Source organism: Suncus etruscus, chromosome 7, assembly GCF_024139225.1.
Source record: "Suncus etruscus isolate mSunEtr1 chromosome 7, mSunEtr1.pri.cur, whole genome shotgun sequence".
NCBI classification, from domain to species: Eukaryota; Metazoa; Chordata; class Mammalia; order Eulipotyphla; family Soricidae; genus Suncus; species Suncus etruscus.
This window is the reverse complement of record NC_064854.1, coordinates 62,181,001-62,292,285: the sequence shown is the minus strand read 5'-3', so window position 1 is coordinate 62,292,285 and position 111,285 is coordinate 62,181,001. Positions and strand designations below refer to the sequence as shown.

Sequence of the window (111,285 nt, the reverse complement as noted above, 5' to 3'; positions counted from 1 at the left end):
CTGGATGCACAGATAATAGAGTGGCCCACTCCATGGCTGGACTCACGGTTTCCTGAAGGATCAAGCACCTTCCAAAGACAATAAGAGTCAGGCAGGAGGAGATGAATCAGAAACCAGGACACAAGAGAAGGTTCAGGTAGAACTGTTTCACCAGGTTCTGAGAGAGGCCAGAGATGAGTGCTGGTGTCAGCCCAGCAGAAACCCTCCTCCAAGGCCAGGGTCCTACCAGCTGCCAGCACCTTATCTCCAGAAGACACACTCGGTCCCCAGAATCAGATGACTCAGGTTCAAGAGGTTGTGGATGGGGGTTGGCCTCTGGTTCCAAAGTTTCTCCATATAAACTCCTCATGAACAATGAAAGTAAGGTTTCTAAATGCAAAATTAGAGCAAAAGGTCAAGTTATGGGTGAATGGAAAAGGCTGTGCTAAGCTGCATCCTGCTCATGGGTTTAGATTTTACATCTAAGGAGGGAATTCTGGGTCTTCCAGCCTCTCTGACTCCCCAGGAAGGAACTCAACATGTAACAGGTTCCATTCAGCCTGAGGACTCAAGTGTTCCTGCACTTCTGAGCTTCCAACATTGATCTTTGTCCCTCTTCACACCAAAGCCCTTTCAGGTAAAGGAAGCCTGGTTATTACTGGGCAGGTGTACACCAGAAGAGTGTTTAGCCATACAAATGCAGGTGAGGAGTGGGAGCACCAGGGGACTATACAGGTGTGCAGCATGAAGGTGTGGAGTGGGAACATTGGGGACTATATGGGGTGCAGTGTTCAGAGATGCAGAGAGTGCTTCTTGCAGTTGGTGTTTGTGCAATGGTGAACTGCATGCTATGCCAGCAGGCTGAGCCAGGGGGAGCAAGAGTTCCTCTGTCAGTCTCCGTGGACCTAGGGTCAGGGCCTTCTGGGGAGAGGCTAGAGGCGTTCCCTTATCATCTCAACACAGTACAGCCTCTGCCTCCAGTCCCACAGCCCACCTAGTATACCATGGCTCCAAGATCAAATCTTGTCCTAAACTTGGAAACTCTAAGAAATGCTTTCTATAAAAAAAAAAAAAATTTCTGGAGATGCCCAGCTAAAATGTATATCATAAATTTATATAATAAAATTTATATTAAGTTAAAATGTATATCATAAATCTTTTTTAGTCCAATTTCCTCAATGCTCTGCCAACAAAGAAAACTTTTTATACTGGAGCCAGAGCACAATGGGGAAGGCATTTGCTGATCTGGGTTCAATCCCTGGCATTCCATAAGGTCCCCTGAGCTTGCTGAGGAGTGAGTTCTGAGAGTTGAACCAGGAGTAATCAAAAACCAAAACCAAACCCAAACAAACCAAACAAACAAAAAATAAAACAAAAAAAAACTTTCTTAACTTTAAACTAAAACTAATTTCCACCACTACCACCATCCCCAAACAATTATTATTATTTCATTAGTAAAGAAGATTTTGCTTCTAAAGAATAAGTTATGTTCAAATTTACATGGAATAAAGCCCCCTAAATTACAAAAAATGGGGGGTAGAGAGATAACACAGCAGTAGGGTGTTTGCCTTGCATGCAACTGATGGTGGTTTGAATCTCGGCATCCCATATGATCTGCCAGGAGTGATTTCTGAACACAGAGCAAGAGTAACCCTGAATGCCACTGTGTGTGACAGAAGAAGAAGAAGAAGAAGAAGAAGAAGAAGAAGAAGAAGAAGAAGAAGAGGAGGAGGAGGAGGAGGAGGAAGAGGAGGAGGAGGAAGAAGAAGAGGAGGAGGAGGAGAAAGAAGAAGGAGAAGAAGAAGAAGAAGAAGAAGAAGAAGAAGAAGAAGAAGAAGAAGAAGGAGAAGAAGAAGGAGAAGAAGGAGAAGGAGAAGACGAAGGAGGTGGAGGAGTAGTAGTAGGAGGAGGAGGCGGAGGAGAAGAAGAAGAAGAAGAAGAAGAAGAAGAAGAAGAAGAAGAAGAAGAAGAAGAAGAAGAAGAAGAAGAAGAAGAAGAAGGAGAAGGAGAAGAAGGAGAAGAAGGAGAAGGAGAAGGAGAAAAGGAAGAAGAAGAAGAGGAGGAGGAGGAAGAAGAAGAAGAAGAAGAAGAAAGAAAGAAAGAAAGAAAGAAAGAAAGAAAGAAAGAAAGAAAGAAAGAAAGAAAGAAAGAAAGAAAGAAAGAAAGAAAGAAAGAAAGAAAGAAAGAAAGAAAGAAAGAAAGAAAGAAAGAAAGAAAGAAAGAAAGAAAGAAAGAAAGAAAGAAAGAAAGAAAGAAAGAAAGAAAGAGGAGGAGGAGGAGGAGGAAAGGAAAAAGCCCTAGAAAAATAAGGTGGAGGCTTTGTTTTTAACCCTGATAGTCACACTCAGGCCTCCCATATGCAGAACCTGTTCACAGCCCTTGGACCTGAGTTGGGGTAGGAGCCCAGCTTCCCACCCAGACCCTCTATTCTGAGTTAGTGTTTCTCATCTGTAGTGCTGTAATTTTATTAACAATAAGTTATGCAGTTACAGCCAATGCTCACAAAATATATGTTAAAGTCATAGTATCTACAAGGAAAAAAGAGAAGAAAAACGTCTACCATGAGGGATGGAAACTGGGAACATTGGTGGTGGGAAACCTGAGGTGATGATGGAATAAGCATTGGACATTTTAAGACTGAAGAGCAATCATGAACTACTTTGTGACTGTGTCTCACAATGTTTACCTGTTCCGGTCACGTTAGGTACAATTAGGCACCTGTTCAAACACTAATTTGCAAATATGTTCAGCCCGTTCCAATGGCACAAGAACTTCTCCATCATCATCTTCATCCTTTGTTTCTCAAGCTATTGATGATGGGGTTAAAGGAAGGGACCAGAATGCAAATATCAGTGCAATGACCTTGTCTAAAATTTTCAGGAACATGGCAGAGAAGCACAGGTTTGAGGTTTGAGGAAGGTTTGAGGTTTGAGGAAGATGTTGCCATAAAACAGGACAAAACCCCCAAGGTGAGAGGTGCAATTGGAGATAGCCTCTGAGCAGTCAGTGGAGAGGATGCTTTGGATCACAACCACGATGTCCAACACTAAAAAGATGGTGACTGAAATGATTGTCCTCTACCAGGATCATGGATGTTTCCACATGGGCCAGGCTCAGAAGAGCTGGTGTATCTGGTTGAGGCCACAGAATGGCAGCATGGAGATGCCAAAGACAATAGAGATAAGGGCTAGAAGAACCATCCCACAGTATAAACCTTATCACAAAGAGTGGTGAGTCAGTTAGAGAAATAACTACACTGACAACTATCATGACAATAGTAGTGAGTGAGAGAAATAGAATGCCTATCTCAAATACAGATGGGAGGTGAGGAAGGAGGAAGATGGGGGAGATACTGGTGGGAATGTTGCATGGTTGAGGAGGGGTGTTCTTTTTTATAACGAAACCCATCTACAAGCATGTTTGTAATCATAGTACTTAAATAAAGATATTAATTTTTAAAAATTATTTAAAATGCCCTGTTATGATGGCAGTGTAGAATGGGAGTAGTAGCATGGGATGGACTCTGGGAACATTGGTGGAAATAGGTTGGCATTGGTGGTGAGTTTGTTGCTGAAACATTGTAGGTCTAAAATTCAACTATGAATAACTTTGTAAATCACAATGAATTAAATTTAAATTTTTATTTAAAAAAAACATATAGATGGGGGCTGGAGCCAGAGTACAGCGATAGGGCACTTACTGTACATGCAGATGACTGAGGTCAGACCTCAGTTAGATCCCTGGCATCCCATATGGTTTTCTAAACCAGGAGCGATTTCTGAGCACATAGCCAGCAGGAACCCTGAGCATCATCAGGTGTGGCTCAAACCCCCACCACCACCAAAAAAAACACATACGTGATCTGCAATGGGATGAAGAACAGCAATGCAGGAATCCAGAGAAGCCGGGAGGGCACTTGCTTTGCTAACCGGGGTTCAATTTCCTGGCACCCCATTTGGTCCCCTATCTATTATCAGGAGTGATTACTGAATGCAGAGCCTGTAGTAAGCCCTGATTGAGGACTGCCAAGTGTGTCCCCCAAAACCAAAACAGAATCCAGAGAAACTCAATGACCCCTATGGCCAGGTACCCTCTCAGCATGATTTCAGCTCCAAGTGTCCCAGCTATCAAGATAAAAATCAGAGGTGATGAACTGCTCTCAGGATCTCTGCACACACAGCCAGGGTTTGTGGGCCTATTCCAGTGAAGAAGGAACAAAAGATTGGCACTATGTTAGGAGTGTGTTAGCCAATGTGGTGTAGGATGTGAGAGATGCTGCCCATAGCTAAGAGTCTCCACAGCCTTCCAAGTTACTCACCAGATCAAGTGTCCTTTCCAGCATCATGATGAAAGCCCTCAAAGTTCTAGTTCTTTGCTTGCTCAAGATAGGGAAGTGTGAGGGACATTGGTGAAAATCTGGGAATCTGAGGGAAACTGGTTGAGATTTATTGGCTTAAGGAGTAGTGAAGGAAGGTGATAAAGAATTCCAAGTACAAGAAAGGCCCAAATCACCAGAACAGAGAAACCGAAGCAAAACTGTTTAAAACAGAAGCCCTTTGTTCTTCAAAGCCACATCAGCTTTCACTACAGTTTAGCTTATGTAAGAATCTTTGCTTGCTTGCTTGCTGGTTGTTGCCAGAGTAGAAGGCATAAAGACAGAGTAGGACCCCTTTGTTTTAGGGGCAAATGTTGGCCAGGCAGGCTACTTGAATTCTATCTAGGTTCTGGGTGAATGACACTCGTTTTCTTTTCCACCCGAGCTTGGCTGCAATTTTGATTTCTTGAAACTTTCCCTAACTAAAGGGATGGAACTCGGTTTTTTCTGGAACATACCCTGTTTTCCTGGATTCTTCTGGCCTGGTTTTTCAGACCAGTAAGAGGCTTTCATTGGGTGTGGGTTTCAAGGGAAATATTCAAAATTCTGCACAAATATCAAGAGAAGCAAGTGGACACTTGCCAGTAGAAAAGCAGAGCTGATCAGTGGAAATAGGTTTTGAATACTCAGAGAAATGTTCCCCAGACATACAGTCACCTAATTTTTGATAGAAGGTGCAAGAAATCCTATATAGAGGCAAAGAAGAGCCTCTTCAACAAGTGGTGGTTTGGCACAACTGGCTAACCACTTACAAAAAATTGAACTTAGACCCCCAGATAACATCATGTACGAAGGTTAAATCCAAATGGATTAAAGACCCCTTCCTTGATGAGACCCAAAACCATAAGATATATAGAACAACACATAGGTAAAACATTCCAGGACATTGAGACTAAAGGCATCTTCAAGGAGGAAATTGCACTCTCCCAGCAAGTGAAAGCAGAAATTAACAGATAGGAATATATTAAACTGAGAAGCTTCTGCACCTCAAAGGAAATAGTGCCCAGGATACAAGAGCCACCCACTGAGTGGGAGAAACTATTCACCCAATACCCATCAGATAAGGGGCTAATCTCCAAAATATACAAGGCACTGACAGAAACTTTACAAGAAAAAAATATCTAAGTCCCATCAAAAAGATGGGGAGAAGAAATGGACAAACACTTTGACAAAGAAGAAATACATATGGCCAAAAGACACATGAAAAAATGCTCCACATCACTAATCATCAGGGAGATGCAAATCAAAACAACTATGAGGTACCACCTCACACCCCAGAGATTGGCACACATCACAAAGAATGAGAACAAGCATGGTTGGCAGGGATGTGGGAGAGAAAGGAACTCTTAATCCACTGGCTGTGGGAAGGCCGTCTAGTTTCAAACCTTTTATGGAAAGGCCATATGGAGATTTCTCCGAAAACTGAAATCGAGCTCCATACAACCCAGCTATACCACTCCTGGGAATATACCCTAGGAACACAAAAATACAATACAAAAATTTCTTCCTTACACCTATATTCATTGCAGAGCACTATTTACCATAGCAAGACTCTGAAACAGCCAATATAAACCTTTCAACAGATGAGTGGCTAAAGAAACTTAGGTAGCATATACACAATGGAATATAATGCAGCTGTCAGGGAGAGATGAAGTCATGAAATTTTCTTATACATGGATGTACATGGAATCTAGTTTGCATGAGTGAAATAAGTCAGAGAGAGGAGTAGAAAGACGCAGAATGGTCTCACTCTTCTATGGGTTTTATAAGAGAAAAATGAAAGATATTTTGCAATAATAATTTTCAGGCACAAAAGAGAAAAAAGCTGGAAGTTACAGCTCACCTCATGAAGCTCACCACAAACAGGGATGAGTTTAGTTAGAGAAATAACTACATTTTGAACTGTCCTAATAATGAGAATGTATGAGGGAAATAGAAAGCCTGTCTAGAGTACAGGCAGGGATTGGGTGGGGAGGAGGGAGATTTGGGACATTGGTGACGGGAATGTTGCACTGGTGATGGGTGGTGTTCTTTACATGACTGAAACCCAAATACAATCATGTATGTAATAAGGTTGGTTAAATAAAAAAATATATAAAAAAAGAAAAAGAAAAGCAGGACTGGAAGACAGAAGAAGAAAGTGCCCAAGGACTGCCTTATTTCCAGAAATCTCTCCAGTAAGGTTCCTAAGGACAGCAGGAGGTGCTAGAGTTGGGGGCAGACTCTAAATTCCAAGAAAGTTCACATCCAGAGAAAGAAATGAAGGGGGAGTTAGGGGATAAGGGCCAGGACCAGGAGTTCAGTGCCTGCCTAAGAGGACAGATGCCAGGAAATGAGCAAATGCTTCCCTGCCCATGTGTTCCCCAGGCAACCAGCCCTGCCCAACAAAAAAAAAAAAATCAGCAGGGGTGCTAGAAAGACTCAAGGGGGCCCCATGGAAGGGACAGACAGAGAGGGACAGAAAGAAGACACTTAAACTCCAAGAAAGAATCAGAGCTGTCTTCACAAACAAAACTGAGTTTACTCACTTATTGATTCACTTATTGTCACTTACTTTTTATTCATTTATGCATTTATTTATTCACAAAGCTACTGTTAGGGTCCAGAAATCGAAGGATGAGACTACACAAATTGGAGTAAAGTTGAAACTTTATTCCGCCTGCCAACAGCTCCTACTGCTGGTCAGGGTTCTCTCCCATGAGGAATGAAAGAACTCCGCCCAAGGTAGGGAATGGGATTATATAGGATAGGCATATAGGGAGGTTCTTCTAGTTTACTGATGACCTTTAAAATAATTGGCTCTTGTCTAGAGATACCTTCCTATTGTTCCGTTGTCCTTCCCTGAAGGCTACCTAGTATGGCCAAGTAGATTGAGGCGGGGTCTATGGAAATGGGCTTCTGAAACCCCAGCATGTGGCTCACACCATGTGGTCCTTACAAAATGGTGTTTCTCCCTGCTCAGAACCTAAGAAGAACCCCGCCATGTGGCTATTACAAAATGGCGTCCTTCCTTGTTCAGAATTCAGGTCCCAACAGTTACTGGCAAAATGAGTGGAAAACTTCTTAACCTTTTGAACTAGGACTGAATTTCCTCTCCTGCAAAAAACAAGGCCCCTAATCCTAGATCTCCCCAGCTACATCTTCAAGGTCTTCAGGTGCAGAGATGTGGAAAGAGAGGAAGACTCAGATTCCATCTGGGGGTGCTGCTTCTCTCTTCGCATGTCATCTAGGAATCCTCACCTGTATCACTTTTATATTGGTTTATTTGGATCTGTTATTTTGGAGCTCTTATTACAGAACAAAGTATAGATCTTAAACAAAATTCCATGAAGAGAGGCCAGGGTGATGATGCAAAGGACTGGACCTTCACGTTTACTTGCAAGAACCTCACAGCTTTGACCCCCACACCCAGCACCTCATGGCCCTCTGAGCATTTATGCTGGAAATGATCAAGAACCCAAAATAATATAATTCAATTAAGAACCATTCAATTTGGCTGTTAAAGCTGCTTTGGCAAGCAACTTTGGGAAAGCCAAGTCAAATCCTCAGAGATTTAGATGTTAACTGTTTCATCCATGAAAATTCCTTAGATTTCATAGCAGAAGAATAGCATAGTTTTTATTGCAAGTGCTATTGTTCTTCCAGTATTAGCTGGTTTTTCTGCTATGTATGGGACTTCCTGACTAGTAATATAAACACATGAACCTGCATATATCATATGTGGTCTATAGAAAGCATTCTCAGCCATAAGAACAGGAATGAATAATTTTGATTGCAAGCACAGTGGAGAATTAGAGGTGAGGAATCAGCTCCTCTTCTCATCCCTCTCATCTCTTATACATGCAAGGAGCCCTGGACATTCGTACCTGAGCCCTAATGACCCAGTAGCCAAGTGCAGCTTGAATGCTCCGCCAGCCATATACCCCCACACCTGCACTACTGGTCTCTCTGGCCCTGCCACCAGCCTTCCTTCTCTTACCTGTTGCCTTCCCTTGCTGGAGGAATCTATAAGGCCCGTCTGGATTCTCTCAGAGCCATTCCCTGACTTCACAGCACAGGACAAGGCAGAAGTTACTCTCTGGGATTAATTAGGGCCTCCCTGGGGCTTCTCTGGAGTGGAGGGAGATGAAAGTCCCAATCTCCCCTGGGAAGGACCTCCTAAGAGAGGCTGGCAGCCAGGGCATATGGGCATGCTCTTAGGAGAGTCAGAACACCTGGGTACACTCAGGAGAGTCAGGGTACATTCACACAATCATAGGGGAATCAGAGCATGTGTACACATTCAGGAAAGTCAGGATGCATGGGCACATTCTCAGAAGAGTCAGGGTATGTGGGCACACTCTCAGGGAAGTTAGGAGAGTCAAGATACTTAGATACACTCTTAGAGGGTCAGGGTATGTGAGCAAACTCTCGTTGAGTCAAGCTTTTCACCCAGCCGAGGGATTTTTACCTTGCCTGCAGGACAGAGGCATCCTAGGTAGGACCCTGATAAATACAGTTTCTTTCAGGTGTGATTCCTGTTGCTCACTCACCTGATCTTTTATTCCTGTCTACTATATCTGGGCTAGGGCTGTGTCCTGCCTCTGCCCTACCCCTGTCTGAGCCCCTCAGCTCTCATGGACAATGCAATGGCTTCTGAGGACCTATCAAGAACCACTCCTCAGTAGAGTGGCAGGAGTTTCTGAACCCCAAAATCAACCACCCCTTCTCAGAGTAATATGAGTCCAGACTCCAGGCATATGGCACTCACTCTCTGACCCCCAGGACCCTGACTCATTCCACCCCTGGGTTTCTGACTTCCAAGTTTTCAGAAGATCCCAAAATCTGGGGCCAGGCTACCTGCCTCCCTCTCCCCTGTGTCTGAGCCTTCTCAGTTTCTTCAGATTCCATCTAGAGCTGGCTTCTATGCAAGGGCTCCAGGTATACTGTAAACTCTTGCTCACTCCAACCCTTCTCCTGCCTCGTTTATTGGTCTCCCACAAAACACTTCTATCATTTGCTAATCACAACTTTGGAGAGTTTTCAGCAAGTGTCTTTCACTTCCTGTGAGCTGCAGAAAGCCAGGGATTTCACTTCTGACTACTTAAGTACTGAGGCAGAGCTATAGGACAGTGGATAGGATAATTGCCTTGCACATGGTCAACCTGGGTTCAATCCACAGCACCCCATATGTTCCCCACAGCACTGTCAGGAGTGAATCTGAGTGTAGAATCAGGAGTAAGTCCTGAGCACTGCTGGGATGGCCCAAAAACAAGCAAACAAAAAAGTATCCAAAGCACTGACTATATTATCCCTATAGCTCTTTTTTAACAAAGAAATGGCTTGTACAGTTACTTATTTTACTGGGTTAGTATCTCTTAATGTCAGCAAGATTATAGAGCAAATGATAAAATATACAATAAAATCAAAACCACATTTTACTCTAAGGAATTTTTATGGGCTTAGCATTTTATGTAGCATATTATTTAAGGTATTAAACTATAGGACATGAGATATACCTTATAATTATAATTTTTTGCTGTTTTACTGTTACTTTATTTTTTATAATTATCTTTATTTAAACACCGTGATTACAAACATGATTATAGTTGTATGATTACAGTCATGTAAAGAACACCCCCCTTCACCAGTGCAACATTCCCACCACCAATTTCCCAGATCTCCCTCCTCCCCCCCCCCACACCTGTACTCAAGACAGGCTTTCTACTTCCCTCATTCATTCATATTGTTATGATAGTTTTCAGTGTAGTCATCTCTCCAACTGTACTTATCACTCTATGTGATGAGCTTCATGTCATGAGCAGCACCTACCAGCCCTCATCTCTCTCGTCTCTGAGATACTGTTAAAAATGTCTTTCATTTTTCTTAAAGCACATAGATGAGTGAAAACATTCTGCGTCTTTCTCTCTCCCTCTGACTTACTTCACTCAGCATAATAGATTCCATGTACATCCATATATAGGAAAATTTCATGACTTCATCTCTCCTGACGGCTGCATAGTATTCCATTGTGTGTATGTACCACAGTTTCTTTAGCCACTCATCTGTTGAAAGGCATCTTGGTTGTTTCCAGAGTCTGGCTATTGTAAATAGCGCTGCAATGAATATGAGCAAGGAAAGGATTTTTGTATTGTGTTTTTGTGTTTCTCGGGTATATTCCTAGGAATGGTATAGCTGGATCGTATGGTAGCTCAATTTCCAGTTTGTGAAGGAATCTCCATATCACTTTCCGTAAAGGTTGTACCAGACGGCAATCCCACCAGCAGTGAAAAAGAGTTCCTTTCTCTCCACATCCCCGCCAGCCTGCTTGTTTTCCTATTTTGTGATGTGTGCCAATCTCAGGGGCATGAGGTGGTACCTCATAGTAGTTTTGATTTGCACTCCCTGACGATTAGTGATGTTGAGCATCTTTTCATGTGCCTTTTGGCCATTTGCCTTTCTTCTTTTTCATAGTGTCTGTTCGTTTCTTCTCCCCATTTTTTGATGGGGTTAGTTGTTTTTTTTCTTGGATAGTTCTGTCAGTACCTTGTAAATTTTGGATATTAGCCCTTCATCTGATGAGTATTGGGTGAATAATTTCTCCCATTCAGTGGGTGGCCTTTGTATTCTGGTCACTATTTCCTTTGAGATGCAGAAGTTTCTCAGCTTAATACAGTCCCATCTGTTTATCTCTGCTTCCAATTGTTTGGAAAGTGCTGTCTCCTCCTTAAAGATGCCGTTAGTCTCAATGTCCTGGAGTGTTTCACCTACATGTTGTTCTATATACCTTAGAGTTTCAGATCTGATATCAAGGTCTTTAATCCATTTGGATTTTACCTTTGTACATGGTGTGAGCTGGGGGTCTGAGTTCGCTTTTTTGCAAGTGGCTAACCAGTTGTGCCAACACCACTTGTTGAATAGGCTTTCCTTGCTCCGTTTAGGATTTCTTGCTCCTTTATCAAAAAACTAGGTGGTGGGGCCGGAGAGATAGCATGCAGGTAAGGCGTTTGCCTTCCATGCAGGAGGTCATCGGTTTGAATCCCGGCGCCCCATATGGTCCCCGTGCCTGCCAGGAGCAATTTCTGAGCCTGGAGCCAGGAATAACCCCTGAGCACTGCCGGGTGTGACCCAAAAACCACAAAAAAAAAAAAAAAAAAAAAACTAGGTGGTTATATGTCTGAGGAACCTTCTCTGAGTACTCAAGCCTATTCCACTGATCTGAGGGTCTGTCTTTATTCCAATAACATGTTGTTTTTATGACTATTGCTTTGTAATACAGCTTAAAATTGGGGAAAGTAATGTCTCCCATATTTCTTTTCCCAAGGAGTGCTTTAGCTATTCGAGGTTGTTTATTGTTCCAGATGAATTTCAGAAGTATTGGATCCACTTCTTTGAAGAATGTCATGGGTATCTTCAGAGGAATCACGTTAAATCTGTACAATGCTTTTGGAAGTATTGCCATTTTAATGATGTTGATCCTGCCAATACATGAGCAAGGTATGTGTTTCCATTTCCTCGTGTACTCTCTTATTTCTTGGAGCAGTGTTTTGTAGTTTTCTTTGTATAGATCCTTCATATCTTTAGTCAGGTTGACTCCAAGATATTTGAGTTTGTGTGGCACTAATGTGTATGGGATTGTTCTCTTAATGTCCATTTTTTCCCTATTATTATTAGTGTATAAAAAGGCCATTGATTTTTGCATGTTAATTTTGTAGCCTGTCACTTTGCTATATGAATCTATTATTTCTTTTTGATAGAGTCTTTAGGGTTTTCTAAGTAGAGTATCATGTCATCTGCAAACAGTGAGAGCTTGACTTCTTCCTTTTCTATCTGGATTCCCTTGATATCTTTTTCTTGCCTAATCGCTATAGCAAGTAATTCCAGTACTATGTTGAATAGGAGTGGTGAGAGAGGACAGCCTTGTCTTGTACCAGAATTTAGAGGGAAGGATTTTAGTTTATCTCCATTGAGGATAATATTTGCCACTTGCTTCTGGTAGATGCCTTTAACTATATTGAGAAAGGTTCCTTTTATTCATATCTTGCTGAGAGTTTTCATCAAGAATGGGTGTTGAACCTTATCAAATGTTTTTTCTGCTTCTATTGATATGCCCATGTGATTTTTATTTTTCTTGTTGTTTATGTTGTGTATTATGTTGATAGATTTACTGATGTTAAACCAGCCTTGCATTCCTGGGATGAAACCTACTTGATCAAAGTGAATGATCTTCTTGATGAGGCACTGGATCCTGTTCACCAGGATTTTGTTGAGGATCTTTGCATCTGTGTTCATCAGGGATATTGGTTTGTAATTTTCTTTTTTGGCAGCATCTCTATCAGGTTTTGGTATTAAGGTGATGTTGGCTTCATAAAAGCTATTTGGAATTGTTCCTGTTTTTTTTTTATTTCATAAAAGAGCCTGGCCAAAATTGGTAGTACTTCCTCTTGAAAGGTTTGAAAGAATTCATTCGTGAATCCACCAGGGCCTGGGATTTTGTTTTGGGGCAAATTTTTGATTACGGTTTTAATTTCCTCAATAGTGATGGGGGTGTTTAGATAAGCTATATCTTCTTTATTCAACTGTGGAAGGTTATATGAGTTCAAAAATTTATCCATTTCGTCCAGGTTCCCATATTTAGTGGCATAGAGTTTCTCAAAGTATTCTCTAAATACCCTTTGAATCTCTGCAGTATCTGTAGTGATCTCCCCCTTTTCATTTCTAATACGCATTATCAAGTTTCTCTCTCTCATTTGCTTTGTGAGTTTTGCCAATGTTTATTTTTTCAAAGAACCAACTTCTGCTTTTGTTGACCTTTTGGATTGTTTTTTGGATTTCCATTTCATTGATTTCTGCTCTCAGCTTTGTTATTTTCTTCTGTCTTTCTAATTTTGGGTCCTTTTGTTGAGCACTTTCTAGTTCTATTAGCTATGTCATTAAGCTATTCAGGTAAGCTCCTTTTTCCTTCCTGATGTGTGCTTGCAAAGCTATAAATTTTCCTCTCATTACTGCTTTTGCTGTGTCCCATAAGTTCTGATAGTTTGTGTCTTTATTGTCATTTGTTTCCAGGAACCTTTTGATTTTCTCCTTGATTTCATCTCGGACCCACTGGTTATTCAGTATGAGGCTGTTTAACTTCCAGGTGTTAAATTTTTTCTTCTGTGTCCCTTTGTAGTTCACATCTAACTTCAGAACCTTGTGGTCAGCAAAGGTAGCCTGCAAAATTTCTATCTTTTTAATTTTATTGAGGTATGTTTTATGTGCCAGCACATGGTCTATCCTGGAGAATGACCCATGTGCATTGGAAAAGAATGTGTATCCAGGTTTCTGAGGATGCAGTGTACTATATATGTCTACTAGGCCTCTTTCTTCCATTTCTCTTTTCAGGTCTAGTATATTTTTGTTGGGTTTCCATTTGGTTGACCTATCAAGTGTTGAGAAGCCTGTGTTGAGGTCTCCCACAATTATTGTGTTATTATTGATATCCTTCTTCAGATTTCTCAACAATTGTATTAAATATTTTGCTGGTCCCTCATTGGGTGCGTATATGTTTAGGAGACAGATTTCTTCCTGCTGTACAAATCCCTTGATTAGTACATAATATCCATCTTTGTCCCTTACAACTTTTCTGAGTATAAAGTTTGTGTCATCTGATATTAGTATGGCCACCCCCGCTTTTTTAAGGGTGTTGTTTGCTTGAATGATTTTCCTCCAGCCTTTGCTTTTGAGTCTATGTTTATTCTGACTATTCAGGTGTGTTTCTTGTAGACAGCAGAAGGTTGGCTTCAGTTTTTTGATCCATTTCGCCACTCTTTGTCTCTTAACGGGTGCATTTAGTCCATTGACATTGAGAGAAATAATTGTCATGGGATTTATTGCCATCTTTGTGTAGAAGTTTGGTGTATTTTTTGTTCTGTCTTGTCTATAGAATAGATCTTTCAGTTTTTCTTTTAAGGCTGGTTTTGAGTCTGCAAAGTTTTTGAGCTGTTGTTTATCTGTGAAGCCATGTATACATCCTTCAAAACAGAAAGTGAGTTTTGCTGGGTGCAGTTTTCTTGCCGAAGCATTTATTTCCTTGAGTTTTGCCACTATATCCCACCACTGCCTTCTGGCCTTGAGTGTTTCTGGTGACAGGTCTGCTGTAAATTTCAAGGATGCTCCCTGGAATGTAATTTCCCTTTTTCATCTTGCTGCTTGCAGTATTCTATCTCTATCTGTGTGTTTCATCATGGTGACTAGGATGTGTCTTGGGGTGTTTCTCCTGGGGTCTTTTTTAGCTGGTACTCTTCAGGCATGCAGGATTTGGTCACATGTTTCCTTTAGCTCTGGTAGTTTCTCTGTGATGATGTTCTTGACTATTGATTCTTCCTGAAGATTTTCTTCTTGGGTCTCTGGGACTCCAATGATTCTAAAGTTGTTTCTGTTGAGCTTATCAAAGACTTCTATTTTCATCTGCTCATATTCTTTGAGTAACTTTTCCATTGTCTGATCCTTTGATTTAAGGCTTTTTTCCCATCTCTTCTGCTGTGTAAAGTTGTTATGCATCTCATCTTCCAGAGCACTAATTCTATCCTCAGCTGCTTTTAACCTGTTGGAAAGCTCATCCATTATGTTCTTCAATTCGTCTACTGAGTTTTTCAGACCTGTTATTTGACCTGATATTTCAGTTTGGAGTTTTCTGATTTCTATCTTCATATTCTCTTGATTTTTATTAGTGTTCTGATTTATACTTTCTTTGAGTTCTGTGAGCAACCTCCATATTTCTTCTCTAAACTCCACTTCTGAAAGACTGCTTAGGTGGTTGGCCATTGTTGGGTCATCAGAGTTTCCATCTTCATTCTCTATGGCTGAAGTTGGTCTGCGTAGTTTCCCCATTGTCACACTTATGCTGTGGTTTTTTTCCTACATGTTGTAGTGGTACTCATTGGCTAGGTGGAGTGCACGGCCCCTCTGCTTCTACCCCGTATAGGTGGGCTTAAGGGGGCCAGCAGAGTCAGCTTTATCTGCAACTCCGGCCCGGAAACACTCATCTCAGCCGAGGCAAGTCGTCAGGGGATGAATGCCAGAGAAGATCAAAGTTCCCAGGTTGAAGCAAGCCCAGGGAAGCCCCAAAATGTCTGCCGAGCTTAAGGGGTCCAGCAGTCTATCTTATACACAACTCCGGCTTGAAAGAAACACCTCAGCCAAGGAACACCCTCAAGAGATTAATGCCAGAGAAGATCAAATTTCCCAGGTTGAAGCAAGCTGGGGGAGGTCCCAAAATGTCTGCCGAGCCTAAGGGGCTCAGCAGTCAGCTTTATCTGCAACTCCAGCCCGGAAACACTCACCTCAGACGAGGCAAGTCGTCAGGGGATGAATGCCAGAGAAGATCAAAGTTCCCAGATTGAAGCAAGCCTGGGGAAGCCCCAAAAGGTCTGCCGAGCTTAAGGGGCCCAGCAGAGTCTGTCTTATCCACAACTCCGGCCAAAAAGACCAATTATAATTTTTAATTTAATAAAAGAGCTATTCATCTTTTATAAATTCTTTATAAAAATCAAAGCCTATATATGTCCAAATTTATGCTAATTAAATGCATTTTTTTCTATTTGGGTTACACCCAGAGATGCTCAGGATTGTAAACCATATGGGATGCCTAGAATCAAACTTTGGGCGCCTGCTTTCCAGGCAAGTTTCCTCCTCCTATCCTCAATATCTAGCACAAATTCTATGCAATTTCTGAAGGCTGGGGAAGTCACACATGCTAATGTCCAGGCTTACTCCTGGCTCTGTACTTCAGGCAGTTTTTAGGGACCAGATTAGACATCAAAGCAGCAAAGTCTGTGCTCAGTCCTGTGAGCAATGCCTAGCCCTTAAATACAGTTTTAAAATCCAGAGCCTGACTTTTCCTATTGCTCTGACCTAGCTTTCAACTACTGCTTCTCCAGGATTCTCCATAGAACAGGGGTCCTCAAACTATGACCCGCAGGCCACATGCGACCAGCCGAGGACCTTTATCTGGACCAATGTGTGTTTTTGCCACCACAGCCTGTCTTGCTTAGCAGACAACTAGTCCTGGGCCTGCATGTGCATGTGTGGGATGCGCGAGGCACTCTTGGACTCCGCTCCTCTGTCTCTTGACTCCTCCTCTCAGTCTTGGGCAGCGGTCCTTAAACTACTACCCACCAAAAGCAAGCCCATAGTTCCCACTAAAATATTGGTACATTTGCTGATTTGACTTTACTTGTTAAATTATTAAATGTTGTATTAAGTATTAATATTTTCATTTTTTCTATTTTTTTTGTTTATTTGGGGGTTACACCTGGCAGCACTCAGGGTTACTCCTGGCTCTACACTCAGAAATCGGTCCTGGCAAGCTCAGGGGACCATATGAGATGCTGGGATTTGAACCAATGACCTTCTGCATGCAAGGCAAACACCTTACCTCCATGCTATCTCTCCGGCCCCAATATTTTTTTATTTTTATATAAATATTTAAGCACCATGGTTACAAGCATATTTGTAGTTGGGTTTCAGTCATAAACAGAATACCCCCCTTCACCAGTGCAACATTTCCACCACCAATGCCCCCCATTTTCCCTGCCCCTGCCTGTATTCGCCACAGGCATTCTACTTTTCTCATTCTTTAACATTGTCATGATAGTTGTTAGTGTAGTTACTTCCCTAACAGCATTCACCACTCTTTAGGGTGAGCTTCAAATTGTGAGTCGGTCTTTCTGTCCCTTCCAGCTCTTAACTCTATTGTCCCTGGGCCTTATTACAGTAAAGTCTTTAATTTTTCTTAAAATCCATAGATTAGTGAGACTATTCTGTGTCTATCTCTCTCTCTGACCTATTTCACTCAGCATAATAAATTCCATGTGCATCCATGTATAGGGAAATTTTATGACTTCATATGTCCTAATGGCTGCATAATATTCCATTGTGTATATGTACCACAGTTTCTTTAACCATTCATCTGTTGAAGGGCATCTTGGTTGTTTCCCGAGTATGGCTATTGTAAATAGTGCTGCAATGAAAATAGGTGTGAGAAAGGGATTTTTGTATTGTATTTTTGTGTTCCTAGGGTATATCTCTCGGGATGGAATAGCTGGTTCATATGGGAGCTCAATTTTCAGATTTTTGAGGAATCTCCATATTGTTTTCCATAAAGGCTGGACTAGACAGCATTCCTACCAGCAGTGAATAAGAGTTCCTTTCTCTCCACATCCTCACCAGCACTGATTGTTCTTGTTCTTTGTGATGTGTGCCAGTCTCTGTGGCGTGAGATGGTACCTCATTGTAGATTTGATTTGCATCTCCCTGAAGATTAGTGATGTGGAACATTTTTTTCATGTGTAATTTGGTCATTTGTATTTCTTCTTTGATGAAATGTCTGTTAATTTCTTCTCCCCATTTTTGATGGGGTTATAAGTTTTTTTCTTATTAAGTTCTGTCAGCATCTTGTATATTTTTGATATTAGTCCCTTGTCTAATGGGTATTGTGTGAATAGTTTCTTCCATTCTGTGGGTTGCTTTTGTTTCCTAGGCACTATTTTCTTTGAGGTGCAGAAACTTTTCAGCTTAATATAGTCCCATCTGTTTATCTCTGCTTCCACTTGTTTGGAGAGTGATGTTTCCTCCTTGAAGATGCCTTTAGTTTCAATGTCATAGAGTGTTTTACCTACATGTTGTTCTATATACCTTATGGTTTCAGGCCTGATATCAAGGTCTTTAATCTATTTGGATTTGATCTATGTGCATGGTGTTAGATGGGGGTCTGAGTTCACTTTTTTTTTGCAAGTGGCTAATCAGTTGTGCAAATACCACTTGTTGAAGAGGCTTTCCTTGATCCATTTTGGATTTCTTGACCCTTTATCAAATATTAGTTGATTATATGTCTGGGAAACATTCTCTGAATACTCAAGTTTATTTCACTGATCTGAGGATCGTTCTTTATTCCAATATCATGCTGTTTTAAAACAGCAATATTCCCCAAAGCATTGTACAGATTTAATGCAATCCCTCTAAAGATACCCATAACATTTTTCAAAGAAGTGGATCAAACACTCCTGAAATTTATCTGGAACAATAAACACCCACAAATAGCTAAAACAATACTTGGGAAAAAGAATATGGGTGGCATTTCTTTCCCAATTTTAAACTGTACTACAAAGCAATAGTTATTAATTTTTTTAATTTTAAATATTTAAAAAAAAATTTTCTGTTTTTTTGGGTCACACCCGGCAGCGCTCAGGGGTTACTCCTGGCTCTGTGCTCAGAAATTGCTCCTGGAAGATTTCTCCAAAACCTGGAAATTGAGCACCCATACGATCCAGCTATACCACTCCTAGAAATATACCAAAGAAACACAAAAATACAATGCAAAAATTCCTTCCTTACACCTATATTCATTGCAGCACTACTTACCATAGCAAGACTCTGAAAACAACCAAGATGTTCCTCAACAGATGAATGACTAAAGAAATCTGTGGTACATATATACAATGGAATATTATGCAGCCGTCAGAAGAGACGAAGTCATGAAATTTTTCTATACACGGATGTACATGGAATCTATTATGCTGAGCGAAATAAGTCAGAGAGAGAAAGATGCAGAATGGTCTCACTCATCCATGGGTTTTAAGAAAAATGAAAGACATTCTTGCAATAATTTTCAGAGACAAAAGAGAGAAGGACTGGAAGTTCGAGCTCACGACATGAAGCTTACCACAAAGAGGGATGAGTTTAGTTAGAAAAATAACTACATTGAGAACTATCCTAACAAAGAGAATATATGAGGGAAATAGAAAGCCTGTCTAGAGTACAGGCGGGAGTGGGGTGGGGAGGAGGAATATTTGTGACATTGGTGATGGAAATGTTGCACTGGTGATAGGAGATATTCTTTGCATGGCTGAAACCCAACTACATTTATGTTTGTAATCAAGGTGTTTAAGTAAAATATTTAAAAAAAAAAAAGAAGAAGAAGAAGAGGGGTTTCCTGTTTGTGACGTTAGGCTAGGAAAATCCACAAAACTACGCCTGACCAGTGGGGCCCAACTATGAAAAACTGTGAGTGCTACCTGTGTGTGTCTGTCTACTATCCTGTTGCATGAAACTCTTGGGAGTGGACCGAAAAGAGGCTCCAGCAGAGCACTTTGGCTCTGCTTCACTACGTGGCCATGGGCTCTTTCTAAGAAAAGAACACCATTGCAACAAGAAGAAAAAATCACACTAGGAACTGTGCTGGATCACTGAAGCAAGCATTTCTCTCTGGACTGTCTTCTCTGCTGCGTGCTCGGGCCTAAGATTTGATCCTGTGTGAGGCTTCATCCATGGAGGACTCCCCTCCCTTGGAGGCAAGTTGGCCCATCCAGAAAGGGCGGAGCCAGAGGAGTGTGCTGCCTGCATCATTTAGCCAATGAATACCACCACAACACGTAGAAAAACCCATAATACAAGTGTGACAATGGGGAAACAACGCAAGCCAGCATCAGACATAGAGAATGAAGATGACAATTCTGAGGACCAGATAACGACCAACCAACTAATCAACATCTCAGATAAGGACTTTAGACTAGCAATATGGAAGATGCTCAACGAACTCAAAGAAACCATGGATTGAGTTGAACAGAACACTAATAGAACCAAGAAAATATGAAGACAGAAATCACAAAACTCCAAACTGAAATAACATGTCAACTAACAGGCCTGAAAAAGTCAGTAAACGAAGTGAATGACAAAATGGATAAGCTCTGGGACAGGGTATCAGAAGCTGAGAATAGACTTGGTGTTGTGGAAGATGAGATACATAACAATTCCATACAGCAGGAGAGATTGGAAAAAAAACTTGAAGCAAATGGACAATGGAAAAATTAGTCAAAGAATGGGAACAGATGAAAATAGAAGTCTATAATAAGCTCAACAGAAACAACTTAAGAATCATTGGAGTCCCAGAGACCCAGGAAGAAAATTTCCAGGAAGAATCAACGGTCAAGAACATCATTAAAGAGAAACTTCCAGAGCTAAAGAATATGTATGATCAAATCCTGCATGCTCGAAGAGTACCAACCAAAAGAGACCCCAGAAAAAACACCCCAAGACACATCCTAGTCACAATGACGAATTCCACAGATAGAGACAGAATTCTGAAAACAGCAAGATCAAAAGGGGAAATTACATTCAAGCAAGCATCCTTGAGATTTACAGCAGACCTGTCATCAGAAACACTCAAGGCAAGAAAGAAGTGGTGGGATATTGTGACAAGACTGAATGAAATGAATGATTCACCTAGAATACTGTACCCAGCAAAACTCACTTTCCGGTTTGATGGAAGAATACACGGTTTCACAGACAAAAAACAGCTCAGAAACTTTACAGACTCAAAACCAGTCTTAAGAGAAAAACTGAAAGACCTAATTTAAGACAAGACTAACCAAAAGACACACCAAATTTCAATATAAAAATGGCATTAAATCCCAGGCCAATTCTTTCTCTCAATGTCAATGGACTAAATGCACCAGTTAAGAGACACAGAGTGGCTAAATGGATCAAAAAACTCAATCCAACCTTCTGCTACCTACAAGAAATGCACCTGAATAGTCAGAACAAACATAGACTCAAAATAAAAGGCTGGAGAAAAATTATCCATGCAAACAACACCCATAAAAAAGCTGGCGTAGCGATACTAATATCAGATAATGCAAACTTTATACTCAGGAAGGTTGTAAGGGACAAAGATGGACATTTTATATTAATCAAGGGGTATGTAGAGCAGGAAGAAATAACTCTCCTAAACATATATGCACCGAATGAGTGGCCAGCAAAATATTTAATACAACTGTTGACAAATCTGAAAAATAATATCAATAACAACACAATAATTGTGGGGGACCTCAACACGGCTTTGTCAACACTGGATAGGTCAACCAGACTGAAACTCAACAAGAATATACTAGACCTGAGGAGAGAAATGGAAGAAAGAGGCCTAGTGGATATATATAGGACACTCCACCCCCAGAAACCTGGATACACATTCTTCTCCAATGTACATGGGACATTCTCCAGGATAGACTACATGCTGGCACATAAAACATACCTCCATAATATCAAGCGGATAGAAATTTTGCAGACTACCTTCGCTGACCACAAGGCTCTGAAATTATTTGTGAATTCCAAAGGGACTCAGAAGAAAAACTTTAACACCTGGAAGTTAAACAGCCTCATACTGAATAACCAGTGGGTCCGAGATGAAATCAAGGAGAAAATCAAAAGGTTCCTGGAAAGAAATGACAATAAAGACACAAACTATCAGAACTTATGGGACACAGCAAAAGCAGTACTGAGAGGAAAATTTATAGCTTTGCAAGCACACATCAGGAAGGAAGAAGGAGCTCACCTGAGTAGCTTAATGGCACAGCTAATAGAACTAGAAAGTGCTCAACAAAAGGACCCAAAAATAGGGAGACAAAAGGAAATAACTAAGCTCAGAGCAGAAATCAACGAAGTGGAAACCCAAAAAACAATCCGAAAGATCAACGATAGCAGAAGTTGGTTCTTTGAAAAAATAAACAAGATTGATAGACCACTGGCAAAACTAACAAAGAAAGAGAGAGAGAGAGAAACTTGATAACTCGTATTAGGAATGAAAAAGGAGCGATCACTTCTGATATGACAGAGATTCAAAGGGTAATCAGAAACTACTTTGAGAAACTCTACGCCACTAAAAATGAGAACCTGGAAAAAATGGATAAATTCTTGGACTCTTATAATATTCCACGGTTGAAGGAAGAGGATGTAGCATATCTAAACACCCCCATCACTATTGAGGAAATTAAAACGGTAATCAAATGTCTGCCCAAAAACAAAAGCCCGGGCCCAGATGGATTCACTAATGAATTCTTTCAAACTTTCCAAGAGGAACTACTACCAATCCTGGCAAGACTCTTTCATGAAATTGAACAAATGGAAACACTTCCAAATAGCTTTTATGAAGCCAACATCACCTTGATACCTAAACCAGACATACTACGAAAAAAGAACATTACAGACCAATATCGCTGTCAGCCATGGCACAGTGGGAGGGAGAATTAGGACTCAGGGCCCAGGGCACATCCTGACTAGGCCCTGGGGGAACCAGCCAGAACTCTCCATCCTCAAGAGAGGCCAGGGTCACCAAGCCACCACCAACCCTCTGGAGCCCAGGAAATCACCCTGAAGGAGCATCTAATTGGAATGGGACACTCTACACTAATTGTTCCTTAGAGGAGTAGAAAGAGAGACACCAATTCCTGGAACCCAGGTGCTGGGCCCAGACTCTCCAGGGAAGGTCTTTCCATTCTAGGGGTCCCTGAGAGCTTCCACAGTTCCACCAGGTCCACAAAGGCAGAGGATGGTGAGGAGAGTTCAAGCCCGATGCCTCAGCTGATGAGTGAGCCTGCGGCAAGGGCTGGGCTGGGTTTCCAACCTCTGCAGGGCTGCCCCAGGCTCTTAAACAGTCTTCTGGGTAGGAAGGGGCAGAACCCCAGCTCTTAGCACTTGGTTCTCAGGGAAGGGATCTGAACCTGAGGCAGAAAGCAGAATACTTGAGGTTTGAGGTGGAAGGCAGGTCTGCTGACTCTGAGGCTGGCAAAGGTCTTTAAGGCACTATGTTGTCCTTGCAGCATGATTTGTGGGCAAAGCCAGAGACACACTCTGAAGGCTGACCCTAGCTCAGGGCTCTCCAGACCTAGCTCAGAAGGGCAGTAGCTAGCACAGGTCCCACTCATGAGCCAGCCTTGGGACCCCCAAGCAAAGAAAGGAGAGAGGAAAATCTCATCATGGAGAGCTGTGCACCCAGCCTAGGCTGCTGATTTTCACTTCCCCTCATCTCTCTTCACCCCACTTCTTAGGGCAAAGGAGTATCACCAAGGAAACACCACAGACTTCCCCCATCCCCCTGTGCTGTGGCTTGTTCTGAAACTACTTTTCTCTCTCCACCCTTCCTGCTAGGGTTGGGGCACAGGCGTGGGTCCACCTCACCAGCATCTGCTCTCCTCTTCCATAGAGGAAGCAACAGAGGACAGAACAGCTCAGAAAAGAAGGCAGAGCTGGACTGGGGTTCCTGTGGGTTAGGGAAGGACTCAGTGCCCTTTTGAGAGATGCTCTCAGCACCCAAGGGATGAGATCCAGCCATCTTGGCTCCCTTCTGTGCTACCTATTGTGCTCTCTCTGTGCTTCCCCCATGCCCTTCTGTGGTCCTTCCATGCCCTTCTGTGCTCCCTTCATGCCTTTCTGGGCTCCCTCCATGCCCTTCTATGTTTCCCTTATGCCCTCTCTGCGCTCTTCCCATGCTCCCCACCAAGTTTCCAGCTGTTCTCCCCACCAGGGCAGTGAGAGGAGGAGTGAGCAGAAGAACGAGGCTTCCTGGGAGAAGGCTCTCACTCTCCCCACAGCTGCTGACCTGTTCTCCATAGACAGAGACTGTAGGGTGACAGACACTAGGAAGTGTCTAGGAAGTGGAAGGGGTGGACCTAAAAAGTGTCCTGGACACAGGTTGAGTGACTGTGAATTCTTATTCTAGCAAGCCTCCTTCCCCAAGGCAGGTTTCCATTCCTGCATCCCAGTGGATGATTCCACATATCTCTACATCCCAAATTCCTACATGATCCCACATAGCCCAGTATCAGGACCAGGTCTGGGGTGCTGGGTCCCCTCTCCACCAGTGACCCATGTCCTATCTCCCCTATCTGACCTGGCAGATGGCTTGTGGGAACCGGACCGTAGTGACGAACTTCTTCTCAGTGTTCCCGCGCCTGCATGAAGGTGCCTCTACTTTTTTGTCCCTCTGCTGCTTGTCTACATATTCATCATAGCTAGCTGTCTTCCTAGCTGCGTGGTGGGACAGAGCCCTGCACACGCCCATATACTTCTTCATCGGTGTGCTGTCCTTTCCTGAAGTTTGGTACACTACTACCACCATCCCCAAGATGCTGGCCAGCCTGGCAGATGAGCACCGGGGTATCTCGCTGGCAGGCTGAATGTTGCAGATGTATTTCTTCCACTCGCTCGGCATCACTGAAGGCTGTGTGCTGACTGCCATGGCCATTGACAGGTACGTGGCCATCTGCCACCCACTGCGCTGATGAGGAAACATTTCTTAAATGTTTTTAGGTCTTATATATATTTTAAACTTCCCTTTTTCAAAGACTGCCCCATTTTAGAATTCCAGCCTGCAAACAGAAACCTGTGCCAGAAGAGCGGGGAGCCACAGAGACAAGAGGCCTCAGACAGTTAGAAAGAGGTCTCAGACAGTTAGCTCAAGTTAAGATAAGCAAGTTCTGCTCTCATAGCTCCCAAGGACAGCAAGCCTGGGAGATGAAGACTTGGGCATGTGGGATCAAGGCCCATTTATACTTACTATTGTGCTATAGCTGCCACTTTAAGTAAGTTTTAAGTTTTATAGGATATATATGTATATCAATAAGTTAAGTTAGCTGTTAAGTATTCTTATATTATTGCTAATAATTATAAGCCTAGAGTGATTTTAGCAGTACCAACCAGAGGGTGCTCTCAGCGCCAGAAAGCCCAACTCCCATGCTTCTGAGGCTGACATATGGGCCACTCTGTGCAAAGGAATCTAACAATTAGCTACATTTGAACCTTGAGTTTTAGTGATCCCCTTTCTTCTCTACAACTAACAAGGTCAGGTTGTTCCCATCCTGGCCCACTGTGATAAGCTGACACCTGCAATATGTAACGCTGGGGTTGATCATTTTAATGACCATCTCTTTGTTCATTGAATATGTTTCTTTCTTCTAAGTTATGATGTAAAACTGCACAAACTGCGCCTGCGCCTGTAAGAAATGATGACACTGTTCCTTTAAGAAATGATGTATATAAACCTTGCTCAAACAAAGCTTGAGGTCTTTGCTTTGGGATCTGTCCCAGGGCACTGACCCTGGATCCAGAATAAAATCTCACCTGTGCTCTTGCATGGTCTCTAAGTCATTCCTTGAAACACTCGGGGCGCCCTAAGGATGGAGATTTTTCCCAGACCCTAACAGCACTACCCGACTCTCATGGCGCCCAGGCTCTGCACACAGCTCACCGCCTGCTCCTGCCTCTGCGGTTTCCTACTGGTCCTCCCTGAGGTCTTATGGATGGCCACACTGCCATTCTGTGGCTCCAACCGCATCCAGCAGATCTTCTGCGACTTCACACACCTGCTGCACCTGGCATGCGCAGACACCTCACTGGTGGTCATCGTGGATGCAGTGCATGCCGTGGAGATCCTGGCCTCCTTCTTGGTCATTGCCCTGTCCTACACCCGCATCATCATGGTCATCCTGAGCATGCCCTCTGCTGAAGGTCGCCACCGAGCCTTCTCCACCTGTGCTGCACACCTTGCCGTATTTCTGTTGTTCTTCAGCAGTGTGGCCGTAATGTACTGTGCTTCTCGGCCACATACTCAGTGCTCTGGGACACAGCCACGGCAGTCGCCTTCGTCATCCTGGCCCCCTTCCTGAATCCCGTCATGTACAGTCTGAGAAACCAGGACATGAAGGATGCCATCCGGAGGGTCTTCTGTTCCAGGCACAAGGAGGGTGGGTTTGGGAAACAGCATTAGATGGTCCCCCAGTACCCAGCCTCTCTCGGGGACACCCCTGCTCCCAAGCTTTCCTCTTCAGTCACAGCAGCAGGCTCTGCTTTGAAACCAAACTGAGCCCCAGGTGGTGGATTAGGCCTGCGAGGCATGGTTGCTTGATGAACCCCAGTGGCCCCCTTCCAAGCACAGAACCCAGAGTAGGCTCTGAGCACCGCTGGGTGTGTCCAGAAAATTCTGTCATTCCCTCCCCAGCACTAGGATCCATCTTGGCATCTAACATTTGGATGAATATGTTTTTATGATGCATAAAATAAAATAACCAAGTAGAGAAAATGTTTTGTTTTTGTTTTTGGACCACATCCAGATGTGCACAAGGGTTACTCCTGTTTCTAGATTCAAGAATCATTTACCTAGTGGGTTCAGGGGATCAGATGGGAGGCAAGGATGAATCTAGGTCAACCCACGCGCAAGGCAAACACCTTGCCCCACTCAGGGCCCCAGAAAATGTATTTTTCATACAAATCTCTTGTCAACAATCTCATCCCAAAACTAATCCTTTTGGGCACCTCAGATTACTATGTTTGGAGACACTAGTCAGATCTATTAATCTATGGCATTTTTACAAATGGTTTGAATTTTATAAATAACCCATGATTTATTTATTTATTTATTTATTTATTCCTGCTTCACATAGACCTGCATGGGGCCTTCCTGCTTCACATAGACCTGCATGGGGTCTCTGTGGGAGATGAACCGAACCCTCTCTAGGGATAAAACACACACACATACATACACGCATGCATGCATGCATGCATGCCTGATGCTCCCTGAGTCACACACCTGTGAACAGGGCCATCTCAGCCCTTCCGGCACCCCTCATTCTGCCTCACTCCAACCACTCAAAGACCAGAGAATTTGGCCAGAGAGTCTGAAGACACAACTTACTTTTTCTCTGTTTCTAGAAAGCTGCCCCATCTTTCTGAGTCTTCATTTCCAATTTTGTAAAATAGATATAATTATGGAACCAATGGCTTCATAACAATAGCATTTAGCTTTAAGATTAAGGGTAACTTCCTTAGGAGGAAACTATGTGCCCTTTGACTAATGACCCTGATTTTAGTTAATTTTTGTAATGGATTCTAAATCATCTATAATTTTAAAGTCTGGAGTCTCCACTTTTCACACACCCACAGCTCAGGGACTGGGCTCATTGTTTTGGTCATTGTTTTTGTCAGGATCAGCACTGGTTTCCATGAGAATAACTACATACATAGGACTAGAGCAATAGCAGAGATAGTGACAGCCCATAAACCAAAAAAAGAGAAAATAAGAAAAGAAAAGAAAAGAAAAAGAAGTCTAATGGAAACAGCAAATCACCATAATACCAAAGACCAGCTTTGCCAAACAGTGCTTTATTCTGGGCCTGGAAATGAGAATGATGAAGATAGTCACATAGAACCAAACAGAAGAAGTACAACAAGCCAAACCAGGGCTACCCCATAACACACAGAGGGATCACCCTTTCCTTCATGGGAAGGTTTTTGCTGAATTACATTTTTCTGCATATTATCCCAAGACTTAGAGCAATGGTGATAAGTCTGGCACAAATAAAATGCATGTAAAGCAAATGCAAGTGGAAACTGACCTTACTGTCATTTGTACTATGGTTAGAGACTGAAAAATAGATGAGTGTGTGTTGAGTAAAACTCAGGCTGGACAAAGACCTTAGTAGGATCCAAAACATCTGGCAGGTAGAATCAACAGCCTGTGCCAGGTACTTCAAAGGAGTCATGCAGGAGAGGGGACACCCATATGGGACCAGCACACAGATGAGGGAACTGTGCACAGGTGAAGATACTACACATAGGTGAGGGAACCGCAGAGGTCATAGTTAGACACAGCCATTCATTCACAGCTAAAGCTCCAGGAGACACAAACCTTTCCCAGCAGGGTCTCCTGACCTGTAGTATATAACTCAGGTCCTTCTGAGATTGTGAGACAAAACAGGGCCAGACCAGGGATTTTACACTGGCCTGACTTAGAGGAAATCCTACTAACAGCAGCAAGCAGAGTAACAGAACATCACAGCTGTCTTTAAAGTCCCTGCATCCTACTGGATTCTGACTTGGTCTTGTTTAATTCAAGAAGTGGTTCTGTCCCTGGAACTATGGGCACTGTCCCAGGGTACTGTCCCTGATACTGTGGGTACTGTTGCTGAGGCTGTGGATATTATCTTTGGTACAGTGGGTACTGCCACTGGTGCTATAGGTGTTGTTTTAGTATAAAATATAAAGTCTAAACACTGGTGGTGGGAATGCCTCTCATTCATACTATGTGCCTTAAATATTACTGTGAAAGATTTGCTTTTTTGTTTTGTTTTTTAATTAATTTTTTATTTTTAATTATGAGAACAATGGTGCAAAGAGGACAAGGTAAAGTTACAGTGAAAAGACAATCACCCATAAACAGAGTTCTCAGAAGAAATCCCCTTGCTGACGCCTAAATATTGAACTTACAGTCAAAGAACATTAAGAAAAATAAGGCAGAACCCATGTACAATTACTTTATCCACAAGTCCCCAGATTGTAGTACATTAATAACATTTCTTAGCAGTACACAAAGCAACTTAAAGCCATGAGATTTATGTGACTCCTTAAACATTGAAGGCATAGTATTTTTTTATATTTTCATGCACATGCATATTAATTTAAGTTAACATCAAAAGTTTAAGAAGTTTTTTTTAAGGGTTAGTCAAAAGAGCACAGTAAAAACGGTGTTAGAGTGGCAAATATTGTTTGCATAGGCCCACCAAAATATGGGGGACATGGAAAGGAAAAGCCTTGGTCTAAATACAAGGAGACCCTACCCCTGAAGTTTCCTGGCATAAGACCAACTCTAGGCTCCAGGCAAACTAGTTTATTCAATCCAAGTCTTTGTCTGTAGTGCCAATACAGTTTTATTTTTCACACAGTCTCTATTGTTGGCATCAGGTTTCTGTATTAAAGATCCTGGAATCTTCACATCCTACATTGAAGTCAAGCTAATGTGGAGTATCCTCTGGTTTCACCTCACAATTAAAGGGCAATACAGCAAGCCCTGTGCAGTAAGCAGATCATTGTTGTTGTTAAGTCTTCTCAGTGTTAAGGGAAGTCTCTTTTGAGTAGGTCGATGTCAGAGCAGCGGCAGGGTCTTCCCTGGTAGAGGATTGCCTCCAGGTGATGTTATAGACAACCTTGGATGTTTCATAGATGTCTTCTCTAGATCAGGGGTGAATGGAGAATGCCCATTCTTCTGAGGCCAGGTCTTTATGTCAATGTTCAGGATGTAAGGTCCCATTGCACTACAAGATTTGTGTGTTCCCATCTCTATTAGATAAGAACTTATTTTTATGTATAGTATTTTCCCATTTTAGTGTGCCTATGCAAAGAAGAAATAAAGCCACGTGGCATTATCAGAGTATATGAGGGCGTAAGAACGCATCCAACAATACCCATGGCTTGGTTCAAACATAAGCATTAAACTGAGGGACTCTTTCACCAAATTCCCTATTGAACAGTTCACAAAGAGAAGAAAAGATAAAAAAAAGGGGGGGGGGGGGGGAATCGTCACTGTACAAGAAAATATTCAGCAAAATATAGCCGTCAAAGAAAACACACATAAAATGTTGAAAAGTCATATGTGTCCTTTTATATATATAAAGTCGAATGAGTCCATGTTTCTGGGAGAGGCCTTTCTCGACACGGTGCCTTTACCCTTTCAGATGGTAGGTCTGGAGAAGGGTAGTAGCAGTGAAATAATTTCACAGGCAGTCAGTAAAATAATTTCATAGGAGTCAGCCAGCTTTATTTCAAGGCCCTATCTGCCATGTGCATTTCCTCACATGGCTTTTATGCTAAAGTTTCCTCTCTGCTGCTTCTCCTCTGACTCTCTGCCTATTAGTCTCTCTGCTGCTCCTAAACCTTGTCTTTCTCTCTCTCATCTCTTTTTCTCCGGAGCTCTGTCACCTTTTCTGCTGCTTTAAATGCATCCTTGCTGATTTCCAGCCCCCTGGCAACTCCTTCTTAATAATCTCCCAGCCTCCTCCTCTCTGGCTCTCTCTCTTCTCCCCTCTCCCACCACCCTGCCCCAGGCAGACTCCTCTACCCACCCATTTCAGGTGTGGGCTGTTCTGATCATTCAAGTAGAATAAACAGGAAGTTGGGGGAGGGGATACCCACATGTCGAGTACTGTCCCTGGTGCTGTGCCTACTGTCAAGGGTGCATGGGTACTGGAGCTGGTGCTATTGGTTCTGTCATTGGTGCTGTGGGTACTGTCCCTGGTATGTGGGTACTGTCACTGGGACTGTGGTAACTGTCCCTGGTACTGTGGATATTGCATCTGGTGCTGTGGGTACTATAGTTGGTAGTGTAGGTACTGTGCCTGGTACTGTGTCTACTGTCATCGATGCTGTATGTACTATCGCTGGTGCTGTGGTTACTGTGCCTGGTATGTGGGTATTGTCCCTGGTACTGTAGGCACAGTAATCGGATACTGTGCGTAATTCTTTCTAGGTTCTGTAATCAGGAACTCTAATGAGGGCACAGGAAAACCTCCATTTATAAGCTCTGTTTAGAGAACTCGCAGAAGTCAGGTGCCTAGTGAGTCCATCCAGACCTTCTACTGTAGGACTGTGGCGCCTCAGTGTGGGGGTGGCACCCAGGAGTAGGCCCTTAGGCCACAGAACTCCCTCTGTGGCTCACTCTTCCCCCCTAGAGGCCTCAGGCAGCTGGTGAAATCCTAAAGGAAATCCTACCTGAAAACTTTTCTCTGAGTCTCAAGGGGCCCTGTAACAAAAGAGCTAATGAGAAGCAAACAGCCACTAATGGAGCAGGAAGTCTGAGGCTGAGGCTCAGGGGACACCAACACCTTAATGAGGCTCAGGAGGGTCTAGCCTCTTAATAAGGCTCTGCCTCAAGCTCAGTAATTGCAGGGGTCTCTGCACAGCACCCCAGCTGTGTATGTAGCAAGGGCCATGGGGAAGATGTTTTCTCTAATTGGAAAAGGGGGAACTGAAATGGGGAAGGGACCTCCCAGGCCACCCCCGCACACCATGCTGCAGCCCAGCTCACAACAGGATGCTTGCCTCCCACACAGTGCTCCACCTAGTCACACACATGTACTCATCTCTCACTCACAGTGCTCTACCTGGTCTCACACACAAGGTGTTGCCACCCTGAACACAGTGCTCCAGCCAGCTCAACAACAGGGTGTTCATCTCCTGCACACAGTGTTCCACCTGATCTCACTCACACAGAGGTGATCCCCTTCGGCACACAGTGCTCCACCTGATCTACCACACAGATGCTCATCTCCAGCACACAGTGCTCCATCTTTGTTCTCTTATCTTTCCACTCCTGTCTCTTCTCCCAACAGTGGGCAACCGTCACTCTTGTTCCACCACCCAAGAAAGTGCTTCTCTCTGCAGAAAGGGTGTGAGTGTTAGGATTCTGTGCACAGAGGCAGGAAAGCCCCATTTGGCATCGAGACATCACCTTGGGCATGAACTCCCTGCCCGGGAGTCTCCTTGTTCACCTGTGTCTCCCTGACTTTCCCACCCAATAGTCACGTCCTGCACTCCCCTGCTTTTTGCAGAACAGAATACTCTCTTCAGCCCTGCTAGAGCCTGGGGCACAAAGACTATGCTTCTAGGGGTGAGAGACTGAATACTTGAGCACAGGGTCCTTTTTTCCCAATGACAAGCATCTGGAAGGAGTATGCCCACTCCCAGCCTCACCTGCCCCACAACCTTACGATGTGAAGACAGTTCTCTAAGTGAGAAGGGATGTGTTTAGATGAGAGAGGCCAGAGCATGCACAGTGGGGAAGGCATTCATCTTACAAGCAGTCAATGTAGGCTTGATCCCCTGATCCCTACCTGGAGTGATCCCTGAGCACAGCTGTAGGAGAAAGCCTTGAGTGGGTATGACCCCAAAACCAAATGACAAAGGTACACAAGAGTATACTAGATTTTTCATAAAATGTCTGGGCCCCTGTCTTCCTGGGAGTCCAGGTGGGTGATGGAATACAACATTGTGAGCAAATCTGTAAAAAAAAAAATGAAGAAGAAGAAGAAGAAGAAGAAGAAGAAGAAGAAGAAGAAGAAGAAGAAGAAGAAGAAGAAGAAGAAGAAGAAGAAGAGCACAATGCAATGCTAGAATCAGACAAGAAGCAAAATTTTAAAATGTTTTGGAGGAGGGTTGGGTTATGTGCAGCAGTGCTTGGGGGACCTTATATGGTGCCACAAATCAAACCAGAATAGATATGTGCTAGGTAAATGCCTTAAAACCCCTGTGCTATCTTTAGCGCCAGGAAGCACAATCCCAAGCCTGTGACCTGGCAGGTCACAATAGGTTCAATAAGAAAAGAAGCCGGGGCCAGAGAGATAGCATGGAGGTAAGGTGTTTGCCTTGCATGCAGAAGGACGGTGGTTCAAATCCCGACATCCCATATGGTCTCCCGAGCCTGCCGGGAGCAATTTCTCATCATAGAGCCAGGAGTGACGCCTGAGTGCTGCCAGGTGTGACCAAAAAAAAAAAAAAAAAGAAGAAGCCCTAAAGGTTGCACCTCTTAAAGGGGGTTCAGGCAATGCTGTTCAGTAGGCGGAAGACAGTTGCTATCTGCTCCTCTGCACACAAGAACCTCCCCCTCTGGACCACGTTCCCTTACTTCCCTTCATTTCAAACAAGGAGGCTCCAGACAAATGCCAAAAGGAGGCAGCATCCATGGACACTGGGGTGAAATAGACAGGCCCATGCAGAATCCATGCATAGGGACTATGGCCCACAGTAAGGCTGGGGTGACCTGACCATGCAAGTTCATGTAGCCTCTGCCCAGGAAGCCTCTGCCCAGGAAATCGAAACTGAAGCTCTCTGTGGGCTGGGTGGAGCCATGTGCAAGGACAGAAGGCTCAGCTCTGGTATCTGCCAACAGCTCTGACAGGCTCTGGTCTCTCACTCTTGCCTCAGCATTGACCCTCTGGTGCTGCTTCCTTGACCTTCCTGGGCCACAGCAAACTCAGTTCTCCTCAGCATCTGCAGCAGGGTGAGTCCTGACACCCCACCTGGGTCTCACCAGGGGAGAACTCAGCCTTTTTCTCTGGGGAGGGTGCGAAGAGAAGTGTGGGGAGGGAGAGGGGAAGAGAGAACTGGGGAGGGAGGGGAAGAGAGAGGAGAAGAGTGGAGGGAAGAGAAGTAGAAGGCTACTTCAAGGACTGGGGACAAGAGCTGCCTCTGCTTGATCCACATAGAAACCCTAGACTTTCCTCCAGGGAAGTCCAATGAGCATCTCTTGTTCCCAGGAGGCACCACTGACTTCAGGAACCCCAGGGCTGTGCTCAGGGACTGAAGGAGTGCCCAGGAGACCTGATAAACCCCAGGCATGTCCCTGGAGGGTACAGAAGGCTGGGGAAGGGGTGTTGCCTGGCCAGAGGATGTATCCAGAGAAGCTCCTCCCCACAGACCTTTGCTAAATTCTTGGCAGAGATTCTCTGTGACCTGCCTGAGGATGCCCTAAAGTTATGCGCCATTTTCTGGCACTGCGCAGAGTTCATCTCAAGTTCTGCATTCAGATGGTTGCTTGCAGGAAGCGCATCTTAGCATTGTGTTAGCTTGTGGGTGTGTTTGAAGGTCTCAGCCTCTTAGGGTTTCTGCCCTGGTGTGTCCCTTGAAGCTCAATTTGATCCTTTCTGTCTCTTCGTTTTCATTTGTAAAACTGATCCTGGACCTTGACTCTCTTTCACAAGAGACTCCCATCCTGTTTTTCCTCTAGTGGCTGACTCTGGCCAAGTTAACTCACTCATCATTGTCTTCCCCTGACTCATGAGCAGTAAGGGATTTATTTGGTTCTTTTTTCTTCAGTGAACACTGTGTGCGAAGCATCTTTTCCTGCAAGACTTTTCTTAGCACACCTTCTGGTTATTCACTGTGTTGGTTCATATCAGAAAAGATTTGTTTCAGGTCTTTTCTACAACAGTCATCTTGGCTTGACCTAAAAAATCCTTTTTTCCAAGTGATTTTTCTGCTGGCAAGATTGCAGGCTCCTGTATGGAAGTCTTGCAGTCACCCAGAGTCTGGCATTGTGCATGTGAAAGAGCTAGGGGCTCTCGGAGTCCATCAGAGATGGGCAGCAGAGGCCCAGCAGACCAGGAGAACCCCAAGAGACAAACTTTTACAGAACTTGCAGAACTTAGAAGAGTGCAGTTGCCCTGCCTGAGGTCCTGGTGAGGGTTTCACTGTCATGGGCAGCAAACAAGACTTTATTTCCCGGTCATTCTGTACAACTTTCAATGGCTTTCATCAGTGCCTCCCTCTCTTAAAATTTGACCATGGGGCTCAGAGCTGTGGTGGCCCGTGGGAGGTGGAAGCTATGAACCCCAACTGTGAGGTGCAGGGCCTGGAGTCCACTGGTGCCCTTCTCTTCCTGTCACCTCTGCACCAGCCTTACTGCTGCCGCCTCCACCCCTCTGAGCAGAAGCACATCTCTGCTTCATAGTCACGTCCACGTGCATTAGGACAGCCGGTGGCTCCCAGCCCAGCTCTGGTTTTCTATTGCTCATGTCCCTCTCCTAGGCTTACCCACGTTGACAGATGGAGACGGAGTTTAAGAAAATCCTCCTGCAGAAAGGGCTGGAGAAGCTCAGTGATTACCAATTTCGAACAGTCAAGTCCTTACTGGCCAGTGAATTAGAACTCTCAGAGAAAATGACGGAAGACTATGACAGAATCAAGCTTGCTAATCGGATGTTCATCTGCTTCCCTGGAGTCACATGCATAGTGAAGCTCATTGATATCCTCAAAGACGACCCCAACGACCCCAATATCCAGAACATTGTCAGCTCACTACGAAAGGCAAAGCAAAATGGTAACAGAGACCCCCATGCCCCGCTGGGATCCTTGGTCTGAGAGGAGCTGGGTCAGCTAACACTGGGCTATGCAGTGGCTCAGGACAGCTCAGCCCGGGACCCCCGGAGCCCTCCTGTGTCAGAAAGCTGTGTTGGGGTGAAGTGTTTGGTTTCTTTGAGGTGGTATTAGAGTTTGGTTATTCTACAGTTCCCAAAGGGGAAAGGGAGACCCCATATCCCCTACCCAGTAAGGATAGGGGAAGCTATTCCAGTTATATTAGTTCACAGTAAATAATCCTCGTAGATATGAGGGGAATAAGAGGCAAGAAACTCATACTCAAGGGGTTCACCAACAAGCCAGCTGCTATACTCAAGGAGCCCACAAGCCTGCAGGAAAAAAGCTGCTCTCTCAGCTACCTGCCTCCCCTTTATTCTGCTCCAAACTGCACCCCTCCCTCCAAGGGGAGGGGGAAAAGCAGGTAATGAGAACAGATACAAAGGAGAACTATTATGAAGACCTCTATATACTTCACAGTGGGGTGCTTGGAGTAAAGTGAGCAATCCTGCTGGAGCCCTGGGGAGCCCAATCTTACAGCATGACCCAGGGTTAGAAAAGACTGTCTTAGTGATAATCTTTGTCTTTGGGCTTAGCTAGAGAGCAGCAGCCATCACTATCTGCTCAGGACCCTCAGATCGACAGTGTGACAGGGGCTGAACATGCTCCTTTGTATTCACACCACTGGGGCTCCCCAGGGCTCCCCTCACCAGACTCACATATCTGCTGCAGGGTCTTCTCCATGGTCCTGCCTCTCGCTCTGGTAGATTTGGGATTCCCCAGCAGCACCTAGGGCTGAGCCAGGGAGGAGGGCAGGGGCTGGTCTGGCTGGGTCAGGCTCCAGAGTGCAGGGGGCACTTTTGGGGTGTGAGGCAGGTCCCAGGCCTCCACATGCAGACCCGACCCCTGTGTGCTCATGTGTCATCTGCTTGTCAGCGACAAAGAAACTCAAAGCTGGAGCAGAACCACTGCAAAAAAAGAGGAAGCAGGACGAAGTCAGCACCTCCACACAGGCCTGCAGCTCAGACGTATCTGGGGCTCCTCAAGACACAGCAGACACCCCCATGGTCCAGGTCAGTCAGGGGTGGGCCTGGGGGCCCCACAAGGGCTAGGACAAAGGAGGCCACCAGCAAGACAGCCTCAGCTCCCAAGTCCAGGCAAAAAAATTCAGGAACAGGTTGTCTCAGTCACGCAGCCCCTTCCAAAAGTGGGGGAGTCTGATGCGACCCCAGCATCTCCGGCCTTTCCAGAGAGAGACAGAGATTGAGATTCAGAGAGACAAAAAGGCAAAAGAAACAAAGATACAGAGACACATAGAGCCAGAGACAGAGAAACAGAAATAGAGACAGAGACAAAGTCACACAGAGATAAAGAGACAGGAGACAGCAAAACAGAGATACAGAGATATAGAGCCAGAGACAGAGATGCAGAAAGACAGAAACAGGCACAGGAAGAGACACAGAGACAAAGAGATCAAGAAACAGAGACACGGAGACATAGAGACAGACAGAGATGCAGACAGAAGCAGACACAGGCAGAGACAAAAAGATCAAGAAAGAAATACAGAGAGACAGAGACACAGAGAGACAGACACAGAGACAAAAAGACAGAAATACAGAGAAACATAGAGCCAGAGACAGAAAGACAGAGACACACAGAGACATAAAGAGACAGACACAGTGACAAAGACATAGAGAAATAGAGATAAAGACAGAAAGAGACACAGAGGCAGAGATCCAGAAATAGAAACAGAGTTACAGATAGAAAGACAGCCATCCACAGAGGGACAGGTACAATCAGAGACTCACAGGATTCTGGGCCTGAATAAAGGCTCAGGAGCTGTGCCCATGAGACAGGCCATGTGCCAGGCCCTGCTCACACCCTGGACAAGCCTTCTACCCCTGCCAAGAGTGTGAGGACCAGGTGTCCTCCACTGAGCCCTTCCCAACAACTTCTATGCCTCCCACCAACATCTCTCAGGATGATGGATAGGGACCCCCACAATAGGCTGACACCCCAGTCCACTCAAGAGAGACACTGCAAAGTAAAACCCCAGCTCTGCAGGTTTTAGATCTAAAAACTACTCACAGGAAAATATAAACACTTTCAGAAAAAGAAAAAAGTCATCCAAGACAACACAGGCATGCACAGGGAGCAGGGACACCAGGAATCTACCCTGGTCCTCTCTTCGACCAATACCCAACATTTTGCATCTCCTGGCATCCAGTTGGCCACCAGCGTCTCACAAACCACCCCGATCAAGCAGCCTGACACAACAAGGATCTCACCTGCCACCCCAAGCTCAGTGAACATGGCATCCCAGACCAAGGTATATGCCCCATGCTCTTGTCACTGTTGATCTGTCCACTCTCTGTCGCCTGGCATCATGTCAGGAACGGGACAAGACTTGTGTGCTGAGCTTTTTTTGGTCAGATGTGGTGTTTGGGAACTTCTAGCTCTGTGTCCAGGAGTCACTCTCAGCATTCTAAGAGGTGTTGGAGATTGAACCCAGATTCTTGCATGCAGGAGTCACCCTGGCAGTGCAGGCATCTTTCTTTGGTGGGATCAAACTCAATTGCCTCCATGCAGGGCCTTGGCTCATCCCCAAATGTCTCATCACCTTTGAGTCCTCCTTTGAGTTCTTGGTGGTACTCACCATGTTTCATAACTCAGGTGACTTAGGCTTTCCTCAGATGTAGTCTTACATCTGCTCAAGCTCATAGAATTTGTTTTTGTTTTTGTTTCTGTTTCTGTCTGTCTCAAAACCAGGAGACACCAGCTATACCCGAGAGAGCTGAAGACAGAGGAACCCTCGCCAAGGACTCAGTGACTGTGAAGGTGCTGAAACGTTCACAGCCCTTCAGTTATGAGTCCACAGAACAGGGTACAGAGTCAATGTTCCACGCCTTGGTGGCAACCACCAATCATTTCTTCTGGGTGAAGGTGCTGGACATGGCACTAAGGAAGTGCTTCACAGAAAAGTTTGTGCTCCTCATTTCTGGCCACTCTGAGAACAGAGGAATCTTGGAGGTCAGTAGGTCTTCGTCAGTGTTTCTGGCCCATGACCAGATCCAGGTCCCAAACAGTGTCCTGAGAAAAGCAAGAGAGATACCCAAGATCGCCTTTATCAAGAACACACCAGGGATATTTGTGTACGGGTGCTACGAGCTGATCAAGGTAAGTGCTTGGCATGGTTTTACGCTTCCTCCCACAACACCAGTGCTGACCGACAGGTTATTGAATAATAAAAAGTAATGAACTCCATGGTAGCTCAGATCTATGTTCTTCAATTCTCTTGTTTACCAAAATATAAAGGCAAAGATATGGGGGCCAGTGAGTTAGTATATTGCAAGAAGCCCAGTTTGATTCCACCAAGCATCACTAGGTGTGACCCAAAACCCAAAAAATAAAGAAAAAGGCAAAAAATGTTTTCCAAACTTTTCCATCTGCAAACTCAAGGTACAGGTGAGTAGGGTGTATTTAATCCTCCAAACAGACACAGATACTAATTTCTACTGTGTCTAATTCCTGCTGTGTCCAAGGAGAGACCAGGTTGATCTCCATTGCTCTATTACATGTCCTTCCTGACACCCTTCCCATTCACACATTCTTACATGGACTTGATCAGAGATAAATAGCATCAGTGAGAGAAACATGGCCCATAGGTCGTGGGGTCAATGGGATATGATATTGGAGAAAAGAGGACAGAAAGATCTCTGTGGACCTTCTTCTGTGTAATCTTTGAAATCTGCTGAACAAGCAACTGTAAGCCATTAATTTCTGCAAAAGTGCATCTATATGAGCTTATGTTCCACTGATAGTTGTTTTAAGGAAACTCTCGCTATGGGTAGAAGCTATGAAGCAGGAAAATTGTTTAAAAATTAGCACATGAATCTTTAGGGAGGCCACAAAGAAAGCCAGGATGAAAGTGTCTTGAGAGGGACAGCCCAAGTCCCAGACTGCTCTGGCATCAGTATCTGACCCATGCGCACATGACTCTTTCTCATTCACATGGAGGAGGCTGTGTTCTAGAAACTGAATGCGACAGTTCTGTTGCAGAAAACAGAAAACAAGAAGAACACAGTCTATGAGATTAGGGATGAAACTGGAAACATCAACGTGAAGGGGAGTGGACAGTGCCACGGACTGTCTTGTGAGGCCGGGGACAAGCTGCATCTCTTCTGCTTTCGACTGAGAACTGTCGATCACAAGCCAATTCTGCTGAGTGAGAAGCACAGTCTCATCCAGGTAAGGGTGTCAGGGAAGCGAGAGTGATGTAAAGGGCATGGGAGTGCTGGGTTTTGTTTTTTTGTTCATTGCTCACCAAAGCCTTGCACTGCCCTTGCTCCCATTTCTACAGGGAGCTCTAAAAGTCTCCTGCTGAATCAGCATCCCTCACCTAGACTACAGCATTGAGTGATGCTTGCACTAAGTAAGAAACCACTTAAAGGAAGCAGATGTGTATTGTTGTATTAAAAATATTAGTCCTAGTGGTGGAGGAGTGGATGGATGCTAAGGCCTTTCTCAGCCCAGCCCAGCACCTGCAGCCCCTATGGCCTGGCAGGTCTGTAGGTATCAGGGTAACAGTGAGAAAATGACCCACAGCAGTCAGATGAAGTTTCAGGAGACATCCAGCTTTATTGACAAGGCCCTAACCGCCATGTGCATATCTCTCATAGCTTCTAAACTAAACAGCCTCTTTCTTGCTCCTCTGCATCCATGCTGTCTCTGATCTCTCTCTCAGCTGTGTCTTTCTTGCTCAGGCTCTTCTCACCCCTCCCCCAGGCCACTTTAATTACCAACCACAGACCCCTCCCAGTTGTGCGAGGGTCTGACCATCCAGGTAAGATTAGCATTTGGGGGCCGGAGAGATAGCATGGAGGTAAGGCGTTTGCCTTTCATGCAGGAGGTCATCGGTTCGAATCCCGGCGCCCCATATGGTCCCCTGTGCCTGCCAGGCGCAATTTCTGAGCCTGGAGCCAGAAATAACCCCTGAGCACTGCCGGGTGTGACCCAAAAACCACAAAAAAAAAAAAAAAAGATTAGCATCTGGCCTTGGAGAGGAGTAACAGTGTATGAAATAAATTCACTTAGGAATAAGCTCACTCACTTAGGAATCCAGGCTCTACTCTGACAGATGCTTGCACCAGGTTCACTCTTCCCTACTGCCCAGTCTCAGGAATGACTAGCTTGCTGGTTTCTCCACATCCCGAGCACATCTCGGTGTACAAAGTTAGAGGTGCACATGGAGGCATAATGCTATAATGCTCATCTCATATGCCCAGGTCAGAGGCAGTATTGCCTGCTCTCGGAGCTATTTTCCTAGCAGGTGGAGGCTCTGAAGGTGGGGGAAAGCATGTGGGCAGCCACAGGGGAAGTATGGCTGCACTCCACCAGCTGCAATCTGGGTCAGGCTGAGAGGAAGAGGAAAAAGAGGAAGGGCAGGGAGAAGGGTAGGAAGGACCTCACAGTGTGGCTGTCATGTGTAAGGAGTGGGATTCACTTATGGTAGGAATCACTCACAGTGGGAGATTTCATGCAAATCACTCACTGTTAGCCAAATATTCTCTCTCTCTCACATACATATGTACATACATACATACATACATACATACACAGTAACAGACCAATATTTCTTACAAATGCCAATGCATAAATCCTCAACTTTTTGGCAAATCAAATGCAACAACATATCCAGAAAAAGGTTCTTCATGACCAAATAGGGTTCTTACAGGGATGGTTCAATCAACACAAATCATTGTATCTCATACACTAATCACTCACTTGTACATACACATATATGTGAGGGGTGGAGCTCTAGGTTTTCTAGAGAAGTACAGAGGGACCAAGGTAAAGTAGAACAATTTAATGAACTCGGGAAAACAGTCAAATGTGGGAGAAGGTCTGGGCACACAGTCAGGGCTCCAAGTGCAGAAAGTGTCCCACAGAGAACACAGCTCCACTACCTTGGCATTCCTCAAGGGCAGTGGGGACAAGAGAACATGCCTGGGACATGGACAGTGGGAGTCCATGAGGGCCTCAACTATGAGTCCAGCAAACCATCCACTGGAAATCAGCCAGGTGCAGGGGAGCATGTGGGCAGGGGCTGTGAGCCCTCCATGGGGATTGTGAGGCCTACCTACACTTCGGGCCAGGAGTCTATGTGCAGGAACTTTTCTGACCTTTACCCCAGAGCTACTGAGTACAAGGTTCAGAACTGAGCTGTTTCGAGATCAGCCATGGATGACCTTCCATCACCCCTGAGCCCAAGTTCTCCCTGTGCTCAGCACTAGATTCCAGTCACCACCTCCTCAGGCTGGACATAGGCCATGTGAAAATCAGGCTCCAAAGTACTCAAACTAAAGGGGATGGTGGGAGAGGGAGAAATGGGGAGGATGGGAGAAAGGACAAGGAGTGGGACAATAGGGTGGACTATGGTGTCATTTGAGAAGGGAGAACAGACTGGCCTTCTTATCTCTCCTCAGGTGGTCAAGACCAAAAAAAACAGGAACTAGACAAGAAAATGAATGTCAACATGCAAGTGCAGGTTATGACATTCCCATTTCCAGGCCAGTCCTGAGCGACCAGTTCAATATTAAGAAGTCAGATTCCTGACTTCCAGGAACAGATGACTGCTCCGGGCACAGTCCCATTTCCAAATCACATTGCTTTAAAATAAAACATCTTTCTTACAAATCATGCCTGCATTTTCCCATTCATTAAACTCAGGAAGTAAGTTGATTTTTTTGTAGGGGGGCCAGGTGTGGCATGCCTGGGTGATGCTCAGGACTTACTCCGATTCTGCACTCAGAGATCATCCCTGATGGGTCTCAGGGGACTGTATAGGTTGCTGAGAATCAACCCCAGGCAGCCAGCCAGCCACATGCAAGGCACGTGCTCTCCCAGCTTACTATCACTCTGACTCTTCACATTGAGGCCAGAGTCATAGCACAGCAGGAAGGGAGTTTGCCCTGCATGTAGTTGACCCAGTTGACCCAGATTTGATTCTCCCCTTCCCCGAAATCCCATAAGGTCCCCCAAGCCTGCCAGGAGAGATTTCTGAGCACAGAGCCAGGAGTAATGCTACTGGGTGTGGTCAAAAACAGAAAACAAACAAAATCATGAAACTCATTTGCTAAAAGGTGTGGGCTTGGTCCTTTTGGCCCAGAGTAAGATGATGTCTCCAGTGGTCAGAGGGGTCACAGGCATGGGTGGCATGTAGAATAGGAAACTGGTAGGGCACACTGTGTGCAGTTACACAGAGTGGGAGGGGGACAGTGCAAGGGACATAGTGATGTACAGAGTAGAAGCTAGATGAGGGCATATGGGGTAAAAGGGTGAAGCACATGTGGTGGAGTCATGGGGTAGGACACAAGATGGGATACACAGGTGTGGGACAGGATTGGGGGGTTTATAGGGTGAGAGCACAGAGTAAAGTGTACACAGGTTAGGGGATGCAGATAGCACGAGTAAGAATGTTCACATCTGTCACTTCCTGAGTTACACAGGGCTCAGACACAGACACAAAGGCTCAGTTCAGACTCCAGTCATGGGTACTGTGACCTTGTAGAGAGATCTCTGAGGAGTAAAGAAGCCCTGAAGGCTGCACCCCTGAAAGGGAGTTCAGGTGATGCTGTCAGGTGGGTGAAAGACAGCAGCTGTCTGCTCCTCTGCACACAGGAACCTCACCCCCTGGACCACATTCCCTTACTTCCCTTCATTTCAAACAAGGGGCTCAAGACAGATGCCAAGAAGGAGGCAGCATCAATGGACACTGGGGTGAAATAGACAGGCCCATGCAGAATCCTTGCACAGGGACTATAGCCCACAGGAAGGCTGGGGTGACTTGGCCATGCAGGCTGTCGAAATGAAGTCCTTCAACAAAGGCCTCTGCCCAGGAAATCGAAACTCAAGCTCTCTCTGGGGTGGGTGGAGCTATGTGCAGGGACAGCAGGCTCAGTTCTGGTATCTCCAAGCAGCTCTGGTCTCTCACTCTTGCCTCAGCGCTGACTCTCTGGTGCTACTTCCTTGACCTTCCTGGGCCACAGCAAACTCAGTTCTCCTCAGCATCTACAGCAGGGTGAGTCCTGACACCCAACCTGGGTCTCACCAGGGGAGAACTCAGCCTTTTTCTCTGGAAAGGGTGGGAAGAGAAGGGTTGGGAGAGGGAGGAGAGGAGAGAGCTGGAGAGAAAGGGAAGAGAGAGGAGAAAAGGGAAGGGAAAGGATGGGAAGGGAAGGGAAAAACTACAGCACTTCAAGGAAGGAGGACAAGAGCTGCCTCTGCCTGACCCATGTAGAACCCCCAGACTTGGAGCTGGAGAGATAGCATGGAGGTAAGGCATTTGCCTTGCGTGTAGAAGGTCAGTGGTTCGAATCCCGGCATCCCATATGGTTCCCCAGCCTGCCAGGAGGGAATTCTGAGCATAGAGCCAGGAGTAACCCCTGAGCGCTGCTGGGTGTGACCCAAAATACAAACAAACAAAAAAGAACCCTCAGACTTTCCTCCAGGTAAGATCAATGAGCACCTCTTGTTCCCAGAAGCCACCACTGCTTAGAGCACGACTTCAGGGACCCCAGGGCTGTGCTCAGGGACTGAAGAAGGGCCCATGAGACCTGACATACCCCAGGCATGTCCCAGGAGGGTCACCATGGGTACAGAGGGCTGTGGAAGTGGTGTTGCCTGGCCAGAGGATGTATCCAGAGTAGCTCCTCCCCACAGATCCTTGCTAAATTCTTGGCAGAGTTGAGTCTCTGTGACTTGTCTGAGGATGCCCTTCAGTTATGCGTCATTTTCTGGACACTGCACAGGGTCCATCTTAAGTTTTATATTCAGATGGTTGAGTTTCATTTCTGCCTCTTTGTTTCCATTTGTAGAACAAAAAAAAAAAAAACAAAAACAAAAAAAAAAACCCTGATTCAGCACCTTGACTTCCCTTTGCCAACCTTTCTAAGATCTCTCTTTCACAAGAGGCTCACTCAGGCCGAGTAACTCACTTCTCATTCTCCTCCCCTGACTCACAGGCAGAAAGAAGTGCTTTACTTTTTTCTTCAATGAATACTGTGTCTAAAGCATCTTCTCTTGCAAGGCTTTTCTTAGCAAACCTCTGGTTGCTCACCATGTTAGTTCACATCAGAAAAGATTTGTTTTCTGATATGAAAATGAGAGGACACATTTTTCTCTTCCCTCATCCCACCTGCTTCTCTGTTCAAGGAGGGGTTTTAATCCGATTATCCCTGTCACACAAAAATTAGTCTAGGACCAGCACTTCTGGTCCAACAATTGGTTCTTTGCGCTACGCTGCAGTCCAGAGTCAGGTGTGGAGAAAGAGACCTGTGAGAGACAACCCATAACACAAAAGTTCTCTTTTCACTAGCAACACGCAAGATGCACTCTAGACAGCAGGGAGATGCCCATGAGTGGTTGAGCAAAGGGTTCCCAGTCCTATACCCATGCCCTGTGGGCAGAGATAGAGGCTCTTGGATTGGCTGCACAAGTGACATTTTCTAGAGAAGCCTAGGGGAAAGCCCACTCAGATCAAACTCCATATATGGAGAGAAATGGAGAGTAACGAGTGCTTCGTGACAGGTAAAAAAAAAAAGCCTCATTCCCTACTGTGGGGAAAAGCAAAGGAGAACATCTCTCCTCAGAAGACGAAGATGAGCCAAGGATATAGCAAGTACCTGAGTCCATTCCCCCACTCCATCAACCCCTGAGCCCATGAAGCCCAGGGGGGACATTATGGGTGTTGAGCAGAAATTTAAACTCCCCACCCCATCCCACCTCGCAGCTCAGTAACTGCTGATCTACAGCAGCCTCAGGGTAGGTCAAGGCAGAGTGAACCTCAGCAGGGAGGATACAAGGCCAGTACCCATGGATGCTCTTCTGAGCCTGTTCTTTGTCTGAGTCCTTTGTTGTTGCTAAGCCTCAAGAGCCTCTGTCCTGGGCCAGAGAGATAGCATGGAGGTAGGGCATTAGCCTTCCATGCAGAAGGACAGTGGTTCAAATCCCAGCATCCCATATGGTCCCCTGAGCCTGCCAGGAGCGATTTTTGTGTGTAGAGCTAGGAGTAATCCCTGAGTGCTCTTGGGTGTGACCCCCCCAAAAAAGAGCCTCTGTCCCATAGGTCACAGACCTGGTCTACACATACAGCAGGTGCTGTGATTGCAGCTGTGATACCCATGGGGTGATAAGAACTAAGACCCTACGATATTGTATGTACCTCTCTCCCAGGCTCACTATCTCTCTCCAGTGACAGATGGAGGTGCAATACAAGAAAATCTTTCTACAGAAAGGGCTGGAGATGCTCAGCAATTACCAGTTTAGAGAAGTCAAGTCCTTACTGGTAGGCATTTTAAATTTGACATCGAAGATGCTGGAGGATGACGACAGAATCAAGATTGCAGACCGCATGTTTGCCCGTTTCCCAGGGGCCAAGTGTGTGGCCATACTCATTGACGTGATCAAAGATAACAGAGAACTCGAGAACCTCACCAAGTCCCTAAAGCAGCAGATGGAGGAAGGTAAAAGTGACCCCCAGTCCCCAACTCTCCATCCTCTTCCCAGCAGTACCCTGAGCTGTACCCCTGGCTCTGCCCTCCCCATTGAGGCCCATAATGATGCCACTATTGCTCCATATAGGAGCAAAAAGAAGAGAGTTGAGGAGAAGTTTAGATGCCAGGACAATAAAACATTGAAAGCGTCAAAACAAAATGACAAAATTTCAATTTTTTTCTTTAAATACTTAGATTTTGCCAAATCGTTTTGATTTGGGGGCTATACCAGGCAGTTCTCCAAATCTGCTTCTGAATCATGGTTCTGAGTCTGTGCTGATGTGCCCAGAAAACTTGTGTGTCAGGATGGATCCCAGGCACCCTGTAGCAATACACACACACACACACACACACACACACACACACACAAATACACACACTTCTCTGTCATCACTTCTTGCTGAAGATATTGAGAAAGGAGTGGTCTCAAAGGAGAAACTCTTCAAAACCTTTGGGTTAGAGTTTAAAAAGCAATTAACACATTAATTAAAAGGTCAAAAGTTGAGACCGGAGAGATAGCACAGCTGTAGGGCGTTTGCCTTGCATACAGATTCTGGCATCCTGCAGGAGGCAATTTCTGAGCTTAGAGCCAGGAGTAGCCCCCGAGCACTGCCAAGTGTGACCCAAAAACCAAAAAAAAAGGCCAAAAGTTCTCACAGAAATAATTGTTTATAATTGCACACTATTTCTAGGGCAGAGGACTGGGACAGATGTTACTGAGGCTAAGGCTCCATAGACAGATGGACAGATGGATGGGTGGGTGAGTGGATTGTCAAATGGACCAATGAGTGAATGTGTGGATATGTGGACAGGTGGATGGATGGATGAATGGATAAATTATTGAATGTACAGATGACTAGATGGATGGATGAATAGATGTAAGGATGAGTGGACAGGTCTATGGAATGAAAGAAGGGTGGATCACAATAGATGGACAGATTATGGATAAACTATTGGATGGACAGATGAATCAATGAATGGATAGATGGAAGGATGGGTAGGTAGGTGGATGGTAAATTCTTGGTTGGACAGTTCTATGGAAGGGTGGATTATGATGGATGGATGGATGGATGGATGGGTGGGTAGGTGAATGGGTGAATGAGTGGATGCATGGGTAAATGGATGTATGGGTGGATAGATAAATAAATAGATGGATGAATGGGAGGCCTCGTGATAGCACAGTGGTAGGGCATTTGCCTTGCATGCAGCCAACCCAAGATGGAACCAGATTCAGTCCTCAATATCCATATGGTCCCTGGAGCCTGCCAGAAGTCATTTCTGAACACAGAGCCAGGAGTAACTCCTGAGTGCCACCAGATGTAACCCAACCCCCCAAAATAGATTAATGAGTGGATGGAAAAATGGATGGATGAATGGATGGATGGATGGACAGATGGCAGGACAGAGTATACTGAGTGGACCAACATATGGGTGGACACATTCACTCGCAGGCATGTATATGGGCTGGGGCCTGTGTGGAGAAAGGTGGTCTCCCTGCACTGACCCAAGACAGACCATCAGGGTCTGGCCATGGCTCTGCACAGACACATCCTATTGTTTATCAGTGACAAGGAGACTACAATCAGCAAAAAACTCAAAGAAAAAGAGGCAACTGGACAGAGTGGGTCCCCTTACACCTGAACATTATTCAAGCAGCTCAGGGACACCCCAAGGAGCAGCAGAGGAACCCGTGGCCCAGGTCAGTATGGGGGAGTGTGGGGACAGCAATGTCCATGGGTCCAGGAAAAGCATGGTCAGGAGTATGCAAGTTTCTTCTGAAGACCGTCCTTGCTTGACTTGATCCAAAAGCCACTAACCACTTCACCTTTCAGAAAAGAAAGAAGTTCACCCAAGTAAAAAGCGAACCCCAAGGGAGCCCAGCGTCCCAGAACCTGTTGCTGCTTCCTGTTGACAATGAACAGCTGAACATGTCCCAGCACCTCCCTTCACCAGTCTCCACCTCAACTCTGTCTTCTGAATCCTCAGTTCAGGTGACTGCTAGCCCCTAGCCCCTGTTTGTTTGACTAGTGTAAGGTTAACCTAGCTAAAATCCTAAACAAAGGTGTTCCTCCGACTTCCTCTTCCCAGTAAACCTCTTCTGTTTGTTTGTTTGTTTGTTTTGGGGCCACACATAGCAATGCTCAGGAGTTACCTCTGGGTCTGCACTCAGAAATTGCTCCTGGGGGCTGGAGTGGTGGCACAAGCAGTAAGGCCTTGTCCATGCTAGCCTAGGACGGACCATGGTTCCATCCCCCAGCATCTCATATGGTCCCCCAAGCCAGGGGCGATTTCTGAGCGATAACCAGGAGTGACCCCTGACCGTCACTAGGTGTACCCCTTCCCCAAAAAAAAATTGCTCCTGGCAGGCTCTGGGGATCATATGAGAATGCTGGGAATCAAACCCAGGTCCATCCTAGGCTGACTGTATGCAAGGCAAATGCCTTACCACTGAGCTATATCTCTCCAGCCCCAAACCTCTTCTTTTAATATGAAAAAGCCCACCTGGATTATTAGACCTTCCCCCTCCTGGTATTGGGAATTGATTAGAAAGAAGAAAGGAGTTCTGGTTTGGGTGGAGAGAGAGCATATAGCAGAGAGGCCATGAGGCAAAAAGTAGGATGACTCCTATAACTCTTGTCCTGACTGGCTTGGCATTATTTCTATGCTGCTACCCTGCTTCATCAGACCCTTTTGCCTAAGGGGTTAGAAATACAGTGCTTGGGGCAGTCTCACCACTCATGGATATTTTTATTTTACAGACTAGGATGCCAAAGTCAAGGCCAGAAAGTCTGACTGGTGTGGCCCTGACAGGGAGCCTAACTCCCTGCTGTGAGATTTTGCCTATCCATGCATTCTGTCCTCTGACCCTGCAAAGTCCCTCCAGGCAGGTCCTTGTTCTTGCCCCTCTTTTCCTTCTCACACTTTTTTTTATTAATGAACCATGATATCCACAGTTTCAAAATGGTAATGGTTGAATTTTGAGCCTCGTTCTTGCTCCCCTGCTTCTCACCAGGCATTTTTTCTGCCTGGATTCCAAAAGCTGCCCACCACAGATACCCCCCACTGTTCCCAGGCACTCCCTGCTCAAACCTCTGAGATGCTAGAGTCAGAGTGATAGTGGAGACACCCAACAGAAGCCTTAACTCCATGAAAAAGAAACACTGAGCACCAATATGTGAGTCAGCCACTTCAAGACAGCAGTGAGAAAGTGAGCAGATAGGGATCTGGGAAAGTTTCAGAGAAGGTAACACAAACATGGGGACTGTGAACCAGGGACTCTTCCCGCTGCCAGGCCAGTGAAAAGGTCAGATGTAGGTGCTGTGCTGGATCTACCTGGAAGCTGTGCTGGATCCTATCCAGGTGCTATGCCAGATCATATCTGGAGCCTGTGCCAAGCTTAATTTTAGAGACAGGGTCTTATGCATCTTGTGAGAAACTGAGGCCATGATAAACCAAACCACAAGGATCAGCCTTCCCTGACTTTTTACTTACATCATTTCAGTCTCAATTCAGAGAAGATACAGATGTAGACAGATGGCCAGTGAAACCAAGACAATTCTGATGCAAAGTACTGAAATGCCGGCATCTGGGTAATTCTTTATTTTTTCCATCTGGGTAATTCTTGCCACCCTCTGGATTCCTCCTCTGGAAAAATCCATACTACCTTTAAATGGTGCCGTCATCCCCAGTGCACTCCAGCTATCTCTGGTTTTATTTCACACAATGTTCACAAGAGCAGGTGGAAAACCATTCTGTAGTAGGGAGGAAACACCTTGCACGAACTTAGATTCTATCATACAAATCATATACAACTGCACCAACCTTCCCTTGACACCTCTCTCTGGTTCCGGTTTGGCAGTGCTTGGCCATCCTCACATCTGCTGTGTGGTGGACTCTGGGTACTTTCTGTTTGCTCTTCTTGATCTTTATGCTGGTGAGCAGAAGATGAGCCATTTTGGCATCTTGCTGCCTGTTCTTGAGCTTCACACAGCAATGCTTTGTTTATTCTGGCAGCAGTTTCCAGTGGTCACTACTGTGCTCCTCACAGCCCTCTCTGGTGTCCCTCTTTGCCCAGCCTCAGTCCCAACATTAGCTGTCTAGCACTGTCCCCAAGGTTGCTCATAGATTTGTGAATCTTTGCTTCAAAATCAAAGTCTTCCTTTTTCTCCTGCCCCCACCCTCCCAGAACCCAAGACCTCAGGCATTCCCCAAGGCAACCACCTCCAGCCTCACCCTCTGGGAGACCCCAGTAGTAGTGAAGGTTCTACAAGTGTCTAAGCCATTTCCAAGCAAGACTCCGGGCAGCGAAGAGAGGATTCTGTTCCACGCCACAGTGGCCACGACCAGCGAGTACTTCCCCATGAAAGTCTTCATCCCCGAGCTGAGGGCCAGGTTCCTCAGCAACAGGGTCCTGTGCATTTCCCGCTACATCAAGAACAAGGGCTTCCTGGAGATTAGAGAACCATCTTCCATCACTGAGGAGGGCCCTGAGAAGAGAATCAAGGTCCCAAGCATAGTGCTGGACAGAGCCAAGAAAATGCCCAAGATTTGTATCCTCCACACCCTGTCTTCTGGGACAGTGATAAGCGGCTTCTTCACACTCTGCAAGGTGAGTCTTGACAAAGTCTTGGCAAAGTCCTACAGAGGCTGCCAGGGGCTGTGCGTCCCTCCATGCCATCTGTTGGGTGACTTCAGACCACAACTTGTGTTACAGAAATCCGCGAAGAGGACGAACACGATCTACAATATCTGGGACAACACAGGAAATATGGACGTGGTGGGCCAAGGGCAATGGCATAACCTGCCCTGTAGGGAGGGAGACAAACTGTGGCTCTTCGGTTTTCGAATAAGAAAAAGCAACCAGAAGAATGTGCTGATCTCAGAAGAGGACAGTTGGATCCAGGTGAGCTGGACAAAGGTCTGGGCCTCGGGGGGAACAGCATCGAGGACTGAGTGCAGGACTCAATTGGTGGAGCCCAGGTTTTGTCCCAAGCATAGCTAGGTGTGGCCCTTAAACCAGAAAACACTAATGAGAATATTGCTGTTCTGGGCGAGCTGTTGAGGAAAATGTGATTTCTGCTGTTTCCCACAAACAGCTCAGAGAACAGCTGATATATACAGCTCTCTCAAGGTATAAACTTTGTTTGTTTTGTTGTTTGAGGTATTTGGGCCACACTGGGTGGTGCTCGGGGCTCTGCACTCAGGAATCACACTTGACAGGCTCAGTGGAACCTATGTGATGCCAAGGATTAAACCCAGGTTGACTGAATGCAAGGCAGATGCCCAACCCACTGTGCTATTGTTCTGGATCCATTTGCTATTTGTTTAGTTCAAGGTGGAAGCTTTGAAAGAAATGTTCTAGGTTTTAAAAGGGTACACCACCATTCCAAAGAGAGAAAATAAGGGGCCTAGAACTGTACCTGGCAGTGTTAGGGGTTGCTCCCAGTGGCACTAGGTCAGCTCCATGCAAGCCAAGCACCTTAAATCCCACTATGTCTTTGGCTTCTCATTAAGAAAAAAACTTAAGAATGAAGAAACAGGGGAAGAATTTTCATGTTGTAACCATAAGAGAGCAATCAGGAGCATGGTCGTGAGAGGGGAGGTGGACAAGCGAGCCCTGAAATCCAGTTGCCTTTTCTGCACTGGGTCAGAAAGAGATGAAGAAATGCCTCCCACACCTGGTGCTAATTCTTTTACCCTTAACATTACCAAGGGAAGCCATAATTTTTGCTCCTTTACTTATACCACCCATCCTCTTTAAAATGTCCGTGTCCTTGGTTAATTCTTGCTACTTACCCCAACCTCTAGAATAGATATTTGATGCCAATGACCTTAGCTTGTTGAATTCCCATGGCCCTTCTTTGCCCTTATTCTGCTTTCTGCTGGAAGCTTTTCAGATGGCTTTCCTGTTCCATATTTTCCCTAGAGATTTCACCACCTTAGAAGTCATTAAAAGGGAGTGTGGCTTAAGGCCCCTCCTTTTTTTAACTTCTTCAGGCTGGCAAAGGATTGTGATCTCTTCCTATGAAGGGGTTAAATCTCATGCTACCTTAGTTCTAAATGAGGAATTAACTGGTTCAGTTCTGCAGTTTCAACTCCTGAAAAGAATCAAATCAATTAGACAGGAGGATATTACTTAAACCAATCAGGCCTTGGAGCAGAAAATGGTCCTCTCTATCCTTGTTATTTGTAATGATAACACAGAAGTTAAACAACAGAAAACAGAGCATCATAGCATTATATCTGTTCCCTGAGCATTGACAGCTTCCAGTTCTTTATGACATGGTCTATTAAAACCAGTAAGCACAATTCCATATAGGTTACCCAAGAGGAATGGACTTTAAGTTAAGCCAACTAAAATGCATTTAATTCATTCAACTACAGAAAAATAGTTTTTCTCTCCACCTTCACGTTGAACCTAAGCCAGATAGCTGAATAATCCTGGCTTGTTCCTTTGCATAAACACAGCAATGCTGAAGAAATCTCCATTTGGGGCACTCCATCACTTACAGAGAATTTCTGGAAATTAGTTAAAAACAGAGCAGGTGATTTACCATTAAAGGCATTAATACTTAAATGCCATGTCAGGGTTCCCCAAGCTTGGTCTATGCAAAGATGAGAACTAGGAAGCAGAGGTCAGATTAACACGGTGAGCCAGAGGTGGCCCTGATCTTCTCATCCTCTGTAGAAGTTTCCTGAGCCTGTCCCACCCCTTTTGCAGAGTTTGGAGATATTCTGATCTCCAGGATTCTGGAGAAATCCTGCCCCTGCCACAAAGTTAAAAGAGATTCTGACCTTTGGAACTTTTCTCAATGGTGAAAGAGCAGAAACCAGGCTGGCTGGCACATATCTGAAACAGTCCTACTCAATCATTGATTTCCTAGGCCACTCTGCCTTTATAATCACCCTGATGTTAGCAGAGTACTTGTACTGGACTTACTCCTGTCATTTAACCTCAACCCCTTTCAACCCTGTTTCCCTAAAGGAGGGCTCTGGAGCTCAACAGTTCCTGTCTGCACGAGGAATAATCCTCAATACAGAAAGTAAAATTACCTGCCTGTTTTATACAAACCAGCATAGTGCCATAAAACATCAAAAATAATAATATAATAAAATGCTGAAGGTGCTAAAAAGAGAGAAAAAAGCAAATCCTTTTCAAATTTACAGACCACACAGAATAATCTTGAAATTATTTGACTAATGTTTAGGAAGTTTTTCACAGTAGGATTTCCTATAATTTCACAGATCCAATTTTCTAAACCAAGACCATATTCATAAAGCTCTCTCTCTCTCTCTTTTTTTTTTTTTTTTTTTTTGGTTTTTGGTTTTTGGGCCACACCCAGTGACATTCAGGAGTTACTCCTGGCTCTGCGCTCAGAAATCACTCCTGGCTTAGAGGACCATATAGGATGTCAGGGGATCAAACTGCAATCGGTCCTAGATCAGCCACGTGCAAGGCAAATGCCCTACTACTGCACCACCGCTTTGGCCCCTCATAAAGCTCTTTGTGATACACCTACCAATGTTACAAAAGCATTTAAATATGTCTGATTCTGTATACTATACTGAAAGTAGAGGTTTATTTATTCTCCTGACCTCAGTTTATGGGCTTGCAGGCAGAAGGCTTGCTGAACACCAGCAATTCACATCCCATAAATTATACCACTAATATGTAAAATCTATCATACATGTAATCCGGACAGAAATTATTTTTGAATGCTAGGAGTACCAGCTATATTCCTATCAATTATTTTGTAGCTTTTTCTTGTTCAGTCAAAAGTTGGCTATCACTAATTTTTCAAAAATCTTTGAACCAATCATTAATGAACTTTCTTAAACTCATGATTATCCTTTCAAAAACTTTATCTTTAGGAGCTCATAACACCTCATCATTACACTATTCCTATCCAGTAAACATAAAAGCATTATAACATGAGTTTAGAGCATCTAAGTGCCTTTTTCATAGAATTATTTATACAAAAACATTAGATTGTTTTTAATTTAGAGATATATTTATATCATACAGTTTCTTTCCTTACTTCACCTACTTCAAACCTTCTGCATATCTCTGTATAATCTTCCTCCAACCAACTGATCACACTCACAGAATTCTCTTCTTTTTCCCCACCTTCCACAAATCTATTACCTTTTTTTTTTTTTTTACTTTTCCGGGTCACACCCGGCAGCGCTCAGGGGTCACTACTGGCTCCAGGCTCAGAAATCGCTCTGCAGGCTCGGGGTACCATATGGGATGCCAGGATTTGAACCATCGACCTTCTGCACGCAAGGCAAACGCCTTACCTCCATGCTATCTCTTCGGCCCCTCAAATCTGTTATCTTTTGCATAAATCACACACCTACATCCCTTTCTTTTACCTTTCCCTTCTCTTTTTAAACCATCGAGAGCATTTTGTTAAAGGATATAGCTTATATAGCTTATATCAGAAGAACATTTAAAATATTCCTACAGTAAATAGCTGTAACAATTTCTTAAATTTCCAATTATCAAACACCAACCTGGAATATAATTATTAAAGGTGACCAAAACTGACTCAGAAATAAAACAAATGTCCCTACCTTTGAAGACCTTAAGTAGATAATTTGTAAATTACCAAGAATCCTATTTCTTTTCTTATAAGGTACTATAAGTTACTATGCACCTTTCTCAATAACTTAGAACATCTTCCAAAATAGTTCTCTTTTTCTAGTTGTGTTAGGCATACCATTTTGCAATATTAAAATATACATCATTTTATAATCTTACTGCTCTAGTGTTTCAACTGATAACTAAATTTAGTGAATGCAAATAATTTAACACGTTATACTGATGTAAAGCAAGGGTTGCTTCTTGCACTTATACTATAGATAAGAAGCTTTCATCTGCAAATACTTCTAAACAAGCAATACAATTTTTATTGTTAAATTATCTTTATTTAAACCCTGTGATTACAAATATAATTGTAGTTGTATGATTATAGTCATGTAAAGAACACTCCCCTTCACCAGTGCAAGATTACCACCACCAATTTCCCAGATCTCCCTCCTCCCCACCCAACACACACCTGTAATTTAGACAGGCTTTCTACTTCCCTCATTCATTCACATTGTTATGATAGTTTTCAGTGTAGTTATTTCTCTAACTGCACTCATCACTCTATGTGATGAGCTTCATGTCATGAGCTGCACCTACCAGCCCTCATCTCTCTTGTCTCTGAGATACTGTTAAAAATGCCTTTCATTTTTCTTAAAACCCATAGATGAGTGAAACTATTCTGCATCTTTCTCTCTCCCTCTGACTTACTTCACTCAGCATAATAGATTCCATGTACATCCATGTATAGAAAAATTTCATGACTTCATCTCTCCTGACGGCTGCATAGCATTCCACTGTGTATATGTACCACAGTTTCTTTAGCCACTCATCTGTTGAAGGGCATCTTGGTTGTTTCCAGAGTCTGGATATTGTAAATAGCGCTGCAATGAATATAGGAGAAAGGAAAGGATTTTTGTATTGTGTTTTTGTGTTCCTTGGGTATATTCCTAGGCATGGTATAGCTGGATCGTATGGAAGCTCAATTTCCAGTTTGTGAAGGAATCTCCATATTGCTTTCCATAAAGGTTGTACTAGACGGCATTCCCACCAGCAGTGAAAAAGAGTTCCTTTCTCTCCACATCTCTGCCAGCACTGCATCTCCCTGACGATTAGTGATGTTGAGCATCTTTTCATGTGCCTTTTGGCCATTTGCCTTTCTTCTTTTTCAGTGTCTGTTCATTTCTTCTCCCCATTTTTTGATGGGGTTAGTTGTTTTTTTTTCTTCTATAGTTCTGTCAGTACCTTGTAAATTTTGGATATTAGTCCTTTATCAGATGAGTATTGGGTGAATAATTTCTCCCACTCAGTGGGTGGCTTTTGTATTCTGGTCACTATTTCCATTGAGATGCAGAAGCTTCTCAGCTTAATATAGTCCCATCTGTTTATCTCTGCTTCTACTTGTTTGGAAAGTGTTGTCTCCTCCTTAAAGATGCCGTTAGTCTCAATGTCCTGGAGTGTTTCACTTTCATGTTGTTCTATATACCTTATATTTTCAGATCTGATATCAAGGTCTTTTATCCATTTGGATTTTACCTTTGTACATGGTGTTATCTGGGGGTCTGAGTTTGCTTTTTTGCAAGTGGCTAACCAGTTGTGCCAACACCACTTGTTGAATAGGCTTTCCTTGCTCCACTTAGGATTTCTTGCTCCTTTATCAAAAACTACGTGGTTATATGTCTGAGTATTCAAGCCTATTCCACTGATCTGAGGGTCTGTCTTTATTCCAATACCATGTTGTTTTTATAACTATTGCTTTGTAATACAGCTTAAAATTGGGGAAAGTAATGCCTCCCATATTCCTTTTCCCAAGGAGTGCTTTAGCTATTCGAGTTTGTTTATTGTTCCAAATGAATTTCAGAAGTGTTTGATCCACTTCTTTAAAGAATGTCATGGGTATCTTTAGAGGAATCACGTTAAATCTGTACAATGCTTTTGGAAGTATTGCCATTTTAATGATGTTGATCCTGCCAATACATGAGCAAGGTATGTGTTTCCATTTCCGTGTGTCCTCTCTTATTTCTTGGAGCAGTGTTTTATAGTTTTCTTTGTATAGATCCTTCACATCTTTAGTCAGGTTGACTCCAAGATATTTGAGTTTGTGTGGCACTAATGTGAATGGGATTGTTCTCTTAATGTCCATTTCTTCCCTATTATTATTAGTGTATAAAAAGGCCATTGATTTTTGTGTGTTAATTTTGTAGCCTGCCCCTTTGCTATATGAATCTATTATTTCTTTTTGGTAGAGTCTTTAGGGTTTTCTAAGTAGTATCATTCATCTGCAAACAGTGAGAGCTTGACTTCTTCCTTTCCTATCTGGATTCCCTTGATATCTTTTTCTTGCCTAATCGCTATAGCCAGTAATTCCAGTACTATGTTGAATAGGAGTGGTGAGAGAGGACAGCCTTGTCTTGTACCAGAATTTAGAGGGAAGGATTTTAGTTTATCTCCATTGAGGATAATATTTGCCACTGGTCTGGTAGATGCCTTTAACCATATTGAAAAAGGTTCCTTTTATTCCTATCTTGCTGAGAGTTTTCATCAAGAATGGGTGTTGAACCTTATCAAATGCTTTTTCTGCATCTATTGATATGACCATGTGATTTTTATTTTTCTTGTTGTTTATGTTGTGTATTATGTTGATAGATTTATGGATGTTAAACCAGCCTTGCATTCCTGGGATGAAACCTACTTGATCAAAGTGAATGATCTTCTTGATGAGGCACTGGATCCTGTTCGCCAGGATTTTGTTGAGGATCTTTGCATCTGTGTTCATCAGGGATATTGGTTTGTAATTTTCTTTTTTGGCAACATCTCTATCTGGTTTTGGTATTAAGGTGATGTTGGCTTCATAAAAGCTATTTGGAAGTGTTTCTGTTTTTTCGATTTCATAAAAGAGCCTGGATAGGATTGGTAGTAGTTCCTCTTGAAAGGTTTGAAAGAATTCATTCATGAATCCATCAGGGCCTGGGATTTTGTTTTGGGGCAAATTTTTGATTATGGTTTTAATTTCCTCAATAGTGATGGGGGTGTTTAGATAAGCTACATCTTCTTTATTCAACCGTGGAAGGTTATATGAGTTCAAAAATTTATCCATTTCATTCAGGTTCTCATATTTAGTGGCATAGAGTTTCTCAAAGTATTCTCTGAATACCCTTTGAATCTCTGCAGTATCTGTAGTGATCTCCCCCTTTTCATTTCTAATACGCATTATCAAGTCTCTCTCTCTCTTTTGCTTTGTGAGTTTTGCCAATGGTTTATCAATCTTGTTTATTTTTTCAAAGAACCAACTTCTGCTCTTGTTGACCTTTTGGATTGTTTTTTGGATTTCCATTTCATTGATTTCTGCTCTCAGCTTTGTTATTTCCTTCTGTCTCCCTATTTTTAGTTTCTTTTGTTGAGCATTTTCTAATTCTATAAGCTGCGTCATTAAGCTATTCATGTATGCTCCTTCTTCCTTCCTGATGTGTGCTTGCAAAGCTATAAATTTTCCTCTCAGTACCGCTTTTGCTGTATCCCATAGGTTCTGATTGTTTGTGTTTTCATTGTCGTTTGTTTCCAGGAAATTTTTTATTTCTTCTTTGATTTCATCTCGGACCCACTGGTTCTTCAGTAATAGGCTGTTTAATTTCCAGGTGTTAAATTTTTTCTTCTGTGTCCCTTTGTAGTTCACATCTAACTTCAGAGCCTTGTGGTCAGCAAAGGTAGCCTGCAAAATTTCTATCTTTTTGATTTTATGGAGGTATGTTTTATGTGCCAGCACGTGGTCTATCCTGGAGAATGACCCATGTGCATTGGAAAAGAATGTGTATCCAGGTTTCTGAGGATGGAGTGTCCTATATATATCTACTAGGCCTCTTTCTTCCATTTCTCTTTTCAGGTCTAGTATATTTTGTTGGGTTTCCATTTGGTTGACCTATCAAGTGTTGAGAAGCCTGTGTTGAGGTCTCCCACAATTATTGTGTTATTATTGATATCCTTCTTCAGATTTGTCAACAATTGTATTAAATATTTTGCTGGTCCCTCATTGGGTGTGTATATGTTTAGGAGAGTGATTTCTTCCTGCTGTACAAATCCCTTGATTAGTACATAATATCCATCTTTGTCCCTTACAACTTTTCTGAGTATAAAGTTTGTGTCATCTGATATTAGTATGGCCACCCCCACTTTTTTAAGGGTGTTGTTTGCTTGAATGATTTTCCTCCAGCCTTTGCTTTTGAGTCTATATTTATTCTGACTGTTCAGGTGTGTTTCTTGTAAACAGCAGAAGGTTGGCTTTAGTTTTTTGATCCATTTCGCCACTTCGTGCCTCTTATTGGGTGCATTTAGTCCATTGACATTGAGAGAAATAATTGTCATGGGATTTATTGCCATCTTTGTGTAGAAGTTTGGTGTGGTTTTTGTTCTGTCTTGTCTTTAGAATAGATCTTTCAGTTTTTCTTTTAAGGCTGGTTTTGAGTCTGTAAAGTTTTTGAGCTGTTGTTTATCTGTGAAGCCATGTATACTTCCTTCAAACCTGAAAGTGAGTTTTGCTGGGTGCAGTATTCTTGGCGAAGCATTTATTTCATTGAGTTTTGTCACTATATCCCACCACTGCCTTCTGGCCTTGAGTGTTTCTGGTGACAGGTCTGCTGTAAATTTCAAGGATGCTCCCTGGAATGTAATTTCCCTTTTTCATCTTGCTGCTTGCAGTATTCTATCTCTATCTGTGGGATTCATCATTGTGACTAGGATGTGTCTTGGGGTGTTTCTCCTGGGGTCTTTTTTAGCTGATACTGTTCGGGCATGCAGGATTTGGTCACATGTTTCCTTTAGCTCTGGTAGTTTCTCTGTGGTGATGTTCTTGACTATTGATTCTTCCTGGAGATTTTCTTCTTGGGTCTCTGGGACTCCAATGATTCTAAAGTTGTTTCTGTTGAGCTTATCAAAGACTTCTATTTTCATCTGCTCATATTCTTTGAGTAACTTTTCCATTGTATGATCCTTTGATTTAAGGCTTTTTTCCTATCTCTTCTGCTGTGTAAAGTTGTTATGCATCTCATGTTCCAGCGCACTAATTCTATCCTCAGCTGCTTTTAACCTGTTGGAAAGCTCATCATTATGTTCTTCAATTCGTCTACTGAGTTTTTCAGACCTGTTATTTGACCTGATATTTCAGTTTGGAGTTTTCTGATTTCTATCTTCATATTCTCTTGATTTTTATTAGTGTTCTGATTTATACTTTCTTTGAGTTCTGTGAGCAACCTCCATATTTCTTCTCTAAACTCCACTTCTGAAAGACTGCTTAGGTGGTCGGCCATTGTTGGGTCATCAGAGTTTCCATCTTCATTTTCTATGGCTGAAGTTGGTCTGCGTAGTTTCCCCCATTGTCACACTTATGCTGTGGGTTTTTCTACATGTTGTGATGGTTCTCATTGGCTAGGTGGAGTGCCGGCCATGAAGCGAAATGGAGCGGCCGCGCTCCTCTGCTTCTACCCCTTATAGGTGGGCTTAAGGGGGCCAGCAGTGTCAGTTTTATCCAAAACTTCAGCCCGGAAACACTCACCTCAGCCGAGGCAAGCCATCAGGGGATGAATGCCAGAGAAGATCAAAGTTCCCAGGTTGAAGCAATCTGGGGGAGGCCCCAAAATGTCTGCCAAGTTTAAGGGGCCCAGCAGAGTCTGTCTTATACACAATTCCGGCCAGAAAGACACACCTCAGCCCAGGCACGCCCTCAGGGGATTAATGCCTGAGATCAAAGTTCCCAGGTTGAAGCAAGCTGGGGGAGGCTCCAAAATGTCTGCCGAGCCTAAGGGGCCCAGCAGTCAGCTTTATCCGCAAGTCTGGCCCGGAAACACTCACCTCAGCCGAGGCAAGCCGTCGGGGGATAAATGCCAGAGAAGATCAAAGTTCCCAGGTTGAAGCAAGCCTGGGGAAGCCCCAAAATGTCTGCTGAGCTTAAGGGGCCCAGCAGAGTCTGTCTTTTCCACAACTCCAGCAGGAAAGACTCCCCCATAATATTTTTTAAAATACAAATTACCAAGTTACCTAGACTTTGCATGATTTTTGAAAAGTCTGCATTTTATCCAGATACTCAAATTTTTATCTCCTTTTTTCCAACTTGAAAACAAATTTCTATACTTACTTACATCTGACAGGACCAAAGTGTCTTTTATAATTTATATTCAGATATTATTTCTAATATTATTATGTCCCATTGATATTTTCACAATTTATAAAGCTATCTCATGACCAACATTAATACCTGGTGACAAAATTACCTAATTTAACATTTTTTAAACTTATAAAGTTTAGTTATCTAAACAATATCATGGAATATTGTATCATGCACTTCAAAAAATTAACAATGTTGTTTACAAAGGTAACCACAATAATAAGCAGTATTTTCAACCTATTTCTTCATTTTTAGAAACCTCTAAAGTCAGAGAAATTTTTTCCAGTAGAAAATTTTAAAAAGTCCAAAATTTTTTGACTCCCAGCCATTAAGACATTATCCTCTCTTATCAAATCTCTCCTCTGATATATAAAGGACCCACCTGGATCACTTTGCTCTACCCTGCCCAGGTGGAGTTTGTTTTGTAATTACAAACAATAAATTATCTAGGGGGAGTTTCCCTTTTCAACGATATCCCAGTAGAGAATTTAAAAGATCACTTTTTTTAAACTAAAAAAAGGCAAGGCCAGCCTAACAGCTTCCATGATCTTTTTTATTCTGCCCTCCCCCTCTTCATACACATGTAGATAACTTCAATTTATCTTCCTCTGTCCCAACTCAACTAAACATAGCAGGAAGGTCCAGACTTTTTCCAGGACAAATTTAGATCCTGAGGGTCATTGAGAAAGGGCTGGAGTTTACAATACTTCCCCAACAGCTCTCTGCCTTTTCTCTGATCAAAGACACACAAGACCAACACAACACACAATATCTGCTGAATTCAAACCAAATTTCACCAACCCTAAGTGAGGTGGCATTTTCCCTAGAATTTCTCTCCATTTTCTGATCAGATAAAAGAGAAACCACATAATGACAGGCATAAAGACAGAGACATAGAGTGATAGAACTCAGTAGGAGTTAAACCCATGAGGGCCCATGTTACATCCAAACCCACATATCACCTCCAGTGCCAGACATAAAGACACACAAAAACAGTAGACAGATACAAATACCACATTAACAATGAAACAAATTCTCACAGGACTTTCTAGCACCCACTGTCTGGCCCATGCCAACACTCTCACAAAGGCAATGCTGCACTCATTTGTGCCATCAGATTCACCAGGTTCAGATGGATTCCCAACAGATCAACAAATTTACCAGATTCAGAAGGATCCTTAACAGCTAGACCAAAACCGTGTCCACTGGGGATGCTGGCATGGCTGCAGATCAGGGACATCTCCCCTACTTCCCAAAGTGGAGCCTCTAGGGTCAAAGATAAACACAGACAGAAGAAGACAGATCAACCCATCAATCCTTTCCCTCCACCAACAAGAATTCTCAACTCAAATAGGACAAGTGTGCTACTCAAAAGAGGTGGCCAATTCCCCCTCCACAGCTAAATTTACTGAAATGTCAGTACTGCAGTTGTCTGTTCCTCTTGGGAGCCCATCCCGGACAAGCCCCTGAAATGTTAGGATCCAGTCTTGGCTTTGTCCCAAAAGAAACAGCACATAGCAATACAAGTCACACAGTGAGGTTTATTGATCCAACTTACTGGGGTCCCATATCTCCTGGTGCAATGGGTTTTCAACATGTACCCTGTATGTTAAGCATTTGAGTCTTTTTATACGTTTCAACCAATTACTCAGTTACTCAAGAATTTTCACCAGCTATGCAGTTACTTTAATCTGTTCTTTCCTCATTCCACCCCCCATCCTGGTGATGTGGCAAGATAAATTCCAGAACCATACCTCTGATAAACACATGGAGGCTTTTAGGCACACTCACCTCTACTGTGGTCCATGGAGGAGGGGGTTTAAGTGGCTGTGCTCTTAATTAGAGGTTACCTTGAGTATTCTGCCTATCATGATTGCATTTACTTAGCCTCTGGGTAGTTGATCTTAAAATTATTTATCCTTAGTACAAGGTTTGGCTAGGAGTTATAATTCCTGGCATTTACGTTGAGGGGACTGGTTGTTCTCTGGGCCTAGTCTTCTTACCTCAGAACTGCAGCCTGCACTTAGGCTCACAGAAAGACAAAGTTTACAGTAGTTAACTTTCTTAAGCAAGCAGAATACAGAAAGTGATCCAAAGCAGTGTTTTTTATAATATGATTTATAAGCAAGGATAAACCATTCTAACATCAACATAGCTCATTCTAAATCTAGGATTATAACATAGCACCAACAAAAGAAGCATGTGTTGTGGGCACTGCTGTTCTGAGATAGGTAAAAATAAGAATCTGTTTACTGAGAAACATGCTCCAAGATGGCAGAGGGCAGTGGATGATACAGCTTTGCTCATGTGGAAAGAGGCCTGGTGTTCCAAAGAGGAGAGGCAGCCTCCTCACAGGACACAGGGGCCTTTCCTGTGGAACAGATGCCCCTGTCCTAGCCCTGCTGAGTCAGAGGGCACAGGTCCTTGGAGGGTCTTGGAAGGGGTACAGCAAGGAGAATCAGTGCTTGATCTTCCAAAGCACATCGTTCTCTGGAACAGGAAGGAGAGCCTCATCTGATACTGAGGTGACACTTTCTTCACATTTGCAGGTAACAAAAATGAGTCCTTCCCGGAATGTGACTCTTCCAGAAGCTTCTGCAGACAGGATGACCCCAACAATAAATCACACTCCTCAGAGCTCCTCATCCAGCAGTAGCCAGACCAAGGTAACCGTCTCCCATGTGTGAATTCTGGGGAGATTTAGAGCCCCTGCTCACCTGTGCAAGTGAGACGCACCTGGGCTGAGACATGGGTTTCTACTGGGAATACTAGTCCTAGTACAGTACAGGGGAGGGGAAACTCATAGATTCCAATCACAGTGAAGCCCCTGTGAACACCAGACCTCCTCTGTTCCCTGCAGAGTCTGTGTCCAGTCCTACAAGCACCCAAAGCACATCTGGAGACAACCCTGCTCCACTGCTCTGATCTGCTCACTGAAATTGCCACCTGCACTTCCAGCACCCAGCAAACACCCAGTGCTATCCGCTGGGCAGCTCAGAGCTCATCCTCCATCTTGCTACCAGGTCCTGGTCCCCATTCCTCATCTCTGAGCTCATCCTCTGTCCAGCTATCAGATCGTGCTCCCATCTCACCAGCCCAGAGCTCAAAGTCCACCCAGGTAACAACCCCTACTCCCTACTCACTTGCATGGATCTCATCTTCCACCAAGGAACCAACCCCTACTCCTCACTCATCACCCTTAAATTTATCTTCCACTAAGCTATCAAATCCTGCCCACCATTCCACAAGCCACAGCTCATCCTCCACCCAGATCTCAACTCCCTCTTCTCAGTCATTAACATGGAGCTCATCTTCCACCCAGCGATTACATCCTGGTTCTCAGTCCTTTGTCCAGAGCTCATCCTCCAACCAGGTTCCACATCTTACCTGTCAGTCCTCAACCCAGAGCTCATTCTCTACCCAGAAATCACATCCTGGTCCTCAGTCCTCATCTGGGAACTCATCCTCAGCCCAGCAACCACATCCTGCTCCCCTCTCACCAATCCAGAGCTCAAATTCCACCCAGCTAACAACCCCTACTCCCTACTCACTTGCATGGATCTGATCCTCCACCAAGAAACCAGCCCCTACTCCTCACTCATCACCCTTAAAATTATCTTCCACTGGGCCGGGCGGTGGCGCTGGAGGTAAGGTGCCTGCCTTACCTGCGCTAGCCTAGGAGACGGACCGCGGTTCGATCCCCCGGCGTCCCATATGGTCCCCCAAGCCAGGAGCGACTTCTGAGCGCATAGCCAGGAGTAACCCCTGAGCGTCACCGGGTGTGGCCCAAAAAAAAAAAAAAAAAATTATCTTCCACTAAGCTACCAAATCCTGCCCACCATTCCTCAACCCAGGGCTCATCCTCCACCCAGATCTCAACTCCTTCTTCCGAGTCATTAGCATGGAGTTCATCTTCCACCCGGCGACCACATCCTGGTTCTCAGTCCTTTGTCCAGAGCTCATCCTCCAACCAGGTACCACATCCTACCTGTCAGTCCTCAACCCAGAGCTCATCCTTGGCCCAGAGACCACATCCTGGTCCTCAGTCCTCATCTGGGAGCTCAACCTCTGCCCAGCGACCACATCATGGTCTTCAGTCCTCATCTGGGAACTCAAACTTGGTCCAGCGACCATATCCTGGTCCTCAGTCCTCATTTCAAAGCTCATCCTCGGCCCCGCGACCACATCCTGCTCCCCTCTCACCAGCCCAGAGCTCAAAATCCACCCAGCTAACAACCCCTACTCCCTACTCACTTGCATGGATCTCATCCTCCACCAAGGAACCAACCCCTACTCCTCACTCATCACCCTTAAATTTATCTTCCACTAAGCTATCAAATCCTGCCCACCATTCCACAAGCCACAGCTCATCCTCCACCCAGATCTCAACTCCCTCTTCTCAGTCATTAACATGGAGCTCATCTTCCACCCAGCGATTACATCCTGGTTCTCAGTCCTTTGTCCAGAGCTCATCCTCCAACCAGGTACCACATCCTACCTGTCAGTCCTCAACCCAGAGCTCATCCTCGGCCCAGCTATCACATCATGGTCCTCACTCCTCATCTGGAAATTCATCCTCAGCCCAGCGACCATATCCTGGTCCTCAGTCCTCATCTCAGAACTCATCCTCTGCCCAGGTACCACATCTTTCTCCCCATCTCATCTTTATTCTATTTTTTCTTTCTCTGTTTTTAATTTTATTGAAAGAATTGTGATCTACAGAGTCCTTCATAGTTGAATTTCAGATGTACAATGAGTCAGAGCCCTTTCCACCACCAGTGTCATGCTCCCTCCACCAATGGCCCTAGAGGGCATCCTATACCATCACCCTTTGTCCCCTGGCCTGCCACTATGACAGGCCTCTTTAAGTTTTGATTGTTAACATCATGGTCTTCAGTCCTCATCTGGGAACTCAACCTTGGTCCAGTGACCAATCTTTTGATTCTGTTATCATTGACTTTGGCTTGGATATTTAGTTCTGTCCTTATTTACTTCCCCACCAATGCATCCGAGACCACTTGGCCCTTGACCCCCAGCAAGTATAGGACCCGTGTCTGATCCAGAACCTATTTTACAGTCAGTGCCCAGGTCCTCATAGTGTTTGACACCACTGCCTTTGTCTTGTGCCTATCAGGAGCTTGTTTGAACCATGCAGCATCTATGTACTGTCATGTCTACTTATAGCCCAGCTCTCTTGGCACACTATTCCCAACCCAAACAGCTCCAGCAGTCAACACCACAAAGCAAAGCTTCAATGCCAGAGCTGCCACCTTCCTCCCTGTGCACCAGAGTGTTCATGTCCACAGCCCCTGTGCCCTCACCTCCTGCCCTAAGTGAGCTTCTAGGAGTAGAAAGTCCTTGTCCCATAGGTGGGCCTGAGGGGCACCATGTGGGTCCAAGGGCACCCACATCACCTAATGCCCCTTTCTCTCAGTTCCTGGCCCCAAACTGCATGGTAATCCTCTTGTCAGCCTATGTGTATGGGCTCAAACAGCACCCTTGGTTGTAGGGCAGCTCAAGGAAACTGAGTCAGGTCCATGGTGGACTGTGCCATGCCACGCAAGTCCAGAAGACTTGGGGGGGGTGGACAAGAAGAGCAGGGAGGTGTCTTTCCCTGGTTGTCTGTCCCCTGCTGGTCCAAACACCTAGGATTCTCAGACCCTATCCATATCCATATCCAGGAGTGTCCAACTCTTGCAGACAGCTGAAGAAATAGGGGTTTGCTTGAGATCTTTGGGGGTCTTCAGGGAAACCCTGGCAGTGACTGGGGATAGTGATGAGGTGCAGGGCATCACACTCAGGGCCTCATGCATACAGAGTCCATAATCCAGACCTTGGGGCCAACTCCCTGCCCTGAGAGTAAGTGAATTGATTTGATCCCATCTTCTGGAACTCTTTACTCACTTCAAAGGAGCTGATGGATCAGGTGAGACTCATGCTCCTTATCTCCATGAGAATTACTTGACAATGCATTGCAAGGCCAATAAAATGCACGGAAAACACTTCTCTCTGTAGCTAATCATTCTTTTCTTGTTGTTTATTTTTTGTTTGTTTGTTTTGGGGTCACACCCAGCGGCGGTGCTCAGGGGTTACTCCTGGCTCTATGCTCAGAAATCACTCCTGGCAGGCTCAGGGGACCATATGGGATGCCGGGATTCGAACCACTGCCCTTCTGCATGCAAGGCAAACACCTTACCTCCATGCTATCTCTCCGGCCCCCTAATCATTTTTAAAGAAAAAAATATCCCATCTTCCAAACTCAAGAGCATGGGAAAAGGAAGAGTAATATCCCCGGTCTCCATGTCCCAGTCATCTGCAATGCTCCCTTAGCTCATGTCCACACATCCACCATCTCTGCCTCCATGTTCCTGGTCTGCTGGTCTTCTACTGTTGCAGCCGACAACATCTTTCTCATTCTACCTTGGCCCTTGACAGTGTGTTTCTAGGTTGGTGGCCACTTTCCAAGAGGAGGGCTTGCAGACTCAGAGGAAGGTGGTGATGGTGCTGAGTGCCATGGAGCCCTTCACATACCGTCGCTTCCAAGAGGACAGCTACATGTTTCATGCCACTGTAGCCACGCAGAGTCTCAGTCCCCAGATCATCCATGTGAAGGTCTTCCATGAGCCCTTCAAAGCCAAGTTCATCCGTGGGAACATCGTGGTCCTCTCAAACTATATCGGCCACAGAGGGTTCCTGGAGGTGTACGAAAAAACCTCGGTGGAGGATACAGGTGTCACCATGAAGGTGCCTTACAACCTGATCAGGAAAGCAAGGGCAACCCCCAAAATACGCCAGCTGCTCCAGAAAACTCCAGGGACCTTGGTGAATGGTGTGTTCACAGTGAGACAGGTAAGACTGCCTCATGGTTTTGTGCTATTTCTTCTTTTTTTAATTTTTTATTTAAACACTAAAGTTACAAGGTTGTTCATAATACAGTTTCTTTTCCACAGAAAAGTTGTTCATAATTGAGTTACAGTCATACAACGTACACAACCTTCATCAGTACGCATTTCCCATAGCCAATGTCCCCAGTTTCCCTCTCACCCTCCCTGATGCTCTCTTCCCTCCCATACACCTTCCCTCACCTGCCTCTAAGGCAGACTTTTTATTGCTCTCTCTCTCTTCTTTTTTGACACTGTGGTTTGCACTACTGTTAATGAAGAGGTGTCATGTATGTCACTTTATCCCCTTTCATCACCCAGTTCTTATCCAGAATGATCCGTTACACCTATCATTTTTATATCTTTACTCTCACTATGCTCTCTGCTCTATGTGACAAGCTTCCTACCATTGACTGGTCCTGCTAATCCTCATCTCTATTGTCCCTGGATATCATCCCCATACTGTCTTTTATTTTCCTTATGTCACACAGATGAGTGATATTATTCTATGTCTATCCCTTTCCCTCTGACTTATTTCCCTAAGCTTAATAATTTCCATGTCCATTCACATAAGCAAATTTCATGCCTTCATTTTTCCTAATGGTTGCATAGTATTCCATTGTGTAGATATACCACAGTTTCTTTAGACACTCATTTGTTATCAGGTACCTGGGTTGCTTCCAGATTCTGGCTACTGTAAATAGTGCTACAATAAACATAGGAGTGCAGAGGGTATTTTTGTATTGTGGTTTTGTGTATGTGTGTTCCTAGAGTATACCTAGGAGTGGTATTGCTGGATCAATTTCCAATTTTTTTAGGAATATCAATATTGTTATATGGCTATCCAGAAAGGCTGGACTAGACGGCATTCACCAGTAGTGAATGAGAGTCCCTTTCTCCCCACATCTACGCCAGTACTGATTGTTCTTGTTCTTTGTGATTGTGCCATTTTCTGTGGTGTGAGATGATATCTTATTGTTTTGATTTGCACCTTCCTGATGATTACTGAGGTGGAGCATTTTTTCATGTCCCTTTTAACCATCTGTATTTCTTCTTTTTTGTTGTTGTTGTTTTTGGGCCACACTCAGCAGTGCTCAGGGGTTATTTCTGGCTCTGTGCTCAGGAATAGCATCTGGCAGCCTCAGGGGACCAATTGGAATGCCAGAGATCAAACCCAGGTTGTTCTGGATCAGTTGCATGCAAGGCAAGCGGCCTATCTGCTATGCTATTACTTCGGCCCCAATCTGTATTATTTCTGTGAGAAAATCTGTATTTCTTCTCCCCATTTTTGATGGGGTTAAATTTTTTTCTTGTTAAGTTCTGCCAGTATCTTATATATCCTAGATATCAACCCTTTATCAGATGGGTATTTGGTGCATAATTTCTCCCATTCCATGGGAGAAGCTTTGTACCCTAGTCACTGTTTCCTTTGAAGTGCAGAAGCTCCTCAGTTTAATGTAGTCCCATTTGTTTATCTCTGCTTCCACTTGCTTGGGCAATGGTGTTTCCTCCTTGAAGATACCTTTAGTCTCAATGTCATGGAGTATTTTGACTATGTTTTCCTCTGTGTACCTTGTAGTTCTAGGTCTGATAGTAAGGTCTTTAATACATTATTATTTGACCTTTGTGCATGGTGCTAAATGCAGTGGAAGTCTCATGCCCTAGTCTGGTGGGTATTTGGGAGTGTGGGTCTGGAAGCAACACTGACACAGGAGATAATCCACACAAAGTTAGAGAGATACAACAGGTTCAGAACAACAGGTTCAGAAACTTTTACTACAAGCTATCTGAAAGCAGGCAAGGGATACCATCAGGCAGACAGGCTAGCTGTAGTACTGAAACTGCTGCAGTCTTTCTGACCCAAGATCTTCATTGGAAAGAGTAGTACGACCCCCATGAGTGGAGAACAGGTAGAAGTAAGGAACCAATCCAGAGGTACTTCCAGTCCATAAGGGACAAGCACAAGCAAATAATAATTATCCTGAATAGAGTAAAAACAGGTTACTCCAACAGTTAAAGCGAAGTCTGAGTTTACTTTTGTGTATGTAGTTGACCAATTTTCCCACACCACTTGTTGAAGATGTTTTTCTTGCTGCACTTTATATTTATTGCTCTTTTATTAAAGATTAATTGGTTGTATACCTGGGATTCAGTCTCAGAATACTCAAGGCTATTCCATTAATCTGAGGGTCTGTCTTTGTTCCAATACCATGCTGTTTTAATGACTATTGCTTTATAAATATAAAATATAATAATTAAATAATGAATAAATATAACTATATAAAATATAAATATAAAATATACATATAAAAATATAAAGTTTATAAATATAAATTTACAGAAAAATGCCTCCCATTTTCTTTTTCCTAAAGATTTATTTAGCTATTCATAGGCATTTATTGTTCCAAATTAATTTTCTTTTTTTTGGGGGGGGGCCACACCCGGCCTTGCTCAGGGGTTACTCCTGGCTGTCTGCTCAGAAATAGCTCCTGGCAGGCACGGGGGGACCATATGGGACACCAGGATTCGAACCAACCACCTTTGGTCCTGGATCGGCTGCTTGCAAGGCAAACACCGCTGTGCTATCTCTCCGGGCCCCCAAATTAATTTTCTAAGTGTTTGAGCTACTTCTTTGAAAAATATCATGGATATCCTTAGAAGGATTGCTTCAAATCTGTACTATGCTTTGGGGAGTATTGTCATTTTATTTATGTTAATCCTTCTAGTCCATGAACAGGGTATATGTTTCCATTTCCTTGTGTCCTCTTTTATTTCTTGAAACAGTGTTTTGTAGTTTTCTTTGTATAAATCTTTCACCTCTTTAGTTAAGTTGACTCCAAGGTACTTGATTTTCACAGTTGTGAATGGGATTGTTTTTTAATGTATCGTCTCTTTCATTATTTGTATATAAATATGCCATGGATTTTTGTGTGCTAATTTTGTAGTCTGTCACTTTACTATACAAATACTGTACAAATCTGTTGTTTTTAGAAGCCTTGTGGTAGACTCTTTAGGATTTTTCTAAATATAGTATCATGTCATCTGCAAATAGTGAGAGCTTCACTTCTTCCTTTCCTATCAGGATTCTCTTTATATCTTTTCTTACATGATTGCTATGTCAAGTACTTCCAGTACTATATTGAATAGAAATGGCGAGAGAGGGAAACCTTGTCTTGTGCCAGATCTCAGAAGAAAGGCTTTTATTTTTTTCCTCATTGAGTATAATATTTGCCACGGGCTTGTGGTAAATGACCTTGGTTATACTGAAAAAAGTTCCTACCATACCCATCTTTTTGAGAGTTTTTATCATGAATGAGAGTTGGACCTTATCAAATTATTTCTCTGCAGCTATTAATGTAATCAGCCACTGCCTACAGCCACTCTTGCTGGTCTCAGACACTGGTTTTGTGCTATTTCTACAATAGACTTGAAAAAGAGCCTTTCAGAGTTTGGGAGTTTGGTTGCTGACAGCATGCAGGGAGCTGACCAAAAGGCTTTATTTACTCTTCATCACTTAATTAAGGACCAAAGATCACACACTTGCCTGGTTACAGTGGGCTAGACAGGGCATGTGGTCTACACCACAGCACCCTAGACTCTGCTCAGAGCATCTGGGCACTCACAGTTAAGCACTCTGTTCTTAACTTACTACTAAATCCTCCTTTAGTCTATAATTTCATAGGGATATTGATCTGTAGTTGTTCTATATGTGGTAGAAAATGTAGCCAGTATCTTTCCACCTCATAAGCCACTCCTTGACCTAACATTTTTATGTTGAATAATTGAGTTTTACTGTTGCTCCTTTTAAGAGTTTCCTAAAGATGGCAAGAGGTGATGAGGTTTATCAAGGTTTATTGAGGTTTATCAATTACAGAACAGGCTCTTCTAGAGAGAAATAAAGCAGCACTAAGTCCTTTGAGTTTTAAGCTATTGCTAGTAGTACTCTGGTAACAATTCTGTTAATTAATTATCTTGGTTTATGCTTGGGCTAAGCATAGTGGAGTACCTAATCCTAGTTTAGGTCTTATCTATCATGTATCAGACATAATAATGTCACTTTAGTGGCTTATTTTTACTCTAGTTGTTGCTTTCTATGGCCTAATTAGGTCTTAGCTTTATTTTAATAACTTCTTCTTTAACACACTTTATGCTGCTGCCTATTACCTTGTGTTAGGTACGATCTCAGTGCCCCATGCAGCAAAGCAAGATTTTAAACCATTAAGTTCCCGGTCACAAGAATCAGGGTGTCCCTCTGAGATGCATGCATAGCCCAGTCTGAGAGAAGGAGTCTGGCATGTTTGTTCTGTAAGGACATATCATACCATTGGTCCCAGGTGCCCCACCTTGTGTCCCATTAGGACCTGCCCCTGTCTAGTATGTTAGCTCCTTTGTGGCACCTCTGACCATGCCTTGGCAGAATTAATGTGGGAGGGAGCAGGGGCTAGCTCAGAGAGAAGCAGAGGGGAGGACATTGGAGAATGAGATGTAAACAAAAAAGGCAGCAGAAATGTAGAGAAAAGTTACTGCAACCTCACCATGTGCTCTCCTCCCTCAAGCAAGACAGTCATCAGTGTCTTCTTCTCTGTGCTCCCAAAAGGCCAAGGCCCGATATCCCTTTATTCTAGCAACTTCACGATCTCAGCTACTCATCTCTCATCCTTGGAGAACATGCAAACGCCTTCAAAAAGAAAAACTATATGAAGCTCAAAGGGGAAAATTCTTGTCCACAAAACAGTTGGAGCTCTTGGTGCTTGGAGCTACAGGCAGTCCCTCATTCTTCCACACAGATGTTCTTCTCCAAGGTGCAACTCCTGCATCCCCTCTCACAGGATGGATGTCCATTTCTTTTACAGAAAATTGTGCGTGATCCATGCGTCTATTATCAGATCCAGGACAACACAGGGGTGATGGAGGTATTGGTGTTTGGCCACCTGAGCAAGATCCCCTGTGAAAGTGGGGATAGAGTCGAGCTCACCTGCTTTGAGTTGGGAGAAAATCAGCTGAGATCTGTGATACACAGTTTTCTCAAGGTGCGAAGGTGGGAAATGTTATTCTCCCAAAACTGAACTTTGAAACCTAAGATGAGGCCAGGGAGAATATCCCAGGCTGGATCACAAGGTTTGCACCAGGGTTCTGAGTGGATCCTTGGCACAGCATGGTCCTTAAGCACCACTATATACATCCCTGAAACCCAGTAATACCAGGCTCAAACCCAAAACCATGAGGTCCAGGCCAAGTATCCATGTCCTCCAAGCTTCTTGAGCACTGTCCTCCCACACACACACACACACACACACACACACACACACACACACACACACACAAACTATGAACAGAATCAGGCAGAATGGAGAGCTGGCCTTTCATTCCATTCCTCTTTTCCTAACAGAAGGTTTTCTTTTGCTTTTGTGGAGGTAGGTCATATATGGTGGTGTTCAGGGGCACAGTGCACAGGAGTTTTCTAATACTACTTGGGGTGGCTGGCAGCCCAGGGTCCCCTCCTGCATGCCCAAAGAGAAGGATGTTTTATCTCAGTGAAGAGAAGTACCTCCAAGGGGCCTTTGGAGGACATGGAGCAATACTTATTATTTCAGCAAGTGGGTATTTCTCACAGCCCAAGGTTGGTGGCAGGTTTGCAGTAACTAGTCCCATGTTTCAGTCACACCAAGGAGTTCAAGCCCCAGAAATGCAATCTCCTCCTTGGAAAGGGAGAGAAATATCCCTCTCAGAATGCTCACTGCTCAGTGCTCATGAACCTGGGATTCCTGAAACCAGAACATAAGGTGCCACCTCTGGTGGAACCCACCCTGGCCCACAGTAGAAGGGGGGATTTCCCTTCACACACTCACTGTTCTATGGAGGGTCTCAAACACTGGAAAGAACACTCAGGGTGAGAACAGAAAAGACCAGCTCATCCCCAGCACCTCTCAGGCCCTGTGCCAACCCCATCTTTCTCCCCCATAGGACCCTCTCTTGTCCCTGCTCTAAGCTGCTCCTGTTGCTTCATGCATTCATGATATGAGAGGGAAAGCCCCACTTTGGGATCACAAAAAGGGTGCCAGTCAGAGTCTGTGCTCATCAGGCCAGTGCTAGGAGGAATAAATGTTTTCTGTGTCATTTCCTTCCAAGGTGCTCTAGGCCAGGACAACGCATTCGCCCACCAAGTCCCCAACACAGGAATCCACATGCTCTGCTAAAGCCCTGCACCGCTGACAATGGTACTAACTATGATGCTAGCCACAGCACTGATCATGATGCATGGCACTAGGTGATGCTGATCATGACACTGGCCACAATGTTGACATGGCACTGACTGTAATACTGGCCTTGGCACTCAGTGATACTGACCATGATGATGACCACAACAGTGAGCGTGATACTGGCCAGGATGCTACCTGTGACACAGACCATGATCCTGGGCACAATACACACCTCAGCACTGCCATCAAAGCTGACCATGATGTCAACCCCAATGCTGACCATGACTCTGGCTATGACACTGATCACAAATCTGGCCATGATGCTGACCGTACTGCTATGACGCTGATTGCGACACTGAGCCACAGAGACAAGAGTCTGCAGACAAGTGCGGACCATCAGCTGAAAGACCCACAACTTCTCATTTCTCTGGGCATTTTCTAGCCCTAGCCCCCCTAGCCCCCATTTTGTCTCGCTGGTGTATCAATAAACATGAACAGCCATACATAGTACCGCTGAAAGAGGGAGGGGAGAGTCCAGGTCAGGGACTAAGTGTGCTGGCAAAGCTCTGGGGTCTTGACTACCCTAGTCCCTGCAGACTCTGAGCCAGGGCCAGCCCTGACTGACCCTCCTAATCTGCCCTTCTGAAGGTAGATCCCTTTTCCAGCCTTGCTTGAAAAAGAGTCTGTCTTGGCTCAAATTGGCAGAACTTGCTTCTGCCTGAGAGGTTTTTTTCTTTTGGGGGGGGGAATTGGGCCACACCCGGTGACACTCAGGGGTTACTCGGGGGCTATGCGCTCAGAAGTCGCTCCTGGCTTGGGGGATCATATGGGACGCCGGGGGATCGAACCGCGGTCCGTCGTAGGCTAGCGCTGGCAAGGCAGACACCTTACCTCTAGCGCCACTGTGCCAGCTCCTGCCTGAGAGGTTTGATGCATAAGGGCAGCTGAGCAGACCATGCCAATGCCCTCCCTCAGCCCCATCACTGCCTAGTTCTGCAGGGACTTCAGGGACTCCCAAGAGCAGACCCAGGTGTGTTGCGCCCCACTCAGGAAGGGCACACATCAAAAAAGTGTTGCACTCCTGAAAAAGAATTATTTGCCAAAAAGGCCCACTTAGAGCAGTCAAAATCAGTTGACCCTTTGCGTGGATTGTTTGGCCATAATTCTAATATGTGGCTGTAACTATCTCTCTCTTTATTTTTAACCAATATTAAAAATCAGGCTTTAATAATTCTTTCTAACAAAGAAGGACAGTACAAATCCCGCCAAAAGTCTCCCACTAACCAGCTCCTGTGATCTTTGCTACTTTGGTGCCAAGATCATGTTTTTTCCCAAAACTTAGCTCATAATAAAACAGTTTTCAGTTTTTCCCAAAAACTCTAAAACATTTCTCTCTCTTCCCACTTCCCTGAAAATTACCTGTCTCTCCTGCTTACCCAAAACAAAGCTAACCCAAAACAAAACTTCTTTTCAACTTCAGTATCAGTTCTTTAATATGCAGATTTTTTCCATGGTCTTTCATTCTGTTTCCCTAACTATCTCCCACTCTCTTTGATGTCAAAAATTACACCCTGCATTCCAAACCTCAACCTTAAAAGCTACCCAGCTCAAAAAATAAATTTGTCTTTGTCTTTCTAGACGCAAGTCCCCATGCATTCTGTGTGGTCTCATTCATTTCATATTTCATAATTCATATTTCATATTAGCCTCTTCGTGCTCCCGTTTGACTTCCAGTGGGAAAATGAACTCACTTAGGTTATTGCTTAGGAACTTTTTATCTCATCAGGATAAAACAGTCCGCAGCACAGGTGGGTCCCTCCCTCCCAGACCTCCTCCATGCAGTCAACTCTGAGCAAAGATTTCGCTGAATTCTCCAAGGATTTTACTTTCTCATGTCTGACCCAGCCCCAGGCCTGGTCTCTCCCTGGAGAGTTGCAGGCCCCATAAAATGCCCTCCAACTGAAGTGCCCACAGATGCTAGAGATATGCCCTCCCGCCACCACCTCTGTGGGCACCCAAGTTCTACACCCAACACAGGAGATGAACATCAGGCGTTGCTTGGACATGACACCTCCAACCCTCTTTTAAGCAGAGAGAAGTGGCCAGAAGGCTGGGGGTGCCCTAGGGCCAGGCCAGGCCAGACTAGGTCAGGTCAGGAGAGTCGCTCTGAGGAGGTTGAGCTAACACTTGCTTCTCCCTGCAAGCTCCATTTCAGCTTGGAAGGTTTCCACTCGGCCCAGTGCCTGGGCCTGCAATCTCCTTCCAGTGGCACGCAGTTGTGCTCTCTGACTGTTTTGGGGTGTCACCTGTGGGTTAGCACAGGGGCTGAGGAGACCTTGAGGTGGGGACAAGCAGAAGGTGTGAGGCGAAGAAAAGCAGCCAGTCACAGAAATCGACAGATGCTGCCCTGGAAATGGGCTGGACCATCCCATATAATGAGAGTGCACACTCACACGTGCATATGCACACACCTAAATACACGAATATTTACATGAGCATTATACACGAGCATATGCACTCTCACACATGCACATTAACAGACATGCGGGTGCACATGCTCTCGCACATGCAATAAACTCACACACGCACTCACACAGAAACACATATGTGCACACAGCAATGCGCGCACACACAACCTAGGACACAGGACAGTCAGTGCAGAACAGATCTAGTTCTTGAGTTCACTCTGCGTCAGTTCTGGGGCTACCTCCCACAGGAGCTGGACTGGGCAAGAGGGATCCCATGACCACCCCTAGCCTGATCAGTGTGTATGTGGGAGGGTGTCCAGAGAAGACTGATGACAAGTAACTCCCCCTTGCTGTGAGGCTGGAGAAGGTGGTGAGGGTCGCAGAAGGGGACTGCTGGGAGAGCCAATGGCAGGAGGCAAGTCAGGAGAAAAGAGATGAGGGCCAGTTTCCAGGAAGGCAAGGGGCTCCCTCTCTTCCCCAGAGCCTCCAGGGAGTGATAAATGTGATCTGGAGCCCAGCATTGCTGTACCCAAAACAAAAGAGGCACTTCTAGAGGCCATCTCTGCCGGGACTCGAACCCGGAACCTCTGGATTAGAAGTCCAGCGCGCTCGTCCATTGCGCCACAGAGACCTTAGCGCGCGCAGAGCATCAGCACCAGAACTGAAAAAGCACTCACCTTCTGCATCACCCACCAGCTTTCCACCCGGCCTCCACGGAGCGCCAGGCGGGCGGCTGCAAAACCTGGAGTGGAAGCGCCAGCCTGCGCCCGGGAAGCCGGGAAGCTGGCGGGCCCGGAGGGCCCCGAGGCCCCGGCTCAGAGACGGCGGTTCCAGCCCCCAGCCCTTCCGTGCAGGAGGGCAGAGCTCGCCTCCCTCGCTGCCCTCCCTCCTGGGCACCGCACGCCGGGGCCAGAGGCTGATTCAGAGGGAGCCCAGCCCAGCGGAGAAAGTTATCCAGGCTCCAGCCTGGTGCTGCCTCCCAGACTGCTCTGAGACAGACCCTGCAAGCCTTCCTTCCACACACACCCAGACCACTTCCTTCTCAGAGAAGCCAGTACAAGCAAGCCGCAGACCCTGCGAGCCTTCCACACTGACAAGGGGGATGTGACAACATGCCTAGGGCCAGCGCCAGGGCCAGCTCATGCCCGCCAGGAGTGTCTGTCTGCAGGGAGAGCTCGATGTTGGTGCAGCAAGAGTCCTGGGGGTGATGAGGAGGTGTGGGGGGTTGGGGTGGGAACCAGTGTGAGGGACTCAACATTCACACTAGGAGAAAGGACGGAGTGGGGAAGCAGAGCAGTGGTGTGTGTGTGTGTGTGTGTGTGTGTGTGTGTGTGTGTGTGTGTGGATTAGCATGTGAACATGTGAGTTGTGTGTGCATTGTTTACATGTGTGTATGTTTTGCATGTATGATCATACATTATTAGTATGTGCATGTTTGGTGGCTGTGCATTAATGTGTTTACATGTATGTATCAATATAAGTGCATATCAGAGTGTGTATCTCTGCATCCTGGGGCTACACATTAGCATGAAAGAGCAAATCTATATGGGTGTGTCCACACGTGTGTACCTATGTGCAAATGTGTGTGTGCCACATGAAGATGTGAGCATACATGTGTGTAAGTGTGAAGGTATATGCCAAGGGACATAACATCCTCGTCACTTTGTGGGTCTTCTCCCAGCCACCCTATTCTCTGCTGTCCTTCCCTGAGACCCCGACCAGATACAGGAAGACACAGAGAAAAGAGATGACATGGAGACACAGAGATACAAAGACACAGAAACATGGAGACACAGATGAAGAGACATGTAGATAACATGGAGACAGAGACAGAGAGATACAAGGAGATACAAAGACATAAAGACAGGGAGATACAAAGACATGGTGACAAGGAGATGACATAAAGACATGACTTCTGTCTCACCAGAACAGAGTTTGGTCCTTGGTGCCTCAAACCTCATCTATAGAAACACCAGAGGAGCCCAGAGCCAGGCAAGTGGCACTACTGAGCCAAATAAAGATGACACCATCCTGGCTGAGTGTCACACTGCAACATAGTGCCCTGAGCACAGTCTTCTCTGCTGGGCCACAGACCTAGGGTACAGGAGACTGGCCGTGCTCTGTGACAGTGCCCACTCATGGCAGCCAAGCTGTGCCCAAGGACACAAAAAGAGTCTGCTCTCCTCAGTTCAGGGCTCTGGCAGGGCCGCTTGGCCAAGGTCAGGAGGCCTCAGAACAAGGCTGAGTTCAGAGAGAGGAGGAGCTGGCACTCTGAACATAGGCATTTTTTTCTCCTTGTGAACATAGCTCATGTTTAAGTGAGTTGACGGAAATTCTCTTGAATAAATGTGGTGGTGGAGGTGGAATCTCAGAAGATGCACGATACAAGTATGGTGCAAGCTCTGGGTCTGACCCTGGCCACAGACAATGTGATCCTGTATCCATGCAAAATAGACAGAGAACAGCACTGGGTACCCTTCCTGGCCAGAGCAGAGCAACCAAGTCCCACAGGATCACTGGCCCCTCACACACACACCCAAGCTTTGTGCTCACTGATCTACTGGCCAAACCAGGGCATGGGTGGAGCTGGGCAAGAGCAGTGTGGCCAGTGCTCTCCTCCCCGAGTTCTCTTCCTTCTCTGAATCCTGCCCTCATCTGTGATCTCCTTTTCTCCTATGTCCTCCTCCAACTCAGTAGTCCCCAAACTCCTCTTCTCCCCCTACTCAGCCCCTCTGAGTGCTCCTCCTTCTCAGTCCTCCCCTCATCTGGGTCCTCCTCATTTCACGATTTCCCCACCAACTCAGTCCTCCTCTCAATGGAATTCTTTTCCCACTCAACTTAGTCCTCCCATACTGAGTCTTCCTTTCTCTCCCACCCTCATTCCCTTCCACCTCTCGCAAAAGCCACAGTGTGGAACCCACTGTAAACAGAGCTCACAGCTCCTTGCTCCTGTCCAACCTCACCTCTCCTCCAGGTTCTCCACAATTGCGTGCACTGCTGCATCAGGGAACTGGGTGATGGTTGAGCCATGGAAGCTGGAGCCCGTAGCCATGTCGTGCAAACTTTCAACATGCAGGATGGGGTTCCTCAATACCTTGGTCAGGACATGAGAAAGGTGAGTGCTGAGACACAACATTGGGAAGATAAAAGCAAGTTAAGGTGAAACTGGAATGTGTTTTAATTGCTTTTTCTTAAGCACCGTGGTTACAAAATTATTCATTGTTGGGTTTCAGTCATAAACGTACACCAGTGCACCCTTCCCATCAGCAGGAACAAGTAGTTTCAGGATGGGTTAGGTTGCAATTTCAAAACATGGCCACAGGAGAGCAGCAGAGACTAGGAACTGAGTCCAGAGTGACTGAGATGGTGAGAGCAGATGTAATACATAGACATTGCCATGAAATGGCAGCAGAGATTTGAAATAGCATTTATGGGTAGTCAGACGATGAGAGCAGGTGTAATTTATAGATGTGGCCATGAGGTGGCAGCAGAGACTTGGGATAACCTCTTGGGGTGACCAGGGACAATGAGACTTGAAATTCGGCAGAGAAGCAGAATGGAAAGGCCAGTCTCATCTGCAAGAGCAAGTGGACTTTTACCTTCTATTGGTTCAGAGCAGTCTAGATTCCTGAGTAAGAGGCTGAGGAGTTGGGAGGTCAGAGAAGAGTCCCCCATTATAGGCATAGACCAGGGGTGTCCAGTTTGGTCACAGCAAGTCCATGCAGGCCCTGTAGCAACCCTCCAGTAAAGGACCAACCCAACAGGAGATCACCAGATGTGCAGCTGTGTGGGGTACTGACAAATAGATGAAACTCATCTCCCAGCCACAGCTGTTGTCCAGTGCATTCTCGGCTTCCTTTGGAAATTATGCAAGGCCCCTTGACACTGGCCCCAGTACTGGCAGCTATAGGTGAGGTTCTGAAGGCAACTTCTCGTTAGTTGAGTTTCTTTGGCTGGACTTAGATCCTCCATCTTATCCTCCTCCTTCTCCTTCTGTGTTAGGCTGCTGAGGTCACTGGGACAGAAAGGTCTTCGGTTCCTGATCTAGAATCTGGGTTGGGGGACCCACTCATATTCCTTCTGTTTGTTCCCCTTTCCTTCTAGCTTCTGCCCCATTAGTGACTTCGATAAGCTGCTGCAGGTTGGGGATCTGAGGTCCTTGCTAGAAGTGCATCTGGTAGAGGAAAGATGGTAGATGTTGGCATCTGGGACGCTGCCCAAAGTCATCAGTTCTCTCCCCTTCACTGCCTGCTTCTGCCTCATCTGAGGAGGCCTCTGCCACCATAGGTGGTGGAGCAGCTGAATGAGGCCAGGGGATGAATCGAGAGAACTTATGTCAATTGGAAGCCTATCTGCTACCTTTCACTAGATTCCACCAGGTCTGGATACATTAGCAGCTTTTGGTCCCCTCTCTCCTTTCATGACATCAAACTCCACAGTCTCCCCATCACCAATGCTACACAGAAACTTCCTAAGATTGATTCTCTTAACAGCTGTCCGGTGAACAAGGACATCTTCTTTGATGTCATTTCTGTCGATAAATCCATAACCATTTTTGGACATTGAACCATTTGATAGTGACCAGAACTTGGATTGCCAGCACCAGTTTGTCTACCTGATTCGGTGCTTGTGGCTTGGGGGTCTCTCTGGTTGAACCATTTTTAGACTGTGAGTCGTCAGAGATGGTAGCTGGCTCATCATCCTTGGGAGATTGGAGTCTCTCTGGTTTAGTGCCAGAAGTAAGTGATAAATTATCAGTCCTGGGAAGGCCTTTAGATTAAAAACTCATCACCACTGGGAAGGCATCTAAACCCTCTAGGGGCATGTGTGCAGGAGAATCCCTAGGGACCCTGGCACATACAGTCCAGAATAAGAAATGCAGGTAGATGAACCAGAGCAACATGAAGCCATTCAGAATAGAAGCCTCCCCCGTTTCTCTAAAATAGACAAAAGAAGAGGATGGGTGGGGTGCCTGTCTTAGGTTACTTGACGTGCCTCCAGGTTTGGACATGACAAGGTAAATTCTGAATTGTTCTGGCCAGAAAAGGGTATTAGTAGGTTATGTTTGACCCCAAACACTGGTGCCAAGCTATCCCCGTCTTAAGCATTTCCACAGCCAAGAGAGGAGCAACTTTTTGCGTTTAGCAATGTGCTCAAACTCTTTAAGTCTAGGTGGTGGGATTCACCATCTCCTAGAGGATCGTATTCAAGAGAGCGGGGTTCATGCTGGGTGAGCTGTTGATAGTGGACTCTGACCGAGCATTTGGTAGCCTCGTCCACCTGATTTTTAACAAAACTGGTAAAATGGCAAAACGCCCATGGACCAAAAGAAATGAGCAAGAGAAATCCTACAAACGGTCCCAGCAAACTAGGCAACAATGTTGACAACTAGGGAGAGGTTGAAAACCAGTTTTTGTACCAAGATTCATCTTTATCTATCTTTCTTTTTGTTTCTTCCAAGCTTTGTTCTACTCTTCTAATACTATCTCTGACTAAACCTAATTTATCTTTAAAAAAGCAACATTCTTCCTATAAAGCACATACCCCCCTCCCGCAGAAAGGCAAGATTTAAGCCACAGCAATTTTGCTGTACTACCTTTTCTAAAGAGCCAACAGTTTGTTCCAAATAATCTAAACCTCTTTAAGTTCCTCAACATCTCTAACAACAGTTCTAGTTAAGGCATTAACAGATTCTTGAGTATGAACCAATGAATAAATTCCTGTGCCCGCACCAGTAACACCCAGGCCTAACAATAAGGCTAGGGTAAGAGCAGTGACTGGTTTAACAGTCAATTTAGGCATTAAAACAACCAAAACACAGTAGTCCTTAGACTCAAGAAACAAATGTGAAACAATGTGGGGAGATAAACCAGTAGAACAGGCAAAAAACGTCAAATTGGGGGCAATTATAAACTGAAAGGAGGAATTAACAACAAGCGTTTGATTACAATTTTCAATAAGGGGAATAGGGGGAAGCATATTGGGTACCAAAAGGCAAAGTCCAAGTCCCACCACCTGTCCCAAGGTGATGCCGAAGTGAGGCTTGGGGCTGCATCTCAGAGCGAAGGGGTCAGAGACAGGCAGGGAGTCGCCAAAGCAGAATAGCAGATAGGCAGTGTCCGTGATGGTGGAGGCGTTGACCATCTGCAGGTTGAGGTTCGAGGTGGAAACTGGACCAACAGATTTGATGGTTAATCTAGGCATTAACAAAGCTAATAGTCATGATAAGCAAGAAACATTTCAGTAACAATATGGGGAGAATGTCCGGTGGAGTTGGGGGCTTCAATGAAGATGGAAGTGTTGTTAACCACAATGGTTTGATTGCAAATGCCTGATAGTTGGACAGGGGGGCGCATATATGGTCCGAGTAAGCAAGGTCCCACGCCCATGACCTGTGTCAAAGGTATGCCTTGATGAGTCTCAGCTCCCCAGTGGAGGTCAGCAGGGTCGTTGGTAGCAGTGGGCATGCTGAAGGTTTATAGAAGGGCTTCCAGGCAGAGTATCATCCAGCATTCCCCTTAGGCAGAGTCAGTCAGAAACAGGTCCGGCAGTAATGGTGGGCTAGCAGGAGGGGTGACAGGCTCTTTTGAAGTGGATGAAGACAGGACTGCAGGAGGCTGCAGGAGGTCTATAAGGAAACTGCTTGGCAGGAGGCAAAATGATTACTTGGGGTTTTTATTTATTTTTTTTACAATAAAATTTTCCATGAATTTAATTCTTCATATAAAAAATAGGAATTTACTTAGTTTTCTGGCCTTGGTTTACAGGCAGAAGACATTAGCAATTTACATCACACAAATTATTTTTGAATGCCACAGGAATGCCTCCTGACTTCTGTCAGACTTCAGCATTCAAAAAAATTTATAATTAACAATCGCCAATTTTTCAAAAACTTTTAAACTGAACCTAAGTGAGTTTTCTTAAACTTCTTAGTTATTATCTTAAAGCTAGATGCTTCTTTCTCTAGCCACATATTCATATGATTTTGGCCTTAACTTACACATAGCATGAAAGCTGGATGATTGCAAAATCCAGAAATTCTCCAGGGAAAAGTTATCCCCGATGGCCATGGGCGCCACTTGTGACCCCCGATGGGGGACCCTCGACCGCGGGGGTGTGAGAATGAGGATCATGAAGTAATTCATGGGTCACGAGCGGGATCCAACCTGAAATGGAGGAAAGAGGCTGAGAAAGAAATGAGCTCAAGTCAAGCTGGCTGATCAAGAGTTAAGGTTTATTGAAAGGGGGCTAGTTTTTATAGATAAGCAAAATATGGAAGTAACAATCAGTACTTTTCCATGGTGTCTATAGAAAAGTAGGGGGGTCATACAGGACGGACTTTCCAGTTTTACAGCATACCCTTAGATCATACAGACATTCTTTCACAATGGTAGCTTAACAGGATGTGATCTATATCTTATCAAGTCAGGAGGTTTATTGAAGCATCTTGTGACTATTGCTAACTGAACTATGTGGCTGTTCTTTCCTTTAGGCCCATGGGGGAAATGCCACAGTACAGCCTGTCAGGTACGCAGGCCTTTGGTTTCTCAGGCATCAGAGACTCCATTTTGCTCTCTAAGTCTTATGGCTTCCAACAGAAGCCAAGTGCACCAATGTTCCAGTGAAAGACATGGCACATTTAGTCTAGCTTGAGGGGGCCATGAGGGTGATTATGCACCAAAGGATCAGGTCACTTACCATCGCTGTGGTCTTCTTGTTCCCCTGGATCCTAGGTCGCTGTTTGGACACTAGTTGTAAAATCACCCCACTCACCATATCTACAACCCCAGATGAATAAATCTTAATCAGGGTCACAAATTAAATAATCCAAACCAGGCTGAGGGTGAAACACGTATAGTCTGGCAGACTTCTACCTCATATTTTCAGCAAGCTGCCTGCCAGAACTGTTTTTATTGAGTACAGAGCCCATTCCCAGGTGGGGCAGTAAGGACATAGTAAGGGCAGATAGCTCACTCAGATAGCTCCTGAGCCTATCCCACCCAGGTTTATATATAAGGCAACCTTTGTTTTTGAGTGAAACCAAGTTGTAAACAGATACAAAGAAGCCTGGGATAATCTTTGTTTTAGGTAAAATAAGATATAACCTAACAAACAGAGTGGCTGCAGCAACAAGAGGCAAGGCCCCAGCCATTCTTTTCTTTTCTTTCCTTTTCTTTTCTTTTCTTTTTTTTTTTTTTTTTTTTTTTTTGGTTTTTGGGTCACACCCAGCAGCACTCAGGGTTTTCTCCTGGCTCTATGCTCAGAAATCGCTCCTGGCAGGCTCAGGGGACCTTATGGTATGCCAGGATTCAAACCACAGACCTTCTGCATGCAAGGAAAACTCCCTACCTCCATGCTATCTCTCCGGCCTGCTCCAGCCATTCTTGGCCTGACCCTTGGCCCTCTCTGTCCACAGGAAGAAATGGGGGTCATGAAAGAGGAGAATAATTGGGTTTGGGGCAGCTGGGGGTGGCTTAGCACATGTGGGACCTGAGGGGCTCAATGGCAGGAGAGAGCCTCTGTCCAGAATGGGGGGCACTGAAGAGGCAGACGGGAATCTGAAACAGCAGACTGCTACAGGCTGGGTTGGGGGCAAGACACACCCCCATTTCCTCCTGGGTGAGGGTTCATACAGTGGGTAATGGGTGCCTATGGTCCCACAGAGATGCTCAGCATATGTGTTAAAGATGACTGGTTTGGGGTTTTTTTTGGGGGGGTTGGGGATTTGTTTGTTTGTTTGTTTTTGAGTCACACCCGGCAGTGCTCAGGGGTTACTCCTGGCTCTATGCTCAAAAATCGCCCCTGGCAGGCACAGGGGACCATATGGGATGCCGGTATTCGAACCAATGACCTTCTGCATGAAAGGCAAATGCCTTACCTCCTTGCTATCTCTCTGGCCCCAGATGACTGGTTTGTTAAAGTGATCCCATAATCCCCTGGGCCCTACGGAGCCTCTTACATGAGATCTAGGGGCTCAAAAGTCTATTCCCCACAACTAGAAGCCCAGGTTACCTGGTCACATCAGTCACAAGTCTCTACCAGGCCAGGAAAGGGACCTGCATTACCTTTGACAGTGACCCCAGAATCCTTCAGACCAAGGAGGACAGGGCCAGAAGGACAGAAGGAACCAGACTTAGTCCCACAGATGTGCACTGTGGGGAAAGGTGCACAGGATGGACACAGAGTAGGATGGACACATAGTACTGTGGACAGGGGGATAGCAAGCTCACATGGCACATGAGGACAGTGAACTCACAGAGCATATAGGACACACGGATGACATGCCTGTATGCAGAACACATGTAAGGCACACACCAGCCTGCAGAGTGCATTGTGACACATGTATACATGGATAGCACACATATGTGGCACACATATGCTTGCAGGGCACACAGTGCTCATGCACATCAGACTGAAAGGGAAGGAGAAATTGCACACAGGAGTCAGATATACTTATGGAGTAATTTATGTTCAGGCCCAAAAATCAAAAAAAAAAAATACATGGGGCCGGGCGGTGGCGCTAGAGGTAAGGTGCCTCCCTTGCCTGCGCTAGCCTTGGACGGACCATGGTTCGATCCCCCGGCGTCCCATATGGTTCCCCAAGCCAGGAGCGACTTCTGAGCGCATAGCCAGGAGTAACCCCTGAGCGTCACAGGGTGTGGCCCAAAAATCAAAAAAAAAAAATTTATGTTCAGGGAACGAGAGAGGCACAAGTACATGAAGGGATTACAATAGCATTTGTGGGCACATGTGTGTGTGCAGAGAACGTAGGAGCAGCTTTCTTAGTGCATAAAATGGTTCCCTACTGGCCTTGCAGACCTCCCCCTTCTTGCTAAGACCCACCCCTTGGTCACACCTAGTACCCTCTAGATGCCACCCGTTTACACTGCCTGTCTTACACAACAGAGCACACACACACACTGCCCCACGGGCCGCAGGGCACCTCACTCTCCTCCTAATGTCTCAGTTCTGGACCTCATGCTGATCATCTTCACTCCCCCAATCCATCCTTCTGCAGAGCAGAGGGTAAGCCCATGAGCCTGGATGACTCTCTCCAGAGACATGTCTCAGCCCAGAGATCTGGTGGGCTGAGGATCAGCACATGGGAGCCTACACTGATCCCCACTTGGTCCCTGAGCCATCCCCACCACCATGAGAAGCAAAAAATTAAATAAAAAAAAAAGAAAAGCAAAAAATTAAATGGGCTCCAAAATGGAGTGTGATACGGAGATAGTTCTGAATGTCATCATACATGATCATTAAAAGAACAAAACCTGAAATTAATAGGTTGTTTTGTAATTGGTTGGTTTTTGGACCACACCCAGGAGCGCTCAGGAGTTACTCCTAGCTCTGTGCTCAGAGCTGGCTCAGAGCAGAACCTGGCAGGTTCTGGGGACCATATGGGTCCGACATGTGCAAGGCAAACAAACACCCTCACTTCTGTGTTGTCACTCGGCCCCCTTAATAGGTTTTTTACAAGGCTATATCCAAGGTCTAGGTGACCCTCTTCCTTTCCAACTGCAATTATGAGCTTAGTATAAAATCAGTGGCCCAGAGTGAAGGGGAGGATGACTAGAGGACCCAGAGTGGGCAAAATGGCTTCTAATCATAGATCCTGCTCAGATGCTTCCCAGGTGAGACTGTCAAGTGATGAAACGGCTGTGTGGTTTTGTTTGTGCCCCTGAGCAGAACAGCAAGCCCCACCCCCACCCCAAGGAACTTTCAGGAGCCTCTTCTTGCAAGCTCAGGATCTGACTGATTAGTCAACCTCGCAGCCCCTTACTATGCCTTTACAGACAAATCCTATTTCTATACAGTGCACAGAAACCACCAAGACTAAGAGGCTTTGAACCCAGATATTGGGCTCTTTTAAAATGTATCAGACCTCTTCAGAGAGACCAGAATTTCCACCGCCCAGGGCAGCACCGTTTTGCAGTTCTTAAATTCTGCAGGGCCCAGAATCCACACAGGGTCTTCACCCAGCAAACAGGGAGGTTTGCGAAGCCTGATCTGGCACAAGTGCAAACAACTCCCATTCTCAAGCAAGTGTGTTTGGTCCAAACATTGCAGTTTAATTGGGCAGTAGCAACTGAGAATCTCTGCTTGTTGCTTTTTTTGTGGGGGGGGGGGCATGCCTGGTGATGTTCAGGGGTTACTCCTGGCTCTGGGCTCAGAAATCGCTCCTGGCATGGAGCATCTTGGGGGACCATCTGGGACACCAGAATCGAACCCACGTCCTTCATGGGTCGTCTGCGTGCAAAATAAATGCCCTACCACTGTACTATCACTCTGGCCCCTCCCTCTGCTTGTTTCTTTGAGATTCAAGCTTCCCTGCCCTCAAAGAGCTCTTGGCTCCAGGAGAAAAATTGGGGGCGGGCAGAGATGCATAGACACCCCCCACCATCCCCACCCACTTCAAGTAGCTCCAGCAGTAGCATCTTTGGGCACAAACAGTTAGAGGAGGACACACAGTCCAAACTTGTGTGCTTGGACTGACAAACAAGATCACCCCCCAGGGCCGGGGTGGGACAATTTGGATGTGAATCTACTATTTGCCAATAGGTTAGACACAAAGACCCTCCCTTGCAAGGATCACTCCCTTGAAGTCAGTTGGTGAAGTCTGGAAAAGATTAGGGTTGGGATTAGAATTTGAATTCTATAACTACATGAAGAAACACGATGGTCTAAAATGGGAGTTCTTGAACACCCTTGGCCCATAGTAAGGAGAAGGAAAGAAACTGAGTGGAAGGAGGAAACACAAATATGAAAGGATGAGGGCCAGGGGCCAAGTGGTTTCAAGTGCATTAGTAGTGCTAAAAAAGAACAGAACTTGGGGCTGGAGTGATAGCATAGCAGTAGGGTGTTTGCCTTGCATGTGGCAGAGTTGAATCAAATCCCATATGGCATCACATATGGTCTCTCAAGCCTGCCAGAAATAAGTTCTTTTGGGGGGAGGGTATTTTGGGCCACACCTGGTAACACTCAGGTGTCACTCAGAAATTGCTCCTGGCTTGGGAAACTATATGGGATGTCGGGGATCGAACCACAGTCCATCCTAGGTTAGCGCATGCAAGGCAAACACCCTATCGCTTGTGCCACTGCTCTGGCCCCAAGAATAATTTCTGAGTGCAGAGCCAGGAGTTAACCCCTGAATGCTGCTGGGTGTGGCCCCAAACCCACAATAAATAAATAAATAAATAAATAAATAAATAAATAAATAAAAGGACAAAACTAAATATCCAACAACAAAGGAATAGAGAGACCCAAACTTTAACAATCTAAAATTAAAATGGACCTGTTTAACTGACAGGCTGGGGGCAGAGGTGGTGGTGGTTTGGGATGCATTTGGAGAACATTGGTGGAAGGATGTTCACACTGATAGTGGGATTGGCCCTCATTCATTGAATGCCTGAAACCCAACTACAAAGAACTTTGTAAGTCACAATGGTTTCAATAAAATAAAATTTAAAAAAAAGAATTAGAATTCTATGGGCCCGGAGAGATAGCACAGCGGTGCTTGCCTTGCAAGCAGCCGGTCCCGGACCAAAGGTGGTTGGTTCGAAGCCCGGTGTCCCATATGTTCCCCCGTGCCTGCCAGAAGCTATTTCTGAGCAGACAGCCAGGAGTAACCGCCGGGTGTGACCCAAAAACCAAAATAAATAAATAAATAAAAATAAAAAAAGAATTAGAATTCTAATGCACACCAAGATTATTATTAGGATGGGGTTAATGAAAACTGCATGGTTGAAGTGAGCCGTGTCCGGAGCAGACTGGGTAGTTGGGTGGAAAATTAAAACAGAGCCCACGCGAGTTTGCCAGTGAAGAAAAGCCCCTGGGAGCAAAAGGCCGACAGAGCCCAGGCCAGCTCCTCATGAATAGGACGTGTCTCCTCCCGTGGCCAGGGAGTGGGGACAGGAATGTGCACCCAGGCAGCACCGTGCCAACCTCACATTCCTCACCCCCGTCCCCTGGGCTGTTGCTGAGCGGTCAGGGCACCCACAAGCCAAGTGTGTCCCCACCCCCTCCCCCTGAACTCTGTACTGGCAGTAGCTCAGCCCACTCTGAAGAACTCTGCATTTTAGAGCCACGTAACCATAGAGACCTGAGCACAGCCCTGCTCTGAGCCTTTTTGGGGGTCCCTACTGAACGCCTGCACAGGTCACAGGAAGAAAGCCATCTCTAAGTGGAGAGTGGAGAGGCTGTATGTGCCCAAAGTGTGAGGTGGCCTGCGAGCCCTTGGTCAGCTCTTGCCTGGCCACAAGGGACAAGGGACACAGTCTCACAGGTCCTTCCCACGGTGCCTGCGCAGCTTCTACTTCCCAGGCTCCCGCCTACCTGCAGCTGAGCTGCTGAGCGGCTGCTGATGGACAAGAGCGTCAGTCCTGCCTGCACCCTCCACTCTACTGCCCTGGCTTCAATCTGCCTGCAAAAGAGACCCCAGCCCTGAGCCAGAGATCACTGCAGAACTGTCAATAGAAGCCCCCACTGCAACAGCTTCAGTCCTCCAGTTCAGAGTCCAGTACCGATCTGGCCCTTTACTTCAGACAGGGACTGACTTTTTCCTCCAAGACTGGTTCCCCATGAATGAAGATAACCCACTTGCTCCTTTCCATTCTGCATCCCCCTGCTTTCTATCCAAAGTTCTGGCCACCTGGTCTCCTCATGCTGAGTGTCTACATCCCTCACTCCCCTGTCCCTCAGGACAGGGACACGTGTAAAAGGTGCAAGAGTGAGCAGACTCCACAGAAAGCCCATGGCAAGGGGGAGAACCAGCAGGTGATTTTTTTTTTTTTTTTAGCACTAAGGACTCCTGGGACTGTGCTTTGGGCCTCTCTCTGCACAGAGCTGTTTTCCTCTCCTCGGGTAGGCTTACCCAGAAATTTCTGGCTCAGGTCTTGGGAAGGACAACAGGGACCTCTCCAAGGGCCGGAAAAGATGAGCAGTAAGGGTATGGGGCAGTCCTTGGCAACAGTGGGGACTGGTCCAGGAGCAGAGGACATGAGGTGTAGGGCTGGGACGTGCAGGGATGGAAAATGCAGAGAGCTCAGAAGTCTCCTCAGTGGTCCTTTCAGGACCAAGCACAGATCCCAGATGGGAAGGCCCTTGGAAACCTGTCTCAAGACCCGGCCCTGTGATGGAGGCTCACTTGTGTGACCCGTGCTCAGTCTGCCTGAGACACCTTCCAACATGCACTGTCAGATATCAGGGTGCTAAAGGCCAGCCACCATCTGTTCCCTAAGCTAGAGCACCCGGCACTGAAACAGTCTATCCTTCAGGACACAGCTAACCCTAGGGACCCCAGGTTCCTCTCCACTGGAGGAAGGGGAAGGCGTTGCACTAGGTGCGGGGTCCTCAAAGGGGTCACTAGCCCCTCAGAAGGACCCTGGCAGCACAGTGAGGGGCCCTGGAGATTCCTCGTCGCCCAGAGAGGCCGTGAGCTGGTGGCTGAGAGAAGAGGTCTTTGCTGGGGGCTCATGTCGTGAGGCGTGCGGAGCTGGGGACCCCTGAGTCTGGCTCCTGGGGGATCCCCAGGAGCGCGGGTAGGAGGGCGGCGCCTGCCAGGGCCATGGGCGCGCCCGCCTCGGGCCTGCAGCGGCTCGGGGGCCAGCGTCCACGCCCTGCGCTCCCCCGCGCCGCCGCCCCGCAGGGGGGGTCCCCCGGGACCGGGCGGGCGGCTCCACGCGCGGGCGCGGGGGTGCGCGGGGCGCCGGCAGCGAGAATGCGGCAGGCGGCCCCCCGCGCCCGGCCCAGCCCCCCGTTTCCCCCTGCGCCTGCCGCCGAATGGTTCGCTCCGCGCCGTATTTAATCCGCGCGACTGCAGCGCCGCGGCTCCTCGGTCCCCTCGCCGGGCTCCCCTGCGGCCGGGCTCAGGGGTGCCCCGAGGTCCTCGCTCCGCCCCGCCCAGTCCAGTCCAGTCCCCCGGCCCGGACAGGCCGGCCGGCAGCAGGCGCCCCGCCGCGCCATGGGGGCCCCGCGCGCGCTGCCGCTGCCCCTGCTTCTGCTCCTGGCGTGGCGCGGGGCGCCCGGCGGGGCCACCCCCACCCAGGACGGTGAGTGCGCGCGGCGAGGGGAGCGCGGGGGCTTTGTTGCGCGCGGGGCGGCGGCACGGGGGACGTCTCTGGGGAAGCGGGTCTCGACCCACGGGGTCTCCACACCCCTGGGGGTATCTCCCCGGGGTTGCTAGCCCACGCGGGTCTGATGCCCCCCCGGAAACGATTGCGCGGCGCCGGGTCTGGCCGCGCGCGTCGTGTCCGCGCGTTTGTCTGCCTGTCTGCCTGTCTGTCTGTCTGTCTGTCTGTGCTGGCGTCTGGATCTGTCTGTGTCACCGTGCGCCGGGGGCGGAGAGGATCGTCGCCGCTTTCGGCAGGGCGTGGGGGGTTGGCGCGCGCGTCTGTGTGTGTGTGTGTGTGTGTGTGTGTGTCTGTGTGTGTGTGTCTGTGTGTGTCTGTGTGTGTCTGTGTGTCTGTGTGTGTGTCTGTGTATGTGTGTGTGTGCGCGCGCGCGGGGGTTCGGAGCAGCGCACCCCCAAACTGCTGTCTGCAAACATCGCCGCGCCCCGCCCGTCCGCCGCTGATGGAGCCGCCTGGAGCCGGGGGGCGTGGGCCGGGGGCCCGTTCCGTGGAGCAAAACAACAACACTGGGTTGAAAGGAGAGGTCGGGTGGCCGCGTCCCCGGCGCTGGCAGTGGCTCAGAAAAGCCCAGACAGAGGCAGTGGAGGCCGCAGAACCAGCAAGATCTTTTTTTTTGGGGGGGGGGGGGGGGCGGGCAGATGAAAACAGCCCCTCGAAGGCAACAGCTGGACCCTCGGGTTTGGCGAGCGAGCCCACCTAAGGAATTCACCTTCCAGGGCTGGCAGGGGCGAGGGAGGCGGAGCGGGTGGGGGGGCTCAGCGGCCCCTCCCCCGGCCTGGCCTATGTAGGTCAGCGCTGTGGGGGCGTCTGGGCGGGCTGTGCCCGGCATGGGGGCGGGGCGAAGGGACCCCAGGGGGCCACCGAGCCTTCCCCGAGGAGGAGGCGAGGCTGGCAGGACAGGGACTGGAGGAATCCGTCCGGTCTGGCTGGGACAGGGACCTGCGGAGGGAGGGAGGGAGGGAGGGTGTGGGGTGGGGAGAAGGGTGGTGGCCGTTCCGGCCAAATGCCAGGGAAAAGCAGAGCCGCAAGGGAGGAGAGAGAGGCCCAAGGCCTCGGAGAGGCCAGCAGGGATGAGCACAGGGCGGGGCACAGGATGATGTAGAGAATTTCCTGGGAGCAAACAGGCCTGATGCTGACCCCTCCTTTCTTCTCTTCCCTCCCTCCGCTTCGGGGAGCCTGGCCCTGACCCCTCCCCTTCAGCTGCCAGCAACCCAGCCCCTCTGGGCGGGGACCCTTCCTGGGGGATTCACAGGGGAAGGCGGCAGACAGGGATCCCCTCCACACACACAGCCACACCCATCTGGGACCTACATATGGGGGCTTTGCCGTCCCCCAGAGGGCCATAAACACCTCGGTCTGCCCAAGGGGGCTAGTCCCCAGCGTTCCCCGACTTGTAGGCACACGCCCTTGCAGGGAAACCAGGCCCTGATTTTGGGGAATTTCTGAGGCGGGGCAAGGGTTTTCGGGAATTGGAAGCATGAGAGACGGAAATAGCTTGTCTAGGGGTGCAGGTCTGGACACCTGATGTGGTAGCTCAGCCCTTCCAGCCAAATGAGGCTGGGTGGATGTCTGGGGTGGGAGGAGTCACTTGGAGCCCCCGAGACTCAGAGGTGGTGCCTGGGGTCCTGACACCCTTCCGTGCAGATGTGGAGAACCCGGGGTCCCGGGTAGAGATGTGGGGTCCTGACATAATGGGGTCCCTGGGTAGATGTGGGGCCTGCCTTGGATGGTATCCCTGGGTAGATGTTGGAGACCTTGACATGATGTGGGAGCCTGCCTTTATGGGGTCCCAGGTAGATGTGAGGGGCCCTGATTTGGTGGGTGCCCAAGCAGTGGCCTGGTATCACTGATGGGAGAGGCAGGTGGGTAGTGCTGGATGCCCCTGCCCACTGGGGGTCAGGGAAACCTCGAGGGCTCCAGAGAATAGCCCCGGTGACATCTGAACCTGCCTTTGGGGCAAGTCGGGACACGGGGAGATGTGACCTGAGAGTGTGGACCGCTCTGAGCAGAACCCTAAGTTCCCCGCCATGGCTATGCAAGCTATGGTGCGGGGACAGATGGCGGCAGAGTCCCCATCACTCCCTCCCAGTGACCTTCCGTCCAGAGCATCCATGCTGCAGACCTGGCCAGGTGCCTGGGGAGTGCTCAGGCCCAGCAGCCCTGCCTCTGCACCAGGGGAGTCCTGTGGCCACCTGCCTCTGCTCCAAGCAGGGAGTGGGGGGCCTGTTGCTCTTCCTGCTTGGGCAGGTGCTAGCAGGGATAAAGGGTGCAGGTAGGCCCATCTGTTCCCTGCGCACTCTTCCTTGGCCCCTTAGGATCACTCTATCCAGAAGGACCAGGCGTCTGTCTCTCAGAGCTGAATTTGCAGGCCCATGACCCCTTCTCATGGGACCCCTCCCCCTATTTGAAACCCAGGGTGGCTGGCCCATCTTCTCTTCCTTGGGCCCCGCAGGAGGGATGTGGTCGCATCTTTGGAAGGATCAGGAGGGAAGTTTAGGTAGGTTTGGGGGGTCAAGGGCTGTCCAAGGGTCCACCCTGAGCCACAGATGCTGACGAGGAGAGGGGTCAACCCTGCCTGCCTTTCGGGCCTCACCTGTGCACACCTGAGACCTGAGAAAGGCCCCACCCAGCAGCCCCTGCTGTGCTCTAGACCTTCCTCCATGCCCATGGCCCTGGACTCAGGGATGACAGCCTGAAGCTGTTTCTTCTGTGCCTCCCCTGAGGAAGCAGAGCTATGTTCGGGCTATCCCTCAACGAGCAGCCCCAATCTTGGCGGCATGCACAGTGGGTTCTGCTTGTCCCTGAGAGTTGGAGGGGCAGCCCTGAGCCTGAGTCGCCCCCTCCAGGGTTATGAGTGGCACCACCAGGGCCCCTCCTCTTCCAAGGAGCACCCCAGGGCTAAGGGATAGTTCTCCAAGCAGACTCAACTAGCCTGTAGGCTGTCCTCTGAAGCTACTAGTTGTGACAGGGAAAAACAGGAAGTTCCCTCTACCAGAGAGAGACCGCTCAGAGGCTGCCCAGGGCATAGCAACCCAGGAGGAGACCCCCCCCCCACTTATCTGTGCTCGCCCAGCTTGTGCTCCCCACTCTGGCTGGCTGGGGTGTCACTCCTTTCCTGATGGAAATGAGCACTCTCACTCTGGCACCATTTATTCTTAACTGATTGTAGCAAATGAAAACCCTCCAAAACACTGATAATGTCTCTGGACACATTCGAGCCCAACAGAACATCCCCACCCCCACCCAGGAGGCAGCATCTTACACTGTATGCCAAAACCCCTAAGCAGGGTGGTGTCAGAGTATGGGGCCCGTGTGGAGAAAGCTTGGGGCATCCTGTTTTAGACTGAGATGCCACCCCAGGCCACTCACTGGCTGGTCTGAAAGATGCTTCTGAGCTTCAACCAGCTGTGAGCTCTCCATGGTGCTGGCCTGCCTGGGAGGCTCCATGTCGCTCTCCGAGGTCCTGCAGTCCCACACACACACGCACATCCAGGAAAACATGCACCTGTCAGCACAGGTATGCAACATACACATACCTGAAACATGAACATGCCATCACAAACACGCACCAAGTTCAGGGTACAGATGCAGGAGATACAGCTCTGGGCTCACCCCAGACACCTCCTGGGGGCAGGAAGAGCCAATAACATTGGACAGGAGAGAAGCCTATTTGGAGCTCTGTGTGGCATCAAGTGGCCTTCAGAAAATTGACAAGAAGTCCACAGACCCTGCACTGACTGTGCCCTGGAAGGGCACAAGGCTGTTCACTGACCAGCCATGCATGGACACCTGTCCTCGCTCTGAACTACAAGCATTGAGCCTCGCAAGCATCAGGTGAACTGGTGTCTCTTCAAAGTGGGAAGAGCACCTGGGGTGATGGGAGGTCACAGCTAGAGGTCCCACTGGGAGTGCTTTCTGTTTCTTTGCTAAAAATTAGATCCCAGGGGCTGGAGTGATAGTACAGAGGTAGAGTATTTGCCTTGCACACAGTTGACTCAAGACCCTGAGCTCGATCCCCACTTCCCACATGGTCCCCCAAGCTGCCAGAAGCTCTTTTTGAGCACAGAACCAGAAGTAAACCCTGAGCACCACCATGTGTGGCCCAACCCTTTTCCCTTCAAAAAAAGATAGATCCTAGGAAAAATGAGTGTCTTTTTGCCTGAAAAGGGAAACATATATTTAGGGAACTTTGCAGTGAGGAATTCCACTGGAAATTCTGGGTACCCTGATGCCCTAGCTTTTCTACTGGCTGGGGTCCACTGATCTCAGTCTTACTGGACACTGTCTGAGCTGGGCTCTGGGACTGAGGAGGGACAAGCTGCCCATACCGTCTTCCCTCAAGTGTTGTGTCCTCTCTATTGACTCAGCTTGGGACCTGCTACTGTTCCTCACTCCATGCAGGGAGAAGGCCTGGGTTCAAGGCAGGCAGTGCTAGTCATCTATCTCTGAGCAAGGCCTGCAGGGCTGAAGACCCTTGGCTGCTCTCCCTATGCCTAAGATGCTGACCTTGTCCCCTCTGCAGGTCTCATCTCAGGTCTGCCCCTAAGTCTGTCCATCTCACCCTAGTGAGGATGTGGATGTTGGACATTGAGCTTCCCCATCCACATTGGTCCTCCACTCCCCCATCTACACTGGCCATTCCCATAGACTTGACACATCTGTTTCCCATTCAGGCCCCAAAACCACACATGCCTTGCAGGGAGGAGAAAAGAAACCAAGGAGGACAGCCTGTTCATCTGAAATGACTCTCCACTCACCCCACCCTCCAGTGGTCCCACATGCTGTCAGGGGAGAGGGGAAGCAAGTACCCCAGTACAGGTTCCCTATGAGCCCCAGTCTAGACCTCAAACACGGTGATGCCTGTAGACAGTGCCGGCCTTGAGGGAAACCCAGCAAATTCTAATGAGTCCCCTAATTACTGCACCCAGAGAACCCAATTCAGCGCCTGCGCAGCTGCAAATCCAGGTGCATCTGTCCCCTTCATTCCTCTCCTGCCCCAACCGGACAGCCTGGACAGACAACACAGCCCACAACCTTCTTGCCTCCCTCTGCAGCTCCTTCTTCTGTGCTGTTTGGTTGCAAGCCAGACCCGGCAGTGCTCAAGAGCAATTCCCTATGTTCTGGGGATCTCACAGTGCTGAGGCTCCAACCCCTATGAGCCACTGCTGGCCCCTGCTCTCCTTATTACAGGGAGAGGCCCAGGTCGGCCATGCCTAGCATCCCTATTCAAGGCCCAAAGTATGAGCGATTGGAAATCAGCTGTGATGGGCTCCCCAATGTCCCACCTGGAAGTGCTCAGGCACCTCCTAGTCATGCCTGGTGGTGTTCCAGAGACTCACTTGTGCCAGGGCTTGAAGCCAGGTGGGAGCTATGCAAGCAGCACCTAAGCTTGGTCCACATCCCTGCCTAATTTTTCAGAGTACATCCCTCTCCCACCCCAGCCCCGCCCACATTCCTTGCCTCGTCTTGTCTGTCCTCTTGTTACAGGCCTCGTTTGCCTGGCCAGCCTCACTCTGGCTGTCCTCAGTGTCAGCGACAGATGGGCAGAGCTGAGGCTTGGGGGCGAGGATTCAGCCCCTCCCAGGGGGTCAAGCTGCTGAGAAAGGCTGGATTTGGCTTTGGAGAGGAAGTCTGAGCTAGGCCATATGGTTTTCTGGAAGGAAGAAAGAAGGAAGTGTTCTGCTGAGGGATGGGTCTGCTGGAAAGCCTCAGTATCTGGGTCATAGGGACATAGGGAGCATGTGTGTGTGTGTGTGTGTGTGTATGTGTGTGTGTGCACGTACGTGTAAAAGCAGAAAAAGTGGATGTGCTTTGTGTCCCCACCAATCATTGCGTGGGCTCATGAGGGCATGAACTCCCAAAAGAGGAAGGTGATTGTCTTCCCAAGCACTTACCTCTTCATCTGTTGTCCACAACTCAAGCCCTGCACCCAAAGGAACAGCACGATAGAGAGCTGTGTTCAGCGGGGAGGTGAGAGGGGCAGTGTCTGCCTGGAGTCCCCAACAGTGCCATGAGAGGGCAGCAAGGCAGGACAGGCCCAGCAAAGCTGCTCCAATATGACCCTAGGGCTCCCCATCCTCACAGCAGCTCACCTACCACTGCCAGCCAGTACAGGAAGGAACAGAGGAGATAGGAGGGGCATGGGCAGGCCAGTCACCCCTCCCTTGACACAGACAATGCTGTGTCCACTGGGTCAGCGTGAGGATCATTTTCAGGGCCCCACACTACCCACAACCTGACCCCACAGTCGCATGGGGATTTATGTACCCATGAATCTAAGGCAGGGGGCTCAAATTCACGTCCCGCGGGCCATTTGCAGCCCTCCATACAACATTTTGTGGCCCTGCCCTAGAGGAATCTTTTTTGTTTTGTTTTGTTTTAGTTGTTTGGGTCACATCCCCCAATGTTCAAGGCTTACTACTGACTTTGCACTCAAGGATCACCCTGACTTTGCCTCCTGCAGCCCCCAGGTAAATTGAGTTTGAGACCCCTGATCTAAGGGTTGGAGGGACATGCGGTCTCAGCCATAGGCTCAGGTCATCTCTCAAGAGTTAGGGATCAAGTGTGACTTTAGGGCACTACGGCTGCAAATGGGTAGGGGACATGCCCAGGACATGTATCCAGGGGTATAGCTGAGTTAGTGGAGTCCCTCTACTCTCTTGCCTGTCTGGCTCTGCAACAGGGTGACTGAGACCCCAAAACCCCACCCTAAATTTCTGAAGGTGCTCCAATGACATGAGGAGCCTCCTCTCCCACACCGACCCAAACTCAGAGAACCTGCCTTTACTTTCTGCAGTTTCTGTGAGTGGGCAGGAGGGTATTCACCCCAAAGTGATTCTCCTAGACTGATATCACAGTCTAAAACCACACAGCCTGGACCCAAAGTTACACACACACACACACACACACACACACACACACACACACACACACACACACACGCATGCACACGCACATGCACATGCCAGTATCCCAGCTACAACTTGACCTACAGCCTTAGCCATATCCTCACATTCTCTGGTGACCTGCCCCTGCCCTTCTGCATCTCAGGCTCTGATCTCTGACCAGAGTAACCCCGGGTTGGAGGCTTTGTGTAACAGGCTGAGTACCAAGCTTTGTGGGGCAGACCCTGCCCCCTACTGCTTGGTGGTTCCATGCACACCCGAGTCTCCTGGGGCAGAGCACAGAGAAGCCTGGGCCCAGCGGGCCTGGCACAGGCTCAGAGGTAAACAAGCCAAGGAGGAAATGGCAGATACAGAAACCATGGGGCCGCTCAGCAGGTCAATGGCTCATAAGGCAGAGGAGAACAGGGGGCACAGGGAAGGGGCCACATGAAACTGGGTAGGGGGAGTCACACAGAAGGGATTGGCAGGAGGTTCAAGGATGGGGAAATAGACTGGGTGGGGTGGGCGCAGAGTGGCCTCCCATTTCCACCAGTCCTAGTTTTCTGGAAAACCACAGACCCACCAGCCAGCTGGAGGAGGCCCCAAGAGCCAAAAGTGTGGATGAGTCACTATCACACCAGCGCTGACTCCGGAAGTGGGCTCCTGAACCCACAGCCGGAGAGAACACGCACCCAGAGAACATTCGGCCCAGGTCCCCCAAGAGCTCAGAAATCAGAATCCGACTCTGAGGTCCCCTCCCCACCCCCATGTGGCTGCCTCTGATGACCTCCCCTGACTGGCAGATCAGTGCTTAGTCGTTGCAGCTGGCCTCAGTACTTCTGTTCTAAGCCAGTACACATTACTAAGCACCTTTGCAAGACACTGTGTATTCCATTAGGAGATTCGTTGTTGGCTCTGCAGTCAGCCAACCTTTTCCCACTGTGGAGCGGGGCCAAACTGGCAATCCACAGTGGGGAGGGTACCGGGGTGTGGCACCTGAGAGAAGAAGTGATTCCATGCCAGCGAGGCAGTCAGAGGAACTTCCTGCAGGAGGTGGTGCAAACAGAAACAAACCATCTCAGCTTGTGGTTAGACGGGAGGGCAGGCGTATTCTTACAGAAAATCCTGGGTCTGAGGGGACACCCAACTCTCACCAGAGCAGCAGGGGAAGAAAAGAAAATGGGCATTCCATGAGGGACCTTAGAGTTCCTAAAGATAAAACAAGGCAGTGGTAATCCCTTCACTGCCCTGTGGCCACCCTGGACTTAGACATTAGTGCTGGTCCCTCCCCTGACAAACCACCTGCCCAGAGTCCTGCCAGTCCTCCCCGGACTTCTCAGTCCATACCAATTCACCCCAGGCACTCCTCCATCTCCATCATTTGTACCTTATGTCTCCAAGTCTCCCAGACTCTCTACCCATCACCATGAACCCTCCTTCCTACAATCCTCTCAAGGACTACGATGCCACAAGACTCAGCCTAGAACCACAGTCCCAGTATGTACGTCCTGATCCCCTGAAACACGCAGCCCAGACCCCAACACGCACAGCACAGCTGCCCTCTGCAGGGTCCTCCGTGATGGACACTGTTTCCCCAGGCATGTGGCAGGAGCGGGACGTGGAGTCAGGGACTCTGGCTCCCATGGACAAGGCCGTGGGCTCCACAGGCTGGAGCGCCCCCGACAGCCAAGGTGAGAACAGGCCTCGTCACAGCCGGAGACCGACCCTACATCCTCCCATCATCCCCCCTCTCCCCCCCCTGCCCGCCACATGCACGCCTCATCTGTTCCATCATTCAGCTCAGCTCCACGAACCTTGTTCCAAAGTGCCACTAGGTTGGCCAGGGAATACCTCATATGCAAGGGCAACCCCATCAGGCAGCTGTACTCCAGCCTCCCGAGGTCGCCCAACTCAATTTGTGATGGAGAGGCTAAAAGGACTTTGTGCTCAGGTAGGGACAGTGTCAAGGTTCCCATCACCTTCATTATGCCCAGGCCTCATGCAAAAGGGCCCCCCCATGTGTGTGGGGTCCAGGACAGAGGGGGAGCCAGAGTGGGGTTGGAGTAGGTCCACGTTGAGGTTAGAGAACCAAGCATGGGACCATTCTAGGTATAGAGCAGCTGAAAGTAACCAGTGCTGAGTCTGGTCTCTGTAGTCCCATTGCTGGGAGGGAGGCAGCTGATCTGCAAAGGGAATGCAGGTCTGTTTGGGTCCCTCTGCTGCTGTCTCAGTCCTGCTAGGTGTGTCCAAGCAGCTTCTTCTGTGCAAGAGCCCGCTGGTTCCTCTGCAAGCCTGGGGCCCCAACATCCTGCTCTTGGTTCGGGAAGGCAGACAGTTTGTGCAGGGTCAGTCGGCGCTGCAAGATGGTGACGTGGGCCAGAATCATGCAGCTTCCAGGGAACACTGCACCAGGGTCACGCTACACTTGGGCCATAATGTAACCAGCTCATACCCAACCTGGGCCTTGATACATGTGGCCACAGTTACTTCCAGACCACACTATACCAAAGCCGCACTTGTACTCATTACCGCTATGCCCCTAAGTCACAGTTTCCTGAGTCACACTGCTCCAGGGTCGTACTGCATCCAGACAACACTAATCTAAGGCAACTCTGCACCCAAGCTACCCTCTGCAGGCAAGAACTCTGTTCTGCCTGCAGGGTCAGGGAGAGTCTGGACTTTCTACCTGGCCTGGAACTAGGGGCATTCTCAAGATTCATCCCACTCCTCTCTGCAGACAGCCAACCCTGGACATCAGATGAGACGGTGGTGGCCGGGGGCACTGTGGTGCTCAAATGCCAGGTGCGGGAGCATGAAGACTCATCCCTGCAGTGGTCCAACCCTGCCCAGCAGACACTGTACTTCGGGGAGAAGAGAGGTAAGTGCCCCACAGGAGGGAGAGTAGCTGATGGGTCAGCCAGTCCCTGTCAGAGATGTTAGGTCAGATCCAGCCCAGGAAGGGGCCAGGTGCCAGCCTGGTTATGCTCAGGACATCCATGCACCCAGTTCACAGCCCTGGATGGGGTTAATCAGGTGGTACATGAGGGCCCCTTGCCCCCACCCAGCCCTTCGAGACAACCGGATCCAGCTGGTAAAGTCGACCCCATATGAGCTGAGTATCAGCATCAGCAGTGTGGCCCTTGCGGATGAGGGCGAGTACACATGCTCCATCTTCACCATGCCTGTGCGCACCGCCAAGTCTCTGGTCACGGTTCTAGGTGAGTGTTTGCATGGGTGGAGGTAGCAGGGAAACCATCCTCCCTCTCCTAGTCATGCCCCCCTGCACAGCCCTGCTTGGCCCTCACAGCCATCTTGTCCTATCCATTCCTGCTCTGATCCACATCCCCCCATATTAGTCCATCCTAGCTGGGAGGGCCCCCCCCCCCGGGGGCAAGGTCAGAGTCTCCTCCTGCATGGACCCCAGGGCTGCTGGGTGGGGAGACGGCATGACGTCCCCCCACTCGGCCATGTGGCAGGAATTCCACAGAAGCCCATCATCACGGGGTACAAGTCTGCACTGCGGGAACAGGAGAGTATCACCCTGAGATGTCAGTCCTCTGGGAGCAAGCCCCCAGCCGAGCTCACCTGGAGGAAGGGGGACCAGGAGCTGAAGGGTACGTGCTGGGGCCCCGGGGCGGGGTGGGGGAAGTATCTTATACTCTAAGCACTTCAGACATGAGCAGAAGCATGCAGGGGTCTCAAACTCAATTTACCTGAGGGCCACAGGAGGCAAAGTCGGCGTGATCCTTGAGTGCAAAGTCAGTAGTAAGCCTTGAACTTTGGGGGGTGTGACCCAAACAACTAAAACAAAACAAAACAAAAAAAGATTCCTCTAGGGCAGGGCCACAAAATGTTGTATGGCGGGCTGCGAGTTTGAGACCCTGAGAGGGCAGGTCTCCTATAGACACATGTTCATGCTAATTATGCTTGTGTTTATGTTGTACACGTATGGTAGCATACTTCTGTGTACACACGGTTGTCTATGTGCATCTGTACATGTGGTCGTGGTCACACACATAGAGGCACACATATCCCCCACTGCTTCTGAACATCTCTGGCTACCATGGCCGGCATGCAGCAGGGCTCACCTGTGTCTGCACCTGTTTCCCAGGGGAGAACAGTTGGAGCCAAGAAGACCCCAATGGCAAGACCTACACCGTGAGCAGCTCTGTGACCTTCCCGGTGTCCCAGGAGGATGATGGCGTGGATGTCGTGTGTGCTGTGAAGCATGAGTCTCTGAAGGGGGCCGACAGGTCCACTGCACAGCGCATTGAAGTTCTGTGTATGTCACAGGGTGCCAGAAAGGGGGGGCACAGGGCCTCAGGGCAGTGAGGACTATGCGTTGGCAACTGTCATTGCTCACAAGTCACCTTTCCCTCCAGACACACCTACGGCCACCATTAGGCCAGACCCGCCACATCCCCGTGAGGGCCAGAAGCTGCTGCTGCACTGCGAGGGCCGTGGCAACCCTGCGTGAGGATCACCCCCTGCTTGTGCCAGGCCCACTTTCTCCCCAGGACCTCCTCCTCTCCCATCCACTCACTGGGCCCCAGACTCCTTGAGGGAGGGGTCAGGAAAGCACCTGCTTTTCAGTGGGACCCAAGGACCCCTGTATCATACTCCAGGGCAGCTGGGCGGGCCAGGTAGGTGGTATAGAGCCCCTGCACCCTGACTGCAACCTCCCCTGTGGCGGCACCCGCAGCCCCCAGGAGTTCCTATGGGAGAAGGAGGGTTCCCCAGCCCTGAAGATGACACAGGAGCGCGCCCTTATCTTCCCACTCCTCAACAAGAGTGACAGTGGCATCTATGGCTGCACAGCCACCAGCAACATGGGCAGCTACAAGGCCTATTACACGCTGAACGTGCATGGTAAGATCCTTGTCCAGGCCTCACTGCCCGACTCGCTGGCCCTGTCCTCCCTGGCACCCCAACCCCACTGCCTGCCCCTGCCTGCCTGTTCTCTACTGCCATCCCTATGTCCGGTTCTGGGCCCTGCCTGGTTCTGCTCTGGCAGCCACCCTCCAGACCCTTCTATGGGCGTTGCTGGCTCAGTGCTGGCATCTGGCAGTGTATTGAGGTATTGCAGTATGCCCTGCTGTGGTGCCGGAGCCCTACCTGGCCTGGCCCAGAATTTCTCTCCATGCAGGGACAAGACGCAGTTAAGACCCCATAGGTTTGATTTTTTTCTGGGGTTGCCCCCTCCCACATCCTCCACAGTGATTTCCTGGGTTGATAACACGAGGCCTGTGTCTCAGGATCCCTGGAGAAGTAGGTACAGGAGCCCACACGCACTCACTATGCTCAATTACAGAGCATGTAACACTGCACACAGCATTCAGGCCTCAGGATCAGCCTCCTGAGGAACAGGGACACAGCCTAGCCATGCAGCAGGAACCTGCGTTGCAGGGCATATGTGGTTCCTTCCCTGCACAGCACCAGGGAGGTCCTCACTGCACTCAGGGTCCACACTAAACCCGGGGTTCACACTGCATTCAGAGCCATACTGCACTCGGGGTCCTCACTGAATTTAGGGTCCACACAACATGGGGTCCTCACTGTACCAGGGTCTACAATGAACCTAGGGTTCCCTCTGTACTTGGATCCACACTGCACCCAGGTTTGACACTCAACTTGGTCCACATGCACACGTGGTCTACACTGCACTCGGGTCTACATTGCACCTGGAGTCCTCACTGTGCCCAAGGTCCATGCTGTACTCTCTGTCCTCACTGCACCTGGGTTCCACAATGCACACAGGATCCTTACTGCTTTGGTGGTAGTCACTATAATGTGCAGCACTCGGAGTCCACACTGCAGCCACAGAAGAACCCCAAGCAGACTGCCCCTGTCCTGGGCACACTTGAGCAATCCCAGGAGGAAGCACTTGGGACCTGCTGATCCATGCCCATTCTGTAGGTGGGCTGCACATGGGACTCCAAACCTGAACTACCAAGAGTCTTTTCTCTGGCAGACATGGGGGTCTCCCTGTGTGATCCAGGCCTGGGTACCTGCCACCCTGGACTGATCAGTTCCACCTTGGGTTCAGGGCAGCATTGGCTGGGAGGCAGCAGGAGGCAGTGACTAACTGGGGAAAGGTCAGTCTGGCAGGAGTGAGCCAGAGAGGCCGCCAAGACCCGAGGATGGACTGGAAGAGAGCGGGGCGGGTTTATCCGTCCAGTCACATCCATCCTCCATGACATTCCTGTCTCCCTGCACTGCTCAGAAATGGGGTCTCCAAGTGAAGCGCCTTCTCCTTGGGGATCCAAGGGCCTACACCCAACCTGTCCTGATCCCTGTACCCTTCTACAGATCCCAGCCCGCTCCCCTCGGCCCCCAACAACTACCATGCCATCATTGGTGGGATCGTGGCATTCGTTGTCTTCCTGATGCTGATTCTGCTCATCTTTCTCGGCCACTACCTGATCCGACACAAAGGTCGGTGAGCCCAGGCATGGTGGGGCTGGGTGTAAGGGTGACCATGGCCTGCTGTGCAGCCCACAGCTCCCAGGCCAGACCCAGGCCTGAGTTCAGATGGGGCCAGCATCCCCTCCCTGTTATCTCCTATGCTGTGTCCTTCCCATCTCCTTGATGGGTAACTTCCAGAGCTCAACCCACCACTGATATGTTCCTTCTCACACCTCCCCCTATGAATTCATGCATGCATGCACACATATATATATTCACACACATATAAAGCATGTCACTAATGGACACCAACTGAACGCAAGTTCCCAGCAAGGGGCCCATTTCTGGTCACTGTGGGCAGTGGGTAGGTCCTTGGGCCTTTCGTCAGGTAAGGGATGAGGCTGGCAGAGGCGCCTGGACTCCTGAGAATCTGACCAGGGCTCCCTCCCTCCCTCCCCAGGCACCTACCTGACTCACGAGGCAAAAGGCTCTGATGATGCTCCGGACGCAGACACGGCCATCATCAACGCAGAGGGTGGGCAGGCTGGCGGCGAGGACAAGAAGGAATATTTCATCTAGGGCCGTTGGGCCCCGCAAGCCTGCACCAACGGGACTTGTACAGAGCGACCTGGGCCACCCTCCTGCTTGCTCCTGAGCCCCCACCCCTGTACAGAATGTCTGCTTTGGGGGGCGGTTTTGTACTCGGTTTGGGATGGGGAGGGAGGAGGGCGGGGGGGAGGGTGCCCTCAGCCCTTTCCATGGCTTCTCTGCGTTTGGGTTCTTCTGATTTTTGTAACAATCCCAAATCCAATCGTCTCCAGGCTGGAGTGGAAGGGACCCTGGACCGGGGGGAGGGGGGGTGCAGGGCTCTTGGTGGTCCCCACACCCTTGGACTGGACTAGGAGGCCCTCCTGAGCCCTGACAGCTCAGTGGGAAGGAAGAGGTTCCCTGGAAGGGAACCACAGACAGCTACACAGAGGAGGTTCAGACCTGCGCAGGGGGGGCTCTGGGCACCCCTGCAAGGGAAGTGGCACTGGGGGAGAGCAGCCACTTCAGGGAGAGGTGCCACCCTTGGTCTCAGCCCACCCAGCTCTGGTCTGATGCACGGTCCCACCCATGGCCATTCCTGCTCCCCAGTGCACTCGTCTCCCCAGGCAGCTGCAACAAGAATACTAAAGGCTCTTCTGCTCAGCGATTTTCTGCCCAAGCAAGGGGTGATATGGGCTGTGTGCATGTACACATGGGCATCTGAGTACATGCGTAGAACATGTGGCCACTCATGTGTATGTATATACACAGGAGAATCCTGCGTGCACGTGTGCAGTCCATTTGTGTGCATGTCTGTGCGCTGTGTGTGCTGTGTGCCTGTTTGCACACATGTACATGTGAGGGCAAGGCAGAGGGAGGCTGGGCATGGAAGGAGATCCGGGGAAAGGAGGGACTCTGGACACTGCTCCATCCTGGCATGTCAGTGCCCCATAGGCCTGACATGCTGCTTCTCTGTCACCTACCCTGTCTCTCCTTAACCACTGGACACTTAGCCCTGCCTCCATCTTTCTTGTGGGAGCCATGGAGTGATTCTGTGTTCTTGGCTCTGACCTAGAATTACCATCACTCACTCGTCCCTCACAGCAGGGCAGTGCTAGGCTCCCTGCTGCCCTCCAGTCTGTCTTCCTGGTGAGGAGGGGTCTCTGAAGCCCTGAGGTCGCTCTCCCTGTCCCCCAGCGCCACCATTCCCTAAGCCACCAGCCCAGGGCTGTCTCTCTAGTCCCTCTGCCCCTTCTGTTCAGGTACTGCCTGGGGGGTCTCCCCACTGCACGACAGGGCTGGGCACTGGGCCCTCTATACAGCCGTGGAGTGAGGGCCACCCCTCCGTCTCCAGCACCCACTTTTGGGAACGGACTTTTCCTCTGCGCTGAACCACACTCTGTCCATATTACACAGAAGCCATATTTGTACGGGGCGGGGGTCTGTGCTGTGTGTCTGTCTGTGGGGTGCAGGGAGGGCTGTGTATCTTTATAATCTTTCTAACCCTGTGCTAATCTCGAGGGGCCTCCCTCAATATATCTCGTCACCATGGCCTCGGGCTCTGTCCTTCTGTGTTCCCTTCCCCTGCGGGCTTGGGGGGCAGCGACTGCCCATGAGGGGCCTACCTTGTCCACTGTCCCGGGCCCTGTGACTGGCCCTGCACACTCAGAGCAGCTCCCTACAGAGATGCTTTTCAGAGGGGCCAGGCTCATCTCTTGGTAGGGTCTTCACTCTGTGGGTCCCTCCCTTGACCTCCCAGATGGGGTGGGACACAGAAGGCAGAAGTGGACTTGCAGCTCCGAACTCACTTCCCACACCCACAGGAGGTGGAGCCAGTGTGAGGTTGGGGCAGGTCGCTGAGAGGGTCAGACCTCTGCCCCTTCAAGGCCCCAAACTTGGGCACATCAGGGTGCTGTCCACCTCTGATGCCCCCTTCTAAGTCCACCTAGAGAAACAAAGCTGAAGACACTCCTAAGAGCAAAGTGGGCACAGGGGGCCCTTATCTGCAGAGAAGTAGAGATGTGGATGCAGATAGACCCCCGCCCTGGCCCCAATGCTGTCTGAGACACTTCCACCCCACGTGGAGACCCCATGTGGACACACACACACACACACACACACACACACACACACACACACACACGTTCAGAAGCCTCCATCTACCCCAAGCCTGTGCCCTGACCCTCTTACTTCTTGCCCCTCCTGGAGCCCACTGCTGGGAAGCCCCTGGCTCCTCAGCCCCTCCACCCACCTTCGGGAAAAACGCTTCTGGCCCCCCCTCTTCCCCCCCCCCCCCCGTTTTCCTTCCTGAGAGTTGGTCCACCACGTTCCAACCTCTGCCCTCTGCTCAGGAAGCTGGCTGCCCTCCTGTGCGCCTGGCACAGTAAGGGCAGGAGGGCGTGGGCTGAGCCTGAACCCTGCCCCTACCCCTCAGCCTGGCCCTCCTCCGTCCTCACTTATCTCCCAGCTGCAGCTGCAGACGCTGTGCCCGGGTGAAAGGGAGCCATGGGGAACTGCCTACAGCCGGTGAGTACTGCCAGAGCCTGGACCCCAGACTCCAGGCTCCAGAGCATGAGATCCCAGACCCTGATCCCAGAGCCTAGACCCCAGACTCTGCACCGCAGTCCCATCTTCCTCTGTCCAGCTCAGTCTTCTCCTCATCTGACTCTTCACCCCATACCCCACCCCGGGTCCCCAAGATGCCCATCTGCTGCTGTCCCACAGGAGACCACAGGCATTGCTGCCAACTTCAGCCAGTGGGACTGGGATGAATTCTGGCCTGAGATGGAGATGAATGAGTCGTACTACTCGGAGAACATGAACGACAGTGACATGGCCTCAGCTGCCCCTTGCTACTCCTGCAACCTGCTAGATGCATCCTCACTACCCTTCTTCCTGCTGTCCAGTGTGCTGGGCCTGCTGACCAATGCTGCCTTCCTCCTCGCCCTCCTCTGGCCACTCTTCCATGGGCAGCGCTGCACTGACTGGCCTGTACTGGCACAGCTGGCCATGGGCAGTGCCCTCTCCAGCCTGGCACTGCCCCTCCGGGCCCCAGGCTTGGGTGGTGCCCGCCCAGTCCCCTTGTGCCATCTGACCCACATAGCCTGGTACAGTGGGGCTTTTACTCAGGCACTGCTGATCGTTAGCCGGGCCTGTCTGGGGTCCCGGCTGGGTGTGAGCCAGTCCCGGTACCTGTTACTGGGGTACTCGGTGGGACTCTGGGTCACAGCCACCCTCCTAGGGTTGCCTAATGCCTTGACCAGCGACTCCTCCTCTGGATACTGCGCCCAGAGCCAGGGTTGGGGGGCACTGTACTCTGTGCATGTTGCCTTCTGCTGGTGCCTCTTTGTCATGCTCCCCCTGGGCCTGGTGTGTGTCAAGGGGCTGCAGAAAGCCCTGGACAAGGGGCCATACCCACAAGTGGATGTTCTGTGGGTCTGGTTCATTTTCTGGGGGCCATATGGGGTGATGCTGGGTGTGGACTCCCTGATGAGGTCCCGGGTTGTGGTCCTGCCCTCATGCCAGGCTCAGCAGGTGCAGGACCTGCTGCTGCAGCTGGCAGAAGGCCTGACCATGCTTCACTGTGTGGCCACCCCCATGCTGCTGGCCCTGGCCTGCCACCAGGCCACCCGCCTCATCACCCCAACACTGCCACTGGCCCCGTATCCCTACCCAAATACCCCTGTCGGCAAGTCTTAAAGCAATAAAGTCTATGCTGCTCTGGGTCCTTGGTTTCTTATACAAGATTGGAGAGGAGCAATGTCTCTGGCTGGCAGAGCTCAACCTCTGGGAGGCAGCAGTAAGGTATGGGATGTGGGGTCCCATCTCCACAGGATGTTTCTGCCCTCTGTCCAACTTTGCTGATACCTCTTGGAGTTCCTGAGCCCAGGGACACACAAGCAGCTTCAAAGCCCCTTTTGGGCACTCTCCAGATATGATGGTCCCCAGCCCTAAATGGACTATGCTCGCCGCAGCTCTGAGCTGCCCAATTTCACCTCCTTGTCCCAGAGAAGGACAAAACCATCAGTGAGCCACTGAGGGTGGGCATTTCTGCTCAGAATCCCCCAATTCTCCCCAAACCCAGCCCTGAACGCCCTATCTCCCAACCTCATAGTCCTGAGCACTGTGTTTCCTCCAGGTGCTTATCTGCTCTTCTTTCTCACCCACTGAGTTAAGGGACACCCCCTAAAGTTACCCCCGGATCTCCCATAGTCCCAATTTCTGGGTTTCTCAGGGATTAGCAGGTAGAATGGCAAAGGCTCAGCCCGCCCCATCTCCAGTTTCCTAGTAACCAGCAGGTCAGCTCTAATTGGTGCCTCCTAGTAGGAGGCGGAACCTGAGCGTCCTAGAGGGTCGAATCAGAAAGGAGAGAAGATGCAGGAAAGGGCCAGGCCTGGATGATGGATGGATTGGTCACCTTACAGGGTCCCAGCCACTGGGTTGGAGCTGGCCGGGAGGACCAAGAAGGCCTTCAGGACTAGGATAGGGGCCTTATCCTGGTGCTATTGAAGGAGCCCTTTCGGTCCCTGGAAAGCAGGGGAGGGGGTAGTAAGGCAGAGGTGAGCAGCAGACAGGCTGATAAGAGGCTGGAGTGGTGTCCTTCCCCACCCCTACTGAGCTCTGAGCCTTATCTGGGAGAATGAATGAACCCCAGGTCATACCTGATCTGTTGTCTCTGCTCCCCTCCTTGCCCCCAGCGTCCCTTTCCTAGGGCCTGAGGAGGGCATCATAGCCTGTCTCTGGGCAGCCTTATGTAGTCACAACTGTGCCCCCAATTGGCCAGCAGCTCAGGGGTGTAGAAGCTGGTAGGATCATGATTCGGGGGGGGGGCACACAGTACTCCTGGCCCTCCCAGATAACGTGGGCCACACAGAACTTGTCCTTTGGTCCTCAGCTCCACTCTCACTGCTTTTCTTTGAGGACCCCTCGCCTGCGTCTTAACCCTCTCAGATGGCCCATTGCCAATGGTGTGCATGAAGATGGTGGGACCCCCACAGTCCAGGGCCAGACTGAGCACAATTCACAACACACATAGTGGGCAGGCACGAGTGACAGTTGTAGGGGCTCCAAGATAGGTTTAAGGGTCTTTTCACACAAGAGTAATGGAAGCCTATCCCCCTGTGTCACCTTTCTGCAGACTTGCCTCAGTCAAGAAACCCATCTTGCCTCAGTCAAGAAACCCATCTTTATTAGAGCTGACCTTTCCTCTGTCCCCTCCACAGTAAGGCAGCTCCAGCCTACAGATTCCGGTACTCCTACTCACTGGGGCTCCACCCAAATCCTGTCTCTTGGGATCCAGCAGTAGTTATACTGTCTCCTTAAGGTGTCACCAACACCATCCCAACTCTGGGGAGTGACAGCCAAAGCCACACAGTATTGAGTCTCTGTGCCTAGAGCCTGGAGTCCTTCCACCAGCGTCCCAGGTCATATGTCCTGCCTTAGGCACCACCCCCATCTTGGGGTATCCTGAAAATGTACCCCCAGTCTTCCACCCAGCACCCTCAGCACTGATCCCGATGCTCATGGTGTTTCAGCATCTTCTGTGCAAAGCAGGGTTTGTTTCTGTGGGTCTTTTCCGCCCATCTCACCCTCATAAGCCCTGATACATGGGCTCGTCCAGGCAGACACAGCAGGTGCATGATGAGGCATCATTACTGAATTTTGCATGACTAGGGTGGACCCCGGGGCTGGTTGGGGAGAGCAGGTTCACTCTATGCTGCGTGTGAGCCTGAGAGCCTGCCCTGAGCTGTCCCCCATCACTGATGCCCACCCCTGTCCTCCTAGGAATACTGGGTAACCCGCGGCAGGAAGTCCAGTGGAGGTTCACCCTCAAATTCCTGAAGACAATCCCTAGGTCCAAGGGGGTCCTCACAAGAATTGGGAGTTAACCCACCAGCTGCTACACTACCCAGCTACACCCGAGTCCTGGAGTAAGAGCTCCATCTCGTGGCCACATGCTGACACTGCAGGCTCACCACACACACACACATACACACACACACACACACACACACACACACACACACACACACACACACACACACACACACACACACACACACACACACACACACACACACCACCCCACACCCTCAGCCCTACGATCTGAGACCTAGGACCAAACATGAGCAGAGACCAGTCCTAAGCGCTCCCCAAGTCATCACAGATCCAGTATCCTGGGGCACCAATCCCTGCATCCCCAAGGTGCTTTTCCAAGAAGCCCTGAGATGAATTACAGGCATGTGGGCAGACTCATCCCAGCAGGTGTCCGGGCACCTATGGGGACCCTGTTGGAGGGTCAGGGGCGTCGGTGGTCGGGCAGCAGTGCATGAAGTAAAGACTATCATTTCGGGCCCGGAGAGATAGCACAGTGGCGTTTGCCTTGCAAGCAGCCAATCCAGGACCAAAGGTGGTTGGTTCGAATCCTGGTGTCCCATATGGTCCCCCGTGCCTGCCAGGAGCTATTTCTGAGCAGACAGCCAGGAGTAACCCCTGAGCATCGCCGGGTGTGGCCCAAAAACCAAAAAAAAAAAAAGACTATAATTTCATAAAATGCCCCAGAGTTAGGGAATAAAGGTGTTTGTAGGACAAGTCCAGCAACGGATGACCTGGGTTTCAGCCATGTATCAACTGCTAGAGTCTGAGCTTGGGGGTCGGGTTTAGGGG

General features: G+C 47.6%; 3 protein-coding genes, 1 non-coding gene and 1 pseudogene across 5 annotated transcripts; 4 read left to right on the top strand and 1 right to left on the bottom strand.

Moving 5' to 3' along the window:
• The first annotated feature begins 24,045 nt into the window (after positions 1-24,045).
• LOC126014323 (olfactory receptor 6K6-like) lies at positions 24,046-34,421 on the top strand (annotated as a pseudogene).
• On the top strand, positions 32,955-72,181 carry LOC126014322 (uncharacterized). The gene is made up of 24 exons (XM_049777631.1): positions 32,955-32,972; positions 34,499-34,825; positions 35,558-35,588; positions 35,762-35,898; positions 37,053-37,154; positions 37,595-38,002; positions 38,885-39,073; positions 40,155-40,278; positions 40,808-40,953; positions 42,506-42,604; positions 45,117-45,348; positions 46,944-47,077; positions 47,211-47,369; positions 49,565-49,987; positions 50,093-50,281; positions 62,672-62,788; positions 62,983-63,145; positions 63,190-63,240; positions 63,394-63,495; positions 63,995-64,096; positions 64,505-64,606; positions 66,453-66,493; positions 66,558-66,971; positions 71,857-72,181. The coding sequence occupies exons 2-24, from the start codon at positions 34,517-34,519 to the stop codon at positions 72,067-72,069; spliced, it is 3,987 nt and encodes a 1,328-aa protein (XP_049633588.1). The 5' UTR covers positions 32,955-32,972; positions 34,499-34,516; the 3' UTR covers positions 72,070-72,181.
• A 4,047-nt stretch (positions 72,182-76,228) lies between these two features.
• On the bottom strand, positions 76,229-76,302 carry TRNAR-UCU (transfer RNA arginine (anticodon UCU)). Its single transcript has one exon. It is a non-coding gene; the product is annotated as a tRNA-Arg (tRNA).
• A 14,215-nt stretch (positions 76,303-90,517) lies between these two features.
• CADM3 (cell adhesion molecule 3) lies at positions 90,518-104,817 on the top strand. 2 transcript variants are annotated; one of them, XM_049776904.1, is made up of 10 exons: positions 90,518-90,721; positions 99,285-99,377; positions 100,424-100,564; positions 100,752-100,904; positions 101,163-101,300; positions 101,798-101,968; positions 102,069-102,159; positions 102,389-102,555; positions 103,996-104,121; positions 104,552-104,817. In XM_049776904.1, the coding sequence occupies exons 1-10, from the start codon at positions 90,634-90,636 to the stop codon at positions 104,668-104,670; spliced, it is 1,287 nt and encodes a 428-aa protein (XP_049632861.1). In that variant the 5' UTR covers positions 90,518-90,633; the 3' UTR covers positions 104,671-104,817. The 2 variants fall into 2 exon arrangements, with proteins under 2 accessions (XP_049632861.1, XP_049632862.1); XM_049776905.1 differs by lacking the exon at positions 99,285-99,377 and having other exon boundaries at positions 90,520-90,721.
• A 1,894-nt stretch (positions 104,818-106,711) lies between these two features.
• On the top strand, positions 106,712-108,340 carry ACKR1 (atypical chemokine receptor 1 (Duffy blood group)). The gene has a single exon (XM_049776919.1). It carries the CDS (start codon positions 107,125-107,127, stop codon positions 108,316-108,318), a length of 1,194 nt encoding a protein of 397 aa, XP_049632876.1. The 5' UTR covers positions 106,712-107,124; the 3' UTR covers positions 108,319-108,340.
• Positions 108,341-111,285: the final 2,945 nt, after the last annotated feature.

Bases quoted from the DNA above. Each gene is read 5' to 3' on its own strand.
- LOC126014322 (XM_049777631.1), top strand. From the start codon at position 34,517: ATGGAGACGGAGTTTAAGAAAATCCTCCTGCAGAAAGGGCTGGAGAAG. The intron at 45,349-46,943 runs GTAAAAGTGACC...ATTGTTTATCAG, and splicing joins AAAGCAGCAGATGGAGGAAG to TGACAAGGAGACTACAATCA. The intron at 47,078-47,210 runs GTCAGTATGGGG...TTCACCTTTCAG, and splicing joins CAGAGGAACCCGTGGCCCAG to AAAAGAAAGAAGTTCACCCA.
- CADM3 (XM_049776904.1), top strand. From the start codon at position 90,634: ATGGGGGCCCCGCGCGCGCTGCCGCTGCCCCTGCTTCTGCTCCTGGCG. The intron at 99,378-100,423 runs GTGAGAACAGGC...TCCTCTCTGCAG, and splicing joins GAGCGCCCCCGACAGCCAAG to ACAGCCAACCCTGGACATCA. The intron at 102,556-103,995 runs GTAAGATCCTTG...ACCCTTCTACAG, and splicing joins TTACACGCTGAACGTGCATG to ATCCCAGCCCGCTCCCCTCG.
- ACKR1 (XM_049776919.1), top strand. From the start codon at position 107,125: ATGGGGAACTGCCTACAGCCGGTGAGTACTGCCAGAGCCTGGACCCCA.